Raw genomic sequence first — 119,921 nt, 5'->3', positions numbered from 1 at the left:
GCTAGGCACCTGGGACATCATCCCTGATGCTGCTGAATACCCCAGATATCCATGGTTGTTTTGATTATTACATTTTAATTGGCTGCTTGCATGCAAGATACCTCTAAGACTTCCCTTCTGATTTTTGTATAGTCAATTTTAACTATCTAGGTCTAGTATAACTTCTACACACTGGTCTGGATTGTTTCTGTCAATGGTTTTGAGAGCTCCTCACCAAGCCATGACAACTCCTACAGATTCTGCCAAAATACTAAGGCATGCACTCTCTTTCATTCCATGATGGCATGGTACAAATTGTAATTTGTTTGCTTTCTCAACAAATCCAGTGGAACAATGCAGGAGGAAGCATGAACAAAAGTGAAATTGTTATGTTTGTCCTCTTTGTGCTTCACTGTCCTCAGATCATAATTTCCTTTGTGAAATGACATTGTGGGCCCAAGTACTGGTATTTAGGCAAACAAACAAACAAACAAACAAACAGTCAGATAAGTAAGTAAGTATGTAAGTTACTTACTTTTTGTGATGTTTTAAGATGGTGCCTCTTGCATTGGTAACAAGATTTGCATGTTATATTCATGGATATATGCATTTTTATAAACACTTTACCTCAGTATATATGTTTTTGGAGACATCTTTGGCAGGAGAACACCACTGTCAAATCTGAATTGCAAAGGTGAGCAAGGAAGCTCAGTGGGATTCATCATTGCTGAACTGTGAACTATTGCAATTGACACAAGACCAAGGCAACTATCTGTTAACAAACAATAGACATCCATAAAAATGGCAAAAGTAGTTTCTTTCAAAAATAGATTTTATCTTATACAACTGCAAACACAGTAAATAAAGAGTCCTCTTGTGTTATACCAGTAGTTCAGTGGTCGGACATTGTTCTGGTAATCAGACGTTTTGTCGCTAAAGAGCTTAGTCATCGAGCTGTCAAAATCATATCTAAGATTCTGTCATACATTAGGGACTCCACTCCACGTTCAACAAATTGAGTCAGTGGTAATTCCTTCTGATTCTTTCTTTGTAACTCTGGATGTTAAATCTTTATATACCTCTATACCCCATGAGGAAGCCTGCACTTGTGTATCTGTCTCTCTAGGACGACATACCTTTTCAAATCTTCCCAAACATTTTCTTATGGACCTATTAGACATAGCTTTAGAGAACGATTTCTTTAGGTATAGAGACACCTTCTATCGTAAAGCGAAGGGTATAGCCATGGGTAAGCCCATGGCTCCTTCCATAGCCAATTTATTTATGGCTGATTTTGTTTATGGTCCTAATAACCCTTTTGCTTCATATCTGGTTTTCTGTTGAAGGCTCATTGATGATATCTTTCTGATTTTTTAAAATGCCAAGAGATTTCCTGACTTTATATCATGAATTGATCAACTACACACCTTGCTAATGTTTTCTGCCAATACTAATCATTAATCAGTCCCATTTTTGAATACTTTAGTCGCATGGACCATTGGGAATTTTTTTCTGTTTCCCTATATAAAAAGGATACAGACTGTAACGCTTTGTTACATTTCAAACCACATCATCCATACAATCTTAAACGTAACCTACCTTTGGGCCAATTTTGTGTCGAAAAAGGATTTCCTCTACTTTGGACATGTACCAATGAGCAGCAGGTGAGCTAGTGATTGCCCTGGTAAATAGAGGACATCCCGAAATATTATTAATAAAGCCTGGGTGAAAATAGATGCATGTGACAGAGGGGACCTTCTTGTACCCAGAAGGAAAATACCATAAAAACGTATTACCTGCTCTTTTGAGTTTACCCCGCAGACGATGGAGGTAAGACAAATCATAAACAGATACTGGGTCTTTGTATCTCACATTGTGGGTTGTGATCTGCCTCCCTTGATAGGGTTTCACAGAACCTGCAATGTTAAAGTTTTTTTGGTTCACAGTGATTTTAAATGACCACAGAAAATTCTCATCTACCAGTGGCACACTTTAAGTGTAGAGGCTATTGAAACTGCCTCATATCATGTCCCTAACAGCTCCACGATTCTGAAAAGAATGGGTTGACTAACTGTGGCACTAGAAATGTGATTTATTTAATTGAATGCACTTGTCAGTTGATATACATTGGTGCCACCACCCGCACTGTTAAGACTCGTATTTTAGAACACCGATCCTGCATTAGAGGCAAAATCAGAGAGGCTCCGCTGGTTGAACACTTCATTAAAGAAAACCACACTTGTGATGACTTTCGCTTTTTTGTTGTAAAGCACAAATCTTCAACTCACTCCACTGGCATTAATGTGTCCAGATTACTTTCCCAGATGGAGTCCAAGTATATTTATAAACTCAATACACCAGATCCACATGGATTAAATTCAACATTAGAATTCACAGGATTCATTACATGCGACTGTGTTTGTGGACTTTCTGCTGCTAGGTCTTTAAATTTGTGAGCCCCACCCATGTTTCCTAAGGAGTTTTAACAAATTGAAGGACACCATCCTCCTTCTTTGCTCCTCCCAATGGAAACATGCAGATGAGTGCAGGTAGGTTTCTATAGAGATTTTTTGCATTAGTGGGACTGGGGGTATTAACTATATATGTGCAAATAGACTAGTTATTGTCTCACCTTTATTCTTGTAGATATACTCCTGCTTTAAGTGTTTACATAATGTCTTCTCTTGTATATTATTTACTACAAAGGTATGTCTTAATTATGCATTCTCAACGTATTTTTAATTTTCCTTATTCTACAGTACTTGTTAATTCAGTGCAATTCTGTTATAACTGATTTTTTTTTTAATATAATTTTTATGGGTTTTCCAACACAAATTAAAGACAAAACAACACATAAACAAACAAGAACATACAAACATGTATAATTTCAAAAGATTTTCTCCTAAACCTTATTTTCTCGACCTCCTCCACCTCTCCCTTCTGTATTATAATTTCTTTACTATCTATTCAGCAAGTTCTTATAACTTATTTCACAACCTTAACTTAATAATTTTGTTAAACCATACTATTAATTTCCTTTTTCTTCTTTCTTTCATTCCCCAATTTATCATTAAAGCCTTATAACTATTTAATTTAACAAACACCCAATTCTCACTTAATCTTAAACCTTTTTCCTAAAGTCGGCCCAAATTTCTCTTCCACGATTTTCCACATTCCATACAATTTACAAACAAAAAAATAAACATATAAACAAGATCTAACAAATTATATCACCTTTCGGATTCCCAAATCTCACCCTCCCTTTCCCGGTTTTGATCCCCAAAGCAGTATCTATAAATACATCCGTTTCTCAGCCTGGGTCCCAAACACCAGAGGCTTTTAAATCTCTTTCAGTTTCTCTCTGCCAGTCTTTTTGATAGTCCTTTATTTGGTAGTCCTTTATTTCCAACGCCAACTCTCGAAGAAGCTCTATCCCAATAAGGTCCATTTTTCTTCCGAGCAGGCCTCTGTATTTAGAAATGGGGCTCAAATTTTGTTTCTTAAATCTTTTAAATCTGTATGTCCCAAAAGCTCCCATTTCCATCTCAATCAAATTTATGCTTCCAGGCCTCTGGCTCAGCTTCAACTTCTGCAACCTTGTAGCTTCCTCTTTAATTTCCAGCATGTCTTGATATGTCTCTTGGGATTTTTCGAACTTTGTTTCCTCAGCTGCAGCTGTTTCTGTTTCAACTCCAAGGGTTGTTTGTTCAAAGTCAAAAACTTCTGTCAATTCTTTTCCTGTTCCCACAGAGTTATTTACTATGTCTTTCAGTTCTGTTACTTTTGTTGTTAAAATGTTGCTCTGCTCCTGGAACTTTCCCAGGAGATAAAATGTTCTGGACAGCTCTGCTAGTAAATTTCCACTGGCAGCCATTTCTTACAATGTTCCAAAACTCCCCTCTAGGGGGAATCTATTTAGTTGATGCCCTTAAAATTTCAATCCAATAAACCAAAATATACCTTGTTTTTCTTTACTCTCAGCTGTTTAAATCCAAATCTGAAAGAAGTCCAACCAGCAGAATCACCAAAAACAACGTTTCTTTTTAATTCCCAACTTTGACAGCTAGCTTGACAGCTGTCAAAGTCCGTATCTTTCCAACAGGCTCTTTCGCAGATCGCACCCGGATCCCGGGGGGTTACACTTTAAATTAAACCAGTTCTAATCCTCCAGCAAGCTCAATTGTACCGTCCAATCGCGAAGATAGTAATTTTCTTCCAAAAAAACACAACTTTTTCTCCCGACTTTAGTTGGCTAATCCTTGCTTTAGCTTATCTACAGAACGGGGGGGCGGGGCGGACTTCCTTTTTACACTTCCCCCCAATCGTGCCAAATTTGAAGAAAATTTACCTTTTGAGTCCAATTTCCGTGTTCCTCACGGGTTGTTATTTTTAGTCCAAATATCAAAGGAAAAAGTCAGCGCTCTTCGGTCATGGCTCGCGGCTTCACTCCACTGAAGTAGCGGTCTACTCACAGCACCATGCCACCCTCCATACCCTCTCCAAAGCCTTTAAAAAGGTTCTTCGTGGGTCGGGGGGGCGCTTAAGGTGCCCGCCGAGTCACCAAGTCCGCAGGCTTCCGCGCCTGCAGTTTCTGAGGGTCTCCGCGTCACCGTCGCGGCAAGACCCGTCTACAGTAGAGCCGATTCCCTCCGGAGCTCGGAGGGAATCCGCCATTACCCGTTCGCGCTAACCCGGAAGTCCTGTTATAACTGATTTTAACAGCTTGATGACCAAGCTCTTTAGTTATGAAATGTCTGATTACCGGAATGACGTCGAGCACTGAACCACTGGTATATTACAAGTGGACTCTTTATGATTGTGTTTGCAATTGTTTAAGTTAAAATCTATTTTTGAAATAAACTGCTTTTGCCATTTTTATGGATGTTTAGTGTTTGTTTACAGATAGTTGCCTTGGTGATATTATCTTGTGTCAACTGAAGTAGTAATTGTAAAAGGTCATTGTAAAGGACGCCTGGACGGTTAAGACCAGTCAAAGGCGACTATGGGGTTGTGGCGCTCATCTCGCTTTCAGGCTGAGGGACGCAGCGTTTTTCCACAGACAGCTTTCCAGGTCATGTGGCCAGCATGACTAAACTGCTTCTGGTGCAATGGGACACCGTGTTGGAAGCCAGAGCGCATGGAAACACTGTTTACCTTCCCACCACAGTGGTACCTATTTATTTACTTGCACTGGCATGCTTTTGGACTTCTTGGTTGGCAGGAGCTGTGACAGAGCAACGGGAGCTCACCCCATTGCAGGGATTCGAACCGCCAACCTTCTGATTGGCAAAACCAAGAGGCTCAGTGGTTTAGATCACAGCGCCACCCTGTTCATTGTTTTATTGTTATGAACTGTGAACTATGACAAACTACATCATACAAAAGTTAGTTAGACTCTCCCAGATATCAAATAGTGAAGAACAAGTATGAGCTGCAACAAAATGTTGCAGTCTGGAGTAAACTGGAGTGAATAGTATGAAGTGCTCAGTGTTGCAGCCAGCCAGGCAACCATTCCTTTCCCCAGGATACTCCATTCTATTTCCCCCAAGATTTCATTTCCCCTGCACAACAACCAGTCAGCATTCCATGACCATGCCCAGAAGAAGAAGAGAAGAGTTTGGATTTGATATCCCGCGTTTCACTCCCCTTCAGGAGTCTCAGAGCGGCTAACATTCTCCTTCCCCTTCCTCCCCCACAACAAACACTCTGTGAGGTGAGTGAGGCTGAGAGACTTCAAAGAAGTGTGCCTGGCCCAAGGTCACCCAGCAGCTGCATGTGGAGGAGCGGAGACACGAACCCGGTTCCCCAGATTACGAGACTATCGCTCTTAACCACTACACCACACTAGCCCAGTCTTCTTTGTGCTGTTCCCTCTTCCACATTTCCTTTTGGCATCTTAAAATCTTGGGTTTTCCCTAAGGCTGCTGATACCTCCGTCTTGTTGGTAGGTGTGGTCCTTTTGACTTCATAAGGACCCACACTTGAAGAATGAGTTTGCTATTAGTATATAGGATAAAGCTACACAAACCCATCAAAAATACAAACACAGTAGAGTGGCATCTTTTATTTTGTCAGTTCATTCGCATAGATTAATTTTAGGTACACAGAGACATGGTGGTGTGAGAAAGCAAATATGTACAGGGTTCTGGGTTGTTGGTTTGGGTTTTTTTTGCTATTATTATTATTATTATTATTATTATTATTATTATTATCATCATCTTACTTTCTTCTTTCAACCCTTGGAATATAATGAGTCACATGGTCAGCCGAAGTCATTCGGCTCCTGAAGTATGAAATCTAAACCCCCACCCCAAGTTTGAGATGGCTGATTAGGGGCACCATTAAAGAGCAAAGGAGCAGCAGTGATCTATATTTTGTAAAATGCTTTGAACTTCTATTACAATCAAATGGCATGTAAATATTGTGCAAAAATAAATCAATCAATCAAATATACCAAACTGTAAAAGCATGTTTTTTTAAAAAATAGAGTGCAATCCAGCCAAAGTTAAGAACCTTTTAAGTCTCGTTGACTCATTTCAACAGGGTACAGTTTAGCATTTGCCTGACTATCCCACTGAAATGAAGTGATTCAAATCTGCTCAGCCCTGGGGACAGACAGGATTTGGGGAAACAGCTGGATTACAGCATACTACCAAGATAGTTTGAAAAAGACAGAAGCGACACACATATTTTGCTGATGTGTGAACTGTTACATATGGGCATTTTTTAAAAAATCGTATGGTTTGTACAGTGGTTTTCCCTTTCTGCCTTCTGGGAGACGTCTCCACATTATCTGCCAAGGAACCACTGCTTGCTGTAGAAAATCTGGGGTGTGTTTTAGCAAACATACCATTTACTGTGAGTGGTGGCCAAGCTTGCTGGGCCTCAAAGTTGTTCTGGGTGAACTGAGTATGCTCAGGGACTTGCCCACTGCCTTCTTCCAGCCACATATAGCACAGAAAGTTTGGCAGTGGTCGGCACATTCATTTCAAAGAAAATGGGCCCACCACTGCAGTTTGCCACACAGATGAAGCATTATTCTTAAACCGAAGAGCAAAAGAAGGGTTGCTTAAAGGGAAGATTACTCATTTTTTTAAGTAGCAGGAAACTCGTCTTTTCAGGAAGCATAGGTCTGATCCTCCTCATGAGGTGAAGCTGTTGTCTCAAGCAGCGGATCTGGGCCTGAGGAGCACACTGTTTACCTCCTTGTCTGTGCCTGGGCCTCTGTGGTTGTGCCCCTGCTGCTACACCCTCCTTGTTGTGCCTGAAGTGCACTATGGCAGTGCTGGCAAGGGGGCAGCGGTGGCAGCACAATATGATAGGGCAGTGGCAGTGGTGGTGGGCAGGTTCAAATCTGTGGGGAGGGGCCAGTGGCATTGGGTGGCCATGCATTTTGCTTGAAATACTAAAACATCCGTGGTCAGATGTGAGGAAGTATCTCTTCCAGTGCTGATATCCTCTCTGATAAAGCCCTGATAAGATACTTATCAATACCAGGGGTCATCAGAACACAGCTTTGCAAGACTTAAGACTCCCTCCCAAAAGCCTTAAGCTAGCAAGTGCTTTTGTCAGGGCATCCTTCACATCCTTGTTCCTCAGACTGTAGATCAGAGGATTGAGCATGGGGATCACTACCGTATAGAACACCGAAGCCCATTTGTCTTGGTCCAAGGAAAGAGTGGAGCTGGGCCGAAAATACATGAAGAGTATTGTCCCATGAAATATCCCAACGGCTGTAAGGTGGGAGGCACAGGTAGAAAAGGCTTTGCGTCTGCCTTCAGCAGAGCGCATTCTTACGATTGTGCCTAAGATGTAGATGTAGGAAACAAGAACCATGCCAAGGCTGCTGGCTAAAATACAACCAAACAAAACAAATAACATGAGCTCATTGTTGTATGTGTCAGAGCAAGAGAGCAATAGAAGAGCAGGCTCATCACAGAAGAAATGATTGATGATATTCGACTTGCAGAATGGTAGTTGGAATGTACAGCAAGTGTGTATCATTGCATCCGCCATGCCTATGAAGTAAGCCATAGCCATCAACCGTCCGCAGACTCTTTTGGACATAAGGACTGAATAGTGAAGGGGATTGCAGATGGCCATGTACCTGTCATAGGCCATCAAAGCCAGCAAAAGGCAATCAACATCTACAAAGAAGGAAAGTATATATAGCTGTATAGCACAGGCATTGAAAGAAATCCTTTTGGTCTCAACTAAGAGGTCAGCCAGCATTTTGGGAGCAATGGCTGAGGAGTAGCAGAGGTCAGCAAAAGAGAGGTTGCCCAGGAAAAAGTACATGGGGTTGTGAAGCTGAGGCTCAACGCAAATTAAGACAATCATCCCCACATTCCAGATTACTGTGATGACATAAATCAGTAGGAAGAGCATAAAAAGAGGGAGCTGCATTTTTGGATCATCTGTGAATCCCAGAAGAATGAATTCTGCTATGATAGAATTATTTCCTTGATCCATCATTTCCCTCAATCAGTGCTGGGTTCAGGATGATTCTGTTCTTTCCCCTGACTTTTCCTTGAGAAGGGAAGAAAGGAGATTTGTGTTTTTGACCGCTCCATCCAACTTCCTTTTTGTTTAGAAACAACAGCAGTCCTGGATTCAAGATAATGGCCATCACAAGCTCACTGCACTAGATTAACACAGCACTAGCGGTGGTCCACATCCCTGGCACATCCCTGTTTCAGCCTTCCTTTGGGAGGCTGATAATGTATATACACCCGCAAAGCCTGAGCAAAGCCTACCTTAGGTTTGCCATATTTGAAGAGGTAAAAATCCATACACAAAAAGTTCTTGAGCTTTTTTAAGGGCAATTGCCAAAGAATCCCTCAGCCTCTGCCGAGCCCAAGTTGCCCACACCAGAGTCCCATCCATATGACAACCCTATCTATATCTGTAATGTGTGCAAAGTTGTGGCCAATTTTCAATCCCAACAGTTGTCTTCTTGAGTTTGTTCCACCTACCTTTGCTATCGTCTTCGTCCATGGGAGTGTGGGGCTCTTCAAGTGTGTCCGCAAGAGAGTTTTAGAAACAACAGCAGTCCTGGATTCAAGATAATGGCCAACACAAGCTCACTGCACTAGTTCAACACAACATCAGCTATGCTCCACATCCCTGGCACATCCGTGTTTCAGCCGTTCTCAAGAGAGGTTTTTTTTTTTTGAAAAATCAGTAACAATAGAGGACAGATTCAAGGCTTTAGCCCCATGTACCAGAGGTTTGGTGATGTTATTGCAGACCCATACGCTAAATATTTCTTTCTGAATTAGTGAACTTACCTAAGGTGTGGTCTGGAAGGTTTCTCTGCTTTCAGAAACTGAGTAGGGGGAGAGACCTTAAATGCTAGCTGCTAGGCACCTGGGACATCATCCCTGATGCTGCTGAATACCCCAGATATCCATGGTTGTTTTGATTATCACATTTTAATTGGCTGCTTGCATGCAAGAGACCTCTAAGACTTCCCTTCTGATTTTTGTATAGTCAATTTTAACTATCTAGGTCTAGTATAACTTCTACACACTGGTCTGGATTGTTTCTGTCAATGGTTTTGAGAGCTATTCACCAAGCCATGACAACTCCTACAGATTCTGCCAAAATACTAAGGCATGCACTCTCTTTCATTCCATGATGGCATGGTACAAATTGTAATTTGTTTGCTTTCTCAACAAATCCAGTGGAACAATGCAGGAGGAAGCATGAACAAAAGTAAAATTGTTATGTTTGTCCTCTTTGTGCTTCACTGTCCTCAGATCATAATTTCCTTTGTGAAATGACATTGTGGGCCCAAGTACTGGTATTTGGGCAAACAAACAAACAAACAAACAGTCAGATAAGTAAGTAAGTAAGTAAGTAAGTAAGTAAGTAAGTAAGTAAGATACTTACTTTTTGTGATGTTTTAAGATGGTGCCTCTTGCATTGGTAACAAGATTTGCATGTTATATTCATGGATATATGCATTTTTATAAACACTTTACCTCAGTGTATATGTTTTTGGAGACATCTTTGGCAGGAGAACACCACTGTCAAATCTGAATTGCAAAGGTGAAAATACCATAAAAACGTATTACCTGCTCTTTTGAGTTTACCCCACAGATGATGGAGGTAAGACAAATCATAAACAGATACTGGGGCTTTGTATCTCACATTGTGGGTTGTGATCTGCCTCCCTTGATAGGGTTCCACAGAACCTGCAATGTTAAAGTTTTTTTGGTTCACAGTGATTTTAAATGACCACAGAAAATTTCTTATCTACCAGTGGCACACTTTAAGTGTAGAGGCTATTGAAACTGCCTCATATCATGTCCCTAACAGCTCCACGATTCTGAAACGAATGGGTTCACTAACTGTGGCACCAGAAATGTGATTTATTTAATTGAATGCACTTGTCAGTTGATAAACATTGGTGCCACCACCCGCCCTGTTAAGACTCGTATTTTAGAACACCGATCCCACATTAGAGGCAAAATCAGAGAGGCTCCGCTGGTTGAACACTTCAGTGAAGAAAACCACACTTGTGATGACTTTCGCTTTTTTGTTGTAAAGCACAAATCTTCAACTCACTCCACTGGCATTAATGTGTCCAGATTACTTTCCCAGATGGAGTCCAAGTATATTTATAAACTCAATACACTAGATCCACATGGATTAAATTCAACATTAGAATTCACAGGATTCAATACATGTGACTGTGTTTGTGGACTTTCTGCTGCTAGGTCTTTAAATTTGTGAGCCCCACCCATGTTTCCTAAGGAGGTTTAACAAACTGAAGGACACCGTCCTCCTTCTTTGCTCCTCCCAATGGAAACATGCAGATGAGTGCAGGTAGGTTTCTATAGAGATTTTTTGCATTAGTGGGACTGGGGGTATTAACTATATATGTGCAAATAGACTAGTTATTGTCTCACCTTTATTCTTGTAGATATACTTGTTGAGATAACGATCTTTGGAGCTTGATCGTTGAGCCGTGGCCACTGATTAGTTTACGATCTCAACAGCCGTTTGCAGCGTCCAGCACACTTCCTTCCGTGCTGCGCAATAAATTCTGCTGTCTCTTTAGCCACGGCTTCGCAGAGTAGCATACAGCGGTGTAAAGCAGTCTTTTCCTCCTTTTCTCCATGCAAGCATACACAGACAGGTTCGTCTATTTACAGCTCTTTATTGGAACATTTCAGCCCATCTCAGACCGGGGCTTCTTTCAGCCATGGTAAAACATGTCCGTCTCTCTCAAGACACACAGAGAGAACAACAGAAAGTACAGTCTCCTCCCAGACTCCTCCCAGCTTCTAAAGCTGACGTCAGAAAGTGACGCACACCTCAGAACACTTAACCAGTTAAGTTCTGAACTCTCACACACCCCCTTGCGTTGCTTTCTGACAAGACCTGTGTAACATCTTCAGCAACACCCTGTGAGATCAATCCCTTCCCCAATGCCTTGTGCCCTCCCTTGGCGTACCTGTTAGGCATCTGTGGAATCACCTCACAACTCTCAGAATCGCACTGCGCGAAACTTACCCACGCACCTGTGGCCTGGTACCTCTCAGGTGGAATACCCTTGGTTGTGTGACTGGATCGCCTAGGCACAAACTCTGGTGTTTCCTCTGGCTCACTGTCACCAGCAGGTGTGTCCTCTGCATCACGGGATTCCCCCTCTGACTTAAAGCGTCTTCGAATCCTTTCCATTACACTCACAGGAGAACTAGGCTCACTCTTGGGCTGTCCTTTTCTAACAACTCGTGGGGACGCCCCACCCTGCTCCTGACCTTGGTCAGTGACCTGATCGTCATCAGCAGACTCAGCCTCTTCTTCCTCCTCAACAGAACTGTCCTCTGGATCAGAGAGACATTCTGAAAGAACATCATGCTGTGCAGAAATCTTTGGCCTTTCATCCTGCTCAAAGAACTCAGCGTGTTTACTGATCAGCACCTTACTCTGATCACCTGACGGGTAAGCAAACCTCCATGCACGAGCTTCTGGCTCATACCCACAGAAGATCATTTTCTGGACTTTGGCTCCATCTGGCCCTTGCAAAGCCTTAGGCACAGGGACAACCGCAGGAGATCCAAACTTGCGCAGAAAGTGAACCTGGGGTTTTCTGCCATTCAACAAAGAGTACGGTGTGTCACCTACCAGTGAGTTGTAGACACGATTCCAGGTGAAACACGCACATCGGACTGCCTCCAGCCAAAACTTTGGAGGTAACCTAGCTTCTGTCAGCATCACTTGTGCAGCCTTTACCAGAGCTTCACTCCTCAGCTCTGCCACCCCCCTCTTACTGGGTGAAGTAACTGTGTAACTTATCCCTCTCTTGTGAAAGAACTGCTGCAAAGCAGAACCAGTGTACCTAGCATTTCTGTCACTGACGATTGCTTTCACCTTGGTGGAGAACCTTAGTTCCACCCCCTCAATCCAGCTCCTGATCAGCTGTGCTGCATCCTCCCTGGATTTGAGACCGTGGGTCCAGGTGTTCTGCGAAAAATCATCCTGAAACGTTAGCAGATACCTGGCCCCCCCTAGACTCTGTTCCCTGACAGGATTGAACAGATCTATGTGTACCAGCTGGAAAGGTTTATTGGTTACCCGTTCCACCTTTGGGTAACTGCACCCTCTCACCTTTGCTTGCTTGCAAGTGGCGCAACTAACGGCACTTTTACAATTTTTAATTTTACACCCTCTGGTAACCTCAGGTAAAACCTGCAAATCCTCTACAGGACTATGATTGGTCCTCTGATGCCATGCACAAGCACATTGAACATGAGTGGGAACTGTAGCACGCTGCGCCTGTGCTCTCTCAACCTTCCCCTCACCCCCAAGAGACGTTTTAAGAATGAAAAGATCATTCTGCCCCTTCTTAACCTTGGCAAGTACCCTCTCCCCTTTGGAGATTGTGCAGACATAATCCTGGAAACAAACCTGAAACCCTTTTTTCAACAAATAAGGCACAGATAACAAACAGTGATGCACCTCTGGGACAATACAAAAATCCATCTGTTCCTGCAAAACAGAAAGATAAACATTAGCAAACTTAGAAATTTTAGCTCTTTGTCCATTTGCAAACTTAACAGTCTGTCCCTGTCCTTTTGGAACTGCCGTGCAATTCCATATCTCGACTGCAGGGGTCTCTGGAACCATGTTGCGGTTAGCTGCAGAGTCGATGACAAAGCTAAGCTCGGAATTTTCCACACAGCTGTTCTCAAACAAGGCCATGCTGGCAGTTGTTTGAAAAGACTCTTCCTGTTGTTTACCACGACGCCCACCTGCACGTCTTCCTGCCTGGCCAGTCTTGTTGCCATGGAAACCCGCCTGATTCCCATGAGAAGTGTCCTTCACAACATCCTGCCTCGGCTCTGTGCTCCGGTGGGGGCAACTGCGACGCAAATGGTCTGGTGAATTACAGATGTAGCAACGACGAACAAACAAGGCCTGGACCGTGCATTCCGCTGGCCTGGCTCCGCCCTTACTCCCAGAGCTCCCGGTGCCAGCTTTGCCCTCTTTCTGGCGTCGTAATTCTTCATCCTGCAAACGTCCTGCCACGTAATTCAGAGTCAAATTCTGGGGATCCATTGACTCCAGAGTTAGACACAGATTGTCATAACTCTTGTCCAGAGAGCTGAGCAGAATGTACACCTTCAGCTCCTCTGAAAAGTTGACTTGTAACAGTCTCAGCTGATTAAAAACAGCTATCATATCAGTTATGTGCTTTCTGATGCTATCCCCAGGACGTAACTTCATCTCAAACAAGCGTCTGGTGGTGTGTATCTTTGCCCCAGCAGTGGTTCTGTGGTGCACCCTTTCCAACGCTTGATAGGCTTCACACGCATTCTCCAGCCCCTCTACCAAAGGCAGCTGTGAGCCATCCAAGCTCAACACAATAGCTCCTAGAGCTTTGTGATTGCGTCTCTGTGAGGCGTGGGCATTCTGGATATCAGCCACTGTGGCTTGAGGCCCCGGTGTGGGTAAAGGGGGTGCCTGCACAGCCTCCCACAGCCCCTTCGCCACCAGCCATGCCTTCAGCCTCCTGGACCATTCTTCCCAGTTCTGGCCGTTCAATTTTTCGAATGGGACGGACCACGATTCATGGCTGTCTGCCATCCTCTCCCGTTCTCCCAAGGTGCCCCACAAGCAGTACTTACTCAGTACCAGCTGATTCCGGCTCCTGTCCGTGGAGAAACGGCCCAGCTGCTCCGGCTCACCCTTCCGTGGAGGAACGATTTCAGCTGCTCTCAGCGTTTAGCTCTGTCTCTCAGCAGCTCTCTTGCCTCTCAGAAACAGGCAAAAACTCCCTCTGCTTTCCAGCATCAGGCTAGACTCACGGAATGCAGCTTCCAACCTCCGGCTAGCTTCCGTGCGGACTTCAAAGCATTCCAGTAGCTCAAAGCCGACTGTTTTACGAGCGTTTACTGACCTCCATAACCTGTTGAGATAACGATCTTTGGAGCTTGATCGTTGAGCCGTGGCCACTGATTAGTTTACGATCTCAACAGCCGTTTGCAGCGTCCAGCACACTTCCTTCTGTGCTGCGCAATAAATTCTGCTGTCTCTTTAGCCACGGCTTCGCAGAGTAGCATACAGCGGTGTAAAGCAGTCTTTTCCTCCTTTTCTCCATGCAAGCATACACAGACAGGTTCGTCTATTTACAGCTCTTTATTGGAACATTTCAGCCCATCTCAGACCGGGGCTTCTTTCAGCCATGGTAAAACATGTCCATCTCTCTCAAGACACACAGAGAGAACAACAGAAAGTACAGTCTCCTCCCAGACTCCTCCCAGCTTCTAAAGCTGACGTCAGAAAGTGACGCACACCTCAGAACACTTAACCAGTTAAGTTCTGAACTCTCACAATACTCCTGCTTTAAGTGTTTAATTTTCCTTATTCTACAGTACTTGTTAATTCAGTGCAATTCTGTTACAACTGATTTTAACAGCTTGATGACCAAGCTCTTTAGTTATGAAATGTCTGATTACCGGAATGACGTCGAGCACTGAACCACTGGTATATTACAAGTAGACTCTTTATTATTGTGTTTGCAATTGTTTAAGATAAAATCTATTTTTGAAATAAACTGCTTTTGCCATTTTTATGGATGTTTAGTGTTTGTTTACAGATAGTTGCCTTGGTGATATTATCTTGTGTCCACTGAAGTAGTCATTGTAAAAGGTCATTGTAAAGGACGCCTGGACGGTTAAGTCCAGTCAAAGGCGACTATGGGGTTGTGGCGCTCATCTTGCTTTCAGGCCGAGGGACCCAGTGTTTTTCCACAGACAGCTTTCCAGGTCATGTGGCCAGCATGACTAAACTGCTTCTGGTGCAACGGGACACCGTGTTGGAAGCCAGAGCGCATGGAAACACTGTTTACCTTCCCGCCACAGTGGTACCTATTTATTTACTTGCACTGGCATGCTTTTGGACTTCTTGGTTGGCAGGAGCTGTGACAGAGCAACGGGAGCTCACCCCATTGCAGAGATTCGAACCACCAACCTTCTGATTGGCAAAACCAAGAGGCTCAGTGGTTTAGACCACAGCGCCACCCTGTTCATTGTTTTATTTACAGATAGGTAGCCGTGTTGGTCTGCCATGGTCAAAACAAAATAAAAAAATTCCTTCCAGTAGCACCTTAAAGACCAATTGAGTTAGTTCTAGGTATGAGCTTTCGTGTGCATGCACACTTCTTCAGATACACACTTCATGTGTATCTGAAGAAGTGTGCATACTTCATGTGTATCTGATACTTCATGTGTATCTGAAGAAGTGTGCATGCACACGAAAGCTCATTGTTTTATTGTTATGAACTGTGAACTATGACAAACTACATCATACAAAAGTTAGTTAGACTCTCCCAGATATCGAATAGTGAAGAACAAGTATGAGCTGCAACAAAATGTTGCGGTCTGGAGTGAATAGTATGAAGTGCTCAGTGTTGCAGCCAGCCAGGCAACCATTCCTTTCCCCAGGATACTCCATTCTATTTCCCCTGAGATTTCATTTCCCCTGCACAACAATCAGTCAGCATTCCATGACCATGCCCAGTCTTCTTTGTGCTGTTCCCTCCTCCGCATTTCCTTTTGGCATCTTAAAATCTTGGGTTTTCCCTAAGGCTGCTGATACCTCTGTCTTGTTGGTAGGTGTGGTCCTTTTGACTTCATAAGGACCCACACTTGAAGAATGAGTTTGTCATTAGTATATAGGATAAAGCTACACAAACCCATCAAAAATACAAACATATTAGAGTGGCATCTTTTATTTTGTCAGTTCATTCGCATAGATTAATTTTAGGTACACAGAGACATGGTGGTGTGAGAAAGCAAATATGTACAGGGTTCTGGGTTGTTGGTTTGGTTTTTTTTTTTTTTGCTATTATTATTATTATTATTATTATTATTATGATCTTACTTTCTTCTTTCAACCCTTGGAATATAATGAGTCACATGGTCAGCCGAAGTCATTTGGCTCCTGAAGTATGAAATCTAAACCCCCACCCCAAGTTTGAGATGGCTGATTAGGACACCATTAAAGAGCAAAGGAGCAGCAGTGATCTATATTTTGTAAAATGCTTTGAACTTCTATTACAATCAAATGGCATGTAAATATTGTGCAAAAATCAATCAATCAATCAATCAATCAAATATACCAAACTGCAAAAGCATGTTTTTTTAAAAAAAAATAGAGTGCAATCCAGCCAAAGTTAAGAACCTTTTAAGTCTCGTTGACTCATTTCAACAGGGTACAGTTTAGCATTTGCCTGACTATCCCACTGAAATGAAGTGATTCAAATCTGCTCAGCCCTGGGGACAGACAGGATTTGGGGAAATAGCTGGATTACAACATACTACCAAGATAGTTTGAAAAAGACAGAAGCGACACACATATTTTGCTGATGTGTGAACTGTTACATATGGGCATTTTTAAACAAATCGTATGGTTTGTACAGCCAGTGGTTTTCCCTTTCTGCCTTCTGGGAGACGTCTCCACATTATCTGCCAAGGAACCACTGCTTGCTGTAGAAAATTCTGGGGTGTGTTTTAGCAAACATACCGTTTACTGTGAGTGGTGGCCAAGCTTGCTGGGCCTCAAAGTTGTTCTGGGTGAACTGAGTGTGCTCAGGGACTTGCCCACTGCCCTCTTCCAGCCACATATAGCACAGAAAGTTTGGCAGTGGTCGGCACATTCATTTCAAAGAAAATGGGCCCACCACTGCAGTTCGCCACACAGATGAAGCATTATTCTTAAACCGAAGAGCAAAAGAAGGGTTGCTTAAAGGGAAGAAAAATAAAAAAATTCCTTCCAGTAGCACCTTAAAGACCAACTGAGTCAGTTGGTCTTTAAGGTGCTACTGGAAGGAATTTTTTTATTTTGTTTTGACCATGACAGACCAACACGGCTACCTATCTGTTAAAGGGAAGATTACTCATTTTTTTAAGTAGCAGGAAACATGTCTTTTCAGGAAGCATAGGTCTGATCCTCCTCATGAGGTGAAGCTGTTGTCTCAAGCAGCGGATCTGGGCCCGAGGCGCACACTGTTTACCTCCATGTCTGTGCCTGGGCCTCTGTGGTTGTGCCCCTGCTGCTACACCCTCCTTGTTGTGCCTGAAGTGCACTATGGCAGTGCTGGCAAGGGGGCAGCGGTGGCAGCACAATATGATAGGGCAGTGGCAGTGGTGGTGGGCAGGTTCAAATCTGTGGGGAGGGGCCAGTGGCATTGGGTGGCCATGCATTTTGCTTGAAATACTAAAACATCCGTGGTCAGATGTGAGGAAGTATCTCTTCCAGTGCTGATATCCTCTCTGATAAAGCCCTGATAAGATACTTATCAATACCAGGGGTCATCAGAACAAAATAAAAAAATTCCTTCCAGTAGCACCTTAAAGACCAACTGAGTTAGTTCTAGGTATGAGCTTTCGTGTGCATGCACACTTCTTCAGATACATCAGAACACAGTCATCAGAACACAGCTTTGCAAGACTTAAGACTCCCTCCCAAAAGCCTTAAGCTAGCAAGTGCTTTTGTCAGGGCATCCTTCACATCCTTGTTCCTCAGACTGTAGATCAGAGGATTGAGCATGGGGATCACTACCGTATAGAACACCGAAGCCCATTTGTCTTGGTCCAAGGAAAGAGTGGAGCTGGGCCGAAAATACATGAAGAGTATTGTCCCATGAAATATCCCAACGGCTGTAAGGTGGGAGGCACAGGTAGAAAAGGCTTTGCGTCTGCCTTCAGCAGAGCGCATTCTTACGATTGTGCCTAAGATGTAGATGTAGGAAACAAGAACCATGCCAAGGCTGCTGGCTAAAATACAACCAAACAAAACAAATAACATGAGCTCATTGTTGTATGTGTCAGAGCAAGAGAGCAATAGAAGAGCAGGCTCATCACAGAAGAAATGATTGATGATATTCGACTTGCAGAATGGTAGTTGGAATGTACAGCAAGTGTGTATCATTGCATCCGCCATGCCTATGAAGTAAGCCATAGCCATCAACCGTCCGCAGACTCTTTTGGACATAAGGACTGAATAGTGAAGGGGATTGCAGATGGCCATGTACCTGTCATAGGCCATCAAAGCCAGCAAAAGGCAATCAACATCTACAAAGAAGGAAAGTATATATAGCTGTATAGCACAGGCATTGAAAGAAATCCTTTTGGTCTCAACTAAGAGGTCAGCCAGCATTTTGGGAGCAATGGCTGAGGAGTAGCAGAGGTCAGCAAAAGAGAGGTTGCCCAGGAAAAAGTACATGGGGTTGTGAAGCTGAGGCTCAACGCAAATTAAGACAATCATCCCCACATTCCAGATTACTGTGATGACATAAATCAGTAGGAAGAGCATAAAAAGAGGGAGCTGCATTTTTGGATCATCTGTGAATCCCAGAAGAATGAATTCTGCTATGATAGAATTATTTCCTTGATCCATCATTTCCCTCAATCAGTGCTGGGTTCAGGATGATTCTGTTCTTTCCCCTGACTTTTCCTTGAGAAGGGAAGAAAGGAGATTTGTGTTTTTGACAGTTCCCTCCAACTTCCTTTTTGTTTAGAAACAACAGCAGTCCTGGATTCAAGCTCACTGCACTAGATTAACACAGCACTAGCGGTGGTCCACATCCCTGGCACATCCCTGTTTCAGCCTTCCTTTGGGAGGCTGATAATGTATATACACCCGCAAAGCCTGAGCAAAGCCTACCTTAGGTTTGCCATATTTGAAGAGGTAAAAATCCATACACAAAAAGTTCTTGAGCTTTTTTAAGGGCAATTGCCAAAGAATCCCTCAGCCTCTGCCGAGCCCAAGTTGCCCACACCAGAGTCCCATCCATATGACAACCCTATCTATATCTGTAATGTGTGCAAAGTTGTGGCCAATTTTCAATCCCAACAGTTGTCTTCTTGAGTTTGTTCCACCTACCTTTGCTATCGTCTTCGTCCATGGGAGTGTGGGGCTCTTCAAGTGTGTCCGCAAGAGAGTTTTTTTCTTTTGAAGAACAGTGTCAATGGAGGGCAGATTCAGGGCTTTAGTGTCTTTACCAGGTGATGTCTGGTGATGCTATAGCAGAACCATACGCTAAATATCTCTTTCTGATTTAGTGAACTTACCTGAGATGCAGACTGGGAGGTTTCTCTGCTTTCAGAAACTGAGTATGGGGAGAGACCTTAAATGCTAGTTGCTAGCACCTGGGACAACATCCCTGATGCTACTGAATACCCCAGATATCCATGGTTGTTTTGATTAATAATTAGATTTTAATTGGCCGCTTGCCTGCAAGAAACCTCTAAAACTTCCCTTCTGATTTTTGTATAGTCAGTTTCAACTATCTAGGTCTACTATAACTTCTACACCCTGGTCTGGATTCTTCCTGTCAATGATAGTGAGACCTCGCCACCAATCAATGGCAAGGCTCGTGGATTCTGCCAAAATATTAAGGCATGCACTCTCTTTCAGTCCATGACGGCATGTAACAAATTGTACTTTGTTTGCTCCCTCATCAAATCCACTTGGACCATGTAGGTCCCAGCAGCAGCAAATTTGTTCTGTTTGTCCTCTTTGTGCTTCACAGCCCTCTGATGATCATTTCCTTTGTGAAGATATCACATCATGAACCTAAGTACTGATACTTGGGCAAACAAACAAACAAACAAACAAACAAACAAACAAACAAACAAACACACACACACACACACACTACTGTGGTGTTTTAAGATGGTGGTTGAGATGCCTCTTGCATTGGCAACAAGATTTGCATGTTATATTCATGAATATATATATGTGTGTATATCTATATCTATCTATCATCTATCTATCTATCTATCTATCTATCTATCTATCTATCTATCTATCATCTATCTATCCATTATCTATCTATCTATCTATCTATCTATCTATCTATCTATCTATCATCTATCTATCTATCTATCATCTATCATCTATCTATCTGCACACGTTATCTCAGTGTCTCTGTTTTTGCAGACGTGGTGGACCCTTGGTTGGGGCGGCAGGCTTGGCCGTGCCTCTTGCATCGACCTCTTGGCAGCTTCCGTTGCTAGGGCCTCTTCCAGAGCGACCTGGAATGTTAGGTCCTTCTTGGCATAGAGGCATTGTTGCAGCTTCTCATCCTTCAGGCCACCGATGAGGCGGTCACAAAGCATGTTCTCCAACTCTGAGAAGTTGCAGAACGGGGGGCTTGGCAGAGGGATGTCACGAACCCAGTTATGGTTTTTCCAGGGGCTTGCCGCTTTGCATAGAAGGCATTTTGATGAGTCACCACCGAGGGCTGCGGCGAGAAGTGCCCCTTCCGCCATTCCATTATTGTTTTGTAAGGAACAGTAGTGACATCTTTAGGTGCAAGGAGAACCCGGGCGATTTCGAACGTCTCCTCTCCACAGACGCTGAAGAATATCGCCCTCTTTTTGGTGTCTACTTTGTTGGTGACCCAAACGAGAGGCATATGCTTCCCAGTCTCCTGACGCTGGGTTGAACGGCGAGAAGCTGCTGTCGGTTGCCATTCTGAGTTCCTTGGGTCCCAGAGCTGAAGTCTGGATACACAGTGCGAGGCAGCGGTGTGGCAGGTGGCGATACTGCGGTGCTGTGTGTGGCGGACAGCTCAGCGGGATCCCACCTTCGTCGCCAGTGAAATATACCCGGAGTCGAGAGTGGATTTCATGCTCTTTATTCAGCTCATAGTGGTGAGGAGGAATGGAAGTTCCCCCACAATATCTGCTTTATGTACATTATTTACACAATGGGCCCCACGTGATTGGCTAATTCCGGGATTCTCTTGTAGGCCAATCAGGTTGTGGATTCACTTCCACCTGGAGCTGGATTGGGTGGCTCCTGTGGACCAGTCAGACTGCTGTATTTTGTATCCTATTCAACTCAGTACATAACACCAGTAAACACGTACATAAATATAACAACCACATATCTGAAGCAGCACAGGAAGACAGTCCTGAAACCATTTTGACTCCCAAACTGACCAAATGTTTCTCTGCAAGGAGAGAGGGGGTGAGGGAACCTTCTCATTGTCTCAGGAATTAAGTAATTACCATCTCAAAGGAATGTCCAGACTACTGGAAAAGGCAATCAGATAAGGCATTATCAGATAACCTGGCAGACAGGAAAAACAACAACATTCAAATGTTTGTTGTAGACCGCCTTTTCTGTGATGTAGGTATGATGTTTGTGGGGGGTGGTCTTGGGCTACACCCCTTCTGTGATGTATGTATGGAGGGGTGGTCTGGAGCTCCAGGGCAGGGAATTTCAAAATGTCTATATAAGGGTGGGCACACCTTTGTTCTGGGTCCTCCTTCTGCGTGTGAGGGGAACACCCTGTTGTAACAGCTTTAATAAAGATCAGGCTTACTAGCTGCTTTGCTTCACAATATTCTCTGGTTGGCCTCTGTTATTTTCTCCTACCGATGGAGAACCTACAAAGGACTCTATAAGGGCTCTTGTGTACCCCATAAGGGAATAAGGGCAGATTTTGTTTACAACACCCCTGTGAGGCAGTTGGGGAGACGGAAGCTACCTGCCTTCCTACAGCTGCCTAAGTCCTCTTGTCTCCAGGTGTTAGGGATGTGGCTGAATCGAATGCCTGGGAAGGGTCAGATTCTGGAGATGAAGGAATGCCTGTACAAAGGGAGACAAAGTCTGACTCTGGAGATGAGGAATTGCAGCCACAGCCAGAGCAGGAGTGGGCTAGTTCACTCCCCCTTTCACCAAGGGCTGGGAAAGCTCACAGGCAGAGGGAGGGGAGGAGATAGATGACATTGAGGGGGTTGCTATGCATCCGGGAAATGGGCAGTGTTTAGAGGGATCTTCGTTTGATAGCAGGGAGGGGGTGACCATCTCTGAAATATACTCAGAGTCGCAAAGTGATTTCATGCTCTTTATTCAGCTCGTAGTGGTGAGGAGGAATGAATGAAAGTCCCCTCAAAGTATCTGCTTTATATACATTATTTACACAATGGGCTGCACATGATTGGCTAATTCTGGAATTCTACTGTAAGCCAATCAGGTTGTGGATTCACTTATATCTGGAGCATGATTGGGTGGTTCCTGCCAACCAATCATACTGCTGCATTGTTCTAGGACCAATCAGACTGCTGCATTCTGAATCCTATTGTTCTAGGACCAATCAGACTGCTGCAGTTTGGATCCTATTCAACTCAGTACATAACAAACTCGTAGCTAATGGCAGCAGGCCTAGAGCTGCTTTCTGGGTGTAAATTGTCAATAAATGTACATAAAACTGCCAGAGATTCATTAATTCTTATTGGAGCTTGCTTGCCTGCCTGAGATCATTACACCAGGGTTTCCTCCAAGCAATCTGGGATTGTGCCTGCATGTCTGCCTTGCCTTGGGAGACTGGGGGAGGGTGGGGAAGGGGAGCCTGTCACAGCAGGAGGGGGAGACACCCATGTTTCTTCACCAGCCTGACTCATCTCTACCTCTTGGCCTCCCTCATTCCACTCTCCTGCTTCTACATCTGGACTCCTCTGTCACAGGCTCTCCCAGCTCACTAACACTTGTTACATCTTCAGCTTCTGACACCTCCTCCTTCCAGTCTTCTCCCTCTTCTCCCTCTGACCACTCATTATCGTCCCATCACCACATCCTGGGTATACCCTCCAACATTTCTCAGATGAAAATAGGGGTGTCCCATTCCACAATGATAATTTTACTATTTATACCTCACACATACTACTCGGTTGCCCCAGCCACTTTGGGCAGCTTCCAACATATATTAAAACATTAAAAACATTAAACATTAAAAAACTATACAGGATTGGCTTCAATGCAATTCTGGGCTGCATCAATAGGAGTATAGCATCTAGATCAAGGGAAGTAATAGTGCCACTGTATTCTGCTCTGGTCAGACCTCACCTGGAGTACTGTGTCCAGTTCTGGGCACCACAGTTCAAGAAGGACACTGACAAACTGGAACGTGTCCAGAGGAAGACAACCAAAATGGTCAAAGGCCTGGAAACGATGCCTTATGAGGAACGGCTAAGGGAGCTGGGCATGTTTAGCCTGGAGAAGAGGAGGTTAAGGGGTGATATGATAGCCATGTTCAAATATATAAAAGGATGTCACATAGAGGAGGGAGAAAGGTTGTTTTCTGCTGCTCCAGAGAAGCGGACACGGAGCAATAGTTCCAAACTACAAGAAAGAAGATTCCACCTAAACATTAGGAAGAACTTCCTGACAGTAAGAGCTGTTCGACAGTGGAATTTGCTGCCACGGAGTGTGGTGGAGTCTCCTTCTTTGGAGGTCTTTAAGCAGAGGCTTGACAACCATATGTCAGGAGTGCTCTGATGGTGTTTCCTGCTTGGCAGGGGGTTGGACTCGATGGCCCTTGTGGTCTCTTCCAACTCTATGATTCTATGATTCAGTAAGGAGTGCTTTGTCCAGGAGCCCAGATGAGGGACAATGGGCTATAGCACCCATCCAAAATGGCAGTCCTGGAGGGATTGATCTGATGTCTGTCATAGGGTGACACTTAACCCAGAGTTAACCCAGATGAAATAATAAACCAGAAGGCTGGGTGGTTGATTCAGGATACATATATGATGCCTTCTCCAAAACCTACTTAATCAAGTTTTGATTTGCAATCAATAAAGTTGTGGCCACTTTGAACCCAATACCAGTTGTCTTATGCCTTATTATTTCCCTTTCTTTAGGCTCCATTGGCCACATGGTCCCTGCGCCCGGGTCCACAATTGGTGTCTGAATTTGTCCCTGCACTGCACTGCACCATCCCTTTCCCTTTTTGTGTCCGGTCTTTTAGCTTTTATGGACTGTATTGTTAGAACTGACTGGGAAAAAGCCATTCCAGGAACAAGGAACAATTGCTCCACATAAATAAATAAATAAATAAATAAATAAATAAATAAATAAATAAACAAACAAATTTCTATGATTCTTCTTTCGACAGTCTCTCAGTTATGAGACTCCCGAACAAAGACTTTAGTGACTATTGTTCTCCGGAGGGCATTCTTCACATCTTTGTTCCTCAGACTGTAGATTAAGGGGTTCAGTACAGGGATAACAATGGTGTAGAAGACAGAGATGTATTTGTCAGAGGTGGGTGAGTACCAGGAGCTGGGGCGGGAATAGATGAAGAGGAGTGTCCCTTCATAGATGATGACGGAGGTCAAGTGAGAGGCACAGGTGGAGAACGTCTTGCTTCTTGCCGTAGCGGAGTGCATTTTCAGGACCGAGATGACAATGAGGACGTAGGAGATGATGATGATGATGGAGGACATGATTTCCACTGAGCTCCCATATGTGTAGAGCAGGAGCTCATTGAGGGAGGTGTCTGAGCACGACAGCTTCAGAAGCAATGGGAGGTCACAGAAGAAGTGGTTGATGACATTTGGGCCACAGAAGGAGAGCCTGAAGGCAAAGCAGGTGTGGACCAGGGCACTCAATGTACCACCAAGGTAAGAGAGGGCAACCAGCAGGAAGCAAAGCCTTGGTGACATGATGACGGTATAAAGAAGTGGGTTACAGATGGCTACGTACCGATCATATGCCATAGTAGCGAGGATGAAAGACTCAGTGTCAGCAAAAGTGCAGAAGAAATAAAACTGCAGTCCGCAGCCGGCGTAAGAAATACCCTTTTTCGTTACCAAGAAATTGACGAGCATCTTTGGGACGATCACAGAGCAATAGCAGAGGTCAACCAATGACAAATTGCTAAGGAAGAAGTACATAGGGGATTGGAGCTGGGGGCTAGTTCTGATCAGAACCATCAGCCCAATGTTCCCCAGCAGAACCAAGCTGTAGAGCGTCAGGAATACCATGAAGAGGACAACTTGAATAGCTGGGCTGCTGGCAAAGCCTAAGAGGACAAAGTGGGTCACCGTGGTTTCATTACCATCTGACATCTCTTTGCAATATGTTAGGTACTGGAAGGAGGTAGAAGCTGGACTGCAGAACTCAGTGTGCTTAGGGAAAGAAAGGCAACAAGCTTTTCAATAAAGCAGGCACCACAGAAGTAGGTCAGCAGCTACGACAATAAAGAAAGGATGGTGTCAATTTCAAATGGGCAGCACCGCATAATTAGAAAGTAGCACTGTTAGGTGGTCATGGGAACAAATATTCAGAGGATGGAAATCAGTTATAGTCACCAACCTGTATCAGGAAACGATATGGGCCATTGTTTCTCTCCTTTCCTTTCATCTGTTGTTGTCTTCTGCTAACTAACACACAGCTGGGGAAGGAACTCCACCCCCCTCCTTACTTGATGCTGAATGTCTCGGCTTTTGTCAGGATTCTAAACCAACAAACAAATTTGTATACCGCCCTGTATGTGCAGGTCTCAGGGTCAAATATCAAAATACATAACAAAAACAAAAAACAACCCAGTAACCCCTCCCTCCTGAACACATTTTAAAATGGCATTGAATGTTCATCAGCCAAAGGCCTGGTTAAAGAGTAACCTTTTTGCCTGGATGAAGGAGCCCTCCAGGATGTGGACGGATGGATGTGAAAGGAATCTCTCCTAGTTTCAACAAAAAGAACTCACTCAGTACTCCCAAGGTATCTGCACACATCCACTTCACCTTAAGGACAGGACTCTGTGTATGCACAGAGGCTATGTTTCTTGAATCTAAAAAACACACAAATAGGCCGGTCATAATATAGAAATGGAAGTATGGGAATGACTGTGGAACACGGATATAAAATTTACAGCATGTTATGGTTTAAAGAGAGAATTATATGAAAATGCTATATAAATGGTACCTAACACCTAGTAGATCGGCAAAAATGTATAAAAATGTAATCTTACAGATTGCTCCGTGAAATTCAGTTAGCCATCTGATGGTTCTGTTGCTGTTGCCACAAAGAGCCTCAATATTAGTTAATTAATGCTGAAAAATAAAATTGTGATAGTTACTCTTCTGAACAAAAATGCAGACCCATTCAACATACCTTTGGCTCCGTTATTTTCCTTCTCTGAATTCACAATTTGCTCCTAAGCTGGAAAAAATGCTATATATGCTCCTTTTTCGAGCCCCTGGGGCATAACCTCTGAAGGATATGGCACCATAAGATCTCAGGAGTATTGTCTGCAGAGCATGGTAATTAAACCCTGACAGTTTTGTGCATTTTGCAGAGTTATTTTAAAGATAATGAAGTGCTTCTTATGAATCATACTATGAAATCTGTTTTAAGCTCCAGTTTTTACAGTTGAGATCCCATGCTTAATTGTCACAATCAATCAATAGTCTCTGGACTTGCTGATACAAAGCAAGCATTCCTTGCTACACATATGCTCAGCTGCCCCTTACAGTCAAGCTCTCCTGCTTGCCATGAGGCTATTCAGAAGGTTCTGAAGTGGGACTATTAAACAGCTGCCCCCTTGCCCCAGTCAGACTGCTGCTTCCTTTCCATTAAGCTACAGCAGGGGGAGAGATGGAATTGTAGAAGCTCTCTATAAGCTCAGCAGAGGGATCAGTGACTTTCAGCTTCCTGAGCTCATTCCTTTCCAGCAGGTTGTTCCAAGAATGCTGCAATTAAAAACTAGTGCTGAGTTTGTCCCTCTGCCGCATTCTTCTCATACCCTCTTCATGTTATCCCTTTTTAGATTGTATTATTGATATCTGTGAGCTGCTGTGGGAACCTTTGATTTTGGATGAAGAGTAGAGTAAATATTATCCATAGGCTCTGCTTCGAGGCATTATGGACCATGTCTGTAGCAGAGAGCCTCATCCTGTGATGTGGATTTCTGTTTGCACTGGGTTCCACATCACAGTCTACGCATGGAAATCATGCTGCCCTCTACAGATATATAGAGGGACAACAAGGGATGCAGCTGATGGGGATGCAATAGCAGAGGTGGGATCAGCAGCTGGAATCCTTCTCTTCTCCACTTTGGGGATGCTAATCTAATGAGGGGAATGCTTGAGCAGGACTAGAGAAACATGTTTCTCCCTCTCACCCTCTCTTAGGTCCTGGGTGCAGGTATGAGAGGTCAACGGGATGCAACAGCCAAACTTCTGGCAGTGGCGGAGCTTCATGCTCTGGCATGGGGGGGGGGTGGAGAGCAGGCAGGGGCGGGGCTGGCGTGTGTCCTGGGGGCGTGGTGTGCCGCCTGTAGAGGCATTGCGTTGGTCCAGGGGGCGTGGTGCTCCACCCGTAGGGGCGTGACGTGCCTCCTGGGGGCGTGGCATGCCTGTTGGAATATTCCGTTCTACCTTAAGAACAGACGTGTGGAATTGTTGTATGTAACATGTCTGTTTCCACTCCAGCACAGCTTGCTGGGAACTTCCGTTTTGTGTATAGCTTTTGCTTTTGCTGTCTGGCTTTGGACACGAAGGAGATCGGACATGTTTTCCTTTTGTCCTGATGTATGCTGAATAAACTGCTTGTAAATATGCTCGCACATATTCTCCTGCCACTTCTGTTGTGTAGCTTTATATCTGCTGATAAGAGTGTGCCCTAGCTTTTGAAGTTCGGGTCGCTGATTCATGCTGCACCAAGGACTGGAGTTCATCCGGAACACCGGCTGGTGGGATGGAGCCAGCTGGGGGCCTGCCAATTGCACCCGCTTCCTTGGTTGTATGCCAACAATGCCGCCCATAGGGGCGTGGTGCCCAGCGCGAATGGGGGGGGGCAGCCACGATGGCACCCTGCTGGGATCGTGCTGTTGGGGACAGTGCGCTCCCCCGCATGCCTCTTCCTCCGCCAGTGACTTCTGGTAGCAGTTAAGAACATAAGAAGAATCTTGCTATATCGGGTCAATGGTCCATCTCGCCCAGCCTCCTCTTCTTACAGTGGTCAACCAGAGGCCTCTTGGGAGGCTCCCAAGCTGGACTTGAGCGCACTAGTGCTCTCCCCACTTGTGTTCCCCAGCAACTGGTACTCAGGGGCACAACTGCCTTTGACAGGGAAGGTTGACATCAGGGTTAGTAGGCATCTTATGAATTTGTCTATAACTCTCTTTCATCCCAGTTAGCATCCATCACTGCCTTTTACAGGAGTGAATTCCATAGTTTAACTATGTGCTGTTGGAAATTATTTTGTTGGTACTGAATCTTTTAGCAGGATATCCTCCTTCTCGTATTATGAGAGAGGGAGAAAAACTTCCCTCAACCCACTTTCTCCAAATGGTGCATAATCTTATACCCCTCTATCATGCCCCCGTTCCTTATTTTTGTTCCAAACTAAAAACATTGTAACCATTCCATGATTAATTTGGGTTGCCCCTTTTTGAAACTTGTCCAGCTCTACAATATTCTTTGTGAGACAAGGCGACCAGAATTATACACAGTATTACAAATGTGGTTGCATCATAGATTTATATACAGTGGTACCTCGGGTTAAGAACTTAATTCGTTCTGGAGGTCTGTTCTTAACCTGAAACTGTTCTTAACCTGAAGCACCACTTTAGCTAATGGGGCCTCCTGCTGCTGCCATGCCACCTGAGCACGATTTCTGTTCTCATCCTGAAGCAAAGTTCTTAACCCGAGGTACTATTTCTGGGTTAGCGGAGTCTGTAACCTGAAGCGTATGTAACCTGAAGCGTATGAAACCCAAGGTACCACTGTACTAGTATTATAATGCTGGCAGTTTTATATTTCTGTCTGCTTCTGCTGCCTCCTTCCTTCACTGGCCTCAGGACTCCAGCACTGCTTTCCACCCACCTGTCTCCATAAAGTCATGGGTGAGCATGAGGCTGATTGCATACATGTAGTGAGAATGCTCCTCATCTCTCTCTGCACTTTTTCTACCTCTCCTCTCCTCGGCTCTTTTGCCTGCCTTATCTCCTCTGTCTCTGAGCAGCTCAGCCAAATGGCAGCCAGCGGCCTTTCCACCTGCTTCATCTCTCTGTGACCTTATAGTAGTTCAACCAATCACCAACAGAGACTTTGCTACTGCCAAAAAATGCCTTACAGCTTTACTATGTAGAAAATACATTTGTTTATTCGTGGTAGTTGTTTTTTATAGTAATTTCTTATTTTGCTTTAAACAAATACATATAAATATAGACAACCAAAATTACAAAATAAATTTCCTTAATAATAGTAATAATAAAAAAACTACAAAACTACAAAAAATATCAAAGTACATGGCATAGAACATAAGCCACTATGGGAAAGAAAAAAGAAAAGGAAAAAGCAAAAAGCAAAAAGCAAAAAAAAAAAAAAAAAAAGGCAAGATGAGCCAAAACAGGAAAGCTCATCTATTGTACACTTCCATCAAGTTCACAACAGATCATTATTCTTATCAATTCTCTCTATCTGCATTCCAAAGGAATCCCTCATCTTGGTATCAGGGAGCATTTCTCTATGCGGTATCATTCTAAACATAGACAGGTCTTTCTTGTTGAGCCCTTGTCCCCTAAATAATTATTTAAACACTCCCCTTCTTGTGAGTGCCAGTGTGGTGTAGTGGTTAAGAGTGGTAGTCTCGTAATTTGGGGAACCGGGTTCGCGTCTCTGCTCCTCCACATGCAGCTGCTGGGTGACCTTGGGCCAGTCACACTTCTTTGAAGTCTCTCAGCCCCACTCACCTCACAGAGTGTTTGTTGTGGGGGAGGAAGGGAAAGGAGAATGTTAGCCACTTTGAGACTCCTTAAAGGGAGTGAAAGGTGGGATATCAAATCCAAACTTCTCCTCCTCCTCCTCCTCCTCCTCCTCCTCCTCTTCTTCTTCTTCTTTCACCAATTTTTTAGGTTTGTCTTGTATTGCATCTGTCAGCTTTGCGAGCTCCAAGTACTCGCACAATTTGACTACCCATTCATCTTATTGGGTGTATTTTTATCTTTCCAGTGTTTTGACACTATAACCCTTGCTGCTGATGTTGCATACATAAATAGCCTGGTTTTATTTTTGGGAATATTATCTTAAACCATTCCTAGTAAAAATTCTTCCGGTTTCTTGCTAAATTTTTATCTATCTCTTTATCTCTTCATAAATCATATTCCAAAATCTTTGTATCTCTAGACAGGACCACCACATATGGTAGTATGTTCCTATCTGTTCCTTACATCTTCAGCACTTGTTATTGTTTGATTTATTTATTTTTGCAAGTTTTACAGGGGTCAGGTACCACCTATAGTACATTTTCATAAGATTTTCCCTTATAAGGAAGCAAGCCATGAAATTTATATTTTTAGCCCATAATTCATTCCAAATATTGGGTTTGATCATATGTTGTGAGGGATGACCCCTTTTTAGCATTCCACTCGCAACTTCTTAATTTTATCTGTTTGTTAGTTCCCCCTTTTTTTTGTTTCTGATGTATTGTTGGGGCTTAAATAACCCCTTTCTCACTGTATATATTGGGGGGGGGGAACGCACCTTGAATTTGTGTCAATATCTTACTGGAGAGTCCAGGGCTAGCTCATGGGGTCTGGAGGCGAAGGCACCGGAGGGCAGTCTCGCTCCTTTGCGTTGAGGTTCTCCCCTAAATTTCTTCTTTTTAAAGTGTCTTAAAGTCCAGTTCTAGTGTGGGGAAACCCCTTTTTGCGCCGCTGAGCCTCTGCTCCCAGGAAATCCACCCGAGTAGGGGCAACTTACGCCTCCTGTTACTCCTGCTTTGCCTCTCCAGGTGCTGAGTCTGTCTCAAGCAGCTCAGAGCTCAAACTCCAACCCGACGCTGAGCGCGCTAGTAATTTCATATCAGGTCATGTATTCCAACATAGCAGCAAATAGTACAATAAAGCCAGTTTTGACCTGAGTCCATGATTTGGATAAATGCAGTGTTCCTTGCTGCCAGTTCCAGATCAAAGGATGGCAACCAACGAAATAGTTATGTTATTGCAAAGGCTTCTGGCTGTGCAATGGAACTTAACTTCTCTCTCCACTTCCCATGTCCATCCCCTAAATAAGCTCTGGGGGTTCTCCAGCACTCTGGAGCAGATTTGGGGGAAGTATAAGGGTATGCAGGGAGAGAAGAGGGAGAAAAAGTTCTATAGTGCTAATGGAAATTCTTGAGCCAATGGAACTTCTTCATTGGAGAGCATCCCGAGGGTGCGACAACACTGCCTATGCAGGATGATAGTACGTTCCAACCTTCTGCTGGCTGGGTGAGGTCTGTGCTTGTTTTTGGAGGCAGGTGGCGCTGTGGGTTAAACCACAGAGCCTAGGGCTTGCCGATCAGAAGGTCGGCAGTTCGAATCCCCGCGATGGGGTGAGCTCCGGTTTCTTGGTCCCAGTTCCTGCCAACCTAGCAAGTAGATAAATAGGTACAGCTCTGGTGGGAAGGTAAACGGCGTTTCTGTGTGCTGCTCTGGTTCTCCAGAAGCGGCTTAGTCATGCTGCCACATGACCCCGGAAGCTGTATGCCAGCTCTCTCGGCCAGTAAAGCGAGATGAGTGCTGCAACCCCAGAGTCGTCCATGACTGGACCTAATGGTCAGGGGTCCCTTTACCTTTACCTTCTATGCAGTGGAGTTCACCTCAGCCTCAATACTCAAGTTAAATTGCTCCATTTGAGCACCCCTCATTTTTTTTTGAGAGGGGGGAATGTGCTGGACTAGAGATTTGTCCCACCCTGTATATTGCAGTGTGTAGAGCAAATAACCAAAGCCCAATGCTGCGCTCCCTCAACCCTTGCTCGTGGGACTGGCATTGCACCCTGAAGCTACTTTGTCTACTAGCAATCAAGATGGATCTTGGATGGTCCCCCACTTAACTTGCTTAAAGGGGAACTGGTGACAAGGAAGCACAGCGGACCATTCTTTGAATCCTTCAGCCAATCACAAAGAGATCAGATAAGTCAGATTTTCTGACTAGCCAACCTCTAACCAAATATTGCTGCTGCTATTTCTTTGTCTGTTTTATTTTTGTTTTCTTCTTTGCTTTTTTCCTAAATGTTCTTTGTGTGTATGTGTTGAATTTAAACTAATAAACATTAATAAATAAAAAACCGAAACACACCCACCAAGTATTGCTTTAAGGATAAGGCTGACTTTCAAAGTGCAATCACCAGATACTACTACTACTGTACTACTGCTACTAATTTATTTATACCCTGCCCATCTGGCTGGGTTTCCCCAGCCACCCTGGGTGGCTCCCAATAGAATATTAAAAACATAAAAAAACCAAACATTAAAAACTTCCCTAAATAATGATGTATAAGGTTGGGAGCTTTTCTCATTCTTCCCCTAAATTTTCAGGTTTTGGTAATATTTTAAAATATATTTTCCTAAAAGAAATTATGAAAGCCAAACCTAGATTTATTCATGTCATATTTCAGTTCAGAAAGAACCAGATTTTTTTTTTAAAAAAAACATTTTATTGGATTTTATAATTTTATGACACTAAAAATGAAAACCATTAAGTAAGACCTAGATTTTCTGGTGGTCAGACAGTGTTCTTTGTGTGTGTTAGGTCTCCAGCAAACATTCCTTCATGAATCCCAGATGCTCAAGCAATCAAGGGTGACCAGTTCTTCATGTCATGCGTATCTTTACAGAAGTTGCAGAATCATAACTTACTCTACAGTGTGCTACATAGTAATTATTGTCTAGGTTAATTTATTCTAATGAGTGTTTTGGGTACAATCCTGCATACAAGCCACTGCATTTAGCACTACCTATTTCTATCCCCCAATTTCTTAAACACTCTTAACAGTGCATTAGATCACACACTTCAATAAAATGGCTCAGTTTGCCAGAGTTTAGTATTTATAAGCTTCTCATGCTCCACCTGAAAGATAATTTCAGTGTTTGAAATCTTCTCAAGGCATTTTTCACTTCCTTATTCCTCAGGCTGTAGATCAAGGGGTTAAGCATGGGAATCACCACAGTGTAGAAGACAGAAACCCATTTGTCCTGGTCCATGGCATAGTTAGAACTCGGCCGAAGATACATGAAGACCGTTGTTCCATAGAAGACAGTGACAGCCACCAGGTGTGAGGCGCATGTTGAAAAAGCCTTTCGCTTCCCCTCTGTTGAGTGGATTTGCAGGATTGCAGACAGGATGAAGGCATATGACACCACAATTTCCACTGAAGTGAATATGCCCAGGACTGTAGCAAATACAAAGAGAACCATTTCATGGATGCTTGTGTCAGTGCAGGAAAGCGCCAATAGCGGGGGAACATCACAGAAGAAATGGTTGATGACAGAGCCGCAAAAAGATAGCATGAAAGTGGAAATCGTTTGGGTCATTGCATTCAAGAAGCCAACCAGGTAGGATCCAGCCACCATCAGAGAACACATATTGGGAGACATAGTAGTCATATACAGCAGAGGATTGCAGATAGCCACATACCGGTCATATGCCATTGCTGCCAGGAGGATGCACTCGGTGCTTGCACAGAAGACGAAAAAATACATCTGTACAGCGCAGCCTTTGTAGGAAATGGTTTTCTTCCCTGCTAAAAAATTCTCCAGCATTTTAGGGGCAATGGCTGAGGAATATCCAAAATCTAGGAAGGACAAATGGCTGAGGAAGAAATACATTGGTTTCTGGAGTTGAGGGTCGATCCTGATTAGGAGGATCATCCCAATATTCCCGGTCAGGGTGACTAAATACATAACTAATATCACAATAAAGCAGAGTGCTTTCAGTTCATGACTGTTCACTAATCCCAAGAGGACAAACTCATTTACCTTTGTATGGTTTTTGCTATCCATTTCTCTGCTATGTCAATCATCTGTTGATTATATCCACTTTGCTGATGAAATCTGATCTGTAATTCAGAAAAAGGGTACGTTGGTAGGGAACCACGCTTGCAGCCTGGAGCTCTGAGAGCAGAATTCTTTGGCTGCTACCGGAGGTGGCAAAGGAAAGCACAATGCTAATACAGGCAGACATGAGGTTGACTGGATGAGACAGAAGTGGATAGAATTTTCAGGCACTTGGGCCTCCCTTCATGGTAATGAAGTTTGTCTGATTACAGGCAAATAGGTCCATGGACGTTTGTGCTGGTCAGCTTTAAAATTTGATAGATAGATAGATAGATAGATAGATAGATAGATAGATGAATGATAGATGATAGATAGAAAGAAAGGAAGGAAGGAAGGAACAAATGAAGGAAAAGTCTATAACTTTTTTAAAAAATTGGGGGCAGAACTAAATTAATTTTGAAGGAAAGTGCTCTGCAGGCATGAATCCTGTCAAAGGATAGCTACAGTGCTAGGTACCCTTAAATTTGAGTTTGGGGTGGAAAGTACTAAAAGGGATTGATTTTTTCTGGTAAAATCATCTCCTCTCATTACAAGCTGGACCTGTCAGTCATAGTGGAGCTTCCTTTCTGCTCTCTTCCCACAGTGGCGTATGATCTCCCTTCTTCCACAACCCCACTCTAGTGTTATGGCACTATGGTATACTTAGAGACATCATTATTGCTTTCAGAAGACACTTGTCTGCATTTTTTAAATGCCTCAAGCACCACAGCATGCTTCAGGGGTGTCCAATTCAACCTATGCCACCATGTACAGATCCTACATTACACCCCTTTGTCTCAAGATTCAGGAATCACTCTTCTATTAGATGCACCACTGATCTGATTTGGTCTAAAGCAGCTATTCTCCAATGCAATTGGAAGCCTGCAAAGAGAATCTATATCTCACTAAAAGATTCCTGCATTGCAGAGAGTTGGACTAGATGACCCTTTTGATTCCTTCCAACTCTACAATTCTGATTCTGTGAAAAGCTTTATGCACTGTGGATAACTGAGGTTTGTGCCACTTCTCTTGCATGCTGCAAGCTGTGTCCTGTTTCCAGGTTTAATCAAAATTGTCTGACATAAAGAAGTCTGCGAAAATCTTTCCTTCCGTCAGTATTTTCCCCTCTGCTCAGTATAGTCCAGCTTTTCACAATTTGCAAATCTGTATTAGATGTGCTACTCTAGGGCACATTTTCTGCAATAGATTAAAGCAAGGGAGATAATTTATCACTGCCTCTCATGTGTAGTGCCCAGTTTGAACATTGCAAAAAACATTCATTATCTCTCATAAGTAAATATAATATTGACTCACTTTTGTTCTGTGGCATTCCTGAATTATTTTAAACAACATGGATATTGGTGGTATAATCTTTTCATTTGCTAGGGATCTCTGGAAACCATTTTGTGTCCACACCAAGAGTGTAGTAGAAGTGATCTTGAAATTTCTGATATTAAAGCAGCATTCATAGGGATAGAATGGCTCTTAGAGACCTCTCTCATGTGGAATATCCCTTGTGATCAAATCTCCTGATTCCTTCCAATGTTCACTAAACAAAGTAATAAAATTGATTCTCAAGGGCTATTGCACTGATGCTCTACGAAGTCTTCACAGATTCAGAGAAATGTTGGTCACTGAATGTTACCAAGAAGGTGATTTTCTTTGCAAAATGTGGAATATAGGAATCTGTCATTTGCTGAATCAGGCCATTGCTTCATTTGTCTCAGTACTCTTTTTTCTAGAAGAAATGGTGCTTGTAGTTACCACACAAGGGAGGGCTCTCAGATCCTGCCAGAGCAGAAGCTTTTGGAAAGAGATGAAAAAAAAGCGCCAGTAATGTGTACTGTTGTGTACCGCCAGAAAAAAGTACGAAGTATCAGATACACCCAATACAGGGAACATATCTGACATGCTGACAGGAGCGGTTGGGAATTATAATAGAACAATATCTGGAGGATTGCAGGTTCACCACTCCTGATTTACACTGACTGGCACTGTCTTAAGCAGGGCTGCTTCCTAGTCCTTGGCAAAGCTACGGATTGAACCAGAGACTGGAAGCAAAGTGTGTGCTCTACTCTTCCTAGCTCTGATTCTTCCCCACTGTGTTGTGCAAGGCTTACATCTAATAATTCCACGGAGGTATTTCCAAAATCATCCCAAGTTTGGTTCACTGGGATCCCAAGGGGAGACCCACTATTACATTATAGGCTAAGCTACAAATGTCAACACAACTCACATAGTCTGTCTGTGTAGAGGTTGAGTGGGACCACATCTGCTGGTTCCATCTTCAACCTCCACACATTCAGAGTAAGATGAGAACTGGCTCTGTGCGTGTACATAAGAACAATGGCCCATCTAGTCCAGCATTCTGTATTTACAGTGGTCAACCAGATGCCGGAGGGAAGCTCCCAAGCAGGAGTCAAGCACAAGAGTAGTTTCCAGCAAAGACTCTCCTCCCTGAAAGAGAGGGGAGTGGTTGTGGGCGGGAGCCCGAGCACCGCCCAGCAGGGGGGCATTTGCCCCCTGCCTCCAGCTCACCTGGCTGGTGCTCACGCCCCCTCCTGTGGCCATCCAACCAGGTGCCACGGAGGGGGCGTGTTCAGCAGCCTTTTGCTGCAGCACTAGCCTCTCCCTGGCCTCATTCCTCATCGTCGTCCCGTGGCCGCATAGTCGCCATCAGCTTCTTTGCTAAAGCCATGTTTTCCTCTGTCCCGTGTAGTTACTTCCTGATCCGCAGAGCTATTGAGGTTTGGGGCAGGCTACAACCCCCCTAGAGCCGTAAGCCAATTTCTTACGGGCTGCTATCTCAGATACGCACAAAGCTTAGGTCAATCTGCTGGGCCAAGTTCGAGGCCCGCCTCTTTTCCGCAGCATGTGCGATCGCCTTCTTTGGTGCCTTGAGGGTTGGTGAAGTGGTAGCCGAGGTTAACGCAAGTGGGAGGAAGTGCAGTTGACCGCAGCTAGCATGACTGTGCGCATACGTCAATCCAAAACAGACCAGGCAGGTATGGGTTCCCTCGTAAAAACCTACAGCTTCAGTGCAGCGGGGCCCATGCCCGGTCAAAAGACACTAGATGGTACCTTTACCTCAGACTCCTGGTTCACGAGGATGGGTCACCTTTGTTGAGACACCAATTCACAAGGGCACTCCGCAAAGTTATTGATGCCTGTGGTTTATCTTCCCAGGATTATGCGGCACACTCATTCAGGATTGGCACCGCCATAACAGCTGCACGCTTGGGCCTGCCAGTGGATGAGATTAAGGAAATGGGCCGGTGGAATCCGACGCTTATAAAGGTTACATTCGTTAGAATGCGCCTTGCTCCTTTACCTCTACTTATCCGTAATTTCCCCCCCCTCTTTTCCTTTTTCTTCTCTTTTAACCTCGGATTGCCACCTGGAGTGCGAGTTTCCTGGTTTTCGTGATGAGGCATTGCTTATGCCTTTGCTGAGAGGGAGAGTTGCCACGTTTGGCCATCCTGATAGTCACCTGGAGTGCGAGTTTCCTGGTTTTCGTGACGAGGCATTGCTTATGCCATTGCTGAGAGGGAGAGTTGCCACGTTTGGCCCTCCTCACACCCACCTGGAGTGCGTGTTTCCTGGTTTTCATCACGAGGCATTGCTTATGCCATTGCTGAGAGGGAGAGTTGCCACGTTTGGCCCTCCTGACATACTTATCCTTCAATTAGGGGGAAATGACCTTGTTAACAGAAGAAGTGTGGACTTGTTGTGGCACATAAAGAGATTTGGATGAGGTGGCTGCCTTGTGTCCCGGAACAACGGTGTTCTGGTCCTCCTTCCTGAAGAGAATTGTGTGGCACGGTGTGCAGTACTGTATGGCCATTGAAAAATCCAGGAAACTCTTAAATCGTGCAATAGCCCGTTGGGTGCACTTTTTGTATGGCCGAGTCATTTATCATGACCGTATCCGGATCGGCGACCAAGCTTTATACCGGAATGACGGTGTCCACCTATCGAATCCGGGGAACGACATTTGGTTAGCTAGTGTCAGCAAAGCATCTGGGATTGGTTACAGCTTTGAGGGTATTGGCGGCGAGCCTTTCGGCTCGGGTGGCGGTTAGGCATTGGAATAATGTGTTGTGGTGTGTCGAAGTGCTAGGTGTGGCCATCGCCTATGCCTTCAATGTTTAGGGGTATTCCGTTAAAGGAATCTGGCGGTCGTGTATTCTGTCCGATGCCTGCTTGGCGGGAGGCCATGGCACGACCCTCGGTGACAGCAGGAGGTGAGCCTATAGTTGGATCAGCATCAACAGGCTCCACCTACTGGTGAATAAACCCACTTGTTTCGATCCAATGCCTAAGCCAATACCTTTTCATTGCTGTAATCAATAAAGTTGTGGCCTTTTCTAGCCCATTAACCTTATATCACATGTCCTTGTGTCTTCATTTCACTTCGCGGGGTCGGGTCCTTGAACCACAACTGGTTTTCAGAAGCAATGCTGTATCTAACTGTGGAGTCAGAGCATAGCTATAAACTAGTAGGCTAGTAGCCATCAATAGCCCTCTCTTCCATGAATTTGTCTAATCCTCTTTGAAAGTCACTTCATTAATTCCAATGCGGACTTAGCCACACTTCCTCTTGTCTTGCTCTTGTTCCCCTGGGGAAAACCACTCTTTAGCGATCAATCATAGCGAACAGCAATTTGGGTTTTCTCCAGATGGATGTTTGCTCTGATTTAGCACTAAAGAGTGAGGTTTTTTCCTAGGAAAGGAGTAGGGCAAGGAGAAAACTGTTTGGACCCCTGCTTTCAAGGCATGGGGCAAGTGGAAAAGTGGACAAACCCCGAGTCTACTTTAAGTAAAACTTAATTGAACACACACACACACACACACACACACACACACACACACACACACATTCCTCCTATTCCCTATACTGCCCAGTGCCCCTAAAAATTGGCTCGAGAGAGTGGGGTGGTCTCCCAGAAGAGGAAAGGGGCTGCAAGGGGGAGAGCAAATTGGCAAAACTCCTTTCTCTCCCTGTTAACAGAGGTATCTGCTAAAGCAATGGTCCTTCAGTGAATGCAAGAGCATCAACTGGCTCATCACCTTCTTTGTGTGCCTCCTCCACAAGATGTCTGGAGGGTGGCAACATGAGAATGGGCCTTTTCTGCAGTTGCTCCCTGTTTGTGGAATGCTCTCTCCAGGGAGACTTGCCTGGCACCTTCATTCTACACCTTTAGGGGCCAGGCAAAAACATTCCTTTTCTCCCAGGACTTTGGACTTTTAAACTGTGTGTCAGGGGTCTGGGCAGAGGAGGAATGGTGAAGACTGCCTCCCCAGCCTGACCCTTCCAGAGATGAAGAAGACAGTTGAGAATTACAACAGGGGTTTGAGGAGATGACAGCTCAGAGGCAGATGAGGGGAAAAGCTGGGAAATAATGGGAGAAGAGGGGTGACAACTGACGGACACAGTGTCTTTAGAAAGCATTCCATTCTAAAAACCTTTGTCAAAAAACCAGAATCTTTCCTGCTCGGAATTTTAGATCATGATATAAGAGAGGGAAATTGGAGATTGTTTATGTATGTGACAAAAGCAGCAAGAATCTTATTAGCACAAGTACGGAAAACAGAGAAAACGCCAACATAAGAAGAATGGCAAGCCAAGCTTATAGACTACACAGAACTGGCTATGCTGACAGAGAGGATACATGAGAGAGACAACATCGATTTCAAAAAGGAGTGGGAACCATTTATAAACTATATAAAAAGACAATATAAAGACTTGGACCCATTGGCAGGTTATGACTAAACTTTCACAACAATATAAAAGGTAAAATCAGCAGGGTATAGAATTTGTTTAATAAATTAGTGCAGAAATATGGGGGAAGCCAAAGGGGGGGATATGGATATATAAATTGTTCAGTTAAGATTTGTGAAAAATTTGTTGTTATAATTTGAAAATTCAATAAAAATTATTTTTTTTAAAAAAGGAAAGCATTCCAGACCCCCCTCTCCCAGAATCCAGTGAACACTGAAAGTAGGAGAGCAGAGCGCTCAGAGGCAGAGGGCACTTCTTAGCACCCGCAGTGATGATGCATGAAGAGAGAGAGGGAGGAGGTGAAGACTCACTCGGGGCAATGCCATTATTCCAAGAGGTTACATTTCCAAGCCTATCTTTGTGGATATTGAATAAAAAGCGGTTGGTAAGAATTTTTCTTTGTCTTATCCATTCCTGGCAACCTGCTGTGGGGGGTGGGGTGGGGGTGGATCGTCTAATGCCTGACACTTCGTGCTTTCTTCTTCTTCATGCATTGATTCTGAATTGGGACCCAGCATGGTGCATACAGAAGCAGAGCTTTGCATGAGAGAAAAAGGTGGAAGGGAAATAATAACACTTTATCCAATTACTTTCGCCAAATAAGATTTGGTACCTCGGGTTAAGAACTTAATTCATTCCGGAGGTCCGTTCTTAACCTGAAACTGTTGTTAACCTGAGGTACCACTTTAGCTAATGGGGCCTCCCACTGCTGCTGCGCCGCCACCACGCAATTTCTGTTCTCATCCTGAAGCAAAGTTCTTAACCTGAGGTACTTCTGGGTTAGTGGAGTCTTTAACCTGAATATATAGATATCCTGTATTTGAAATTTAAATAAATAAATAAATAAATAAATAAATAAATTCTACCCTGCTTCTTTTCCCTGGATTGTCTCACTAGATCTGGTTGTGGATGTGTTCCATATAGTATGAGCTAAGCACCTCCCTTGCCATTTTGGTAGCATTCATTAGTTGCCCTTGACTGGGGAGCTAGTTACTACTGTTGATGGAAATTGCAGAGGCATATATGCGAAACTGTCAGTAGAGCTGGTTAGCTGATTCTGACTATAAAGTGATCAGGGAGGCAAGCAACCCACAGCTTAAAAAATCTACGAAAACAAAATAGGAAGTTTAATTGCTAGGATATTCACACAACAGTGTTTGCAATTCCCAGGATCAGGGGTATTCAGGTGCCTCAGGGACACTATCCCAGAAGCCACCAAATGGCATTTAAGACCTCTTGGTCTGCTTACAGATTCTGAAAGCAGAGAAGAAACCACACAGTATACTCCAGGTAAGTTTGCTAATTGAGGAGCAGAAATCTAAGGCTAGACTTACATGCGTTGCCACTTTGAGGTAACTGTTTGCAATCATTTGACCGTGGTGAACCATGTGGGATTTTATGTTGAGAACATTAACATCACAGACCAGCTTGATTACTGAGAGTTATCAAATCCAGAGTGGTTCAAAATCCTCCCAAACCATTCTCTGAGAGCCAGTGTGGTGTAGTGGTTAAGAGAGGTAGATTCGTAATCTGGGGAACCGGGTTCGCATCTCCGCTCCTCCACATGCAGCTGCTGGGTGACCTTGGGCCAGTCACACTTCTCGGAAGTCTCTCAGCCCCACTCACCACACAGAGTGTTTGTTGTGGGTGAGGAAGGGAAAGGAGAACGTTAGCCGCTTTGAGACTCCTTTGGGTAGTGATAAAGCGGGATATCAAATCCAAACTCCTCCTCCTCCTCCTCCTCCTCCTCCTCCTCCTCCTCCTCCTCTTCTTCTTCTCAGAATCTTGTTTCATGAAGACTATTCTGAAACATGAATCCATCCAGGCACACTGGCTTGGCTCTGGAACCATGGGTGCCTGGGGCCGTGCACGCTGTGGGGGCATGTGCGGTTGATGTCCCATGTGCCCGCTGCTGCATTTTGTAGGTGTCCGATTCCTATATGGGGAATTTTGTGGGTGTTTGGGCACCCATGACCTTGACACCTATGAATCTTTCTTGAGCCCAATCTAACAGCCAAATATGATTGAGTTACTTGCACACAACTTAAAAGAGCAGAACTGAGTCTTCTAGTGATTAAATGTCACTCTGACTCTCCACAGTGTTTATTGCCTCACTTCAGCTGCGGGAAATTCTACAGTGCTTATTTTTATTTTTACGCATTTATAAAAATCATTCAGTTTAGTAAAAATAATGAGAATTACATGCAATGAAATAAATAATATATTTGTACCATTTAAATCAGGGGTGACTAACTTTCATCCTGAGGGCCAAACTGATGGTAAGCCATCTCTCTGTGGGAAATATGCCAAAGTTGGTCGTGGCCATTGTATATGTGCATCGACACATGCATACATGTTTATTGTGCATACAGATCCCACACACAATAATAAATAATAATAAAATTTTATTTATATCCCGCCCTCCCCAGCCGAAGCCGGGCTCAGAGCGACTAACAACCATAAAAGTAACACAGTTTACATAAAATCACAATCAATTAATTGAAATGCATTCTAAAATCAATTCATTCTAAAATCAATTCAAAATCAAATTAATGGCAACCATTGGGCTAGAGTTCTATGAGGATTACAGAAGGAGAGAGGGGGTCAGACTGTGCCTTGGCCAAAGGCCTGGTGGAACAGCTCTGTCTTGCAGGCCCTGCAGAAAGATGTCAAGTCCCGCAGGGCCCTAGTCTCTTGTGACAGAGCGTTCCACCAGATCGGGGCCATGGCTGAAAAAGCCCTGGCTCTGGTTGAGGCCAGCCTAACCTCCTTGTGGCCCGGGATCTCCAAGATGTTTTTATTTGAAGACCGTAAGGTCCTCCTTGGGACATACCAGGAGAGGCGGTCCCGTAGGTACAAGGGTCCTAAGCTGTATAGGGCTTTAAAGGTTAAAACCAGCACCTTAAACCTGATCCTGTACTCCACTGTATAGCACTGGGTGAATGTGATCCCACGGCGAGGACCCCGTAAGGAGTCTCTCTGCGGCATTCTGCACCTCCTGGAGTATCTGGGTCAGTCTCAAGGGCAGCCCCACGTAGAGAGAGTTACAATAATTAAGTCTGGAGGTGACTGTCGCGTCGATCACAGTGGCTAGGTCAGGGCGAGAGAGGTAAGGAGCCAACTGCTTAGCTTGGCGGACATGAAAAAATGCCGCCTTTGTTATAGCTGCAATATGCCCTTCCATGGAAAGGGAGGTGTCGAAGATTACACCCAAACTCTTAATGGATGGTGCTGGCACTAATTGCACGCCTCCCAAGAGATGGGAAGCGCATTTACGTCCGCCACATTCACAGCTCAAACACATTGCAAGTTTTTTTACAATGGGACTGACATATGAAAATGGTGTGAACCCAATAGGATGTACAGGATTGTACTCAAGTAAACTGTTAAAAAGCACATTTGTTTGCTTTTTTTCCTTGCCTTGCTAGGAAAAGTCAGAAAGAAAATTCCAGAGAAAGAAAACGTCCTTATCTCAGCATCCATTGCAAAAAATAATGGATAAAGGAAATCATTCGGTGATAACAGCATTCATTTTTCGGGGATTCACAGATAATCCAAAAATGCAGCTCCCTCTTTTTACGGTCTTCCTACTGATTTATGTTATCACTGTAATCTGGAACGTTGGGATGATTGTCTTAATTTGTGTTGAACCTCAGCTTCACAACCCCATGTACTTTTTCCTGGGCAACCTCTCATTTGTTGACCTCTGTTATTCCTCAGTCATTGCTCCCAAAATGCTGGCTGACCTCTTAGCTGAGAGTAAAAGTATTGCTTATAATTCTTGTGCTATACAGCTATATTTATTTGGCTTATTTGCTGATGTAGAATGCTTTTTGCTGGCTTTGATGGCCTATGACAGGTACGTGGCCATCTGCAAGCCCCTTCACTATTCGGTTCTTATGTCCAAGAGAGTGTGCAGACAGCTGATGGCTGTAGCTTACTTTATGGGCATTGTGGATTCAATGATACACACTTGCTGTACATTCCGGCTACCATTCTGCAGGTCTAATGCCATCAATCATTTCTTTTGTGATATACCTCCCCTACTGGCACTCTCCTGTTCTGACACATACATCAATGAGATTCTGATATTTACCTTCCTTAGTTTCATTATAGGAGGCAGCATTGGCATGATTCTTGTTTCCTACATCTGTATCTTAGGCACAATCACAAAAATGCACTCCACTGCAGGCAGGCAGAAAGCCTTTTCTACTTGCGCCTCCCACCTTACGGCTGTTGGGCTATTCCATGGGACAATGCTCTTCATGTATTTTCGGCCCAGCTCCAGCTATTCCTTGGACCAAGACAAATGGGCTTCGGTGTTCTATACGGTAGTGATCCCTATGCTCAACCCTCTGATCTACAGTCTGAGGAACAAGGATGTGAAGGATGCCCTGACAAAAGCACTTGACCACATAGAAGTGGTTTTGCTTCAGTATAGTCCTTGGCACATAGAAAGAAAAGGGAATGATAAAAGGTAAAAGACCCATGGATGGTTAAGACTAAGAGGTGTGACACTCATCTCGCTTCAGGCCGAGGGAGCTGGCGTTTGTCCACAGACAGCTTTCCAGGTCATGTGGCCGGCATGACTAAACTGCTTTTGGCACAACGGAACACTAAGGTGGTAACAACCCCGTCACATATACCATGGGATGCTTCAAAGGCAGTTTGAAAGGAAAACAGGGAGCAGTACCATGCAGTGTATGTATGAGGCATCCAACTCTTTTCCCCCTGTAATATTTCTTTTCTCTCAAATTCCCATTAATTTCTCTTGAATATAAATATAAATACAAATATATGTGTAATCTGTAACATTACAAATAAACAAGTTACATCTTTTCAAGAATGAGCTCTAGCATGCTAAAAATTATTTAAAGTTTCCCTCTGTATCAATTTCTTATGTTCGTGTCTGCCTTTTGTAACTCCTATATGACTAGTTAGGTTTATCATGGAGGAGGGCAGGACCCTGACTGACTCCAGCTACAAAAGCTGAGGCTGTTGAGGCTGCTAGAGACCTTCTTGGTCATGAGTCCTGGAAAACCTGCTCCCTGCCTTGCAGACCTCTTTCCACCTGGCCTGGGAGGGTGAAGCACAGATTGACTCCAGCTACAAAAGCTGAGGCTGCTGAAAAGAATCTTAGGCTGGTGTATTGTTTAGGGGGTTAATTATTTTTTAAATGTTCTTTTCTTTAAGAATTTGGACTTAAAACTCATGGATTATATGGATTACAAATTGATTTTAATGGGAGATTTTAATGGAGTAGCATCAACATTAATGGATAAAACACAGAGACAGAAAAACCCAAATTCCGGCATATTACCAAAGATTTTCTTTGATATGACTGATAAATACGATTTGTTGGACATATGGAGGCTATGAAATCCAATGGAGAGAGACTATACTTTTTCTCAAATTCAAATCAATCTTTCTCGAGAATCAATTATTTATGGATATCCAGAGGCTTGGTTCCTAGGGTCACTAAAACAGAAATTTGCCCTAAGACTTGCTCAGATCATAATGCAGTGTTTTTGGAGATGAAATTATACCTGCAGGGCTCCTTTAGATGGAGGATGAATGATGAGTTGTTGAGGAATGAACAGACGATTAGTAAGGCCCAAAAGATTCTAAAAGATTATTTTGAACTAAATATGAATACAGAGGTAGAAGCAAGAGTCATTCCCAAGAAGACATTTATCAGACAATGTAAGGAATATAATAGACATTTTGGAAATGTTAGAAGTTAATATAAATACAAAAGCTGTTTTGATATTTGTGGACGCGGAGAAAGCCTTTGACAATATTTCTTGGACTTTTATGAGAAAGAATCTTCAGGGGATGGGGGTAGGTCAAGGGTTTGAAAACGGTATAGGCGCTATATATTCTGAACAAAAGGCCAAACTTATAGTGAACAATGTGATTACAGAAGAACTTAAAATAGAAAAAGGGACACGCCAGGGGTGCCCAATTTCCCCATTACTCTTTATTTCGGTCCTGGAGGTTTTGCTGAATATGATAAGAAAAGACCAGCTGGTTAAAGGGGTTCAGGTCGGAGTGAAGCAATATAAACTGAGAGCATTTGCAGATGACTTGGTACTTACATTACAAGAGCCAGAATCTAGTACTAAAAGGGTTTTGGAATTAATTCAAGAATTTGGTCAAGTGGCAGGGTTTAAATTGAATAAACAAAAAACTAAGGTTTTAGAGAAAAACTTAACAGAAACTGAGAAAGAAAGGTTTCAGTTTGAGACGGGTTTAATGGTGGTTAAGAGTGTTAAATATCTGGGGATCAATATGACGGCAAAAAACTTGAACTTATTTAAAGATAATTATGAGAAATGTTGGAAACAAGTGAAAAAAGATTTAGAAATTTGGTCGAACTTGAAGCTTTCCTTGTCGGGTCGAATAGCAGCTATAAAGATGAATGTATTGCCTAGAATGTTGTTCTTGTTTCAAACATTGCAAATTGTGGACAAGATGGAGTGTTTCAAGGGTTGGCAGCAAGATATTTCTAAATTTATCTGGCAGGGCAAAAAGCCCAGAATAAAATTTAAAATTTTAACTGATGTAAAAGAAAGAGGGGGATTTGCCCTGCCGGATTTGAAACTTTACTATGAATCAGCAGCTTTCTGCTGGTTAAAAGACTGGCTGCTGCTTGAGAACACTGACATTCTGGATTTGGAAGGCTTTAACAATTTTTTTGGTTGGCATGCATATTTGTGGTACGACAAGGTTAAGGCTCATAAAGGTTTTAAAAACCATATTGTCAGGAAAGCATTATATAATGTCTGGATTAAATATAAAGATTTGCTGGAGAACAAAACTCCAAGGTGGCTGTCACCAATGGAGGCAAAAGCTTTGAAAAAACTTAATATGGAGTCCAAATGGCCAAAATATTGTGAAATTTTAGAACAGGAGGGAAACAAGTGGAAATTGCAGTTTCGAGAACTTAAAAGTTAAAGTGCGTGACTGGCTTCATTACTACCAAATATTGGAGGTTTATAAGTTGGATAGGAAAATTGGTTTCCAGGTGGAAAAATCAAAACTGGAAACAGAGTTGCTAGAATCCAAAACTAAGAATTTGTCAAAAATGTATAACTTGCTGTTGAAATGGAATACGCAGGATGAAACAGTTAAATCAGCTATGATTAAGTGGGCACAAGATATTGGTCATAACATTATGTTTGCTGACTGGGAAAGGTTGTGGACCACAGGCATGAAATTCATGGCATGTAATGCCTTGAGAGGGACTATTATGAAAATGATTTATAGGTGGTACATGACCCCAGTCAAGCTTGCAAAAATTTACCACTTATCAGATAATAAATGTTGGAAATGTAAGGAAAATGAAGGTACATTCTTTCACCTCTGGTGGACATGCCCAAGGATCAAGGCTTTCTGGGAAATGATATATAATGAAATGAAAAAGGTATTTAAATATACCTTCTTGAAGAAACCAGAGGCCTTCCTCCTAGGTATGGTCAGCCATGTGGTGTTAAAGAAGGACAGAACTTTTTTTATGTATGCCACAACAGCAGCAAGGATTCTAATCGCAAAATATTGGAAGGCACCAGATCTACCCACTCTGGAAGAATGGCAGATGAAGATGATTGACTACATGGGACTGGCGGAGATGACTGGCAGAATCCGAAACCAGGAGAAAGAGACAGTGGAAGAAGATTGGAAAAAATTTAAAGACTACTTAAGCAAACATAATATTAATGAAGGCTAGAATTGACATGAGTTTTAAAAGTCTGTGGTTTTTCAGGGACGTTGATTAAGGAAAAAGAACAGAATTATTAAAAATAATGGGAAATAAGGGATTGGAATGGCTGATTAGATAAATGGAATTAGAATACAGAAGGGGGAGGTGTGAGGAGGTCGAGGAAATTAGGTTTAAGAAATAAGATTTGAAATTATACATGTTTTTAATATTGTGTCTGTGTATGTTTGTATTGTTGTTTGTGTTTATATGTTTTAATTTGGAAAATTTAATAAATATCATTTTTTTAAAAAAAGCAAGAGTCATTTGGGATGCAAGTAAGGCAGTAATGAGAGGTTTCATCATACAACAGAATTCGATAAAGAAAAATATACAGAATGAGAAAAAAGAGAAAATTCTGACTCAAATAAAAGACATAGAGAAAGAGTCAGTAGATTCCAAAAGAAATTAAAGCATTGCAGATTCAATTTTCTCAAATTATTAACCAGGAAATAGAATGGAAAATTAAAATGATGAATCAGAGAAATTTTGAATCCGCAAATAACTGTGGGAAATTGTTGGTCTGGCAATTAAAAAAGAGACAGAAGCAAAGCACTATTACAAATATTGTATCTGATGGGAAATCTATGGAAAACCCTGCAGATATAAGAAAATGTTTTCAGAAATACTTTAAACAGCTGTATAAAAAAGGTAAAGAAGAGAAGGATAAAATTGAGCAATTTCTTGAGGCAAACGAAATGCAGAAAATTCCCGAGGATAAAAGGTTCCTACTAAATGGCATGATTACAAGACAGGAGGTCGAGATGGCAATAAATAAGATGCCGTTAGGCAAAGCCCCGGGACCAGATGGTCTTTCTGCAAAATACTATAAAATATTGAAAGATTGGTTAATTCAACTGTTGGCAGATGTGTGCAATAAGATTCTAAGAGGGGACAAAGCTCCCGAAACCTGGAAAGATGCATTTATTACTCTGATTCCAAAAACAGATCAAGATAGATCTGATGTAAAAAAACTATAGACCAGTCTCATTACTTAATATAGACTATAAAATTTTTGCAAATATTTTGGCCAACAGACTGAAAAAGGTTCTATCAGATTATATACATAAGGACCAGGCAGGATTTTTGCCTGGGAGACATATGAAAGATAACATTAGAAATATAATTGATATATTAGAAAGACTGGAAGCGAAAAGAAATTGTAAAGCAATGTTAATGTTTATTGATGCTGAAAAGGCCTTTGATAATATTTCTTGGTTATTTATGATGAAAAATTTAGAAAGAATTGAGGTTGGCCAGGAATTTCTAAATGGTATTAATGTGATCTATTTTGAGCAAAAATCAAAAATCATAGTTAATAATGTGGTCTCAGAGGAAATCAGAATTGAGAAAGGAACCAGGCAAGGGTGCCGGCTTTCCCCTCTGCTATTTATTTCCGTTCTGGAGGTTTTGTTAAATATGTTGAGGAAAGAGGAGGAGGTTAAAGGCATTGTAGTAGGATCCAAGCAATATAAATTAAAGGCCTTTGCTGATGACTTGGTTTTAACTTTACAAGATCCAGAAACCAGTGCAGTAAAAGCAGTGGAGCTGATTCAAGAGTTTGGGCAGGTAGCAGGATCTAAATTAAACAAGAGCAAAACCAAAGTTTTAGAAAAAAAAAATAGATAATGAGGAAAGAAAAACCCTTTTTGAAAGGACAGGCCTTGTTTCTGTGAAAAAAGTTAAATATTTGGGTGTGAATTTATCGGTAAAGAATTTGAATCTGTATAAAGATAACTATGAAAAATTATGGAATGAAATCAAAAGAGATCTTGAGATATGGTCAAATCTAAAACTTTCATTGATGGGCCGAATATCGGTGGTAAAGATGAATGCATTGCTGAAGATGTTGTTTTTATTTCAAGCTCTACCAATCATTGATAATGTTAAATGTTTTAAAGAATGGCAGAAGGCATTGTCTAAATTTATCTGGCAGGGGGAAAAGCCTAGAATTAAATATAAATTACTTACAGATATAAAAGAAAGAGGGGTTTTTTCCCTACCAGACCTGAAGATATACTTCGAAGCTGCTGCCTTCTGCTGGATCAAGGATTGGATTCAATTAGAGAACGATGATGTGTTAGATTTGGAGGGACTGGATAATCAATTTGGATGGCATGCATATCTATGGTATGACAAGATAAAGGCCCACAGTGGCTTTAAGAATCATGTAATTAGAAAGGCGTTATACAATGTATGGACTAAATATAAAGATCTCTTAGTAAGAAAAACACCAAAATGGATTTCGCCAATGGAAGCACAGGCCCCCAAAAAGTTAAATATGGAAAACAAATGGTTGAGGTACTCAGATTTGTTGTTAGAGGATCAGGAAGGTTTTAAATTAAAACCATTTGAACAAATTAAAGTTAAAGTGAATTGGTTGCAATATTATCAAATTAATGAATTATATAAGATGGATAAGAGAAATGGTTTTGCAACAGAAAAAACCAAATTGGAAAGGGGATTGTTAGATACTAAAGTTAAGAATATGTCTTAAATGTATAATTTGTTGTTGGACTGGCATACAAAGGATGAACAAGTTGAATTGGTTATAATTGATTGGGCAAGAGATGTGGGACATAATATAATGGTGGAGGATTGGGAGAGGCTATGGAAGAAAGGGGTTAAGTTCACTGCATGTACGATGTTAAAGGAAAATATTATGAAGATGATGTATAGATGGTACTTGACCCCTGTAAAACTAGCAAAGATTTATCACAATAGTGATAACCTTTGTTGGAAATGTAAAGAAAAAGAAGGTACTTTTTCCCATATGTGGTGGACTTATTCCAAGGTGAAAGACTTCTGGGAGAAGATATATAATGAACTGAAAAAAATGTTGAAATATACATTTATTAAGAAACCAGAGGCCCTTCTTCTTGGAATAACAGGTTTGGAATTGCCCAAGAAAGATGCTAAATTATTTTGGTATGCCACAACTCCGCCCGAATATTACTTGCTAAAAATGGGAAAACACAAGAATTACCAATAGTGGCAGATGAAGATGATGGACTTTTCGGAGCTAGCTGACCTGACTGGAAGAATCTGCGACCAGAAAGAAGGGGAGTTTCAAGAGGACTGGAGGAAATTTAAGGACTATTTGAATAAATATTGTGATATAAAAAATTAGAAATTACTTGAAAGAAACAAATAGGCTTAGGATTAAACTAAGTTATAATTAAATAAATGGGATTTAGAATATTAAGAAAAGTGAATAAGATGGACTAACTGGAAATTGTTTTAGTTTAATAATGATATTGGAAAGCTGTTACTTTTAACTACAAGGAAACTCAGAAGGGAGGAACTAGAGGAAGTCAACCAAGATGTTTAAAAGGTTGGATTTGTAAAGAATAAGTTTGATGTTATTGTTTATCTGTTTATTGTTCCTTTTTTCTTCTTTCGTTCATTGAAGTATTTTTCTTTTTTCTTTTTTCTGTTTTTGTGTGTCATTCTGCTTTGTGGTTTTTGTTATAATTGTGGAAATTCTAATAAATTTTTATTAGAAAAAAAGAGTCATCTAGTCCACCCCGCTGCAATGCAGGAATCCTTTGTCCAATGCTGGGTTCGAACCCATGACCTTGAGATTAGGAGTCTCATGCTCTACCAACTGAGCTAGGTGCATTGCATAGGACTATGAAAACGGCATTAATCAATTTATTATGTTTGACACAGAAGCAGAACCAAAGTCAAAGTGAAATATGCTGTGCTGTGCAGAGGGAAAATACTGTAATTGGACTTGTGGGAACCAATCTCAAAGGCCCTACAGATTTCATATGAGGTGAAAAACTGAGAACACTTTCTGGAAATTCTAGAGGCCAGAAAGCCAGAAGTGCAGGTATGAAGCGCTCACTCCCAGATGCTTTTTGCATTTCTGACCAGAAACATAGAAGCTTGCAGAATGTACATCAAAGAGTAGGCCCATTGGAATGAATGTACAGTGGTTGCGATGAATGAATGAAAGTACCTCTGGTTGTGAATGGGATCCGTTCCGGAGGCCCATTCGCAACCTGAAAAGAACGCAACCGCGTCTGCGCATGCGCATGTTGCGATTTGCCGCTTCTGCGCATGCACGTGATGTCATTTTGCCCATCTGCGCATGCGCGAGCGGCAAAACCCGGAAGTAACCCGTTCCGGTACTTCCGGGTCACCACGGGACACAACCTGAAAACGCTCAACCTGAAGCAAACGTAACATGAGGTATGACTGTATATGGCTAGCTTAGGGACGCGGGTAGCACTGTGGTCTAAACCACTGAGCCTCTTGGGCTTGCCAATTGAAAGGTCAGTATTTAGAATCCATGTGATGGTGGTGAGCTCCCGTTGCTCTGTCCCAGCTCCTGCCAACCGAGCAGTTCAAAAGTATGGCAGTGCAAGTAGATAAATAGGTGCCACTGTGACGGGAAGGTAAATGGTGTTTCCATGCACTCTGGTTTCCATCACGGTGTTCTGTTGCACCAGAAGCAGTTTAGTCATGCTGTCCACATGAACCGGAAAGCTGTCTGTGGACCAACACCGGCTCCCTCGGCCCGAAAGTGAGATGAGCGCCGCAACCCCATAGTCACCTTTGATTGGACTTAACCGTCCAGGGGTCCTTTACCTTATATATATGTATATATGACTATATTACACCTATTAATTTGGGTTGGTCTACTCCAACCAAGTATATTCTGTTGGATAGAACCCTGCATGGTGGTTTTCTAAAAATATTTTAAGCACACATTGCCAGTGAAGGGACCCCAAATCCAGATTCATACTCGCTCATCTAATTCACAGCCCTTGCTATAAGCATGGATGGTGACTTGAATAAATCCACACTTACTGTGGAAATCACTGGCAGATTTCATCCATCCATCTATGGATGGATGGGCTAGCTCATATACTGTGTTGTTTGCATCAGAGATGAGCTAATTTCAGGGTTCTTGGATCTACTTTACTTTTTTAGTAGATTTATCCCAAGATTTACCAACTAGAGTCATGTGCAAAAGATGTTCTGTTAGAATGAGAGAGTAGGCTGACTCTGAGCCCACTTTGCCCCTTGGTCTTCGGTACCAGAAGAGAACTGGCTGCACAGTTCTTTCATAAAATCACCTTACTTTTGACTCCTATAGGATGGCTAAAGACCAATGGGATGGAAGTATTGTTTAGGATTTTTTGGGGGGGGATATTTCATTTTGGAGGTGCTTAATTTTTGCTGTTATGGGTAATTTTTTGTGTGTGACCTTATTACAAATGAAAGCTAAAAGAGATAGACTTCTATCCTTCTCCAGTCATGCAATTGTTATATTAATTACCGGTATTAGGAAAACTAAATCACTGTCATGTTTTTTTGTTGTTGCTATGACAATGATCATAGGTGAATCTGGATACAATATGAGAAGTGGTAATCTATCATGGAACATGGAGTTTGTCCTTTTGGGCTTGACCAGTAATCCGGTAACTCAGAAAGTCCTCTTTGCTCTTTTTCTGGGGATGTATCTTGTGACCTTGGCAGGGAATATTCTCATCATGCTGGCGATAAGAGGGGACCCACACTTGCACACACCTGTGTATTATTTTCTGAGCCACCTCTCCTTCTTGGACTTGTGCTACACCACCACAATCATTCCTCAGATGTTGTCCAACTTCCTGGCCGATCGCAAAACCATCTCCTTTGTGGGCTGCATGGCACAGATGTACATCTCCCTGTCTCTGGGAGGAATCGAATTCATCCTGCTAGCTGTCATGGCGTATGACCGGTACATGGCAATCTGCCATCCCTTGTATTATAATGTTCTTATGAACCAACGGCTCTGCATGCAGATGGCGGTCGGGTGTTGGCTCTGCGGCTTCGTGAATGCCCTGTTGCAGACGGTGTTCACTCTGCACTTGCCATTCTGCGGAAGGAAGACCATCAACCATTTTGGCTGCGAAGTCTTAGCCGTCCAGCAGCTGGCCTGCTCCAGCACCTTTGTGGGAGATGCTGTGATGCTGGGAGCTGGTGTCCTCATTCTGCTCACACCCTTCTTCCTTGTGCTGGTGTCTTACATGTACATCGTCACAACCATCTTCCAGATCCGTACAGCAGAGGGAAGGCGCAAAGCTTTTTCCACTTGTACAGCGCACCTAGTGGTGGTGACCCTGTGCTATGGGACAGCCATCTTTGCCTACTTGCGACCTAGGTCCCACTATTCACCTAAGCAGGGGAAGACTGCCTCATTGTTCTATTGCATTGTTACTCCCATGCTGAACCCCATGATCTACAGTTTGAGGAACCAAGAGGTAAAGGGGGCCCTGGTGAAGGTTGTTGGGCTAAAGGGCAAAAGGAGAACCCTAATTTCCTCATGATAGTCTTTTGTTCTCCATCAAGTTCATTCTCGGCATCTAAGTTGATCTCTCAACCTGGGTGTTATAAGTCAGCGGGACTTAATTCTGAATCGACATACATTGGATTGCACCTTAAATCAGTCACAACTGGCAGGGTTGAAGTTAGGTGAAATGATATATTTTCCAACCTCACTGGCACCCAATCCTCACTAATTTGTATGAAGGCTCAAGAAGGGAGAAAAGGGTCTTTGTCAGTTATATTAATGTTTACTAACAACTGCAAGCACTCTGAGCATTTTCTTGAATTGCTCATTCAATTCCTTTCCTGCTTACTTGGAGTAACAGAGGATCGGAGGGAACTCTCTGTGTATCCCCTTTAGCTATACAATGCAGATAATATCCTTTGGTCTACAGAAGCTCACATGCACATTTAATAAGGTTGATAGTCTTGGCTGTGCAGATTCTTTGGGTATATTTTCTTTGTAAATATGCTAACTCCACCATATTAGGGATGTGTGAGTTACAGGCAGGTTCTGGCAGGTAAGTCAGTGTGTGGGGAGGGAAGGGTTATCTTTTCATTCCCCCACCTCAGTCGAAATGGAGATTACCCTACCCTTCCACCCTGTGCAGTCAGAAACTTTTTTTAAAAATCCCTTGAAGAGATAATCTCCACTTCCTCACATGCTGTCTTCCAGTAAGAACAGTGGCATTATTTAAGGAAATGAAGATATGCTACCTCATGCTATGTATTAAGAGTTAAATCCACTCTTTAGCACTAATTTGGAACAAATGACTATCCAGGGAAAACTTGATTGCTGTTTGTTCCATTTCAATGATAAACTGTGGGTGTTCCTATGGGAAAGTGGTGGAGCAAGTGGAAGTGGGGATGAGCCCTGTGACAACACGTTCACTCTGTAAGTTCTGGAAACTTCAAGAACTTCCTTCAAGAACTTCAAGAGCCTGCAAGCTCATCCATGCCTCTGTTTGCCCTGCTGCTTTCCTTCAGGGAAACCCAATCTTTAGCGCTGAATTGGAACAAATGGAAATTGGGTTTTGCACAGATTGTCATTTGTTCTGATTTATCACTAAAGAGTGGGTCTTCCAGGGGAAAGCAGTGGGGCAAAAGGAAAGCTGCTTGGACCAATGGGCAAGCAGCAAATCGCTTAGTCCCATGCTTTCTAGGATGTGACAGGAGGAAGTATGGACAAACTCTTCTTGCATTGCTAGGCCATGTAGTATAAAGTTACCCATATTTCTTTGTCTTGTGCCTCATACCTTTACTGACACCTTTGTGTTTTGTTCTTGAGAGAGGGCTCTTTTGGTATGTATTAGAGCTAGGTTAAGTCAGCTTTATTGTTTTATTTCTGTATTATAATTCCCAATTGTACTTTATGCTTTAAATCAGTGGTTCCCAACCTTTTTTTGGCCATGCCCCACCTAAGCATCTGTAAAATTCTGATGCCTTCCCCTGTGATATATAATTCTTATTATTCAAAAAGTTAACTCCTGTTCATGTGGAGGAAGCCTAAAAAGCCATTAACTTGGTCTAAACAAGCTTCTATATTGCCCCCCTGTGGAGTGTGTGCCACATGTTGGGAACAGCGGCTCTAAACAGTATTTTTTTAACAATATATTTCTCACTGGCACACAGGTTCTGTCTTTTTTGCTGTCACTTTTAATTATTTCAATAAATCTACCTCTACAATCCTGGGGTGGTTTCTTGGGAAAAGCCATGGTGGTGGATCCAGTTAAGTGACCTGTTGGTTAAACGGCTACTGAGTAACCTTGTGGGCCCAAGGCTCTCAAGGCAAAGGGTATGGTTCTTAGCTTTTGCTTTTTTGGAGTCTTGAGGTTGTTTGGTAAAGTCTGGGAGTCTCCTGGCTTAGGCTGGTTGAATTACAGGAGCGGTTGCCTTTTTCAGTTCTGTCCAATTGGCACCTGCTAAACTGGCAAGGAGCTGAATCCCAGTTTTGGAGACCTGGTCTTCTTGACAGCTGTTTTGTGAGTTTTTTTTATTTTTTAATGGGTTTTCTGCTTCATAAATGAACTATCTGCCTATGCTGCTGTTTCCTTTGCTCTGTATAATCCAACTAAACTGGGTGCCCAAACTGTATTTTGCACAAGGGCCCACAGCGAAGTGGGTCACCATTGGTAGTGCCTTCTTACACAATGCAGCATTTGATAAAATCTGAACAAGTGATATTCAACTATTTTTTACTGCAATTAACCTAACTTAGTCCTGCCCATTCATTTCAATAGGTCTACTGATTTTAACCTTTAAAGCCCTAAATGGTTTGGGGCCAGCTTACTTGATTATTACCACCATCCATATATGCCTGTCTGGACTTGAAGTCATCTTCAGAGACCCTTTTCTGGTTGCCCCCCACCAAATGAGCTGTAGTACGTGGTTACTGAATAGAGGGTCTTTTTGGCAATGTACCCCGATTACAGGATATACTCTCCAGAGAGGCTCACCTGCTCTTTCAGCACCAGCTGATACCTTTTTATTTTCCCAGGTATTTTGAATTCTTACAATCTTTTAGTGCCTTTAAATGCTGTTTTATATAGTTTTCAGCTGGTTATTTCATCTCTTCTATTTTTTTATTTATAAATATGGATTCATTGCTTTCCCCCTTGATTCTCATCTTACATTTTTTTCAAACTGTAATATTTGCCACCCAGAGAATGTTAGTTATTGGACAGTATACCAATGTTAAAAACAAACACATTTTTTTGTTTTATTTCAATTTTTCACAGTTAGGAGTACCAGTGATGCATGAAACAATCTATTCTAACCAGGGTTTCTGTTCATGTACAACATTTGCTTATTGAGAAAACTTCAGCCTTCCTGAGAATCTCATTAGCGCATCCTTCACCTCCTTATTCCTCAGGCTGTAGATCAGGGGATTCAGCATGGGGATCACCACTGTGTAGAACACAGAGATCACTTTGTCTCGGCCCAGAGAGTAGCTTGAAATTGGTCGGACATACATGAACACTGTGGTTCCATAAAATATCAAGACAGCTGTGAGGTGAGAGGCACAGGTAGAGAAGGCTTTGCGTCTGCCTTCTGAAGAGCGAATATGCAAGATCGTGGAGATGATGTACACATAGGAGATCACAATCTCTGCTGAGGTGAAGATGCCATGGAAAGTGCCAAAGGTGTAAAGCACAATCTCATTACTGTAGGTATCACTGCAGGAGAGCTTTATGAGAGGGGGAATGTCACAGAAATAATGATTGATGACATTGGAGGCGCAGAAGGAGAGCCTGAACGTGGAGATAGTTTGTGCAAGAGCATGGATAAAGGCAATAAGATAGGTAATGCCTACCAGCTGAGCACAGAGTTTCTTTGTCATTATGGCTGTATAGAGGAGTGGGTTACAAATGGCCACATATCGGTCATAGGCCATTACAGCCAGTAGAAGGCACTCAACACTTGCAGTCAGGACAAAGCTGAACAATTGTGCAACGCAGCCACCAAATGAAATGGCTTTCCTGACAGCTAAAAAATTCACCAGGGTCTTGGGAGTTATAGTTGAGGAATAGCAGAAATCCACAAAAGCTAGGTTACTGAGAAAATAGTACATAGGGGTGTGGAGTCGGGAATCAATCCTAATCAAGATAATCATCCCGAGATTCCCCACACAAGTGATCATGTATATTGCTAGAAAGAAGGGAAAACAAATAATGGCTACCTCAGGATTTTCTGTGAGGCCTGAGAGGAAAAATTCTGCCACTACAGTATGATTTTCTCTTGCCATTTTGTTATTTGATGATGTGCAGTCTCCACACTAAGGACCTTTTGGTATTTCTGCAGTGGAATGTGTCTTCATAGCAGTGGATTTTGATATCAATGTCTCCATCTATGAATAAAACATTTGAGAAAAATAACAACATGGAACCTAATCAATGATAATCTTGAGCAATGTTAATAATTCTAACTATCAATTAATAATATGTAAATGCAAGTTGAAAACTGGATTAAAATAACGTATAACAAATATGTATGTGTTTTTGTTTGTCAATATGAGTTCCCTCCAACATTCTTTTGAGAAAGAAAGTGCTAAGAATTAAACTGTCCTTGATTGCTGTGACCTCTTTCAAATCTCAGTTGACATATCCATTTCTCTAGCACTTACAGTTCCAGACTCTTTCACTGAAAATATATAAATATAATTGCACCCACATAAAGCAGTACCAAAGCAGTACCAAAGATTCCTATTGTATAACAGTCATTCTCTCAGTTTAAAACTGTAACATGTCTATTCAGAGTTCAAAGGGACTTACTCCCAAGTAAGTGTGCACAGAATTATACTGATTTGGGTGTAAACCCTACTTACTTCTGAGTAGGCAGTATTTATTTATTTAAAAAACCCTCAAAGTGGTTCACAAAGACATGTGCAATAACAAGACACAAACATCAGAAAAGGTTCTTCACCAAAGTAATCCTATCATCTTCGAATGTGACAGCTATCAATAAATACAATTTAAAAAAGCAAATATTGAATTAATTACCCACACCTTACTTTTAATGTAGTTATAAGGAATGTTTACAGTTCAAGGCATAAACCTGGCATTGTTTTGGGTGTTGGTGAGTGAAAAAGTCAGACTAAGTAGTGGCTTTTTAGAAGCTTGCTAATTTAGTCCATAGAATAAGATAGTGCATGATTTAAAAAAAAATATAAAAGGTAAAGATATAATATAAAATATAAAATATATACCAGCATTTATAAGACCTTAACTGGTTCAGGCTCTTTGCTCCATCTGAAAAATGAAGCCTGACTAGAGCAAATTACTTTTTTGTTGTCTAGCTCAGGTATGCAATTAGGCCCACAGATGACACTGGCCCACAAAACAGCTTACAAAATATTGCACCTTTGTTAATCATTATTTATTTGTAAATCTTGCCCGCTTGTGCACCTAGATTCTTAGGTGTGATATTCAAAACCCTGATCTAGTTTTTTATTTGCTTCAATCCTCGCTTATTTCCTCTTAATATTGTCATTTCAAAATATATGAAATATTATTTACCATTATGTGGAATAGCACTTCCACTTCACTCTGTGTTTCTTTTTACATCCTAGAGTAACACAAGATCTTCCCTTTTACACATTGCTACCATCATCGGGCTGCAATGATGATAACATTTCATTGCGTTCCTCTACAATTCAAGGTGCAGAATCACTCACTGTTGTGTCCCTGGCTACTCCAATATACAGTCACCTAGGAGATTTATATAGTATATATTTTTAAAAGCTATGGTTCATGGAGGCTCAAGGAGAGTGCTGCTATAAATTCAGTGAAACTAAATTCATCACAACAATGGTTAACTGCAAGGTGCTAAAACAACAGGTTCTTGAATGAAGCATTTATTAGCTTCTGTATATCAAGAGTCAACTGGTACAGTGCTGTGGCTTGGTATATTCAGGCTTGGGTACCAGATTGGAATGGGTCCTTTGTGGCTCTGTGCCGCTGTTGCAGAGAGGATGCTTACATGTAGCAACTCCCCAGATCCCTAATAATGTGGGCGCTTGAAAATGGTCTCTCTGCCAGTTTGGAGTTGATGGCCTTTTAAACTGGTACACAAACAAGCAAGCAAGCAAGCAAGCAAGAAAGAAAGCAAGCGTAACCCTGTTATTTGTTTCTAGAGAGCCTGTTCTTCTTCACAGTTCAACCATTGGGAAATGTTGTGGTTCTTCACTGAAAGTAAGGAAAGGGTGGAAAGCACAGTTCCCGACACCAAACCTTTGATAACTTCCCCTTTGATCATTTTTGAATGCAATTTATTTATTTATTTATTTACACAACAGTAATTTTTTTTTGGCACAGCACAAGGTTATTAATCGTGTCATTGCTAATATTTGGAACAGCTCTTACTTGGTCTGGTAAAAATGATAGAAGCAGAAAGGGAAAAAAAGGTGGAGAGAACAAGCCAGGAGTAGTAAGAGTCCTGAATGAAGTCAAGAGGCTGATTCCAACAAATATGCTTGCCATTAAAACATGCACACCATCATCTGTCACTTCTGCAGCTGCACATAGAGCTACACTGCATTCCTCCCAGGAACTCTTAACTCAAGTTTCAGACAAATGTGCATCTTGAATGCAAAATTAAAAAAAGAAAGAAAATAAAAAGGAAAAAAAGGGGGGGGGGGGAGGGAGGAGACAAGTGTTCTAGCAATTTTTTTTCCAAGACAGGGGGGCCTGGTGGAGAGTGCTACATGCCTGTCCTCCCACCTGCCACTTTGCTGTGCTTACTGGAAGGGAGAGAGGAAGAGTATGATGGTGGGGAGGTTGCTGCAGTGTGAACACAACAGCAGAGTCAATGTGGCACTTCTGCTTCTGTGTCTGCATTGTGCAGACACCCCCCACTGCCTCTCCCTCCCAGCAAGCACAGCAACAGAATGAGCCAGCCATCTCAGGCAGCAGATGCAGAGAGGCAAGGAGTAGAAGAGAAGGCTGAAGGTCAGGATTGCTTTTACTTAAAACTAACAGTGCACACAATGATTGTGTAAACCCAAACTAAGGCAAAGTTGTCTGTTTAAAAAACTAGCTTGGCTATTTTACACATTTTAAAAGAGGGCGATTTACTCACATAGCAAAGTGATTTTTTTTAACCTTCTATGTTTGCTTTAACAAATGCATAACAACAACTCTCAATTTAAAACCACATATTACAGAAATCCCACCAGAACACACAACAGAAATACCACAAACATCAGCATTTTTGCTGAAATGCCTGAACAAACAATCAAGATCTCACCTGGATGGAGTCTAAAGGCCAGCAATGTGGGTACCCACCAAATTTCGGAACCAGGAGCCTCCACAAAGAAGGTCTGCCTATGGGTCATTATCAAACACGTAGCTCACAGGGGTGGAACATTAAGAGGGGCTTCCCTTATGTACCTCTCTGTATACTGAAGTATATCAATGAGCCACCAAAAGATGCATAGGTTAGGCTGAACTGTAAGGTAACAAAGCGATCTTCATGGTGGTTCCTCTATTATGAAATTCTCATCCATCTAAAGTCCATCAGATCCATCTCTTGGTCCTTTCAGGAGGATGGTAAAGACCTCCCCCCCTCCCTTCAGCCTTCAAGTAAGCTTGTCACAATTTTCTCCTCACATTTTAACTGGCATCTATCTGTTGGTTATTGCTAGTTTTGAGTGCCTCAACAACAGTGTGAGCCTCAGGCCTTTTGTCTACATGATGCTGCAAGAAACTGTACAGATGAGTCAGACTTACTATGCTTCACATGGCTCCGCAAAGGCTGGCTCTTCCGTTTCCCTGAAGAATGAAAACATTGAGGTATTTCAGTTCCTAATGGTACTATTCAGGAGAACATTGCCAGGATGAAAAAGAATAATGCTGATTTCTATTTCAGTTAAGCAGGCCACGGTTTTCTATTCTGTTTTCTATCATTTTTAAAATAAAAACATCTCACCAATTAACTGAAGACGACTGACTAAGCTGCAAAGCGTGTGGGCTCTTTAATAAAATAGTTCACAGCAGTGCTATTTTTCTAGAAAGGAGGTGCTGGAACTCATCTTGACCACCTCCCTTGTTTTCTTATAATGCCAATGGTGCCCACCTGAGAGGTGCCGGAACTGAGTTCCGGAGAGTTCCGGTTGAAAAAAGAGCCCTGGTTTACAGCCTGGTTCTATGCATACTTACGCTCACTATGTTTTCGGGCAGGGTGTTGTTCCCAAGGAAGCGTGCACAGGGTTAGTCTTAGGTTATAAACACACTACGAGCTTAAAATGCGGCTAGGTCATTCTTTTTCTCAATTTGGACCGAAGCTGGTTTAGGGAAAAATGCATCAAAGTGCAGGCACAGGATAGATATGAGTAGTGGCTAATGTCGTGTGCATACTGCTTCCCAAACCAGTGGTGGGAACACACACTGGATGCAGAGTAAATGGGTACACAGCCTCTGTTGGCTAACAATTAAGAGTCCAGTTTTCCAGGAAGTGCTTCGGTTTCAAATTACCTTGCAATATTTCCAGGTTGGAAACTGCAAAGGCAGCTTTGAAAGGGCTTAGAATCAGCTAGTGCAGGAGTATTTCTACATTGCCTCAGGTTCTTTGGGACTTGATGGTCCTTTGAGACACCCTCATGTGAGCTCTACTGATGTACTGAAGTCAGGATCAAGCTAGATGTGATTGCATCAGTCCCATTTTTCCCCCATCTTTCCCATCCACAGGTAAAATGGGTGGGAGGATTTGCAAGAAATATAGAATATGCCTTAATCTGTATAAATCAAGGTCTTCCTCCTCCAGTGAGGCATAGCTCTGGTACACTAATCTACAACTTGTAGCCTTAGTCATGGTTGCCCCCAAATGGAAGCAGTCAAGATAAAAAGAGACAGAATGATATAACGGTTTGAGAGCTTAGTGGTTCAAATCCCTATTCAGCCATGAAGCTGATTGGGTGACCTTGACCAATCTGACAGCAGCTTCTGCTCTCCAGCCATTGAGTTCCTATCGGTGAAGTATCAATAACTCAAGTGGACATAGCTGTGAGAGATCCACTCCTCCCATCACATTCACCTGGGGGGCGGTAACCCAACCCCAGCACAGTGGTACCTCAGGTTACATACGCTTCAGGTTACATATGCTTCAGGTTACAGACTCCGCTACCCCAGAAATATTACCTCGGGTTAAGAACTTTGCTTCAGGATGAGAACATAAATTGTGCAGTGGCAGCACAGCAGCAGCAGGAGGCCCCATTAGCTAAAGTGTTCAGGTTAAGAACAGTTTCAGGTTATACCTCTGTATACCTGAAGGAGCGTCTCCACCCCCATCGTTCAGCTCCTCAGCACTGAGGTCCAGCTCCGAGGCAGATGCTGTCTTGCAGGGATGTGCAACCAGTAGATCGCAATCTACCAGTAGATCCCGGGCTGATCCTGGTAGATTGTGGGATCCTTATCATGTACAAAAAGTTATGGGGAAAAGTGCAATCCTCCCCAATGGGTAGATCACTGCCATTTTTTTTACTGGGAGTAGATCACAGTCTCTTGGGAGTTGGACATGCCTGCTGTATTGTTATCAATGAAGGAAGGTCTTTAAATGGAACGAATGCATGCATGCTTGCATTACATTTCTCAACAGAGGAGCCACCTTTGTAGGTAAAACTACCAAAGATCTTGTTACAGATAGGTAGCCGTGTTGATCTGCCATAGTCAAAACAAAATAAAACAATTCCAACTAAGTTGGTCTTTAAGGTGCTACTGGAAGGATTTTTTTTATTTTGTTTTGACTATGGCAGACCAACACGGCTACCTATCTGTAACTGGAACCATGGAAAGCACCACATTGAGCCGCATGAAATGGAAGTCCATCAACCTCACCAAGAAACTTGCACAGGTACAGACTGATATCTTCTACTTAGTTGGTCTTTAAGGTGCTACTGGAAGGAATTTTTTTATTTTGTTTTGACAAAGATCTCGTGGCAGTTATGAGATTGATTGTGGCAGAAACTTTTGTGTAATGACTTTACTGCACCATCAGATGCATGAAATGCTACCCTTAACTGGTACACACATATGTGCAAACAGAAGAACCAAAAGACCATGAAATTTGTTTTTGTGGCATTTAAATGCAAACACACACAAGGTAAACCTAGTGACCATTCAAATCAAACTAATAGGTGGTGATAGCACAGTTGCTTTAGCTGAACTAATGTAATACTTGTAGTAAAAGAAAAGGCTATTGCTTTAATTGAGCCATAATTGAATAGAATTGGGTGGCTAAGGATGTTTTAGTTATTTCAGTGAAGACAACTCAATGGAGGTAACATATATGTTTTGCCATGCATAGATTAGCTTTTGTCATCCACAGCAGTGTACAAGGTCTATGTTAATTCAGATTGGAACCCACATAGGGAAGATTTTTGAGTTGTTCCATTTATTGTTTTATGATTATTTTGTTACATGATTATTACTATTTAAATTACAAAATTCTTTTAAACCCCCGAGTAAAGGTTGTTGGCTCATAACAAAAATTCCAAAGTGCATATTAGGGAAATTCCTTTACTAAGCCAACAGAAAGGTGTGCAAGCGTGTGTTTTTTAACATCTTGTCTGATAAAGCGTTTGAGGGGTATGTGTACATATGCTCAGAAGCTTTCTCTTGGTCCTGACCCAATGAGTAGCTTGTATTGGGCCGCAGATATGTGAATATCAGAGTCCCGTAGAAGACCGTGACGGCTGTAAGGTGAGAGGTCCAGGTGGAGAAGGCCTTGTGTCTGCCTTGAGCTGATTGGATCTTCAGGATGGCAGCCAGAATGAACACGTAAGAGAAGACAATGATGAACAAGGATCCAACGGTAGTGAAGCCAGCGAGGGAGGAAATGATCATTTCCGTGACATGGCTGTCGGAGGACAGCGTTAATAGGGGAGGAGAGTCACAGAAGAAGTGTCTGATGATGTTAGAGCCACAGAATGGCAACCTGCTTAAAAAACATACCGTTACCATGGCATTTGTATCATCTATCTACAATCCTGACAACTGTCTATTTATAATCGTTACAACAACTGCATAAGGTAAGTCGGTATAATTATCTCTTATATTGCAGATGTGGACGACTGCAGTTGACAGACAGTAGTTTGCACCTAGTGACTTCATAGGAAGGTTGAGATTTGAACTGGGGACTTCCTGATTCATAACTTGGTTTCATAAGGGATGTTTACATCTCACATTTAATGACCATGCAGTCTGTGTAGTACCCATGTACACAACAGTTGAGGTGTACAATTATTTGCATGTAATTCTCAACAAGTGTACAGCTTGTGTACCTGTGTACAGAATAGCTGAGTTATACATAATAATAAAAATTATAATAAGTTATATAATAATATATAATAAATCATAGTAGCCAGTGTGGTGTAGTGGTTAAGAGTGGTGGACTCGTAATCTGGTGAACCGGGTTCGCATCTCTGCTCCTCCACATGCAGCTGCTGCGTGACCTTGGGCTAGTCACACTTCTCTGAAGTCTCTCAGCCCCACTCACCTCACAGAGTGTTTGTTGTGGGGGAGGAAGGGAAAGGAGAATGTTAGCCGCCTTAATACTCCTTTGGGTAGTGATAAAGCAGGATATCCAATCCAAACTCTTCTTCTTCTTCTACAAATCAACAAATACTTTTACACAAATACTTGTTCGTGGTGAAGTCAGCTTCTACCTTTGTTCAGTGTAACATGTGAACCAAGTTTTTTAGTCATGGCACTACAGCAGTTCAAATAACATACGCTGAAAATGAAGCGAGCAGGCTCACCTTTCACTCTGCAACAGGATCAGTGATAAGGGGCTTCATTAGTGAAAAACAGTCTTTAGAAGCTTGTTCTGCTCTGGTGTGAAGATCAGGGCTTGTCTTTCCCATGAACAGACAGAAGACTCCATTGTCCCAGAATAGCTAGTTTATGGGGTGTAGACTCTAAAATGAAGGAACACCCTGGTTTCTAATTCTTGTTGCAAATGTACTGTTGTTTGAATGTTAATCTGGAATCATCTCCCAGTCCCCCAAGTATCTTATGATATATACCTTGATTCTGAAAGCTCAGGTCTGTAATGCAACAGAAGAGAAATAGCATTTAGTTCTTTATTTTGAGGTGACCATCCTACCTGTTACTGCTGAACTTGTTCATTATCTTAGATCTCTTTGTTCCTCTGTATACCACAGAAAAGTTCTAAGAAGCATCTGCCTCGAAATTTTACAATGGTAAAAGCTACCATAACTTTTTCATATTCCATAACTTGTTGATTTCTGGTGACTTCTATTGAGCAGACTCACAATCTGCAAGGTGCATGTTGTTCTTCATTCTCCAACCCAAAAGGGAGCTTGGATTCAAGTTAGGCAAACCTTGTTTGGAAACAAAATGTATTTCTTCACTTCAAGATGGCAACCTGTGGAGTGTGTCCCCCATGTTGGGAACCGCAGCTCTAAACAGTATTTTTTTAACAATATATTTCTCACTGGCATACAGGTTCTGTCTTTTTTGCTGTCACTTTTAATTATTTCAATAAATCTACTTCTACAATCCTGGTGTGGTTTCTTGGGAAAAGCCATGGTGGTGGATCCAGTTAAGTGACCTGTTGGTTAAACTGCTACTGAGTAACCTTGTGGGCCCAAGGCTCTCAAGGCAAAGAGTATGGTTCTTAGCTTTTGCTTTTTTGGAGTCTTGAGGTTGTTTGGTAAAGTCTGGGAGTCTCCTGGCTTAGGCTGGTTGAATTACAGGAGCGGTTGCCTTTTTCAGTTCTGTCCAATTGGCACCTGCTAAACTGGCAAGGAGCTGAATCCCAGTTTTGGAGACCTGGTCTTCTTGACAGCTGTTTTGTGAGTTTTTTTATTTTTTAATGGGTTTTCTGCTTCATAAATGAACTATCTGCCTATGCTGCTGTTTCCTTTGCTCTGTATAATCCAACTAAACTGGGTGCCCAAGGGCCCACAACGAAGTGGGTCACCATTGGTAGTGCCTTCTTACACAATGCAGCATTTGATAAAATCTGAACAAGTGATATTCAACTATTTTTTACTCAGAGCCGCCTCACTGCAATTAACCTAACTTAGTCCTGCCCATTCATTTCAATAGGTCTACTGATTTTAACCTTTAAAGCCCTAAATGGTTTGGGGCCAGCTTACTTAATTATTACCACCATCCATATATGCCTGTCTGGACTTCAGAGACCCTCTTCAGAGACCCTTTTCTGGTTGCCCCCCACTAAATGAGCTGTAGTACGTGGTTACTGAATAGAGGGTCTTTTGGCAATGTACCCCGATTACAGGATATACTCTCCAGAGAGGCTCACCTGCTCTTTCAGCACCAGCTGATACCTTTTTATTTTCCCAGGTATTTTGAATTCTTACAATCTTTTAGTGCCTTTAAATGCTGTTTTATATAGTTTTCAGCTGGTTATTTTATCTCTTCTATTTTTTTTATTTATAAATATGGATTCATTGCTTTCCCCCTTGATTCTCATCTTACATTTTTTTCAAACTGTAATATTTGCCACCCAGAGAATGTTAGTTATTGGACAGTATACCAATGTTAAAAACAAACACTTTTTTTTGTTTTATTTCAATTTTGCACAGTTAGGAGTACCAGTGATGCATGAAACAATCTATTCTAACCAGGGTTTCTGTTCATGTACAACATTTGCTTATTGAGAAAACTTCAGCCTTCCTGAGAATCTCATTAGCACATCCTTCACCTCCTTATTCCTCAGGCTGTAGATCAGGGGATTCAGCATGGGGATCACCACTGTGTAGAACACAGAGATCACTTTGTCTCGGCCCAGAGAGTAGCTTGAAATTGGTCGGACATACATGAACACTGTGGTTCCATAAAATATCAAGACAGCTGTGAGGTGAGAGGCACAGGTAGAGAAGGCTTTGCGTCTGCCTTCTGAAGAGCGAATATGCAAGATCGTGGAGATGATGTACACATAGGAGATCACAATCTCTGCTGAGGTGAAGATGCCATGGAAAGTGCCAAAGGTGTAAAGCAATGATACAATGCGCAGTTTTCTTACAGTTGAATGAAAGTTTTTTCCTTGTCTCCAAAGCTTCAGAGAACAGTGGCAGTCCTTCATCATAAAAAGTAACACAAGATCTTCCCTTTTACCATCGTCTGGCTGCAATGATGATAACATTTCATTGTGTTCCTCTACAATTCAAGGTGCAGAATATGGGGCCAAGATGGCGTCTGGCACTCTTCTTAGCTGCGCCACTGCTGTCCTTGCTGGTAAAAACCTCCTCCAGCCTCTTTGGCCCTCTTAGCAGAGTTTACACAGCGGGAAAAACTGTTGCTTGTGTGGGAATGACTCAGACTGCAAAGCAGGCTTTTCTCTTATCTCCAATAGCTTTTAATGAGTAGAATAACATCGTAAATTCAGCCTGGCGAATTAGCTGGCATTCTCTCTGCTTCTCCACAAAAGCGTAAGGAAAGGAAACACACAGAGAAACACCCCCTTATGTGAACATAGCCACGCCTCAGAATGTGAGACGTCACTCAGAACTATTTAACCCTGTAAGTTCTGATTCTCCTCACACCCCCTCTCGTCTCGCATCCTGAGGGAAACTGTGAGGACACATCTACAGACCCCTTTGAGTTCAACTCCTTTCCCATTGCCTCTTGCCCCTTCCCGGCTTTTGTCTTAGGCAACTGTTGAACCTTCTCAAAACTTTCAGGTTCGCACTGTGCGAAACCAACCCACGCGCTGGTGACCTGAAACCTCTCAGGTGGTACCCCCTTCATCAAGCGTGCGGAACGTCTGAGCACTGTCTCAGGTGCTCCCTCTGACCCACTGGGGCCAGCAAGTGTTTCACTGGTACCAGAAGGCTCCCCCTCTGACTTACTGCGTCTTCGGGCCTTCTGAACTTTGCTAACGGGAGACGAAGGCTCACTCTTGGGCTCTCTTTTAACAACCTGTGGAGATGCCCAATCCCGTTCTTGACCCTGGTCAGCGACCTGGTCCTCATCAACAGGTTCAGCTTCTGCCTCTCCCTCCTCCTCAGAATCAGACAGACATTCTGAGAGAACGTCAGGAATCGCATGGATCCTTGACGAACCATTCTGCTCACAGAACTCAGCATTTCTGCTGACTAGAATTCTGGACTGATCACCATCTGGATATGCAAACCTCCACCCCTTTGTCCCAGGCTTGTACCCACAAAAGATCATTTTCCGGGACCTCGGGTCACCCTTCTTTCGTTGAGCCTTTGGTACAGGCACCCAGGCTTGTGAACCAAACACACGGAAGAAATGCAGTTTAGGCTTCTTTCCATGGAGCACGAAATACGGGGTGTCACCTACCACTGAATTGTAGGACCTGTTCATCGTGAAATTGGCCGTCTTCATCGCCTCCCCCCCAAAACTCGGAGGCAAACCAGAGTCAATCAGCAAAGTGTCAGCTGCTTGAGCTAGTGCCTTGCTCCTACGCTCCGCCACACCAATCTCCTGAGGAGAAGTAGCAATCGTCAACCAGTGACGTATTCCCTTCTGGCGGAAGAAACTCTGCAGAGCAGACCTAGTGAACTCTGCACCTCGGTCACTCTTGAACCCCTGCACCTTGGTGGAAAACTGTAGTTCCACTGCCGCAACCCAATCTTTGATCAGTTGCGCTGCCTCGCTTTTGCATTTCAGCGAGAAGACCCAGGCGTTCTGGGTAAAATCATCTGTCAGCGTCAGCGTAAATCTGGCCCCGCCCAGACTCTCTGGCATGGGCCAAAAAGGTCTGAGTGCACAAGCTCAAAAGGCTTTGTGGTTACCCTCTCTAACCTGGGATAACTGCACCCTTTTACCTTTGCCCTTTTGCATGCCCTACAATCTAGGGATTGGTCACATGCTTTTATCCTGCACCCTACTGTGTACTGGGGCAACTTCTGGATACCTTCCCAACAGCCATGTGACATTCTCCTGTGCCACAAATAGGCACATGAATCATGAGGTGGAACGTTTGCACACTTCGCCTGTGCTTCCTCAGTGTCCCCCTTTCCCTCCAGAGGTGTCTCCAGAATAAAGAGGTTGTTCTGACATGCAACACTGACCAGTTGCCTCCCACCCCTGGAAATAGAACAGACATTATTTTCAAAGCCAACCTTGTACCCTTCCTGCAAAAGAGAAGATACAGATAAAAGACAATGTTTCATTCCAGGCACAACGTAAACCTCCAGCTCCGTCTGCAAAAAAGAAACAAACACATTTCCAACAGTGGTTAAATGTCTCTGTGACCCATCAGCAAATACAACTGTTTTCCCAGTTGAAACAGCCCTGCAGTTCCACATTTCATCACAAGGTGGCGGCATTAGGTGATGACTGGCTCCAGAGTCTATGACCCAACGCAGCACTCTCCCCTCACTGGAGTTGGCCTTTAGCGTTGCCATAGAGGCAGTTAAGTGATAAGGACTGTCCTCCACTCTGTCACGTCCTCCCTGTGCATTCCCACGCTGGTCTCCTTTCCTGGACTGGCTGCCATGGAAACCTGGCTGACTGCCATGGGAAGCGACCTTGGAGACATCCTGCCTGGCCTCTCTGGCTCTCCACGGGCAGGATCGACGCAGATGTTCAACAGACTTGCAGACAAAACAGCGACGAGTGGAAAACTTTACAAACTTGCCTTTGGTCTTCTCTGCCCCCCCACTTCTCACAGGGCTCCCAGGACGTTTTCCTGCACCCCCTCTGGTGGGTAAAGGGCTCCCAACACTTGGCCTCTCTCCTGGCACCTCACATGGACATGTTGCAGCATCCATGCAGCTCTCAGGCTCAGCAAAGGCACCAGCAACAGCCTTGCCAGCAACAGCACCAGCAACAGTCCCTTCGCCCCCCCGTGGGGGCTCCCAGCTCCTCCCAGCTGTGTGTTGGCTCTCAGGAATGTAGCCAGTGCCATCTTGCCTCTCCCTTTCAGATGCAGCCACGTCTTGGCCTTTGCTTCCCACCCCAGCTTCAGAAGCCTCTTGGAGTGCTAGGCAGGCGGCCTCTGGCCCTTTAGCATCCAGGACAACAGGCACTAGATGAGCATCCACATTTTCAGCCAAAAAAGCAAGCACACGCTTCTCAACTTCACTTTGCTCTGCAGCCCTTTCAGCCTCTGCTTTCCCAGCCGCATTTTGTGCGGGGTGGACCAAATCCCATAGCTGCTCCCCCACCAGCATCAGCTCCGCTTGAAAGCTCCACTGCAGCCAATTTCTCCCATTTAATTTTTTAAAAGGGACGGAATGTGACCCCTGGCCGTCTGCCATCTTCTCCCCGGGGGCTCAGCGTACTCATGTAACAGCAGTAGCTCCTCCGGCACCCGGTTCAGCAGATTAGATCCTCCCAGCGAGCTCCTCCTTGCCTCAAAACGTTAGGCACAGCTCCCACTGGCTCCAGCCTCTCAGCTGGCTTCCCCCACACACTGGCACAACGCAGCAACAGCTTCAAAAGCTTGGCTGACTTCCATAACCTATGGGGCCAAGATGGCGTCTGGCACTCTTAGCTGCGCCACTGCTGTCCTTGCCGGTAAAAACCTCCTCCAGCCTTTTTGGCCCTTTTAGCAGAGTTTACACAGTGGGAAAAACTGTTGCTTGTGTGGGAATGACTCAGACTGCAAAGCAAGCTTTTCTCTTATCTCTAATAGCTTTTAATGAGTAGAATAACATCGTAAATTCAGCCCGGCGAATTAGCTGGCATTCTCTCCGCTTCTCCGCAAAAGCGAAAGGAAAGGAAACACACAGAGAAACACTCCCTTATGTGAACATAGCCACGCCTCAGAATGTGAGACGTCACTCAGAACTATTTAACCCTGTAAGTTCTGATTCTCTTCACACAGAATCACTCACTGTTGTGTCCCTGGCTACTCCAATATACAGTCACCTAGGAGATTTATATAGTATATATTTTTAAAAGCTATGGTTCATGGAAGCTCAAGGAGAGTGCTGCTATAAATTCAGTGAAACTAATTAATAGCATCACAACAATGGTTAACTGCAAGGTGCTAAAACAACAGGTTCTTGAATGAAGCATTTATTAGCTTCTGTATATCAAGAGTCAACGGGTACAGTGCTGTGGCTTGGTATATTCAGGCTTGGGTACCAGATTGGAATGGGTCCTTTGTGGCTCTGTGCAGCTGTTGCAGAGAGGATGCTTACATGTAGCAACTCCCCAGATCCCTAATAATGTGGGCGCTTGAAAATGGTCTCTCTGCCAGTTTGGAGTTGATGGCCTTTTAAACTCTGTGTGTGTGGGGGGGGGGTATTCTTTTCATCTGTCACTATAATACATATTTTTGTGTTTTTATTTTGTAAACTGCCCTGTGACCTTTGGCTGAAGGGTGGTACACAAACAACAAACAAACAAACAAACAAACAAACAAACAAACAAGCGTAACCCTGTCATTTGTTTCTGGAGAGCCTGTTCTTCTTTACAGTTCAACCATTGGGCAATGCTGTGGTTCTTCACTGAAAGAAAGGAAAGGATGGAAAGCACAGTTCCCTACACCAAACCTTTGATAACTTCCCCTTTGATCATTTATTTATTTACACAACAGTAATTTTTTTTGGCACAGCACCAGGTTGTTGATCACGTCGTTTCTAATATTTGGAACAGCTCTTACTTGGTCCGGTAAAAATGATAGAAGCAGAAAGGGAAAGCATTTATTATCGGGCAAATGATAAATCTTTGCAAGCTTGACTGGGGTCATGTACCACCTATACATCATTTTCATGATATTCTCTCTTAAGGCATTACATGCCGTGAATTTAATCCCGGTGGTCCATAACTTCTCCCAGTCTGCAAACATGATGTTATGTCCTATATGTTGGAAATGTAAAGAAATTGAAGGTACATTCTTTCACCTTTGGTGGACATGCCCAAGGACTAAGGCCTTCTGGGAGATGATATACAATGAACTAAAAAAGGTACTCAGGTACACTTTTCCTAAAAAACCAGAGGCTTTCCTTCTGGGCATAGTCGGCCAACTGGTGTTAAAGAAGGACAGAACTTTCTTTATGTATGCAACAGCAGCAGCGAGAATTCTTATTGCAAAGCATTGGAAGACACAGGATGTACCCACTCTAGAAGATTGGCAGATGCAAGTGATGGAGTATATGGAGATGGTGGAAATGACTGGCAGAATCCGAGACCAGGGAGAAGAGTCAGTGGAAGAAGACTGGAAGAAATTTAAAATGTATTTACAGAAACACTGCAAAATTTTTGAATGCAAATGATGTTGAAATGAAACGAAGTGGTTCTAGCAATATGATTAGAAGTTAAAATTCGTGAGGATAAATAATTAAGGGTAAAATAAGAGGATATGAATTTGCTGATTAAATTTCCAAATGGAATACAAAAAAGGGAGATGTGAGGAAGTCATGAAAATAAGTTAATGAATGGTATGATATTTGAAAAAGTGATTTTTAATTTTTCTTTTTAAATTTTTGTTTCTGTTTTTTGTGTTTGTGTGTTTTTTCTGTTTTTGTAAACCTTTTTTGTAAAACTCAATAAATATTATTATAAAAAAAAAGAAGCAGAAAGGGAAAAAAAGGTGGAGAGACCAAGCCAGGAGTAGTAAGAGTCCTGAATGAAGTCAAGAGGCTGATTCCAACAAATATGCTTGCCATTAAAACATGCACACCATCATCTGTCACTTCTGCAGCTGCACATTTTAACAACAGAAGCATCATTTGCTTCACTTTTGCATGAATTATCTTTGATAACTGTAGGAAGTGGCTCTAGGTAATAAAGCAGAAAGGGCCTGAAGTTCTTCTAGTAAGAACATTATAGAACCACCATACTTGTATTGCGAACATTTTTCTACAGCTGTGAAAAAGAATGTACCAAAAGGAGTCAGGTCATTTTAAGCAGTTGTTTTAAGTGCATTTTTATCTTTCTGCAAAGAGAAAAACACATTTTTCCTGTTTAGCACCCTTTTCAAGGCATCCTTCACCTCCTTGTTCCTCAGGCTGTAGATCAAAGGGTTCAGCATGGGATTCACCACGGTATAAAACACTGACACAATCCTGTCTTCGTCTGGTGAGGAGTCCGAGCTGGGGCGCATGTACATAAAAACCGCTGTCCCGAAGAACATTATGACAACGGCCAAGTGAGAAGCGCAGGTGGAGAAGGCTTTGCGCCGCCCTTCGGAGGAGCGGATTTTCAAGATGGCGGAGACAATGTAGATATAGGAAATGCATATCTCCAATGTGATGAAGAGCCCATTGAAGATGCAGAAGGCAAAAAGAATGATCTCATTCACTCTGGTGTCAGTGCAGGAGATGTTGAGGAGGGGAATCACGTCACAGAAGAAGTGCTTGATGACGTTGGAGTGACAGAAGGACAGCCGGAAAGCGCAGCTTGTGTGTATCATTGCAATCCCAAAGCCACAAAGGTAAGAAGTGACAAGGAGCTGCAGGCAGAGCTGTCGGGACATGATGACGGTATAGAGCAAGGGTTTACAGATTGCCACATACCTATCGTAGGCCATCACTGCCAGAAGGAAGCACTCGGTAGTCCCAAATGCAATGAAGCTATACATCTGAGCGGCACAGCCACTCAGTGAGATGGCCTTGTTCTCAACCAAAAGGTTTATTAGTGTCTTTGGGGTGATGGCTGAGGAGTAAGAGAAGTCCAGGAAAGCCAGGTGGCTGAGGAAGAAGTACATAGGAGTGTGCAGTCGGGCATCAACCCTAATCAGTGTGATCATGCCCAAATTCCCTATGACTGTGATCAAGTACAGGATCAGGAACACCACAAACAAAACACCTTGGAGTTCTGGCCTGTCTGTTAGTCCCAGGAGAATGAATTCAGTTATGGTGCTATCGTTTCCCTCAGGCATTTTTGCAATGACTTGACTAATACGGTTTATGGGGAATTAAAATCTGTGATGAGTAGATGTGGGCTCTCTTTCTCTCTCTCTCTCTTCTTCTCCCCGTTGGCCTCCTGATGGAAATTCAATCTGGTTAATCAATGAAGGTCAGTGTTTGCCTCTTCACATCAGTATAGCTACTGGGGACAGGGTTTTTTTCCACGCACATGCTCCATCTTCTGTGGAAGAAACATAGAAACATAACTATAACTCAACTCTTCATTTCGGCAGGGGAAAGGAAGCCTCCAGTGCAATTCCCACCCAACCTACATAATCCACTTTCAACGTTTCTACTCACAGTATGCCTCCATAATTCTGGGGGTTGGTTCTAATAAAGCTTTGTATAAAATTCTGGGTGTTTTATGGGCAGGGTATAAATAAATTATTATTATTATTATTATTTGACAGTGATTTCCATTCCTTACTTTTATCAACTCCTCCTCTGGTTATTTAAACCCATCTGCCCCATATGTTGGCTTTTGGAGAGACTCTCTTTGAGATATCATACCTTGTTTCTAGAACTCTATCCAGTGCTCCATTCATGTGCATTGTCCAATAGAATAATGGTGAGAGATCTGTATCTGATGATTGGTTATTGATAGGTTATCGTAAACGTTTGACTATATAAAATCAATATCTATCTATGTATCATCTATCTATCTATCTTCTATATCAATCTATCATCTATCATTTATCATCTATCTATCTATCATCTATCATCTATCTATCTATCATCTATCTAATCTATCATCTATCTCTACTCTAAAGTAACTGTTCCCACTATCTCTACTCTAAAGTAACTGTTCCCACTATGGGAAGTCTGCACAAGGACTTCTGCTAGTACAGTGGATCTTTCCCTCCTCTTCTTCCCGCTGGTATCCCCTGCATGGCTGGGGGGCAGTGTGTCAGGAAAACCCTCAGAGCAGCTTCTGAGGGGAGGTGAAGCATTGCATCTGGTGAGCTGAAAAGTGCTTGCATTGACAAAAAGTTGCCATAGTGCTACATTGCATTCCTCCCAGGAACTTGTACCTCAAGTTTCAGACAAATGTGCATCTTGAATGCAAAATTAAAAAAAGAAAGGGGGAAAAAGGGGGGGGGAAGGGAGGAGACAAGTGTTCCAGCAATTTTTTTCTCCAGGACAGGGGGGCCTGGTGGAGAGTGCTACATGCCTGTCCTCCCACCTGCCACATTGCTGTGCTTACTGGAAGGGAGAGAGGAAGAGTATGATGGTGGGGAGGCTGCTGCAGTGTGAACACAACAGCAGAGTCAATGTGGCACTTCTGCTTCTGTGTCTGCATTGTGCAGACACCCCCCACTGCCTCTCCCTCCCAGTAAGCACAGCAACAGAATGAGCCAGCCATCTCAGGCAGCAGATGCAGAGAGGCAAGGAGTAGCAGAGAGAGGCTGAAGGTCAGGATTGCTTTTACTTAAAACTAACAGTGCACACAATGATTGTGTAAACCCAAACTAAGGCAAAGTTGTCTGTTTAAAAAACAATGCATAACAGCAACTCTCAATTTAAAACCACATATTACAGAAATCCCACCAGAACACACAACAGAAATACCACAAACATCAGCATTTTTGCTGAAATGCCTGAACAAACAATCAAGATCTCACCTGGATGGAGATGAAAGGCCAGCAATGTGGGTACCCACCAAATTTCGGAACCAGGAGCCTCCACAAAGAAGGTCTGTCTATGGGTCATTATCAAACACGTAGCTCACAGGGGTGGAACATTAAGAGGGGCTTCCCTTATGTACCTCTCTGTATACTGAGGTATATCAATGAGCCACCAAAAGATGCATAGGTTAGGCTGACCTGTAAGGTAACAAAGCCATCTTCATGGTGGTTCCTCTATTATGAAATTCTCTTCCATCTAAAGTCCATCAGATCCATCTCTTGGTCCTTTCAGGAGGATGGTAAAGACCTCCCCCCCCCTTCAGCTTTCAAGTAAGTTTGTCACAATTTTCTCCTCACATTTTAACTGGCATCTATCTGTTGGTTATTGCTAGTTTTGAGTGCCTCAACAACAGTGTGAGCCTCAGGCCTTTTGTCTACATGATGCTGCAAGAAACTGTACAGATGAGTCAGACTTACTATGCTTCACATGGCTCCGCAAAGGCTGGCTCTTCCGTTTCCCTGAAGAATGAAAACATTGAGGTATTTCAGTTCCTAATGGTACTATTCAGGAGAACATTGCCAGGATGAAAAAGAATAATGCTGATTTCTATTTCAGTTAAGCAGGCCACGGTTTTCTATTCTGTTTTCTATCATTTTTAAAATAAAAACATCTCACCAATTAACTGAAGACGACTGACTAAGCTGCAAAGCGTGTGGGCTCTTTAATAAAATAGTTCACAGCAGTGCTATTTTTCTAGAAAGGAGGTGCCGGAACTCATCTTGACCACCTCCCTTGTTTTCTTATAATGCCAATGGTGCCCACCTGAGAGGTGCCGGAACTGAGTTCCGGAGAGTTCCGGCTGAAAAAAGAGCCCTGGTTTACAGCCTGGTTCTATGCATACTTATGCTCACTATGTTTTCCGGCAGGGTGTTGTTCCCAAGGAAGCGTGCACAGGGTTAGTCTTAGGTTATGTACACACTACGAGCTTAAAATGCGGCTAGGTCTTTCTTTTTCTCAATTTGGACCGAAGCAGGTTTAGGGAAAAATGCATCAAAGTGCAGGCACAGGATAGATATGAGTAGTGGCTAATGTCGTGTGCATACTGCTTCCCAAACCAGTGGTGGGAACACACACTGGATGCAGAGTAAATGGGTACACAGCCTCTGTTGGCTAACAATTAAGAGTCCAGTTTTCCAGGAAGTGCTTCGGTTTCAAATTACCTTGCAATATTTCCAGGTTGGAAACTGCAAAGGCAGCTTTGAAAGGGCTTAGAATCAGCTAGTGCAGGAGTATTTCTACATTGCCTCAGGTTCTTTGGGACTTGATGGTCCTTTGAGACACCCTCATGTGAGCTCTACTGATGTACTGAAGTCAGGATCAAGCTAGATGTGATTGCATCAGTCCCATTTTTTCCCCATCTTTCCCATCCACAGGTAAAATGGGTGGGAGGATTTGCAAGAAATATAGAATATGCCTTAATCTGTATGAATCAAGGTCTTCCTCCTCCAGTGAGGCATAGCTCTGGTACACAACTTGTAGCCTTAGTCATGGTTGCCCCCAAATGGAAGCAGTCGAGATAAAAAGAGACAGAATGATATAACGGTTTGAGAGCTTAGTGGTTCAAATCCCTATTCAGCCATGAAGCTGATTGGCTGACTTTGGCTCAAAACTGACTCTCAGTCTGACAGCAGCTTCTGCTCTCCAGCCACTGAGTTCCTATCGGTGAAGTATCAATAACTCAAGTAATTATGTTTTGACTATAGCTGTGAGAGATCCACTCCTCCCATCACATTCACCTGGGGGGCAGTAACACAACCCCAGTACAGTGGTACCTCAGGTTACATACGCTTCAGGTTACAGACTCCGCTAACCCAGAAATATTACCTCGGGTTAAGAACTTTGCTTCAGGATGAGAACAAATTGTGCAGTGGCGGCACAGCAGCAGCAGGAGGCCCCATTAGCTAAAGTGTTCAGGTTAAGAACAGTTTCAGGTTATACTTCTGTATACCTGAAGGAGCATCTCCACCCCCATCGTTCAGCTCCTCAGCACTGAGGTCCAGCTCCGAGGCAGATGCTGTCTTGCAGGGATGTGCAACCAGTAGATCGCAATCTACCAGTAGATCCCGGGCTGATCCTGGTAGATTGTGGGATCCTTATCATGTACAAAAAGTTATGGGGAAAAGTTAAAAAACTCTGTGCAATCCTCCCCAATGGGTAGATCACTGCCATTTTTTTTAACTGGGAGTAGATCACAGTCTCTTGGGAGTTGGACATGCCTGCTGTATTGTCATCAATGAAGGAAGGTCTTTAAATGGAACGAATGCATGCATGCTTGCAATACATTTCTCAACAGAGGAGCCACCTTTGTAGGTAAACCTACCAAAGATCTTGTTGGTAGATCTCGTGGCACTTATGAGATTGATTGTGGCAGAAACTTTTGTGTAATGACTTTACTGCACCATCAGATGCATGAAAGGTTACCCTTAACTGGTACACACATATGTGCAAACAGAAGAACTAAAAGACCATGAAATTTGTTTTTGTGGCATTTAAATGCAAACACACACAAGGTAAACCTAATGACCTTTCAAATCAAACTAATAGGTGGTGATAGCACAGTTGCTTTAGCTGAACTAATGTAATACTTGTAGTAAAAGAAAAGGCTATTGCTTTAATTGAGCCATAATTGAATAGAATTGGGTGGCTAAGGATGTTTTAGTTATTTCAGTGAAGACAACTCAATGGAGGTAACATATATGTTTTGCCATGCATAGATTAGCTTTTGTCATCCACAGCAGTGTACAAGGTCTATGTTAATTCAGATTGGAACCCACATAGGGAAGATTTTTGAGTTGTTCCATTTATTGTTTTATGATTATTTTGTTACATGATTATTACTATTTAAATTACAAAATTCTTTTAAACCCCCGAGTAAAGGTTGTTGGCTCATAACAAAAATTCCAAAGTGCATATTAGGGAAATTCCTTTACTAAGCCAACAGAAAGGTGTGCAAGCGTGTGTTTTTTAACATCTTGTCTGATAAAGCGTTTGAGGGGTATGTGTACATATGCTCAGAAGCTTTCACAGAATTCTGTTTCATTTCTGTTGGCCTCCTCAAGGAATTGCCCTAAATTGTTTTTGCATTCATTGCAAAAACATTTTCATCCTCACGGATTGCCTGAAAGCTTCCTTCACTTCCTTGTTCCTGAGGCTGTAGATTAGAGGATTCAACATTGGGACCACCACTGTGTAGAACACGGAAGCCACTTGGTCCCGACCCAACGAGTAGCTTGTATTGGGCCGCAGATATGTGAATATCAGAGTCCCGTAGAAGACCGTGACGGCTGTAAGGTGAGAGGTGCAGGTGGAGAAGGCCTTGTGTCTGCCTTGAGCTGATCGGATCTTCAGGATGGCAGCCAGAATGAACACGTAAGAGAAGACAATGATGAACAAGGATCCAATGGTAGTGAAGCCAGCGAGGGAGGAAATGATCATTTCCGTGACATGGCTGTCGGAGGACAGCGTTAATAGGGGAGGAGTGTCGCAGAAGAAGTGTCTGATGATGTTAGAGCCACAGAATGGCAACCTGCTTAAAAAACATACCGTTACCATGGCATTTGTGAAGCCGATGAAGCACGAGCCAGCAACCAACAGGATGCAGACTCTCTGCGACATAACTGCGGAATATAGCAATGGGCTACAGATGGCCATGTAACGGTCATATGCCATGTTGGCCAGCAAGAAACACTCAGTGCACACCCAGGCCACAAAAAAGTAAAGCTGAGCAAAACATGCATTGAAGGAAATCAATTTGCTTTGTGCTAGAAGGTTCATCAGCATCCTTGGCGTGATGACTGATGAGTAACAGATATCAACAGCGGACAAGTTGCATAGGAAGAAATACATGGGAGTGTGAAGCTGGGTGTTGACCCTGATTAACATGATCATCCCTAGATTCCCCATTAGGGTGATGATGTAGATCACGAGGAACACCATAAACAAGGGCAGCTGCAGTTCCGGACCTTCTGAGAATCCCAGGAGAATGAACTCAGTCACCACGGTGCAGTTTCCCTCTACAGCTGCTTCCATATTCTGATATCTGCTAAATAACGGAGGGGGGAATTGTATCAGTCAGTTCTTAGTACTACATACGTCTTGGTGAATCATACTTAGAAATGAAGTTCGACATGAATGTCCTACTGCAGGGACAGGGCATCATTTTCAGTCTGAGGACCACATTCACTTCTGCGTAACCTTCCAGGGACCACATGCCTGTGGTGGCCAGGGCAGACACATGCTCACAGACCCCTCTTTCCATCCATCCATCCATCCATCCATCCATCCATCCATCCATCCAAGCAAGACGCATTATTAGAGTTCGAGGGCACATTCCAGCCAGGCAAAACAACTCAAGGAGAGTGCAAAGCAGGGCCAATGAGGGAGGTGTTCTGGGATGAGGGTATGTGGCTGAGGAGGGACTGCAAGTCCAGAGGGTTGCCTTTGGTCCCATCTCCACAGTTTTTGTTATGTATTTTGTGTTTTTATCTTGAATTTGTATGCTATGAACCACCCTGAGATCTTTGGATGAAGGGCAGTATACAAATTTAATCAACAAAAATAAATAAATAAAACATTTTCAAGTGTTCAAAGCACTCCACATGTATCATCTATCTATAATCCTGACAACTGTCTATTTATAATCGTTACAACAACTGCATAAGGTAAGTCGGTATAATTATCTCTCATATTGCAGATGTGGAGGACTGCAGTTGACAGACAGTAGTTTGCACCTAGTGACTTCATAGGATGGTTGAGATTTGAACTGGGGACTTCCTGATTCATAACTTGGTTTCATAAGGGATGTTTACATCTCGCATTTAATGACCGTGCAGTCTGTGTAGTACCCATGTACACAACAGTTGAGGTGTAATTCTCAACAAGTGTACATCCTGTGTACCTGGGTACAGAATAGCTGAGTTATACATAATAATAATGTTATAATAAGTTATATAATAATATATAATAAGTTATATAATATAATAAGTTATAATAGCCAGTGTGGTGTAGTGGTTAAGAGCAGTGGACTCCTAATCTGGTGAACTGGGTTCGCTTCCCCGCTCCTCCACATGCAGCTGCTGGGTGACCTTGGGCTAGTCACACTTCTCTGAAGTCTCTCAGCCTCACTCACCACACAGAGGGTTTGTTGTGGGGGAGGAAGGGAAAGGAGAATGTTAGCCGCTATGAGACTCCTTCGGGTAGTGATACAGCAGGATATCAAATCCAAACTCTTCTTCTACAAATCAACAAAGTTTTACACAAATACTTGTTTGTGTGTGAAGTCAGCTTCTACCTTTGTTCAGTGTAACATGTGAACCAAGTTTTTTAGTCATGGCACTACAGCAGTTCAAATAACATACGCTGAAAATGAAGTGAGCAGGCTCACCTTTCACTCTGCAACAGGATCAGTGATAAGGGGCTTCATTAGTGAAAAACAGTCTTTAGAAGCTTGTTCTGCTTTGGCATGAAGATCAGGGCTTGTCTTTCCCATGAACAGACAGAAGACTCCATTGTCCCAGAATAGCTAGTTTATGGGGTGTAGACTCTAAAATGAAGGAACACCTTGGTTTCTAATTCTTGTTGCAAATGTTCTGTTGTTTGAATGTTAATCTGGAATCATCTCCCTGTCCCCCAAGTATCTTATGATATATACCTTGATTCTGAAAGCTCAGGTCTGTAATGCAACAGAAGAGAAATAACATTCAGTTCTTTATTTTGAGGTGACCATCCTACCTGTTACTGCTGAACTTGTTCATTATCTTAGATCTCTTTGTTCCTCTGTATACCACAGAAAAGTTCTAAGAAGCATCTGCCTCAAAATTTTACAATGGTAAAAGCTACCATAACTTTTTCATATTCCATAACTTGTTAATTTCTGGTGACTTCTATTGAGCAGACTCACAATCTGCAAGGTGCATGTTGTTCTTCATTCTCCAACCCAGAAGGGAGCTTGGATTCAAGTTAGGCAAACCTTGTTTGAAAACAAAATGTATTTCTTCACTTCAAGATGGCAACTGAGTAATTCCTAATCAGCTCATTATAACTTACTATATATACCAGCAGTGCAGCAGTTTATAGTGGCACCGCTCACTCTGCAAAGCCAGGTGTTGGTTCTCTCCCCCCCCCCTTGCAAAATTGTAGTGGTGGATTTCTGAAGTGAAAGTAGTTTCCTGTCAAAAGAAAGGAATCAATATACCATCATAATCACCACCTCTAATTCCTTAATTTGCACCAGGCACTGTACAAAAATAAGAAGAAGAGTTCCTTGCCTTCAGAATCTAAAGAAAAATGAGACAAAAGAAGAGGGAAGTTTATCAGACCCTGCTGGAGGAATTGCACCTTTGAAAGAGGAATAATGTAAATTTTAAAAGTTGAAGGTTTAGAGGTCAATTATACCAAACGACAACTTACATGCCTCAACATCAATTAGCATGACCAGGTTTCCTTAGCAACAGAGGCCAACCTCACCCTCTGGGAGGCTTTAAAAAGAAATATTTAGGAGTCCTGGAGACTAAAGACCTGGCATGTGTTAGGTGGTAGAACTATGGTCCTCTTGGCAGACTTTTTTGCTCTCTTGGCTAAGGCACATTTTGGCCATCAAGATGTTGTTCCTACTGAGATTGCTCTATCTGTTCTAGATCCTTCCAGTTGTGCTTCCCCTTACCTTATTACAGTAGTGGCAGTAGTCTTCTCCGTGAGAGAAATGGGAAAGGGTTTAACCGAACCTTACTTTATAAGACAGCAAAAGAGGGAGGAATGGGTGTTCTGAATCTCAGACTATATTGCAAGGCTTGTCAGCTTCACCAATTATTGCAAATTATTAGTCACAGTACAAATGTCTCTTGGCGCTCAATGGAATCCTAGAGGACACCAGCGCTACCTTTCATTCTTCCATCTCACCAATTCCTTCAGCATCTGGGGAATTTCCCTTTGCTTTCTATGCTACAGGTGTGGAGGTGAAGCCGGGTTCACTTGTTTCCTTTGCCCCCCCCCCAACACCCTCATCTGGATCATCCGTGGTTCTCCCAGCCTGAGTGGTACAGGCATTTTCTGAAGTGGGAAGCTGCCGGGATCCCATGTCTCTGTGACTTGTCTGTAAATGAGAAGCCAAAAACTCCTGCCTAGCTGTTGACTTCCCTGACTGATCCAAAGAACCACTGGCTTCATTCAGGGCTTTCAAGTCCACAGCTTTGCTAAGAAGTGGCATTCCACCACCAACTTCCATAGGCCTTTGAGGAAGAACGCTGGCTATAGGACCTCATCTCTATCCTCAAATTGCTGGAGAGGCTGCTTTCCCAGGGATCTTACTCCCTTATGTGGCCCAACTCTAGGATATTGTATTTAACTGTATTTCTAAAATCACCAGTCCCCAAGTCTCCCTCCTTAGCCCTGCTGTCTCTCTTCATTGGTCCTAAGCTACTTCACACAGCTCTCAGTGTCTTCCTTTTGGTTGCTGCTAGAATGACTGTGGCAGGAGGCTTTTGACTTTTTCTTTCGCTGACCGGTAATAGTTGTCTCTGCTGTTCAGCTCTGATGGAGAAGCTTATTTATTTATTTATTTATTTATTTATTTATTTCATGTATTGAATTCTTATACTGTCCTATACCTGGAGGTCTCAGGGCGGTTCACAGAAAAGATCACAACATATATAATGAGAATAAAAACAACACCCCCCAATAACACCCCTCCCCCAGAAAAGAGCCACATTTTAAAAGGGTATAAGATGTCAAACAGACCAATCAAAGGCCTGGTTAAAAATGAATGTTTTGCCGGTGCTGGATTTCTGTATAAGCTCAACAGGCTATAGCTTAGGGCACCACTCTCTTGGGGGCCCCAAAAAAATTTAAAGGGGAAAAAAACCCTGGATGTACATTTCCAAAATATAAGATAAAAAACAAATAAAATAAAAAATAAATAAAAAATAAAATAAAATAATACAGTTAGAACTTAATAATTATTTCACTATTAACATACTTCTTAAAAGTATTTGACAATTAATATCCTTCTTCTTAATTGTATTTCAGTTCAACAAATACTTTGATAAAATACATATTTTGTTACGTGCAAATGGCTTTAAATACCTATTAGGTCCATAAATTACCATATAGCATGTATTCAACACAAAAAACAGCGACAATTTGTTGTTGACAAAGGACAGCTGAACATATAAAGGCCACATTACCTTCAGTAGCTTAGGACCTCATCAGACCTAAATCTGGCCCTGCTGGCACCTAAAGGTGTGCAATGAAGGCGGCAGGCGAACTTCCCTGGGGGGGAGCATTCCACAGCCTCTGCAGAGAAGGCCTATTCTCGTGTTGCCACCCTCTGCACCTCTCAAGGAGGAGGCACACGAAGAAGGGCCTCAGAAGATGATCTCAGGGTCTGGGTAGGTTCATATGGAGAGAGGTGGTCCTTGAGGTATTGTGGTCCTGAGCCGTTTAAGGCTTTATAGGTCAAAACCAGCACTTTGAACTGGGCCAAGAAACTAATTGGTAGCCAGTGCAGTTGGAGCAAGATCAGTGCAATATGCTCAAACCATCTTGTTCCAGTGAGCAACCTGGCTGTTGAATTCTGCACTAGCTGATGTTTCTGAACAGTCTTCAGAGGCAGCCTTATGTATAACACATTGCTCATATAAAGCTAACTCATAATTTAAGGCTGGCCAAAGGCAATGCCAAACCTTATACAGTTGAAACTGTTTCATTTCCCTTCCTTGCAGACACTAACTCTTCTTCTGCTGCTCAAAAGCCACCTGCTCTATATGCTTGCTTTTGGAGAGACTTCTTTGCTAACCTGCCCGCTGCTTGTGTACCTCCTTTATGAACTTTATTCAACAGGGAAAACAATGAGAGGCCTGCATTTGCTACTTTGTTATTCTTTACTCTTTGTTGTACACTTTTGAAAATCAATATAATACATTGATATGAAACAGAGAGAGAAGTTTGAGGGAAAGAGGAAAACTTAAGCAAACTTTAAAAAGCTTCCACCTTATTCATAAGCCATGCAGTTCACACTTACATCAAACATTATTTACGAAAATAAATTTAGTTCATGCCTTATGCCTCCCATATTTGTAATGCAATAATTTATAAAACATGACCACCTCTCAGCAAATTTTGTATTACAGAGGATACCATTTGTCTTATAAACCAAATCTGTCAACTTGTCCATTCCTGCTCTTTCAAGACACTCCAAAAGCCAATCTTGTACCAACTGTCCAGTACAGCTCTCATTTTCTCCAGCTTCTCAAATCAGCTCTTATGTTTCAAATCAATAACTCACTAATTAATATTTCAAATACTTTTGACATCTTCTGCCAGTTTCATCCACAAGTATCTGGTTTGTTTGTTTAATATGACCAATTCAAAATGATGTGCAATGCATAATTTATCTTGCATTAAAAGCCTTATCATTGAGATGATCTCTGTCTTATAGCAGGGTCCCTCCCCCTCCCAGTTATGGATAAACAGAAGTTGGGTCTGGAAACCAAACCAAACCAAGGAGGAGCAGCAGAGGGCAATTAAAAGGGACAATTGCCATTAAAAGATCTCGAAGATTATGTTGTTGCAGAACCTGGAACACTATTTCATACAACCTGCTATTGGAAGATACACCATAGAGGCACCAGCTTGTTCTGCATACCATTCTGATGAGTCTGTTTTTTTTATTATTTCAAGACTTGGTTCTCAGCCAATAACGTTTTTACCTTGTATTTTAGCTCCAGTTAATGACGTGCAGCAATCTGCATGCACCACCAGCTTTCTATGTGTCTCCACCTTTGCATATGGAGATATGGCCCTGAAAAATGCATAACCATTGGCAGTTCAGCTAATAAAGAGCCAGAAGCCAACAGAAGCTGTGCCATCTAATCTAAAATTATTGCATCAGTTGTGTGTGTGGGATGACGGGATTATCAATTTGAGGGGTTGCTCTTACGGAAAGATACTTAACAAAAAGTCTGAAGGCAAGAGGAAGCCTAACTCATGACTAGGGTATGGTTGAGTGGCAAGCGCGGCAGCGTGTGGATTGTCAGCACTCATCAATAGTAATGTGCGGTATTGCATCTTTTATTAGTAATGGATAGAGAAGCAGAATACCGTCGTGTATAACCTCCACATAGTTTCTTTACCTAGTACTTGATTCTTTAAAATCTAAACGGGCCTAGAATTGAAAAACTTCCCATTCCTTTGGTTTGAAAAGACTGAATGAATACATTTTTTTAAACTAGCCACTAGATGTCACCAAAGATCCATCTATAGGCCGTCTGTGCAATGTTATTCACAATATAGGAGATTCAAGCTATTGTTTCTGAACTCTAAGCTAGTGATATACAATAGTTGTTCCTCCAAGCTTCTTTTTTCAAAGCCTTTTTGTTCTGTGATGCTCTTTCGGTTTCACTCTTCACCTGAGCTAAATAGGTGCAGCTGCATTTACACATATTTGTCTCCTATTATTTTTGACCCTCTTTCCTCCAGGCGCTCCACTCCTCTTCTCTTTTCCTTTCTTACAAAATTTGGGTCAGGGACATGTCTCTGTTGCTTATGTTGCACTGTAAAGCACCTTGTACAGTGGTACCTCGGGTTAAGAACTTAATTTGTTTTGGAGACCCGTTCTTCACCTGAAACTGCTCTTAACCTGAGACACCACTTTAGCTAATGGGGCCTCCCGCTGCTGCCGCACGATTTCTGTTCTCATCCTGAAGCAAAGTTCTTAACCCGAGGTACTATTTCTGGGTTAGCGGAGTCTGTAACCTAAAGCGTATGTAACCTGAAGCGTCTGTAACCCGAGGCACCAGTGTATAATGATGGAGACTTGAGAAACAGCATAGAGCCTTAGGAACTTGAGCCAGGCAACTCCAAAGGAGCAGGATCTAAGCCAGGGGTGGGGTACTTATGGCCCTGCAAATGTTGCTGGGCTACAAGCTCCCATCAATCCCTGACCATTGGCCATGCTGGCTGAGGTTGATGGGAGTTGGGAGTCCCAACAACATCAAGAAGGCCACAGTCCACTACTACCGCCAACCTTGGCTTAAAGCATGGGCCTATAAAACATGAAGACATCTCCAATGGTGCTAAAAAGGAAATAATAATAATAATAATAATAATAATAATAATAATAATATATTTATACCCCACCAATCTGACTGTGGTTGCCCCAGCCACTCTGGGTGGCTTCCAACATATAAGAAAAAATAAGAAAACATTATATATGAAGAAACATCCCTATACTGGGCTGCATTCAGGTGTCTTCTAAAGGTTGTATAGTTACTTATCTCCTTGGCTCAGGGGTCGCTTAACTCCATACACTCCAACATTTCTCTGATGAAAATAGGGACATTCTATGGAAAAGTAGGACATTCAAATTAGAAACCAGGATGGATTCTGTAAATCCGGGATTGTCCCTGGAAAATAGGGACACTTGGAGGGTCTGGAATCCCAGGAAGCTGTGCCTCCATAGACCCACCCCTGTCACTGCTGTGGTTGTGTGGCTGTTGTGGCTGTGGTGGATGCAGCTTCTGTCGAGATCTGGTGGGCAGCGGTGGAGGAAGCTGCTTGGGCACCTGGCGCAGTGTGCCCAGGGGTGGGGCGAGCAGTCCATAGGGGCGGGGCACACCGTGAGGCCTCTGGAGTCTGCCTGCCTCCTCCCACTCAGCTGCCCTACAGCTAGGGGGGGGGGAGGCAGCGGGCAGACCGTTTGGGCAGCACGGAGCCTATGCGCGCCCAAGCTGCCGCGTCTCTCCCAGGAGGGACGCCTGGCTTGGGTGCGCTGCAGGCCCCACGGTGAGTGCTGCTCGGCATTTTGTCACCCTCCTCAGTGGTGACACCTCAGGCGGCCTGCACCCCCCCACACCCTTCCACCACTCCTGCTCGTGGGATCTCATAGAGATCTTTTTTCAGGCGGTGAAACTGGATGGGCCATCCTGGCAAGGGGAATTCATTTTCTGTTTACCAGAGGGCAGCAGGCTTGTTCAAGGCAGGGCAGACCCACAAGCTTCACCCTCCAACACTTTGCCACAACTCCTTCCCCCTGCCAAATATCAGCGATCTGAAGCGACATTCACACCATACATTTAATGCACTATGAAACCAAGGCTCCCCTTAAATAATTTTGGGAGCTGTCATTTGTTAAGCTCATTGAGCCTTATTAGGAGACCCCCTACTCCACCACCAAGCTACAATTCCCAGCTTGGTTTATCAATCCCTCTTCACAGGTAGCTCTGGAAATTGTAGCTCTTTGAGGGGAATAGGGCTCTTCTAGCATCTCTCAGCTACAGTTCCTAGGATTATTTGGGGGAATCCAAGTAGTCTTGCTTGAACTACTGCAATGTGCTCTATGTGGGGCTACCTTTGAAGGTGACCCAGAAACTACAACTGTTCCAGAATGTGGCAACTAGACTAGTGACTGTGAGCGGCCGCCGAGACTACATAACACCGGTCTTGAAAGACCTACATTGGCTCCCAGTACATTTCCGAGCACAATTCAAAGTGTTGGTGCTGACCTTTAAAGCCCCCAACGGCCTCAATCCAGTATACCTGAAGGTGCGTCTCCACTCCCATCATTCTGCCCGAACACTGAGGTCCAGTGCCAAGGGCCTTCTGGCAGTTCCCTCGCTGTGAGAAGCCAAGTTACAGGGTACTAGGCAGAGGGCCTTCTCGGTTGTGGCATGCCCTCCCACCAGATGTCAAAGAGAAAAACAACTACAGTGGTACCTCAGGATGCGAACGGGATCTGTTCTGGAGCCCCGTTCGTATCTTGAACAAAACATAAGATGTGCCGGTGCGTCTGCGTGTGTGCGGGTCGTGTTTTGCTGCTTCTGCGTATGCGCGTGACGTCATTTTGAGCGTCTGCCCATGCGCGAGCAGTCGAAACCCAGAAGTAACGCGCTCCATTACTTCCGAGTTGCCGTGGAGCGCAACCCAAAAGCGCTCAACCTGAAGCACATTCAACTTGAGGTATGACTGTACCTGAGTTTTAGAAGACATCTGAAGGCAGCCCTGTTTAGGGAAGCTTTTAATGTTTAATAGACTATTGTATTTTAATATTCTGTTGGAAGTCACCCAGAGTGGCTGGGGAATAAATAATAAATTATTATTATTATTATTATTATGACTCTTTAAAGTGATATCATACTGTTTTAAATATATGGTGTGAATATGGCCTACCTCAGCCTGCGTAATGGTAGGGTGGCCTTGCCGCAACTCAAATTTCCTGTGGATGGAGAATGCCTTTCCTACAGGAATGGGGAAATGTTTGCTATTGGAGTGGGCTTTGCTCTGAGTTTGAGGAACTCATGGCTGAAGTTTCAGCTTACAGTAGGATGAATTAATGTCCCTTTCCCATAACTTCTGCTGTGTTCTAGCAAATACACCATGCTTTGATTTGCATATAGCTGCTTTCTATAAGCGACTCTCAGTTTAAACTCTATGTTCTGTGTTTTTTCCCTGTGGGGTCAGCAGGGGATAGGACAAATGGCAGGCCCAGACTGGGAAGATGGGGGCGTGTGGCTAACCAGAATGGTACTCATACTCAGAGGTGATTTACTCTGTCATGTATAATAGAATAGAAGATAGAAGTGCATGATTAATGTTCTGTGTAGTCTCGGAGTTGGAGATCATACAAGTAGTTTTTCTTCCCCTTACCAATCTCTCCTAGGGAATTTTCTGTAGGCAATTCTTGCTCCTTTCTTGGGAACGAAGACATGCACCATGGAGACTGTGTGCACTGCTTCAGCCTAATGGTCCCAACTCTGGCAAGAAAACAAAAATGAAAACTCCAGGGGTTTTCCCCTTTGAGTGCTTCTGCCTCTGGATTTGAGGTGATCAGTTTAAGGTAATTGACTCATATCTCCGGCAACCGTGTCAACTCCCAGCTATACTAATAAGCCCTCGAGGGCATGATTAAAAAGTTATGGCTTGCCAGCCTGCCATTATGTAACTTATGCAAGAAGTCTGAAAGTTCTGGCAAATTGGCTCCTCAGTGCCTTGTTAAAATTCAACTCTGTTTCAAAGACGTTACTTTAAATTAGAGAAAGGCAGATGCAGGTTCTCTGGAACGAATGCTGGTTTGGACATCACACCTTGGCATGCCTGTGCATCATGACAAAAATGACCCATGATTCCTCCTCCTTATCTTGCCCAGATCTGCCCCCTACTTTCCCACAGCATGTTTCTGTCCCTGTAAGCTAATCACACCACATAAAATGGGCTAGTTCATATTCTCACCAGGATGGTCCCTCTATGCATGATTTTTTTTTAAAAATAATTTTCCTTTTTCACATCACACAGAAAACAACTCAACTCTCAACACATCAATCGCTTTTCTTAAAAATATCAAATCAAATTCTTATAGTTCACTCCAATTCCCCCCACCCCCGCCCACATATTGCCATGAGTTCTCTAGGTTTATAAGCACAATCTTCTTGATGCATGTAATCCAAAAATGGTTGCCACACTTTATAGAACTGATGGGGGTTAGAATTCCCTTTGGTCACATGAGTCTGTTATGTCTTCTCAGCCAGGGCTCTTGTCCATGCTCTGGAGTACTATGCTTCAATGTTCAAGCCCAAGGTAGTGTGCCATTGCATGGGTATTTTCATACATGCCGCCACAAGGAGGAACGTTAAAAGTACTTTATGAACAATTGGTGGAGTAGACATGTCCTTTATTCCAAGTAAAGTAAGCTGAGGGGAAGTTTGCAGGCCTGTTTTGTATATTAAACTCAATTATTTGAATACCAAAGCCTAACATGGGTGAACAGATTTGCAAAACCACCATATATGTATGTAAACTCCCCTCCAGCAGGCTGATGTTGCCCCCGGCATCATGTGGGATATTTGCAAGGGGGAAAGATGCCACCTATGTAAGTTTCAAAAAGTCTGCTCCCCTTCCCCGGGGGGCAGCATTGCGGGAGGACCTGTGGGCCTCCTGGTGACCCGGCTGTGGGTGGAGGGATGCTGCCCGCCTCATTGGGACTCCCTGCCATCTCACGCCCCCTGGCTGACCCATCAGGATGGCTGGGGTGTGTGGCCGCCTGCTGTTTAATTGAGCCAAAACTCCCACAAAAAAAGGATGTTCCATTTTTCATTAGAGATTATCACATGACATAAGTTTTGCTTATGCTAATTTAGATGTATATATGCTTCTGGGCAAATTAAGATGATGAGTGGCTCAATTGTAAGGCACTTTGCAATGTGCCCAGCTGCCCTGTAAGCAATGTATATAATAAGAATAGAATAGAATAGAATAGAATAGAATAGAATAGAATAGAATAGAATAACAGGTAAACAGAAAAATTTTAAAATAGGGAGGCAAAGGGATAGGAGATGCAATGCCCAACACAAAGGGCAAAGGGCTTGGGTTTCCCCTTGTAATTCCACTGCTAGCAAGCCAGCAATGGAATGTCTATTGGAATGGTTCATATAACCCTTTCCCCTTAAAAATAAAAGGGAGTGGGGCTGGGCAGGCTTAACTGAATTTATTTATTATTTATTAGTTAAATTTCTATACTTCCCTTAATCTGTGAATCACATGGTGGTTTACAGTATAAAAATACAAAAATACATAGCACAATAACAAACTAAACAATACCTCTCACAGTTTAATAGGTTTAATAGTCTAATTAGCCAAAGGTTTGGGAGAAAGTTTGGGAGAAGAGGAATGTTTTCACCTGGCACCTAACAATATCTACTCTCCTTGGAGAGAGTATTCCACAAACGGGGAGCCACCACAGAAAAGGCCCATTCTCAGTTGCCACCCTCCAGACATCTTGTGGAGGAGGCACACAAAGAAGGCCTCAGATAATGATCTCAGGTCCGGGTTCATATGGGGAGAGGCAGTCCTTGAGGTATTACAGTCCTGAGCCATTTAAGGCTGTATAGGTCAAAACCAGCACTTTGATTTGAGCCCATTAGCAGCCAGTGCAATCAGGACAGGATTGGTGTTATATGCTCAAACCATATTGTCCTGGCGAGCAACCTGGCCTCTGGCCACTGAACACTGCACAAGCTGAAGTTTCAGAACTGTCTTCAGAGGCAGTCTCATATATAACACATTGCAGTTATCTAGCCTAAAGGTTACCAGAGCACATAAGAGTCAACTCCTAGGGGCAGTGGGGGCTTTGGCCCCCATAATAAAATATATGAGGGGGCCAGACCCCCACAAAGTTGATGGGCATTCCCATTCAAATGGTGTTTGTGCACTGTGTCATTTGATCTATTTTGTGGGGTGGGTTTTACCTGGGCCCCCACAATATTTTATTCAAGTTGGCACCCCTGCCAGAGCATAGTTGACTGCCAGGGACTGGCCAGATGAGGAGTGGTGGAGACCGCCATCCCAGGAGGCTTCTGGGTAGGAGGCAAATGAAGATAGCTGTCAGGATGCTGTCAGCAGCTCCCGGCTGGTTGCCCAGGAAAGTATAAAGACAAGGAAAAGTTTCTTACAGACCTTTTTTATTTCAAATTTTACACTGGGAGGCTATAGAACCCAGCCTTTTGGATAAAGGCATTGTCCTGAGTGAGTCTCCACTTCCCGTTTCTCCCATTCCTTATTTATCACCACCATCATCACCTCCTCTACAGGTGCTGCTAAGTGCCCTTTGTCTTTGAGCTCTTTGCTCTCCTACTTTTAAGGCTTGCCGGGTTCTGGAATGTTTTCTAATGACAACGTGTCAGCCAGCTGCTGCTCTGGCTCTCCCATTATTTCCCAGCTTTCCCCCTCATCTGCCTCTGAGCTGTGACCTCCCTCAAATCCCTGTTGTAAATATATAATGTCTTCCTCCTCCTCCTCCCTAGAAGGGTCAGGATGGGGAGGCAGTCTCCACCATTCCTCTGTTGAGATTTCCATTCCGCCTTAAGGAGCAGACATGGAACTGTTGCGTGTCACATGTCTGCTTACATACCAGCACAGTCTGCTGGGAACTTCCATTGTGTTTATAGCTTTTGCTTTTCTCCGTCTCTCTGTGAAGACAAAGAGAGAGACGACATGTTTCTTTGTCCTGATTTATGATTAAATCGAAAATCCAGATGAAATTAGAAAAAGCTTTCAGAGGCACTATAAACAACTATTCAAAAAAGAAGATGAAGGGGAAGTTGAAGAATATTTGGAACAGAATAGACTGAAGGAAATGAGGAAAAAACTCAACTCAACACAAATATAACAATAGAAGAAATAAAAATGGCAATAAAACAAGCAGCAATTGGTAAGGTACCAGGCCCAGATGGCCTGACACCCAAATGTTATAAGAAATGCTCGGAATAATTGTCTGCACCTTTAGTGAAAGTGATGAATAGTATTTTAGAAGGGAATAAAGTTCCGGAGACCTGGAGAGAAGCTCATATCATCTTGCTTCCTAAAACCAGACACAGATCCGACTCAAGTTAAAAATTATAGGCCAATATCTCTCCTAAACAATGACTATAAATTAAAGGTAAAGGGACCCCTGACCATCAGGTCCAGTCGTGGCAGACTATAAATTATTTGCTAGTATTTTAGCTAATCAATATTGTTAAGGGTATCGGGTGGTTGCTCGAGAGCAATCAGGCCATATGTGTCACTAGTCTGTTCTAAAGCTTTCTTATTAGTGCAAAAACAACAACAAAAAAACCACCTTTGCAGTGCAGAGCACCTCTATTCCATGTCTTGCTCATACACTGGCAGACTCTGAGAGTGGGTGGTCCTTAAATCTTCCCCAGCAGAGTAGTTTCTTGACCCCCAGTCTGCGCCTCCCCTCTCTGCGCAAGGAAGGCTTGGGTAATGGGGGACCTCCCTCCTCCCCGCTTTGCTCAGGCAAGGTGTCCTTGCATCCTTCCCGTCTTGCATCCTCCGAGCCCTGCATCTCCTCCCCACTAGAGGCGTGGCTTCCTTCCTCCGCTGAGGAAGTGCTGCTTCTCACGATCTTTGGGGGCTCTCTGTAATCCATCCGCCTTTTCCCCTCTCGCCCCTGAGCCAATGGCAGTTCCCTAACAGATATAAACAAATATTAGGAGAGAGAATTGGGAAAAATCAAACCAGCTTTGTGCCTGGCTGTCAACTGAAAGATAATGTTGGAAACATCACTGACATAATCAAACTCTTGGATGCCAGAAGGGATAAACAAGCAGTGTTAATGTTCCTGGACGCTGAGAAGGCATTCGATAATGTGTCTTGGCACTTCATGAAAAGGAATTTAGAAATCATGGATATGGGAACGAAATTTATAAATGGAATTAAATCTATCTATTCTGAACAATATGCTAGACTTGTAATTAATAATACTCTTACGCAAAGAATTGAGATAATGAAGGGGACGAGGCAGGGGTGTCCGTTATTGCCACTATTATTCATAAAAACTTTAGAAGTTTTGTTGAAAAAAATGGATGAAACAAAAGGAATAAAGGGTATTGAAATTGGCTCCAAAGAGTATAAATATAAAGCCTTTGCATATGACGTAGTGTTGGCGCTGGAACAACCAACAAACAGTGCAATTGGAGCAATGGAAAAGATAGAAGAATACGGTCAACTTGCAGGATTCAAACTTAATAAAACTAAAACGAAACTATTAACAAAAATATAGATAGTAAAGAAACAGAAGAGTTACAAACGAAAACAGGATTAATAAGAGCAAAAAAAGTAAAAGATTTGGGTGTGTGGCTTACGACTAAAAACATCAATTTATACAAAGATAATTATGAAAAGGTATGGAACGAGATTAAGCAACGCCTAGAAATTTGGACCAGAATGAAACTATTGTTGATGGGCAGAATCGTCGCTATTAATATGAATGTGCTCCCGAAACTGTTATTTTTATTCCAGACCATTCCCATTATATGTGGAACGAAGCAATTTGATATCTGGCGAAAACGAATTTCTAAATTTATCTGGCTGGGGAAGAAGCCTAGGATTAAGTACAAAATTTTGACAGATGTTAAAGAAAGTTGGATTCTCCCAGCCAGATTTAAAAATTTATTACGAGGCATCTTGTTTTTGTTGGTTGCGGGAATGGATGGCATTGGTTAATGAGGAGATATTAGATCTAGAGGGATTTGATAATAGATTTGGGTGGCACGCCTATTTGTGGTACGAAAAGGTAAAAGTACATGTCACAAGAGACTAGGGCCCTGTGGGACTTGACATCTTTCCACAGGGCCTGCAAGACAGAGCTGTTCCACCAGGCCTTTGGCCAGGGCACAGCCTGACTCCCTCCCTCGGCAATCTTTGTGGAGCTCTGGCCCAATGGTTGCCAGTGGCTTGATTTGAATTAATTTTATAATGAATGATTTTAGAGTGTTGTTTGTGCTGTACTTTTGTACTGTTTTATTGTTGTTAGCCGCCCTGAGCCCGGCTTCGGCTGGGGAGGGCGGGATATAAATAAAATTTATGATGGTGATGATGATGCACCATATTATTAGGAAATATTTGTATGAGGTATGGATAAGACACAAAAATTTGTTACAACGCAAAACTCCGTGGTGCATCTCACCATTGGAGGCATTTGCAGTAAAAAAGAAAAAACATGAGAAAGGAATGGGTGACATATAGAGATTTAGTGGTGGAAGTAGATGGCAAATTAAAGTTAAAAACATTTGAAGAGTTAAGAGGGAAATTAACCTATTGGTTACAGTACCACCAACTACAAGATATCTTGAGGAAAGACCACAAAAGTACTGGATTTAGTAATATTCAATCAAAAATAGAGACAGAACTGTTGAGTAGCAAAAAGAAAATGATATCAAAAATGTATAAGGTATTATTAGAATGGAATACAAAGGACGAGGAGGTGAAGAGCGTGATGATAAGATGGGCACAGGATCTGGGGCATAACATCAATTTTGAGAGGTGGGAGGTAATGTGGAATAAAACAATCAAATTCACGGCGTGTGTGGCACTTAAAGAAAATCTAATGAAGATGATGTATCGTTGGTACATCACACCAAGTAAAGTTGCCAAAATGTATAGAAGTCAGGATAAATCATGTTGGAAATGTAGGGAGATATGTGGTGTACTTGCCCTAAAGTTAAAACCTTCTGGGACATTATCTATAATGAATTAAAAAGGTATTGAATTATAATTTCAGAAAAAACCAGAAGTATTCTTATTAGGGTTAATTGATGAGGAAATCCACAAAAAAGATGTAAACTTATTGATGTATGCCACAATGGCAGCAAGAATCCTCCTGGCCCAGAGATGGAAACAGCAAGAACTCCCCACCCTAGATGACTGGCAGATAAAAATGGTAGAATTTGTGGAGTTGGCGAAGTTGACGGGGAAAATCAGGAACCGACCTGATGAGAGATTTCAAAAGGTTTGGAGCAAATTTATATATTATTTGAAAGAAAACTATAAACATCTGAAGACGTTTGTAGCCTTAACATGAAACATTTGGTAATGAGGAAAGAAAGAGCTAATTTACAAATGAGAGTGTGATTTTTAAATGATTATATAAGGTAAAGAAGTGATTATGGAAATGTGATAAATATGTTAAAGGTATAGGAAAGTCAGAAAAGAGGGAGGGAAGGAGGTCGCTTCGCTTTTTTAGTAATAATGTAAACTCTGGATATGTATTATGAAATGAAATATGGAAAAGTCAATAAAAATTATGTTAAAAATAAATAAATAAATCCATAGTTGTAGTATGCTTCCACAAGCCTCACGCCTATTCTGTGTGCGCAGTTCGCTCTGCTGATATGGTGTGCTCTGGCTTTTTGAAGCCTGGGTCGCTGATTTATGTTGGACCAGAGGCCGATGGGTCTTCGCAGTGGGACGGCTGGAAGGAGATGACCCAGCTGGGTCAAGCCAGCTGGCCTTGAGACCCTCTGCATGCCGACATCCTCCTCCTCTGCCCAGTCCCTGATAATCTCATGGAAATTATTTAAGGGTGATGGGGTTCATCTTTCAGGTCAGAACATGTTCTTGGAGGATCTGCAAAGAGCTCTCTGTTTGAGCTCTTGTGTGTTTCCCTGGAAATGAACAAGTGGGAGCTGATCACCTCCTGTAGCATTTGGTATGGGCAGGTGAGAGGAATTAAAGCATGCTTGCTTTAATATCTAAGACATTATTGGGTTGAGGGCACTCTTCAGTCATCTTTCACAGGTTATACCTTGGGATGTCCTTGGGGGGGGGGGTCGGGGTCCTACTGGCATAGTCTGAACTATGTCTGAACATCAATATGTTTGCAGCAGAGAGGGAGGATTCTTTCCAAACATTTCTGTATGGCCGCAGCAAGTGACTCTTGAATATGACCAGGAGCTGGGAAGGATAAAATCCCCCCCATATATTACAATTCACCTGCTCAGCTGGGTGTATTTGAATTGCTTAGTCTGATTGAACTAGGTTGGTTTGTAGATCCTTTACTTTGGTATATTTAATCAATATAATCTGTTTACCTGTGGTAACGTTTTTCTCAAGTTTTCTTTCTTGTGTGTTGGCAGACAGGATTTGGCCCAATGAGCTTTTGACCAACTGAGATTTCAAGTCAGCAACTGCAGGATTCCTCCGAGACCAGTGTCCCAAGATAGAGTTTATGCCATTTCTCCCCCCCCCTCCACCTCTGTGGCAAAGGCGGGGTGGGGGGGAAGATGTTGTCCTTCTGACTCATGACAGAGGCAATGCTTCTTAGGCATTACTTCAGATTGCTGTGTGATATTTTTCTTGACTCCACATAAATTCTTCACTTTCTTGTTTGTTGCTGTGGTTCTACAGTTCACAAGGAAATCAAGGATGGCTCGTGGATGCAGTTTACTAGGTCTTCAGTCTTAGGCAGTCAAAATACTTTAGGTCTATAGTGCTGTTTTTCAGTTATGGGCATATTATATTCATTCAGTGAACTAAATATAAGAGATCGGAAGTCATAATCTTAGTTGAGTTTCTATGTGGAAATGTATACCTTAGGTTTAGTGATTGTTTTGGGAAAAAATCATAGCAACTTTGCAATATATTGTCATTAGGTAAGTTTAAAATCCATTTACTCTTATTAAACTGTTTTGCAGCTTTGGCAGATAAATGTCTTGCCATACAAATGCCTGTTATTAAGTGATAAATATAAACTTGGAGAGTAATGTTGTTATATGCCAATAAGCACATTTTCTTGGTTTTATAAGTTCTCCTTCTTTTAACATGTACTGTATAATGTTTCCTAGGCTTTACTGTTTAACTACCATCTATCATTCTGGTACTCCTTCATATTTTGAACAGAATTAATGCAATGTGTGCATTGCAGTATATGTAGTATAATTTTGAGGGTTAGGGCGTTTTGATTACGACTGTAATCCTGTGGTCTTTGGGGTGCCTGACCTGAGGCCATAAGATTCTTCAGATCTTCCTTTCTATGGGTGGAGACAGAGGTCCGCCATAGGAGAGGGAGATCTGATGAGGGAGGTTTTTCTGCAGCATCAGTGTTAAGATCTGTTGTTGCTGCTTTTTGCCCTGCCTCCAGTGTTCCAGGGTTGTGCTGGGGATGGTAAGGGGAGGTTTTGCAACCATTGGATCCAGAGCCCTCTCATTCCCTTGGCAAGCCCCTAGAATGTAGCAGGGGTGGGGGAGGGTACGCAGCCCTGATGTTGGCATGCCTCATATGATGGGGTGATCAGAGTGCTGGGCGACCAGGATTCAATTCCCCACTCAGCCAGGAAGCTCGTTGGGTGCACTGGTGGAGGAAGAGGAGTGTGGGGGAAGCGCACCACCCTCAGCAGCGCGATCCCAGTGGGGAGCGCACCGCCCCCAGGACGCGCACTATGCCCCTGCAGGTGGCATGCCACGCCCCCGGGATGCGCGTCAGCCCCGTCCCTGCATGCTCTCTGCTCCCTGGTGCCAGAGCATGAAGCTCCACCACTGGTTGGGTGGTGTTGGGCCAGTCACTGTCTCTTAACCTAATCTACCTCACAGAATTGTGAGGAGAAGATGGGGAGAAGAAAAACTATGTATGTCACCTTGAGCTTCTTGGAGGAGAGGCTGGATAGAAAGCCAATCCAATCCAATCAGTCAGTCAATTAATCAAAAATTCCTTTTAAAAAAACTGGGAAAGGAGAGGGAAACTGGGAGAAAGACACTCCCCTCCACCTTGCTAGGGGAATTCTAGCAATGCTTTGGAGTTGGCCACTATGCCTGCCTCCCTCTCCTAGTAGGTACAAGAAAATGACTCTTTCCATGGTAACTTCTGACAGTAATATTGTGTTTAAGACCTGAATAGTTTTGAAAAGACATTATAGTGCTGTCTGTCATGCTCTTCCATTCTGTGTTCAGTTTTATATTTTATGAGGTTTTCTTTATTCTTAATCTCAAAGTGGTTTCAAAGCTTTTTCTATTGACCAAAGGAATCTATATACAGGTTTTGGCCACATGTGCGGGAGAGATATTCATCAGAAACAAACAGGATCAGGCCATCTATGATTAAAAGTCAGATGCTTAAACAATTGTCCTTATTTGTACTTATAAAAAAATTGCTTTGTTTTCTTCGTATTTTAGACATTCTAGCTGACCAGTTTGATTAGGAGGACAATGCAGAAAGACAACACCACAGCAGCAAAAGACTTTGACTTGACTGAACTCTCTGATCTCCCAGAAGTGCGAATCGTCCTCTTTGTGGTAATTCTGCTGACCTACTTGATCACTCTGGCAGGAAATGGGGCAATTCTCACAGCAATAGCAACAGATAGTCACCTCCAGACCCCCATGTACTTCTTCATCAGCAGCCTATCTTTCCTGGATGTCCTTTGCCCTACAGTGACAGTGCCAAAGATGCTCCAGATATTTATGTCAGAGGACAAGACAATATCATTTGTTGGCTGTGTATTACAACTCTTCTTTCTGATTTATGCTGTGGGCACCGAAATCTTCTTGCTCTCAGTGATGGCGTATGACCGCTACGTGGCTATCTGCAGTCCCTTGCACTACACAAATATCATGACGAAAAGGCTATGTGTTCAATTGACTGCAGGGACCTGGCTAACCGGCTTCATCAATTCCATGATTCATACCTCATTGACCTTTACATTATCCTTCTGTGAGCCCTATAAAATTAATCAATATTACTGCGATATCCCACCACTAATGGCTGCCTCTTGCTCCTCTACCTACCTCCCAGAACTGGTTCTCCTGCTTGTGGCTGGCATTTTAGGAGGTGGTGCATTCCTGGTCACTCTGATCTCTTATGTCTATATCATCTCTACTATCCTGCGCATGCGCTCTGCTGAGGGAAGGAGCAAAGCCTTTTCCACCTGTGGTTCTCATCTGACTGTAGTTTTCCTGTTTTATGGGACCACCATTGCCACCTATGTTCGCCCCACCTCCAGCTATTCGCCCAAACAGGACAGAATTGTTTCCATGTTGTATGGGATTGTTACTCCTATGCTAAACCCTATGATCTACAGTCTGAGGAATAAGGATGTTAAGAGGGCCTTGGTCAAAGCATTTTGCCTGAAAAGATTTTAAATTAATGCGTTCAATCATCCCTGTCCTTGAATACTGTCCTTCAAATACATTGTACTTCTATGCTGAAAGTCACTCAGTATTCCTTCCTTCCTTCCTATGAGCCTGTACTGGGATACTATCATTTAATGACCTGTTATGAAGGACCATATTTACTGAAATCTAATGCACACTTCTTTTGGGCCAAATTATGTTGTGAAAATTAAGGTGCACATTAGATTCGATGGCGCATTAGATTTGAGTAAATACCGTATGTAGTTTGTACACAAGTCTGCAATTCTCACATGCAATCTGACACTCAAATCTAGGGATCTTTTCATGTTGAGACCTGGAAGCACACAAGAGCCTAGCACCCCAAGGGTTAACACAGACAACAGAGAAAAATCAGAAGTAAATTTTATTACAACTAGCTTATGGTCGCAAAAGGAAATTAGCACAGTTACTAAAAAATTAACCAAAATAATAAACACCACACTAATACTAGGTTGAATTTAGAAGAGTTTAAAACCAATAGGAGAGTTATTCTTAAAAGTTTTCCGAGATACTCATTTGAAAACACGGGTATGGTGAAGGAAGGCAGAGAAAGAGGATGTTGGCTCAAGGGGTGAAAGTTCTTTTAGAACCATGGTGGGTGGGTGACTAGACTTCTTTGCTTGCAGAAGAGAAACAGAGATAGTCAGAGGAAATAGGGGCGTTCAGGAGTGGGGCCCTGAGAAGGTTTTAAGGCAAAAATAACAAGAATGCAGGTTAGAGACTTTGGACAGTCACCCTTTTGCAGCGGGAGGGTATGGATAGTGAGGAAAGGGCGAATTGAGATTTTAGGGTGAGACAACAGACAAGGAAGAGAACACGTTTCCCCAAGAGAAGGGGACTTCATGGGGCTTCAAAGCAGAAGGCAGGCGAAGGAGAGGGAGAGGGAGGCGTGGACTTGAGAGAGTTTATGCATTTCCTGATTCTGCAAGGATGATGTCTGTTGGGGTTGATGGTGGTGACATGGAAATCTCCTCAGCATAGGAATGAAGGAAAGCCAAGGGTAAAATGCAAAGTGTGTGAGTGTGTTGTTCCAGAAGAAATGTTCTTCTACAGGGACAGGCAGTGTCTCTTGGGTAACCATGGATTCCTAGATAGTTAGGTGAAAAGCATCAGTTCTTATGTTTGAGTTGGGCTTGGAGATTAATAAAAAAGCAAAGAGTGTAAACTAATGGCAAAGGTTGGTACTTAAGGCTAAGAAAGGTTGGTCCTTCTTTCCACATGTATCTTGCAATGTAACCTGGACTACTATTCTGAATTATCTCATTATAAAACTTGGAAATGCCTGATGGAAATTTCTGATTAAAAAGCTGAAAAAAGAATTTGCATCTGAAGGTTTATAAAGTTGTATTTGCAGCAAACTGACACTGATCTGATTCATAATATATGTGTTACATCCCTCCATCACTTTTTATTCCATTCCATTAATAATGATTCCAATTGAAACATAAATTAAATCCAATAATGATTTAAAATACTGAGGAATTGCTCCTCCTCCTAGTAATACTGTATATACTAAGAGCAAATTCATTCTCTGAGCCTTCATGTAGCCATAATGGTACTATCCACACACAAGAGCCCATGGCGTATATAGGGGGAAAAGCTTTAAGAAGAGGGGAAGGACACAGACTGTTAATCAGTCGAAGGTCAGGTTTTCGTTTGATGCCTAATACAGTGGTACCTCGGGTTACAGACGCTTCAGGTTATAGACTCCGCTAACCCAGAAATAGTACCTTGGGTTAAGAACTTTGCTTCAGGATGAGAACAGAAATCGTACGGCGGCAGCAGCGGGAGGCCCCATTAGCTAAAGTGGTGTCTCAGGTTAAGAACAGTTTCAGGTTAAGAATGGACCTCCAGAATGAATTAAGTTCTTAACCCGAGGTACCACTATACGGCCTAAATTTTGTATTTCACATTTCAAAATTGATTATTAATAAGATTGTTGATAAGATGGCATTTCCTTTTCTCAGTGGCTCATGGTAGAGCTTTGGTATATTAATTATAGCTTATTGCACACTGAGAAGTACATATGAACTCCCACTCAGTTGCCCGTCCCCTCCGGCCCAGCTGGTAGCCACGGGTGGATGAGGGGTGTAAAGGTAGTAAAGGTACCCCTGCCCGTACGGGCCAGTCGTGTCCGACTCTAGGGTTGTGCGCTCATCTCACTTAAGAGGCCGGGGGCCAGCACTGTCCGGAGACACTTCCGGGTCACGTAGCCAGCGTGACGAAGCTGCTCTGGCGAGCCAGCACCAGCGCAGCACACGGAAACGCCGTTTACCTTCCCGCTAGAAAGCGGTACCTATTTATCTACTTGCACTTAGGAGTGCTTTTGAACTGCTAGGTGGGCAGGAGCTGGGACCGAAAGACGGGAGCTCACCCCGCTGCGGGGATTCGAACCGCCGACCATGCGATCAGCAAGTCCTAGGCACTGAGGTTTTACCCCCAGCGCCACCCGCGTCCTGGATGAGGGGTGTATGGAGACACAAATGAATCAAACTCAATGTAAATAAAAGTCAGATAGGTAATCAATAATATATTGTTAAGTAGTTAAACTTTAAACAAATTTACTGTTTCCACTGTATTTTAGATATCTCAGTTGACCTGATTGGCAGGAAGATGGAGAAAGACGATATCACAGAAGCAAAAGATTTTTACCTCACCGAGCTGCCTGATCTTCTGAAGTGAAAATCTCCCTCTTTGTGGCAATTCTGCTGACTTGATTACTCTGGTAGGGAATGGGGCAATTCTCTTGGCCATAGGGACAGATGTTCACCTCCAGACCCCCATGTAGCTCTTCCTCAGTAATTAATCTTCTTTAGATGTCCTTTGTCCAACTGTCACTGTGCCAAAGATGTACCAGGTCTTCTTGTCAGACGACAAGGCAATATCATTTGTTGGTTGCATGTTAGAACTCTTATTTCTGATTGATGTGGTGGGCACTCACATTTTATTACTAGCAGTGATGGCATATGACCAGTATGTTGCTATCTGCAGTCCATCATGCTACATAAACATCATGAAAAAAGCAAACAACAACAACAACAAAAACAACAACAACAACAATAATGGATTTATACCCCGTCCATCTAGCTGGGTTTCCACTCTGTGCGGCTTCCAACAAAAGATTAAAAATAAATTAAAACAAATAATTGCTTTGAAGAGACTTTGTTCTCCTGAGAAAAGTATCTGTGTGAGTCCCTTTGAAAGCAAAGAGACTACAAGGTTAAAGTAAGTTTCCTTGAGTTCACCAGAACTTGGGCACAACCCATCTTCCATGGATCAGGGCCATTGTATTTAAAATACCTTTTGGCAGAATGAATTTGCACACTTCTGAGACTTCAACTCAGGGACTGCCGATTCCTCAGAGACTTTTGTCCTAATATAGACACTTTGTCTCGATACCATTCACCCACACTGCTGTGCCAAAGGAAAAATAATACGGTACTTTGCCCCTTTGATTCAAGTCAGAGGCAATGTTTATTTAATTTTAGTTCAGAAGAGGCATGCTATCATTTTTCCTGATGAGACATACATTCTTCACATTGTCCTCTCTTACTGTGGTGCTCAAGTCTACAAGGAAAGGAAAGAAAAGAAGGCAAGTAGATGCTTTATTGTACTGGCAGACTTAGGCAGTCAAACATTTTAGGTAGGTAGTGCTATTTTTTAGTGATAGGCATACTCTATTCATTCAATGAGCTGAAGATCAGACATCAGAACTCATGATACCAGTGGGTGTTGGGCAAATTTCCATGTCACAATCTTGAATCCCTTATCAGTAAGAAGGGACTTTATACAGTGGTACCTCAGGTTAAGAACTTAATTCATTCTGGAGGTCCGTTCTTAACCTGAAACTGTTCTTAACCTGAAGACCACTTTAGCTAATGGGGCCTCCTGCTTCTGCTGCGCTGTCACCTTGCAATTTCTGTTCTAATCCAGAATCAAAGTTCTTAACCCGAGGTACTATTTCTGAGTAAGCGGAGTCTATAACCTGAAGCATCTGTAACCTGAGGAAGTACTGTACTGTAGCTTTCGGTTTTGCAGTAGAAATACCATATCATCCTCACAATATACCTTGTTGTGATGACTTAATTTTTAAATCCATTTCGTTTTAAAATCTGTATTAAAACCCATTCCACTGATTCAATATTCAGTTTTGGGAATGTATAATGTAGGTTTAGTTACTGTTTTATAACAATTATGGTATGTCTGCAATACACTGTTATCATTATGTATATTTTCAATCCATTTATTTTTATCAAAATAATTTGTATCTGGTTTTATAAAGTTTAACATTTGCAGCAAATTGACATTGACTTGATTAATATATTTTAATAGCAAATTCATGTTGTCTTTATGTAGCCAAAAAGATACCAGGAAAAGGTATCATCTGATGTAGGAAACCCTGACATTTGCAGAAGAGGACAACATTTTTAGGTGGGAAGTTTTAGGTGGAGGGAAACTATCAAACTCAGCATGCCATGAAATGCTGTCTCACTTTGGAAAGGAGTGAATAGAACTGACTGGCTGTCTTATTAATAACAGAACTACCCTTAGATTACAAACTGAATGATCCCTGCTCTTGCTCTTTTAACAAATCTGCTTTTCTTTTCTCCGTGCTTTAGATATGCAATTTGAGTGGCAATGGAGAAAACCAATATCACAGAAACAAGAGATTTTTACTTCACAGAGCTGTCTGATCTCCCAGAAGTGCGAATCTTCCTCTTTGTAGCAATTCTGCTGATTTACTTGATCACTCTGGCAGGGAATGGATCAATCCTCATGGCAATAGCGACGGATGTTCACCTCCAGACTCCCATGTACTTCTTCATCAGCAACCTGTCTTTCCTGGATGTCCTTTGTCCAACTGTCACTGTGCCCAAGATGCTCCAGGTCTTCTTATCAGAGGACAAGTCAATATCATTTGTTGGCTGTGTATTACAACTCTTCTTTCTGATTGATGCTGTGGGCACTGAAATTTTATTACTCTCAGTGATGGCGTATGACCGCTACGTGGCTATCTGCAGTCCCTTGCACTATACAAACATCATGACAAAAAGGCTGTGTGTTCAGCTGGCTGCTGGGACCTGGCTAACCGGCTTCATCAATCCCCTGATTCATACCTCATTGACCTTTACATTATCCTTCTGTGAGCCCTATAAAATTAATCAATATTACTGTGATATCCCACCACTAATGGCTGCCTCTTGCTCCTCTACCTACCTCCCAGAACTGGTTCTCCTGCTTGTGGCTGGCATTTTAGGAAGTGGTGCATTCCTGGTCACTCTGATCTCTTATGTCTATATCATCTCTACTATCTTGCGCATGCAGTCTGCTGAGGGAAGGCGCAAAGCCTTTTCCACCTGTGGTTCCCACCTGACTGTAGTTTTCCTGTTCTATGGGACCACCATTGCCACCTATGTTCGCCCCACCTCCAGCTATTCGCCCAAACAGGACAGAATTATTTCCATGTTGTATGGGATTGTTACTCCTATGCTAAACCCTATGATTTACAGTCTGAGGAATAAGGATGTTAAGAGGGCCTTGGTCAAAGCATTTCACCTGAAAAGATTTTCATGAAGTTATTGGGTTCAAACATCCCTGAATATTGTCCTTCAAATACATTGTACGTCTCAGCTAAAAGTCACTACAATATTCCTTCCTTCCTTCCTTCCTTCCTTCCTTCCTTCCTTCCTTCCTTCCTTCCTATGAGCCTGTACTGGGAGACTATCATTTAATGACCTGTTATGAAGTACCACATTTACGGAAATCTAATGCTCACTTCTTTTGGGCCAAATTATATTGCGAAAATTAAGGTGCACATTAGATTTGATGGTGAATTAGATTTGAGTAAATTCCATATGCAGTTTGGACACCATACGCTGTTTGGGGATCTGAGAAGGTTTTAAGGCAAAAATTCCAAGAATGCAGGTTAGAGATTTTGGGGCAGTCACCCTTTTGCAGTGGAAGGGTATGGATAGTGAGGAAAAGGGGAATTGAGATTTTAGGGTGAGACAACAGACAAGGAAGAGAACACGTTTTCCCAAGAGAAGGGGACTTCATGGGGCTTCAAAGCAGAAGGCAGGGGAAGGAGAGGGAGGGGTGGACTTGAGAGAGTTTAATGCATTTCCTGATTCTGCAAGGATGAGGTCTGTTGGGGTTGATGGTGGTGACATGGCAATCTCCTCAGCATAGGAATGAAGGAAAGCCAAGGGTAAAATGCAAGGTGTGTGAGTGTGTTGTTCCAGAAGAAATGTTCTTCAACAGAGACAAACAAAGTCTCTTGGGTGACCATGGATTCCTAGATAGTTAGGTGAAAAGCATCAGTTCTTATGTTTGAGTTGGGCTTGAAGATTAACAAAAAAGCAAAGTGTCTAATGGAAAGGTTTGTACTTAAGGCTAAGAGAGGCTTTTCAGGCCTCATCTACTTATATTGAAGGCATTAGCATGTTGAAGTTGATATTGATTTTGCTCACTAATGCTGGTTCCGTCTGTGTGTTGATAACAGGAAGATCAATCCTGGCAAGCTATTTGAGATACCATCTTCTTTGCCCCTATTTGTGACTTTCTAATAGCTAGATATTTAACAGCGCACACCACCATATCTAGATTCTTCTGGGTGGCCTCTCAAATGGAAGATAACGGGAATACAAGATGCTGTTTATAAAAGAGCCTTTTAAACCAGGTTTGGTCCTGAGCAAATTTGCTGCCCTTGATCCTCATAGAAATCAATGAGATTTTAATGCTTAAATAAAGTCTGCTTGAATTCACCAGAACATGGGACTAACATTTTTTTTCTCTGGATCAGGAACATGGGCATGGAGGGGCAGCTGCTCCCCCCCAAAGCAATAAAAATCAATAAAAAATACATAGCTAACTGAGTTTCTACCCCCCAACAAAAGGCTTGCCCCACTCCCCCAAAAAATCAGGGCGTATGAGTCTTCAAGTCAGCAACTGCAAGATTCCTTTGAGCCCTTTGTCCAAATGTAGCCACTTTCTCTTGGTGCCATTTCTTCTCATGGCAGATGCAGTGTTTTTTAAACTTTACTTCAGAAAACATATGCCAGCATTTCTCTTGACTCCACTTTTTTCTTAATTGTCTTGCTTGATAATGTGGTGTTACAGATTACTTGGAAAGCAAGAAAGGCAAGTGGCTTCCGTTTGCAGTGCTGTTTCTTACTCATACGCTTATTGTATTAATTCCACAAACTAACAATCAGAGATCAGAAGTCATGATCTTAGTCCTGTTTTATGGGACCACCATTGCCACCTATGTTCGCCTATGATCTTAGTTGATGATCTTTTGCTAGTTTCCTTTTCACAATCTTAAATTCCTTATCTGTAAAATGGAAATGCATATTGTAGGTTTAGGTTTTGCAGTAAAAAAAATCTTTTTAGCATATTCACAATATATTGTTGCCATCATCTAATTTTTAAATCTATTTAGTTGAGTTAAAACCCACTACCTAAGTTTTAAATCCGTTTGGAGGGATGTATACCATTGGTTTTGTGATCGCAGTTGAAGAAACATAGTGGGTGGAATCAGTGTAGCGCAAAGTGGCCCGTGAGCAGGGGAACGAGGTCCACCTGCACAATGGGACCTTCCCCTCTCTCTTCTGCCACGCACTCCTCTTCCTCCCTGCTCTGGGTTTTCTCCCAACCCTCTACAGCAGATTGAGAGATTACTGGGTGCACAAGGTGGAAGGAGATGTGGCATGAGTGGACTTCATTCTATGCACACAATAACTCAGTTGCATCCCACCAAGATTCTTTGCCACCAAGGACACAGACTGTTTTTTTTTTTAAATTGTAATATTTTTATTAACTTTTTACAAAAAACAAAAACATTTCATTGAAAGAAAAGACACCCCCCCAGCAAAACTGAATAACAGCAACAACAACACACACATACAATACTGTTTTTGGGTTGTTGTTTTGTTAAAAAAATCATATTAAATCCTTAGTTTGGGATTACTTTAATCCCTTGACTTCCCTCCATCCCCACCCTAGGTTCAATTTTATTACTTTCATTTAGGCACGTCCAAAAAATCTTAACTTCTATTTTCTTCCATTTTTAATACATTTTCTAACATGTTACAAGTGTTTTCCAAAATCCTGCTAATGTATTTACTTATGCGCATTGCTTTTGTGTGTATACAATAAACATTTCCCATACTTCTATATATTGTTATCATCTTAATTTCTAGATTTCCCAATTATTTTAACCATTTCAGCCTATTCCATTAACTTAATATACCAATCTTCTTTAGCTGGGACTGTACTGAGCTAGGATTATCCAAATGGCCTTTTCCTTTTTTTTTTTTTACCTTTCCAACATTTAAATGAAGTACAGGCCATGAATTTTAAATCATTCTTCCACCTGAGTATTATGTCTCACATCTTTTGCCCACTTTGTCACAACATACTTGACCTCTTCATCTTTAATTTCCCATTCCAAGCATGAATTGTACATCTCTGAAGATATTTTAGTACCACTTTCTATTTTCTCTCTCTGAAAATTTGAGATTTCATAAGCAAATCCTTCCTTTTTTCATTTTCAAATATTTCATTTCGTTGGTAATGTTGCAAAGAGAGTTAGGAAGGACACAGACTGTTAATCAGTCAAAGGTCAGGTTTTGCTTGAAGCCTAATATGGCGTAAATTTTGTATTTTAAATTTCAAAATTGATTATTGTTGAGATTGTTGATAAGATGGCATTTCCTTTTCACAGTGGCTCATGGTAGAGCTTTGCTATATTAATTCTAAATTATTTCACAGTGAAAAGTACATATGACCTTGTTTTAAACAAGGGTTAGGCAATTCCCTCCCACTCAGTTGCCAGTCCCCTCTGGCCAAGCTGGTAGCCATGGGTGGATGAGGGGTGTGTGGAGACACAAAAATTGAATCATGCTCTATGTAAATAAAAGTCAGAAAGGTAATAAATTATATATTGTTAAGTATTGAAACTACAACTAATCCAGAATGCGGCAGCTAGACTGGTGACTGGGAGCGGCCGTCGAGACCATATAACACCGGTCTTGAAAGACCTACATTGGCTCCCAGTATGTTTCCGAGCACAATTCAAAGTGTTGGTGCTGACCTTTAAAGCCCTAAACGGCCTCGGTCCAGTATACCTGAAGGAGCGTCTCCACCCCCATCATTCTGCCCGGACGCTGAGGTCCAGCGCCGAGGGCCTTCTGGCGGTTCCCTCATTGCGAGAAGCAAAGCTACAGGGAAACAGGCAGAGGGCCTTCTCGGTAGTGGCGCCCGCCCTGTGGAACGCCCTTCCAGCAGATGTCAAAGTGATAAACAATTACCTGACATTCAGAAGACATCTTAAGGCAGCCCTGTTTAGGGAAGTTTTTAACGTGTGATATTTTACTGTATTTTTGGTTTTTATGTAAGCCGCCCAGAGTGGCTGGGGAGGCCCAGCCAGATGGGCGGGGTATAAATAATAAATTATTATATTTGTCAGAGCTGCCCAAGGTCCCAGCTCACAGAGGACCAACGCCAGGTTGTTGTTATATACAAAAGTCTTTATTGAAGTTCAGTCTCTATTTCACAGCCGTGGCGCGCAGCTCTACGTCTTAAACCCTAGACCGCCGAAGCTCCGTCTGAATCTCCTCCCCTCTGACACCAGTTTAAGACTCTAGCCCTGCTCCACCTCTTCCTCTGCTCTCTCTTCCTCTGGGTCCTCCTGTCCGCTGGGGCATTCCCCTTTCTGGACTCTTCTGACGCTGAGTCCCCTGACTCCTCCCCCTGCCTCCGGCGGGCTTTAGGACCTGGTTCCCAATCCGGGTTCTCTGCTGTCCCGCGTGCCTGTACATTTGAACTTGGCGCTCGCGCCCAGCCAGTGACCTTCCTCCTGACCGTTACACTGCTTCTGTCACTGCTTCCCTCTTCCGGGAGGCTAGCTGGACCTGACTTTCCCTCCGTTCCCTGACTCTCGGATGGAGGTGTGGTCAGCCCTGACTCATCTTCTCTCCCTGCTGGGGGAGACGCTGGCCCCGATATCTGGGACTCCTCCCCCCCACTACGCTCTGGTGGGGAAGCTGGTCCTGATCTCCAACTGCTGCTCTGGGAGTCCCCGCTGGCCCCTTGCTTCTGGAGTGTCCCCCTTGCCCTGGCCATCGGCGCCCCCTTCTGTGAATCTTCTGATTCATGGAATCTCTCGGGCCACTGTCATCTTCTCCTACGCTGCCCTCAGATTCTTCCCCTTCACTCTCCATTTCCTCTCTTCCCTGTGCCTCTGCTCCTGAGCCCCTGACAATATTATTATTATTATTATAGTTAAGCTTTAAACAAATTTACTCTGTTTCCACTGTATTTTAGATATCCCAGTTGACCTAATTGGCAGGAAGTTGGAGAAAGACGATATCACAGAAATAATGGATTTTTACCTCACCAAGCTGCCTGATCTTCCGAAGTGCAAATCTCCCTCTTTGTGGCAATTCTGCTGACCTACTTGATTACTCTGGTAGGAAATGGGGCAGTTCTCTTGGCCTTAGGGACAGATGTTCACCTCCAGACCCCCATGTAACTCTTCCTCAGTAATTAATCTTCTTTAGATGTCCTTTGTCCAACTGTCACTGTGCCCAAGATGCTCCAGGTCTTCTTGTCAGAGGACAAGGCAATATCATTTGTTGGTTGCATGTTAGAACTCTTATTTCTGATTGATGTGGTGGGCACTCACATTTTATTGCTAGCAGTGATGGCATATGACCGCTATATTGCTATCTGCAGTCTATTATGCTACACAAACATCATGAAAAAAGCAAATAATAATAATAATAATAATAATAATAATAATAATTCATTATTTATACCCCGCCCATCTGGCTGGTTTCCCCAGCCACTCTGTGTGGCTTCCAACAAAAGATGAAAAATAAATTAAAACAAATAATTGCTTTGAAGAGACTTTGTCCTCCTGAGAAAAGTAGCTGTGCGAGTCCCATTGAAAGCAATGAGATTTCAAGGTTAAAGTAAGTTTCCTTGAGTTCACCAGAACATGGGAACAACCCATCTTTACATGGATCAGGGCCATTGCATTCAAAATACCAAATGAATTTGCACACTTCTGAGACTTCAACTCAGGGACTGCCGGATTCCTCAGAGACTTTTGTCCTAATATAGACACTTTTTCTCGATACCATTCCCCCAACCACTGTGCCAAAGGAAAAAAAATACTTTGTCCCTTTGACTCAAGTCAGAGGCAATGTTTATTGAATTTTAGTTCAGAAGAGGCATGCTATCATTCTCCTGATGAGATATAAATTTTTCACATTGCCCTCTCTTACTGTGGTGCTCAAGTCTACAAAGGAAAACAAGGAAGGCAAGTAGATGCTTTATTGTACTGGCAGACTTAGGCAGTCAAACAATTTAGCTAGGTAGTGCTATTTTTTAGTGATAGGCATACTGTATTTATTCAATGAGCCGAAGATCAGACATCAGAACTCATGATATCAGTGGGTGCTGGGCAAATTTCCATGTCACAATCTTAAATCCTTTATCAGTAAAAAGGGACTTTATACTGTAGCTTTCGGTTTTGCAGTAGAAAAACCATAGCATCTTCACAATACAAATTGTTGTAATGACTTAATTTTTAATTCCATTTTGTTTTCAACTCTGTATTAAAACCCATTCCATTGATTTAAAATTCAGTTCTGGGAATGTATAAGGTAGGTTTAGTTACTGCTTTATAATGTATGTTTAGTTACTGCTTTATAACAGTTACAGATAGGTAGCCGTGTTGGTCTGCCATAGTCAAAACAAAATAAAAAAATTCCTTCCAGTAGCACCTTAAAGACCAACTAAGTTAGTTCTTGGTATGAGCTTTCATGTGCATGCACACTTCTTCAGATACACTGAAACAGAAGTCACCAGACCCTTCTATATAGTGAGAAGGTGGGGAGGGGTATTACTTAGAAGGGTGGTGGGATTGGGTGACAGGCTCATCACAGCTATCTGCCAATCACCCAATCCCACCACCCTGAGTAATACCCCTCCCCACCTTCTCACTATATAGAAGGGTCTGGTGACTTCTGTTTCAGTGTATCTGAAGAAGTGTGCATGCACACGAAAGCTCATACCAAGAACTAACTTAGTTGGTCTTTAAGGTGCTACTGGAAGGAATTTTTTTATTTTGCTTTATAACAATTATTGTATGTCTGCAATACACTGGTATCATTATGTAAATTTTCAATCCACCTATTTTTATCAAACAGTGGCAGATTTGACAGATAATTCTCTTACCCTAAAAAGGTCTGGTATTAAGAGAAAGTGTAATTTTTGAGAGTAATGTTGTTAGATGCCACTATACATGTTTTATTGATTTTAGTTTTTTTTTAAAAAAAAAATCTGATATTTTCTTCTTTTAACATGTATTTTAATGAAGAATTAACAAAATTATTTAATGAAAAATAGATTAATATTTTGAGAAATCTTATTTTGTCAGTTGAAAAAAGCTGATGAAAAAGCTGGAATAATTTAACATTTGCAACAAATTGACATTGACTTGATTAATATATTTTAATAGCAAATTCATGCTAAAGGTACCACCCATACCAGGAAATGGTATCATCTAATGTAGGAAACCCTGACATTTGCAGAAGAGGACAACATCTTTAGGGGGGGGGGAGTTTTAGGTGGAGGAAAACTATCAAACTCAGCATGCTAATTGTCCATGAAATGCTGTCTCTCTGTGGAAAGGAGTGAATAAAACTCTGTGGGTGGACATTGCAAGATTGTGTTGCAGGTCAAACATGTAGTTTTAAGAAAGATAACAAATGTCTGAACATTGAAGGAGCCTGGCACCCTTAAAATTGATATCAGCTAGAACCAGGTGCCTAAGATGTCCTAGAGTTGGGGCATCAGCACTCTGCTTCCCAATTGGCTGTCTTATTAATAACAGAACTACCCTTAGGTTAAAAACAGAATGATCCCTGCTCTTGCCCAGACACTAAGGTCCAGTGCCGAGTGCCTTCTGGCAGTTCACTCACTGCGAGAAGCCAAGTTACAGGGAACTAGGCAGAGGGCCTTCTCGGCAGTGGCACGCCCTCCCACCAGATGTCAAAGAGAAAAACAACTACCAGATTTTAGAAGACATCTGAAGGCGGCCCTGCTTAGGGAAGCTTTTAATGTTTGACAGACTATTGTATTTTAATATTCTGTTGGAAGCCGCCCAGAGTGGCTGGGGAAGCCCAGCCAGATGGGCAGGGTATAAATAATAAATTATAATATTATTATTATTGCTCTCTTAACAAATCTGCTTTCTTTTCTCTGTACTTTAGATATGCAATTTGAGTGGCAATGGAGAAAACCAATATCACAGAAACAAGAGATTTTTACTTCACAGAGCTCTCTGATCTCCCAGAAGTGCGAATCTTCCTCTTTGTAGCAATTCTGCTGATTTACCTGATCACCCTGGCAGGGAATGGATCAATCCTCATGGCAATAGCGACAGATGTTCACCTCCAGACTCCCATGTACTTCTTCATCAGCAACCTGTCTTTCCTGGATGTCCTTTGCCCCACAGTAACAGTGCCAAAGATGCTCCAGATCTTTATGTCGGAGAACAAGACAATATCATTTGTTGGCTGTGTATTACAACTCTTCTTTCTGATTTATGCCGTGGGCACCGAAGTCTTCTTGCTCTCAGTGATGGCGTATGACCGCTACGTGGCTATCTGCAGTCCCTTGCACTACACAAACATCATGACCAAAAGGCGGTGTGTTCAGCTGGCTGCTGGGACCTTGCTAACCGGCTTCATCAATTCCATGATTCATACCTCATTGACCTTTACATTGTCCTTCTGTGAGCCCTATAAAATTCACCAATATTACTGTGATATCCCACCACTAATGGCTGCCTCTTGCTCCTCTACCTACCTCCCAGAACTGGTTGCTCTCCTTGTGGCTGGCATTTTAGGAGGTGGTGCATTCCTGGTCACTCTGATCTCTTATGTCTATATAATCTCTACTATCTTGCACATGCAGTCCGCTGAGGGAAGGCGCAAAGCCTTTTCTACCTGTGGTTCCCACCTGACTGTAGTTTTCCTGTTTTATGGGACCACCATTGCCACCTATGTTCGCCCCACCTCCAGCTATTCGCCCAAACAGGACAGAATTGTTTCCATGTTGTATGGGATTGTTACTCCTATGCTAAACCCTATGATTTACAGTCTGAGGAATAAGGATGTTAAGAGGGCCTTGGTCAAAGCATTTCGCTTGAAAATATTTTCATGAAATTATTGGGTTCATTTGTCCATTTGTCCTTGAATACTGTCCTTCAAATACATTGTACTTCTGAGCTAAAAGTCACTACAATCTTCCTTCCTTCCTTCCTTCCTTCCTTCCTTCCTTCCTTCCTTCCTTCCTTCCTTCTTATGAGCCTGTACTGGGAGACAATCATCTAATGACCTGTTATGAAGGACCATATTTACTGAAATCTAATCCACACTTCTTGGGGGCCAAATTATGTTGCGAAAATAAAGGTGTGCATTAGATTCGATGGCGCATTCGATTTGAGTAAATACCTTATGCAGTTTGGACACAAGTCTGCAATTCTCACATGCAATCTGACACTCAAATTTTCCTAGATACTCATTTGAAAATACGGGTGTGGTGAAGGAAGGCAGAGAAAGAGGATGTTGGCTCAAGAGGTGAAAGTTCTTTTAGAACCAGGGTGGGTGGGTGACTAGACTTCTTTGCTTGCAGAAGAGAAGCAGAGATATTCACAGGAATTAGGGGGCGTTCAGGAGTGGGGCCCTGAGAAGGTTTTAAGGCAAAAATAACAAGAATGCAAGTTAGAGACTTTGGGCAGTCACCCTTTAGCAGTGGGAGGGTATGGATAGTGAGGAAAGGGGGAATTGAGATTTTCGGGTTAGACAACAGACAAGGAAGATAGCACGTTTTCCCCAAGAGAAGGGGATTTCATGGGGCTTCAAAGCAGAAGGCAGGGGAAGGAGAGGGAGGGGTGGACTTGAGAGAGTTTAATGCATTTCCTGATTCTGCAAGGATGAGGTCTGTTGGGGTTGATGGTGGTGACATGGAAATCTCCTCAGCATAGGAATGAAGGAAAGCCAAGGGTAAAATGCAAGGTGTGTGAGTGTGTTGTTCCAGAAGAAATGTTCTTCAACAGAGACAAACAAAGTCTCTTGGGTGACCATGGATTCCTAGATAGTTAGGTGAAAAGCATCAGTTCTTATGTTTGAGTTGGGCTTGGAGATTAATAAAAAACCAAAGAGTGTAAACTAATGGCAAAGGTTAGTACTTAAGGCTAAGAAAGGCTCCTTAAAGGTAAAGGGACCCCTGACCATTAGGTCCAGTCGTGGATGACTCTGGGGTTGCGGCGCTCATCTCTCTTTATTGGCCGAGGGAGCTGGCGTACAGCTTCCAGATCATGTGGCCAGTATGACTAAGCCGATTCTGGCGAACCAGAGCAGCGCATGGAAACGCCGTTTACCTTCCCGCTGGAGCGGTACCTATTTATCTACTTGCACTTTGACGTGCTTTCGAACTGCTAGGTTGGCAGGAGCAGGGACCGAGCAACTGGAGCTCACCCCGTTGCGGGGATTCGAACTGCCGACCTTCTGATCGGCAAGTCCTAAGCTCTGTGATTTAACCCACAGCGCCACCCGCGTCCCAAGAAAGGCTCCTTAGCCGTCATCAACTGTCATGAATGAGCCAGCCCCCAGGGAAAGTTTGCAGCCAGCTCCCAGTGAAGGACGTAACCAGGAAGAGAGAGGGAGAGTTAACTACAAGACAGAATGATTATAGCCGAAAGTCAACTTCCCTGCCCTTAGGAATGTAAACTGATAGCCGAGTTGCAGAGAGTCAGCTGGCAGCTTGCCAGCGCACTAGTGAAGGACAAAATGCAGGGGCTAGAAATGAAAGCAGCTCAGAGAGCGTGAAGGACCACGGTAGTACTGTTTCAGAGAATGAGGAAGGGGTGGGAGCTGACCCCCTTAGTCCAAGGTCCAGGGGCATAAGGGGGGTCTGCAAAACAGAATACACCGCAAGAGGAAGTTTGGCTGTTTCTGGTCTCGCCGGAAACACCCTCCTTAGAAGGGACATCTTTGATTTAAAGATGGACAGCTGTGATCACCGCTCCAGTGAACTCTGTTTTTGCAATAAATCTTCTAGTTAATTAACTACACTCATTTGTTATCAACACTCCCTGACATCTACTCATACTGAAGGCATTGGCATGTTGAAGATGATATTGATTTTGCTGACTAATGCTGGTTCCGTCTGTGTGTTGATAACAGGAAGATCAATCCTGGCAAGCTATTTGAGATACCATCTTCTTTCTCCCTATTTGTGACTTTCTAATAGTTGGATAGTTAACAGCGCACACCACCATTTCTAGATTCTTCTGGGTGGCCTCGCAAATGGAAGATAACAGGAATGCAAGATGCAGTTTATAAAAAAGCCTTTTAAACCAGGTTTGGTCCCAAGTAAATCTGCTGCCCTTGAACTTCATAGAAATCAATGAGATTTTATGGTTAAATAAAGTTTGCTTGAGTTCTCCAGAACATAGGACTAACATTTCTTTTCTCTGGATCAGGAGCATGGGCAGGGAGGGGCAGCTGCCCCCCATCAATAAAAATCAATAAAATTATATAGCTAACTGAGGTTCTGTCCCCCAACAAAAGCCTGCCCCACCCAAAACAAAAATCCTGGCTAAGCCCATGATCAAGACCATTGTATTCCTTTTGGCCAAAAGAGCTTTTGCGCGTATGAGTCTTCAAGTTAGCAACTGCAGTATTCCTTTGAGACCTTTGTCCAAATGTAGCCACTTTCTCTTGTTGCCATTTCCTCTCATGGCAGATGTAGTGTTTTTTAAACTTTACTTCAGAAAACATAGAATCATAGAATCATAGAGTTGGAAGAGACCACAAGGGCCATCGAGTCCAACCCCCTGCCAAGCAGGAAACACCATCAGAGCACTCCTGACATATGGTTGTCAAGCCTCTGCTTAAAGACCTCCAAAGAAGGAGACTCCACCACACTCCTTGGCAGCAAATTCCACTGTCGAACAGCTCTTACGGTCAGGAAGTTCTTCCTAATGTTTAGGTGGAATCTTTTACTTGTAGTTTGGAACCATTGCTCCGTGTCCACTTCTCTGGAGCAGCAGAAAACAACCTTTCTCCCTCCTCTATGTGACATCCTTTTATATATTTGAACATGGCTATCATATCACCCCTTAACCTCCTCTTCTCCAGGCTAAACATGCCCAGCTCCCTTAGCCGTTCCTCATAAGGCATCGTTTCCAGGCCTTTGACCATTTTGGTTGCCCTCCTCTGGACACGTTCCAGTTTGTCAGTGTCCTTCTTGAACTGCGGTGCCCAGAACTGGACACAGTACTCCAGGTGAGGTCTGACCAGAGCAGAATACAGTGGCACTATTACTTCCCTTGATCTAGATGCTATACTCCTATTGATGCAGCCCAGAATTGCATTGCTTTTTTTAGCTGCCGCGTCACACTCTTGGCTCATGTCAAGTTTGTGGTCAACCAAGACTCCTAGATCCTTTACACATGTACTGCTCTCAAGCCAGGTGTCACCCATCTTGTATTTGTGCCTCTCATTTTTTTTGCCCAAGTGCAATACTTTACATTTCTCCCTGTTAAAATTCATCTTATTTGTTTTGGCCCAGGTCTCTAATCTGTCAAGGTCGTTTTGAAGTGTGATCCTGTCCTCTGGGGTGTTAGCCACCCCTCCCAGTTTGGTGTCATCTGCAAATTTGATCAGGATGCCCTTGAGTCCATCATCCAAGTCGTTGATAAAGATGTTGAATAAGACTGGGCCCAAGACAGAACCCTGTGGCACCCCACTAGTCACTCTTCTCCAGGATGAAGAGGAACCATTGATGAGCACCCTTTGGGTTCGGTCAGTCAGCCAGTTACAAATCCACTGAGTGGTAGCATAGTCAAGACCGCATTTTACCAGCTTCTTTACAAGAATATCATGGGGCACCTTGTGAAATGCCTTGCTGAAATCAAGGTAGGCTACATCCACTGTGTTCCCTTCATCTACCAGGGTTGTAATTCTGTCAAAAAACGAGATCAGGTTAGTCTGACATGACTTATTTTTCAGAAATCCATGCTGACTATTGGTGATCACAGCATTCCTTTCTAGGTGCTCACAGACTTTCTAGGTGCTCACAGACATATGTCAGCATTTCTCTTGACTCCACATTTTTTTTTTAATATTCTTGCTTGATAATGAGATTTCAAGGTTAAAGTGAATTCCATTGAGTTCACCAGAACTTGGGCACAACCCATCTTCCATGGATCAGGGCTATTGCATATAAAATACCTTTTGGCCAAATGAATTTGCACACTTCTGAGACTTCAACTCAGGGACTGCCGGATTCCTCAGAGACTTTTGTCCCAATATAGACACTTTGTCTCAATACCATTCACCCACACTGCTATACCAAAGGAAAAATAATACGGTACTTTGCCCCTTTGACTCAAGTCAGAGGCAATGTTTATTCAATTTTAGTTCAGAAGAGGCATGACATCATTCTCCTGATGAGACATAAATTCTTCACATTGCCCTCTCTTACTGTGGAAAGACTCTTATTTACAAGGAAAGCAAGGAAGGCAAGTAGATGCTTTATCGTACTGGCAGACTTAGGCAGTCAAACATTTTAGGTAGGTAGTGCTATTTTTTAGTGATAGGCAAACTGTATTCATTCAAAGAGTTGAAGATCAGACATCAGAACTCATGATATCAGTGGGTGATGGGCAAATTTACATGTCACAATCTTGAATCCCTTATCAGTAAAAAGGGACTTTATACTGTAGCTTTCGGTTTTGCAGTAGAAATACTATATCATCTTCACAATATACATTGTTGTGATGACTTAATTTTTAAATCCATTTAGTTTTCAACTCTGTATTAAAACCCATTCCATTGATTTAAAATTCAGTTGTGGGAATGTATAAAGTAGGTTCAGTTACTGTTTATAACAATTATTGTATGTCTGCAATACACTGGTATCATTATGTAAATTTCCAACCCATTTATTTCTATTAAACATTGACAGATTTGGCAAATAACTCTCTTACCCTAAAAAGGTCTGGTATTAAGAGGTATTAAGAAGTGAAATTTTGGAGGGTAGTGTTGTTAGATGATACTATACCTGTTTTATTGATATTGGGATTTTCCTCTTTCATCATGCATTTTAATGAAAAATTAATGACATTTTTAAATGAAAAATATTTTGAAAAATCTTATTTTGTCAGTTGAAAATAGCTGATGAAAAAGCTGGAATAATTTGTATCTGGTTTTATAAAGTTTAACATTAGAAAACAAATGGACATTGACTGGATTAATATATTTTAATAGCAAATTCGTGCTATCTTGATGTAGCCCAAAGGGCACCATGCACACCAGGAAAAGGTATAATCTGACATTTGCAGAAGAGGACAACATCTTTAGGTGGGATGTTTTAGGTGGAGGGAAACTATCAAACTCAGCATGCCATGCAATGCTGTCTCACTGTGGAAAGGAGTGAATAAAACACTG

At 42.7% G+C, this 119,921-nt stretch overlaps 11 protein-coding genes across 12 annotated transcripts; 4 read left to right on the top strand and 7 right to left on the bottom strand.

The window, feature by feature from the left end:
• Window positions 1-7,482: 7,482 nt before the first annotated feature.
• LOC309351752 (olfactory receptor 5AR1-like) lies at window positions 7,483-8,454 on the bottom strand (the record flags this gene model as incomplete). The annotated part of the gene is made up of 1 exon (XM_081879584.1): window positions 7,483-8,454. The coding sequence occupies one exon, from the start codon at window positions 8,452-8,454 to the stop codon at window positions 7,483-7,485; it is 972 nt and encodes a 323-aa protein (XP_081735710.1).
• A 9,471-nt stretch (window positions 8,455-17,925) lies between these two features.
• On the bottom strand, window positions 17,926-18,897 carry LOC309351747 (olfactory receptor 5AR1-like; the record flags this gene model as incomplete). Its single annotated transcript, XM_081879570.1, has 1 exon — window positions 17,926-18,897. One exon carries the CDS (start codon window positions 18,895-18,897, stop codon window positions 17,926-17,928), a length of 972 nt encoding a protein of 323 aa, XP_081735696.1.
• A 5,472-nt stretch (window positions 18,898-24,369) lies between these two features.
• Window positions 24,370-25,765, bottom strand: LOC309350618 (olfactory receptor 5I1-like). Its single transcript, XM_081877637.1, has 2 exons — window positions 25,609-25,765; window positions 24,370-25,421 (listed from the first exon to the last, which is right to left on the bottom strand). Exons 1-2 carry the CDS (start codon window positions 25,654-25,656, stop codon window positions 24,411-24,413), a joined length of 1,059 nt encoding a protein of 352 aa, XP_081733763.1. The 5' UTR covers window positions 25,657-25,765; the 3' UTR covers window positions 24,370-24,410.
• A 7,302-nt stretch (window positions 25,766-33,067) lies between these two features.
• Window positions 33,068-34,065, bottom strand: LOC309350704 (olfactory receptor 5AR1-like; the record flags this gene model as incomplete). Its single annotated transcript, XM_081877779.1, has 1 exon — window positions 33,068-34,065. One exon carries the CDS (start codon window positions 34,063-34,065, stop codon window positions 33,112-33,114), a length of 954 nt encoding a protein of 317 aa, XP_081733905.1. The 3' UTR covers window positions 33,068-33,111.
• A 9,309-nt stretch (window positions 34,066-43,374) lies between these two features.
• Window positions 43,375-53,962, top strand: LOC309351738 (uncharacterized protein; the record flags this gene model as incomplete). Its single annotated transcript, XM_081879557.1, has 2 exons — window positions 43,375-44,357; window positions 52,939-53,962. 2 exons carry the CDS (start codon window positions 43,375-43,377, stop codon window positions 53,960-53,962), a joined length of 2,007 nt encoding a protein of 668 aa, XP_081735683.1.
• A 2,804-nt stretch (window positions 53,963-56,766) lies between these two features.
• LOC309350835 (olfactory receptor 8U3-like) lies at window positions 56,767-57,731 on the bottom strand (the record flags this gene model as incomplete). The annotated part of the gene is made up of 1 exon (XM_081878118.1): window positions 56,767-57,731. Exon 1 carries the CDS (start codon window positions 57,703-57,705, stop codon window positions 56,767-56,769), a length of 939 nt encoding a protein of 312 aa, XP_081734244.1. The 5' UTR covers window positions 57,706-57,731.
• A 15,537-nt stretch (window positions 57,732-73,268) lies between these two features.
• LOC309351723 (olfactory receptor 5AP2-like) lies at window positions 73,269-74,246 on the bottom strand (the record flags this gene model as incomplete). Its single annotated transcript, XM_081879555.1, has 1 exon — window positions 73,269-74,246. The coding sequence occupies one exon, from the start codon at window positions 74,244-74,246 to the stop codon at window positions 73,269-73,271; it is 978 nt and encodes a 325-aa protein (XP_081735681.1).
• A 2,174-nt stretch (window positions 74,247-76,420) lies between these two features.
• LOC309350967 (olfactory receptor 5V1-like) lies at window positions 76,421-100,359 on the top strand (the record flags this gene model as incomplete). Of its 2 annotated transcripts, none has more annotated exons than XM_081878266.1 (2): window positions 76,421-76,439; window positions 99,394-100,359. In XM_081878266.1, exon 2 carries the CDS (start codon window positions 99,427-99,429, stop codon window positions 100,357-100,359), a length of 933 nt encoding a protein of 310 aa, XP_081734392.1. In that variant the 5' UTR covers window positions 76,421-76,439; window positions 99,394-99,426. The 2 variants fall into 2 exon arrangements, with proteins under 2 accessions (XP_081734392.1, XP_081734391.1); XM_081878265.1 differs by lacking the exon at window positions 76,421-76,439 and adding an exon at window positions 97,849-97,877.
• Window positions 79,045-79,989, bottom strand: LOC309350790 (olfactory receptor 5J3-like; the record flags this gene model as incomplete). The annotated part of the gene is made up of 1 exon (XM_081878023.1): window positions 79,045-79,989. One exon carries the CDS (start codon window positions 79,987-79,989, stop codon window positions 79,045-79,047), a length of 945 nt encoding a protein of 314 aa, XP_081734149.1.
• Window positions 100,360-105,027: 4,668 nt separating the features above from the next.
• On the top strand, window positions 105,028-105,963 carry LOC309350938 (olfactory receptor 5V1-like; the record flags this gene model as incomplete). The annotated part of the gene is made up of 1 exon (XM_081878182.1): window positions 105,028-105,963. The coding sequence occupies one exon, from the start codon at window positions 105,028-105,030 to the stop codon at window positions 105,961-105,963; it is 936 nt and encodes a 311-aa protein (XP_081734308.1).
• Window positions 105,964-113,691: 7,728 nt separating this feature from the next.
• Window positions 113,692-114,627, top strand: LOC309350943 (olfactory receptor 5V1-like; the record flags this gene model as incomplete). Its single annotated transcript, XM_081878196.1, has 1 exon — window positions 113,692-114,627. The coding sequence occupies one exon, from the start codon at window positions 113,692-113,694 to the stop codon at window positions 114,625-114,627; it is 936 nt and encodes a 311-aa protein (XP_081734322.1).
• Window positions 114,628-119,921: the final 5,294 nt, after the last annotated feature.

This window comes from Podarcis erhardii (genome assembly GCF_964252035.2).
Source record: "Podarcis erhardii genome assembly, chromosome: 1".
Lineage (NCBI taxonomy): Eukaryota > Metazoa > Chordata > Lepidosauria > Squamata > Lacertidae > Podarcis > Podarcis erhardii.
This window is presented reverse-complemented; position numbering and strand designations above follow the sequence as displayed.

Bases quoted from the DNA above. Each gene is read 5' to 3' on its own strand.
- LOC309350618 (XM_081877637.1), bottom strand. From the start codon at position 25,656: ATGAAAGGAAAGGAGAGAAACAATGGCCCATATCGTTTCCTGATACAG. The intron at 25,422-25,608 runs GTTGGTGACTAT...TCTTTCCCTAAG, and splicing joins CATATCGTTTCCTGATACAG to CACACTGAGTTCTGCAGTCC.